The 132,475-nt window shown below is 44.3% G+C and overlaps 3 protein-coding genes across 3 annotated transcripts in view; all 3 read right to left on the bottom strand.

The window, feature by feature from the left end:
• Window positions 1–887: 887 nt before the first annotated feature.
• pdxkb (pyridoxal (pyridoxine, vitamin B6) kinase b) lies at window positions 888–33,441 on the bottom strand. Its single transcript, XM_084321726.1, has 11 exons — window positions 33,075–33,441; window positions 29,951–30,005; window positions 14,611–14,715; window positions 13,936–14,019; window positions 10,353–10,387; window positions 9,431–9,516; window positions 5,826–5,871; window positions 5,442–5,553; window positions 4,569–4,705; window positions 3,200–3,266; window positions 888–3,029 (listed from the first exon to the last, which is right to left on the bottom strand). The coding sequence occupies exons 1-11, from the start codon at window positions 33,153–33,155 to the stop codon at window positions 2,914–2,916; spliced, it is 924 nt and encodes a 307-aa protein (XP_084177852.1). The 5' UTR covers window positions 33,156–33,441; the 3' UTR covers window positions 888–2,913.
• Window positions 33,442–35,814: 2,373 nt separating this feature from the next.
• LOC311234032 (uncharacterized protein) lies at window positions 35,815–67,386 on the bottom strand. The gene is made up of 8 exons (XM_084321120.1): window positions 67,337–67,386; window positions 66,939–67,015; window positions 64,384–64,477; window positions 62,782–62,859; window positions 59,082–62,018; window positions 46,293–46,353; window positions 36,325–36,449; window positions 35,815–36,013 (listed from the first exon to the last, which is right to left on the bottom strand). The coding sequence occupies exons 2-8, from the start codon at window positions 66,981–66,983 to the stop codon at window positions 35,991–35,993; spliced, it is 3,363 nt and encodes a 1,120-aa protein (XP_084177246.1). The 5' UTR covers window positions 66,984–67,015; window positions 67,337–67,386; the 3' UTR covers window positions 35,815–35,990.
• Window positions 67,387–113,016: 45,630 nt separating this feature from the next.
• The window catches only part of itsn1 (intersectin 1 (SH3 domain protein)), a gene marked incomplete at its 3' end in the record, with an annotated part of 256,540 nt that continues 237,081 nt past the window's right edge, over window positions 113,017–132,475 (bottom strand). The window contains exons 37-46 of the mRNA XM_084321474.1: window positions 131,212–131,295; window positions 129,874–129,957; window positions 129,619–129,750; window positions 119,025–119,105; window positions 118,593–118,714; window positions 117,886–117,968; window positions 116,317–116,400; window positions 114,355–114,419; window positions 113,900–114,008; window positions 113,017–113,165 (exon numbers count right to left, since the gene is read on the bottom strand). Coding sequence (XP_084177600.1) covers window positions 113,017–113,165; window positions 113,900–114,008; window positions 114,355–114,419; window positions 116,317–116,400; window positions 117,886–117,968; window positions 118,593–118,714; window positions 119,025–119,105; window positions 129,619–129,750; window positions 129,874–129,957; window positions 131,212–131,295 — 993 coding nt within the window. The remainder of the gene's footprint in view (window positions 113,166–113,899; window positions 114,009–114,354; window positions 114,420–116,316; window positions 116,401–117,885; window positions 117,969–118,592; window positions 118,715–119,024; window positions 119,106–129,618; window positions 129,751–129,873; window positions 129,958–131,211; window positions 131,296–132,475) is intronic.

Here is a 132,475-nt window from a genome sequence, read left to right on the forward strand (position 1 = left end):
GGCAACACCACATAGCTTAACTACATTTCTCAATAGTGTTGCTCCTTTTAACCAAGTAGCGTTATTTGTAGTGTAACGTTAGCGTTTTAACGTTAGTAGCTAACGTTAAAACTAACTTAAAGTTAGTTGTTCACCAACAATCTCAACATTTGTTTTATCATTAGCTCATGTCGATCTACTAGTAGCATCAGCAAGCTAACGTTAGCTGGCCCCAGTCCACTAGCAGCATGTCGATCTACCAGCAGCATCAGCAAGCTAACGTTAGCTGGCCCCAGCCCATTAGCAGCATGTCGAAGTAGTAGTAGCATCAGCAAGCTAACGTTAGCTGGCCCCAGTCCACCAGCAGCATGTCGATCTACCAGCAGCATCAGCAAGCTAGGATAATCACAACAATACTTCCGGTCCGGTGGGCTTCAAAATAAAAGTTTTGGGAAATAAATTTCTCAAAAAAAAATTCTCTAACCGGTCGCAATAATATCGCTTATCGCGATATTTTCGGGGGCAATTAATCGCCCAGCAAAATTTGTTATCGTGGCAGGCCTACACATGAGCATACACACACAAACACACACACAAATGTGAAACCCTGTGATTAAGAAAGGAAGTATATACATATACACACACTATCTTTCTCTCTCTCTCAAAGACACACACACTACAGGTAGACACATTTGGACCACAGACAACTGACCAGTTAGCGAATGGAAGTAAGGGATTTGATAGCACTCCTGTCAATTAGAGCAGAGCTGAAAGATGGTTGGCTTAGCACACAAATACAGCAGTGTTTTAATGATATCGCTTCTCCCCTCCACTCATCTCCTTTTCTCTCCCCCTCCCCTCCTCTAATCTCCTCTCCTGTCCCCCCCCCCCCCCCCCCTCCAGTGAATGGTTTCTTGTTAATGTAAGTTGGTACTGTAAGGGTTAGGGTTATGGTCATTTGTATGCAAGGGTTAGGTTTAGGGTAGTTGGTATGTAAGGCAGTTTCACAGAACACTCCAAAAAGACACATCAGAGTCACGCTGCCCAGAGCAGAGGCATACATACAGAGACTCAGTTGGGACGCAGGTGGTTTGGAACGGATTCTACTTTCTTACTTCCTGGAAGTAAATGTTCTTGCCCTGTGATATCAGACAAAATTCTGTCTGTAACTTGCCAGGCAATGTTAACTTATCCAACATTACATCAGGAAGTATACGGAACTACATGCCACTAAAGCTCATCAGTCATTGGCTGAAATGTAACCAACTGTATGTCTGGAGACGCTCGTCACCGTTGGGTTGTTTGGCCGTTTTGATCCTTTGATACATATGTAATGTTCCAACTTTCTGGCTAGCTAACATTATTTTGATGCTTTGATACAATGTAATGATCCAACTGGCTGGCTATAGCTAATGTTTGCTAAGCTACAGAGCTGCTTTAGGTTTAGTTAACATGGTCTGCTGTTAGCATGGAAACCATAGACATAGCTGTAGCCCACACGCTAAGAAGATATCGGCTACAACTTATCAAAACAATCAAAACACAATGTTGAAGGATCAGGAAGTGTATCGACAAAGCAATCCAGTGATGATGGCAAGTTGTTAACATTTCATCAAATGATGTATGTGTTAGGCCTCAGGGAAATAACAGAGGGCTATCAGATGGAGGGCTCTGGGGGAGGGAGTTCAGGGAGAGCCCTCAACATGAACAGGTTTTGACACTGAGGAACATGAGTTGAATTGGCTAATGGCTACGGAGGCCCAAACAGTTAACAGTATCCCAAACATGTAAGTTCATTGTCACCTTGTAGGCCTAACTCTCTTGCATCTTGTGGGGAGAGACTCCAGGGACATGAAGGTGCACGGACAGGTTGTCAGCCTGTTCCTGGAGCAGTGCCCTGGAGCTCAGTTTGGTTTTAGACGCAGGGTTTTGATCATGTCAGCTGTTTGGGTACTGTTGGAGCCTCCGGGCAGTGTCAGAACTAGTTTATATGTACGTCTCTGGGTTAGGCGATGTGGTGCTGGGTGTGGTCTATAGTACAATAAGCATCAAGACTATGGTCCAATCAGACAGCTGATAGCAGACATCTGGGCATTCACATCAGCTCCCAGTATTCTGCATCCCTCCTAACCAGCTGTTTTGATTTATTCTGGGATGCAGAACGGTGCTGGTGACAGCAGACATCAGATAGCAGCTATGATCCGGATGGTAGATACAGATCAGATACAGATATAGTACAACATCTATACAACAACTATACATTGTGCCGTTTGTTTTGGGGAAGGGGGGGCGAAGTGTAGGGTTTCAATAGAACAGTGGCTTTTGGAAGGGATGGGGGGGGGGGGGGGGGGGGGGGGGGTTGAAGGGAAGGGGGGGGGGGGTTGCTTAGATAGACAGAGTTTGGTCAATGCAGTTTTCAGTAGCAGCCATGTTAGCACCAATATCCTGCTCCATGTTTGCTAAGTAACAAATGATCCTCTGCCAGTCGATTGTTTAGAACGTTGGCTATCTCAACGTCGTGATGTTATGAACAACATTGTTTCATATAACAGCCTACAAGAGGCAGAAACATGGATATAGTCCAACCTGGACAAACTGTGTCTATCTATGGCTCTGGTTTAAGGGGATGGGGTAAGGGATTACGGTAAAAAGGGTTCAGGTTTTAAAAGATTTAAGGGGTTAAGGGTTATGGATTAAAGGGGTTTGGGGATTAAGGGTAAATAGACATTAAGGTGTGTAATTTAGGAGGTAAGGGGAACGGTTAAGGGATTTGAGGGTTAAGGGTAAGTAGGTTTCTGAAGGATTTAAGGGTTAAGGGATTTTGGTTAGGGTAAGTAGGCTTCTAAGGGAATTAGGGTTTAAGGGTTTTGGGGTAAGTAGACTTTTAAGGGATTTAGAGGTTAAGGGAACAGGATTCATGAGGGCTGTTAAGGGTTAGGATATGATAGTAGCTTCCAGGACTATAGCAGGATCCTCAATGTCCGCCTTGCTCTGAACCATCCTCAGCTCCAACTGGGGCGGACTGGGCCTTCTGCCTGGACCTGCTAACTCTGAGAGAGAGGGAGAAGAGAGAGAGGGAGAGAGGAGAGAAGAGAGAGAGAGACTTTAGCTGTCTGCCTCCCTTTTAAATACTTTCAACATGTAAACCACTGAATATATGCATTATACTGTACATGTACATATCGGAATGTCTGTCTGTCTGTCTGTCTGTCTGTCTCACCATGAGCGTAAGATATGGTCCTCTGGATAACATGATGCATCACTGAAAATGTCTTTTCACAGGCCGTCTGAGAGAGAGAGACAGAGAGAGAGAAGGAGAGGGGAGAGAATGAAAGAGATATTGTTATTATTATATTATTGTTATTGTAGTACGTGTGTTTTCACAGTGTAAAGCATGTTCGGTCGTACTATTAAAGGGGAACTATCTCATAAATTGCCTTTTCCAGTGTTTAGCATTGTTTTCTAGCAATGTGGGGTTGTACCAAGACTGTCTATGTCGCAATTCTATTTTTGGCGCATTCCTCCAGTTCAGATGAGACACGGTCCTCCCCCACTGAACCAAGCCATTCTCATTTGACTCGCTCGCTGACGTGAATAGGCACTGATCTGCCAACGCCCGCCCACAATCAACTGGGTAACGTTTATATGAGCAGCGAGTGGAAATAAAGCGTAAGCGGTTATTTAGCAGAGACCTTCAGCTGTTCACAGAGATAGAGAGGGATTAATTAATTTCGCCGCGGGGGGGGCATAATCCCACGGGACAATGCATTGGTAACTTGTTTCAAATGACAATATATACCCCCGTGAATATTATTGCACGGATCGGAATACGCGTGGGAGCGTGCGCTATGATATTTTTCAACAGGTTGACAGTGATACAGCAGTGCTGATACGAGAGGGAGCGAGAGAGCGAGAGAGAGAGAGAGAGAAAGAGAGAGAGAATCAACCAGAGAACTATATAAAACGGGTGGGACTCGGAGGTAATGGGACTGGGAGGAGGCTCTCTCGCTCTCTGTCTCTCTCGCTCTCTCAGTCTCTCTGTCGCTCGTTCTCTCTCTCGTATCAGCACTGCTGTATCACCGTCAACCTGTTGCAAAATATCATAGCGCACGCTCCCACGCGTATTCCGATCCGTGCAATAATATTCACGGGGTATATATTGTCATTTGAAACAAGTTACCAATGCATTGTCCCGTGGGATTATGCCCCCCGCGGCGAAATTAATTAATCCCTCTCCATCTCTCGCTCCCCCAAATAAATGTATCTGCCAGTGCAGGTGGGTGACTGTCCGTCACTCAAAGCACATTGCGAGTATGGGCAGAGCCCAGACAAAAACAGCTTGGTTTTTGTAAGGGGAGAAAGTGCTGCTCTACAGTACTTGATTAAAAATACAAAATAATGATTTAATTTTTTTTTTTAAACCTTACAGATGTGTTCCATAGACTCACAGGAATTGTGTAAAATTGCCCAAATAGTGAAAGAAATAGTAAGATAGTTCCCCTTTAAATTACTTTGAATTAAACTGCGAGAGACTGTTTATTGCAATACACCTTTCAAATAATGCTGTGTGTGTGCGTGTGCGCATGCACCTTCAGGTCATTAGGGTTGTGGTGTGTCCAAGCAAGCAGCATGGCAGCGAACAGATCCCCTGTCCCCACGAACACCGCATCTACCTTAGGAACCTCGATACGTACCCGCTGGGTCGATTTACTGCCATCAGGGAGAACTGAAGGAGGATGAGCAATGAGAGGAGAAAGGAGAGGAGAGGAGGAGAGATGAGTGGAGAGAGGAAGAGAGGGGTGGGGAAGGAGAGAGGAAGAGAGAGGAGATGAGAGGGTGGGGAAGGAGAGAGGAAGAGAGAGGAGATGAGAGGAAGAGAAGGTGGGGAAGGAGAGAGGAAGAGAGTGGAGAGGAGAGGAAATTAGCAGAAGAGGAAGAGAGGGTGGGGAAAGGAGAGATAAGAGGAAAGGAAAATAGCAGAAAAGAGAGGAATGGGAGGAGAGAGGATGAGAAGAGAGGAAGAGAGGGTGGGGAAAGGAGCAGGAGAGAGGTGGGGAAGGAGAGAAGAGGACAGAGGAGAGGAAAGGAGAGGACAGGAGAGAAGAGGGAAGGAGAGTTAACTAACGTTTTTTAATTGTCCGTGTATCTTTTGTAACCAGTAAGATGTAAGTAGGATTAAGCATTGATTAGCTTGTTAACTAAGTGTAAAGGCAAGTAGGTTTCATTGACTGGGTCTGGGGAAGAGCTAGTGGCAGCCAGTAATACCCCTGACTGGATTCAGAAGTCTGTGTTCTAAACATCTACAAATGTTCTGGACAACATCAATGAGATTTATCTGTGCTGCACTTGAACCACAGAGGGCCACGCCTCCATTCTGCTACAAATATGTGAAAGAAAGAAGCAAAGACGAGTCAATAATCTGCGGACGGTCGTCAGAGTCAAAGGTCAGAGGTCAGTCCTACCGGTGCGTTGACTGCCAAGGGATACCAGGAACCTGTCCCCCAGCCGGGACGGGAGGTCAGAGGAGGTGATGACCACCGTGTCCGGGCCCATGGCATGAAGCAGGTCCATCACCTACAACACACACACACAACATGCTGGTACACACACAACTACACTGGTACATACAACAATATACTGCTACATACACACAACACATTGATACAAACAACACACACAAAGAGGAGAGGAGAGGAGAGGAGAGACGAGACGACAAGAGGAGTGGGGAAGAGAAGATAAGAGAAAGGAGGAGGAGAGAAGAGGAGAGGAGAAGAGAAGAGATGAGAAGAGGGGACGAGAGGAGAGAAGATGAGAGAGAAGGAGAGGAGAGGAGGAAGTGTTCTAACCTCTACGGCATCTTTCTCTGTACTGATGTTCTTCCCTGTTAACAACCTGAAACAAACAAACACCTAGCATCAAAACACACCCACATCTGGCAGTGCTGTCAGTAGACTGTCTCTCTGCTGTGTGACTCAGTAGACTGTCTCTGCTGTGTGACTCAGTAGGCTGTCTCTCTGCTGTGTGACTCAGTAGGCTGTCTCTCTGCTGTGTGACTCAGTAGACTGTCTCTCTGCTGTGTGACTCAGTAGGCTGTCTCTCTGCTGTGTGACTCAGTAGGCTGTCTCTCTGCTGTGTGACTCAGTAGACTGTCTCTCTGCTGTGTGACTCAGTAGGCTGTCTCTCTGCTGTGTGACTCAGTAGGCTGTCTCTCTGCTGTGTGACTCAGTAGACTGTCTCTCTGCTGTGTGACTCAGTAGGCTGTCTCTCTGCTGTGTGACTCAGTAGGCTGTCTCTCTGCTGTGTGACTCAGTAGACTGTCTCTCTGCTGTGTGACTCAGTAGGCTGTCTCTCTGCTGTGTGACTCAGTAGGCTGTCTCTCTGCTGTGTGACTCAGTAGACTGTCTCTCTGCTGTGTGACTCAGTAGGCTGTCTCTCTGCTGTGTGACTCAGTAGACTGTCTCTCTGCTGTGTGACTCAGTAGGCTGTCTCTCTGCTGTGTGACTCAGTAGACTGTCTCTCTGCTGTGTGACTCAGTAGACTGTCTCTCTGCTGTGTGACTCAGGCTGTCTCTCTGCTGTGTGACTCAGTAGACCGTCTCTCTGCTGTGTGACTCAGTAGACTGTCTCTCTGCTGTGTGACTCAGTAGACTGTCTCTCTGCTGTGTGACTCAGTAGACTGTCTCTCTGCTGTGTGACTCAGTAGACTGTCTCTGCTGTGTGACTCAGTAGACTGTCTCTCTGCTGTGTGACTCAGTAGACTGTCTCTCTGCTGTGTGACTCAGTAGACTGTCTCTCTGCTGTGTGACTCAGTAGACTGTCTCTCTGCTGTGTGACTCAGGATGCGTCGGGATGCACGCAACCAAGATAGCCAACCTTTGCCAATGATTGCCAGAGTGCACTTTTTCCAGAATAAAAAGCGGAGTCTTCAGCTGGTGAGAGAGGAGGCTCCCCTGACCTTCCACGGCTCCAGAGTGGAGTTTTGCCCCGACTACAGTACCGAAGTCAACAAAGCCCAAGTCTCCTACAAGCCTGTGAAGGCCCAGCTCAGAGCACTGGGTTACAGCTACAGTCTTCAGTTCCCTGCTAAGCTGATCATCACTGACAAGAATGGCACAGATTGCTGTTGCTGTAAAGTTATTATGTTCTTTCTAGTAACAGGTAACAGATAATATAGGCTATGTTATTCCAATGTTTACCTAGCTACATTGTAGTTCATGTACTGTACATGTTTTGTTACCAGACCAAACTAATGTTTTACTGTGATCATTTTGATTGGTCATACTAATTGGCTACAGAGCTAATGTAGATTTAACGTAGATTGGGTGGGCAGGGCGGTTGAGCTGGGGCAGTAAGGGGGTAGTGTAATGAGGGAGTGTTGTGGTGTTGTATATATGTTTAATTATCTTCATTTCTTATAAAAAATGTCAATTGAAAAAACTAAAAACAAAAACTGCTGCCCATTGCTCCTAAAAGGTTACGCTGGGTCAAATACAGAGGATACATTCATGGTATATATAAATGTACAAATAAAGAGATTCCTTCAAATGTATTCACTACAGAGCTCTAATTATATATCAAATTGGCCTAAAATCAGCAGATATATTGTATATACTACTACACAGCTTGGTTTGGCTCAGATCTTTCTTTTTTATTATTTCAAAGTTGTAAACAATGAAGATTTGTCTTAACTAGCCCAAATATATAGAGATATATTATTTAGGGGGTAGTACAACATGTTACAAACAATTGTGCACGCTGTCTTCATAAAAGAGGACCAGTGACTTTTTTCTTATTCTGTACTTCTGTTAAACTGCCACTAGAGGGAGCCATACACTTACAACATTAGTAGTAGTAATAGTGGTGGTTGCACCACCATCAGGCCAAAGTGTTCAGGTTGTCTATGACATATCTTGGTAATATAGGTAATAGGTAATAATATAGGTAATAGCTGTATTGCCATGGAATTTGCTGTGCACATGCATGACCCCAAGAGGAAAACACCTATTGATCATTCCTCTAGCACCACCATCAGGCCAAGATTATCAAATGAGCACATCTCCTAACCTGTTTGTCGAGCACCACCATCAAGCCAAAGTGAGTACAAAATCCTTCACTTCATTTAGGCATCCAGTTAGTCGATGCAATTCTCAGGAATGTATGCACTTACAGGTTGACACAATTATAGTACAAAATCCTCTATGGATGGAGAGAACAGTTTATATAGACTAAGCATCTGGGATTTCATATCTCTTACCAAACCCCTGCCCCCTGCCAAATGTTATAGGCTTAATAAGATAAGCTCTTCCTTTATTAATCCCCTTGGGGAAATTCAGGGATCATATCATAGAAGCATCGGGAGGGGAGGTATAGGCAGGGTAATAGAAATTACAATAAAAGTATGAGAATAAAGGTGACATAATGGGTGTGACACTAACTGCAACACCATGGATATTGCACAATCATGGCGGGCATGGCTACCTTCATTTCACTATGTCTTGTTGTGTATGTATGTGACGACGAATAAACCTCTTGAATCTTGAATCTGTTTCTTCCTCTCTCTTGCTCATGCTCTGACCACTTGTCTTTGGTGTAAGATCCATGTTCTAAAGGGCTATATTCATTTGAGAGCACTGCCTTCCCAATACTTTCTCTTAACCCTTTCACTGCCACACTACCAAATGGTTAACCCTTTCACTGTGACAACACAGAAGGTTAACCCTTTCACTGTGACAACACAGAAGGTTAACCCTTTCACTACAGAAGGTTAACCCTTTACTATCACACTACAGACGGTTAACCGTCTGTAGTGTGGTAGTGAAAGGGTTAAGGGTTTTAAACAGGTCTGAAAAGTTTAGCCCGATCCAAACTGAGGCCGTGAGAGCCGTGGGCCAATACCAGCCTGGTCCGACATAATAATAATTTAACTGAGCTTAATGGCTCCACACCTGCTTGGACCTTATCAGAGCACAGGAGATCTCCAGGAGAGACTGACTGAAAGCCTAAATAGGCCTCCTCAATAAAACATCCATATAAAGTAGGCCGATATCGGCATTAAAATGTGATATCGGAAAATATCTGTATCGGTTTTCAATTTAATTTTTTTTTACATTTCTATAACCTTTATTTACCCAGGCAAGCAAGTAAGAACAAATTCTGATTTTATTTATTGTCAAAAGTGTTAATTCCACAACAAGAGATATGTAATGTTAATTACCTGAAATTATTCCATTTTTTGGGGGGGGAAACCCTGCATATATCGGTATCGGTTGATATCGGTATCGGAAATTAAGAGTTGGACAATATCGGTATCGGTAAAATAGCCAATATCGAGCATCCCTAATATAAAGGTCTTGAACTGTGTGTTGCTTTAGTTATCTGTGTGCTGCATTTCCTTTGCTTCAGAACAAACAATGAAGATATGTGTTTAGACATGCGTTTAACCCAGAACTCACTCTGCTTCAAACTGGTTGGGTGTGATGATGTCAGCGACAGGAACCACCTTGTTCTTATAGACTGGGTGCAGGTTCTGAGGGACGTACTACACACACACACACACACACACACACAGGTTACTATTATGTTATTCTCTCGTTGTCCTGCAGGGTGACCTGTTGATAAGAGAGACCATCTCATAACCACAAAGTCACAGGTTTGATCCCTACAACAGCCAGACCATCCTCGGCAATGCTCCCTTGAGAAAAGCACTTCACCCCTACCTGCTCTATGTCTGTCCCTGCATTCTGAACCCTCTGGTGAAATGTCTACATGTATGTGTCTCAGAGGGAGATATTAATGTCTACATGTACGTGTGTCTCAGAGGGAGATATTAATGTCTACATGTACGTGTGTCTCAGAGGGAGATATTAATGTCTACATGTACGTGTGTCTCAGAGGAAGATATTAATGTCTACATGTACGTGTGTCTCAGAGAGAGATGGTGAAATGTCTACATGTGTGTGTGTCTCAGAGAGAGATGATGAAATGTCTACATGTATGTGTGTCTCAGAGGGAGACAATATTTCAAAAGAGCAAACTGACTGCAGCGGTTTAAATAACTGAGCTCTACACACAAACACAAGCACACGCACACACACTCAGAGAGACTCATGTGTGTGTGTATTTGTGTGTGTGTGTGTGTGTGCTTGTGTCTGAGTCAGATGATTCTGTCAGGTCATAATAATCCATATGCCACTGAGATATGAGCCTAGTATACCCCTCCCTCTCTCTCATATTCATAATTGGTTTTATTGGCATGACAGGAAAAAAGGTATATTGAATTAACATTTCAAACATTGACAAATAATTTGCAAACAATTATCTCTCTCTGTCACACACACACGCACGCACGGACACGCACACACACACTAAACTCACCATAGATCCATGGTCTCCAAGGACAGGGTCACACACTGGAATGTCAAAACAAGAGTTAGTCCACAAAACACACAGAGGATCAGTGCTAGCCCTGTGTGTGTGTGTGTGTGTGTGTGTGTGACGTGTGTGTGTGTGTGTGTGTGTGTGTGTGTGTGTGTGTGTGTGTGTGTGGACCCAATACTTTAACTAAGAAGTAAGGCAAATTACTCACACGGCAGGTAGAATAGTATAAATAAACAATCGGCCAATGACATCACACTGACATCACAATCAACCAATTAAGTGGGCTTGCTGGTAGAATTCTACAAATCATTGACCACGTTTCATGACTATTCTTAATGTGAATGGTAAGGATTTCACAAATGCTGCACACAAATCCCCAAGAACAATGTCAATAACTTCATACATGATATCCATAAATGACGGGGTCCTACCCCCGCCCCCCCTACAGACTCCCAGAGGCACAGGCAGCTTAAAAAATAATAACAAATATTTCCTGGCCTCTAATCGGCAGGGGTTTTGTACACTGTGTGTGCTTTTCAATGAGGAATGCGATGGTGGTTTTCCAAAGCGACCCTGGAAACGCCACTTAGCAAGCTCCAAAAATCTGATTGGTTGTTAAGATAGGGGTGGACGGTATGGTCTAAAATTTATATCACGGTATAATTTGAAGCATAGACTGTAACGGTATATATCACGGTATCAGTGTTTCCGTTAGAATATTTTTTTTTGCCCGATAGGCAGGCTATATAAAGAATGACATCCTTAAGGCATGTAGATTTATAATATTTGAACTTAAAACTATAAAGTCATTATATTCCAAATAAAATAAGTCCCGAGTCGAGACTCCGTGCTGCTCCCATTGCAAACAGCGGGGCTGGATGCTGGATTTTGCTAGAAGCATATGTAGCTGCAGAGCCGCAGAGCCAGGGGCGCTTTCAGGTCTGGTCACAGGCCCGCTCAACAGCGCCCCCCCACCCAACGGCTGAATTGCCAATGGCTGAATTGGAGTATTGCACTGTGCACTGTGCAATACTCCAATTCAGCCATTGGCAATTCACTGTGCAATACTCCAATTCAGCCATTGGCAATTCAGACCTGAAAGTGCCCCTGGCTCTGCGGCTCTGCAGCTGCATGCTATTCGCAAATCCACTGCTGCAGCCGTCCTCCCGCTGCAGCCGTCGTTATCATAACACTACACACATATCATAATGTTTACAGCAAACTGTAGTTGATCACCAGGTATGTTTTATTAACGTAGAATAATTCATATAAGAAAAACGATAGGGAAATATCTTACCTTTCTCCACTGGTTAAATGCCAGGAACTGAAATTGAAACTTGCTGTGTGCCGCGGTGATATGTGTTTATTATGAAATGACAATTGCGTGTTGACACGCCCACTGCGCGAAGCCTCCTAAATAACTTTTTCCAGTTTGCACATATCTATTATCTATGACTAATTCTATCTATTTTTAGGGGCAAATGCGATTGAAATAGTCGCGCTGTGGTTACATGACGTCATTGCTATTTTAGAGCTGCTCTACCGGTTACACGGTATAGTCAAAATCCATACCGTAGAGCAAATTCATACCGTTTATACCGTATACCATTTATACCGTCCACCCCTAATTCAGGCCATCCTGATAATTTCATCAAATTGCCTACACCACCTCTAACACTTTCATTGCCAACGCTATATGTCGTTTGTTCATGCCGACCGTTTATTGCCAACTATGCCATATAGCGTTTTTTTTTTATTTATTAGCGATTTGAATTCATATTTCATCAATCTAGTATCACGTCAGTGGTGCAAACTCTCTCTGAGCCCCATTGGGAAAATACCGCCCGCTATCGTCTCCCGGATGGTAATGCACCCTTTTGGAATGGACTCAATGAAAATTGATGAGAAAAGAAAAATCCGGAATCCACATTTTACTTCTCAGGCAACTAGGCAAGTAATCCGAGCCCATCGGACTCATTGTGGCCCATCAGAAGAGCGTGGAATACATATTTCCAGTACGCAGCGTTGGATCAATAAACGCGATCGATATTTGGAATGGCGATCAGGAATTGGAATAATCTTTTTGGGGAACATCTGATCTGAGGTAAGGAATCTATTTTACCAGTCTTGGGATAATCAGAGCTGTTTTCACAGAGATATCAGCGTGTATGTGTGTGTGTGCGATCAGGAAATGAGAGATTCGATTTTTCAGCTCGCTTCTCTAGCATGCATAAGTACACATTAGGGATGCCCCGATCACGTTTTTTGCCACCGATACCGATCGTCTTGAGCCATATCGGCCGATACCGATCCGATAGACCGTTTTTGGTATAATTTTTTTTTTTTTTTAATATATATAATTTTTTTCTTTTATTTTTTATAAAAAATATATATATATATAATCATACTTGTAGTTGTATTATCTGCGAGACATCGCCACCACGCAACAAGTCAAAATGCTCGCTATCTGCAAACATCTCCACTGTCTGTGTGTACTCGAGTAGCCTCCAGCTACGGCCAGGATTCTCCGGCGCTGCAGCTGGACCCTATTGATCGAATGCCCTCAGCATGCCCTCAGCTCGAATACGCATCGAATCAATGTTATAAGACATTGATATCAGGAGCTATCTGTAGCTACTGCTAGCCGGCTAGATAACGTTAAGACAACGCCTCAATGAACTATTTAGTTTAGAGCTAACGTGAGCTAATGTGAGCTACCGAGTCAACGGAGGTAACTTATCATGCACTTGACTATTGCTGGAGTATTTGTTGATATCAGCAGCTATCAGTAGCTAGCTAGCTAGATAACGTTAGACAATGCCTCATGTATTAACTAAAAGTGAATAGTTGACTGGGTCATTTAGTTTAAACAGTAACGGTAGCTAACGTTAGCTCACAGAGGTTGCATGCACTAGAGCAGACTATTGCCCAAGCTTGTTTACACGGGTATGGGAGGGGCTGGAGGAGGAGGAGGAGCGGCAGTTTGCAGGTCCTGTGTGTCTGAGACTGAAGTCAGCGAGTGAGATCTCCGCTAAGAATTGGATCATGTTTTTCGATCGGTTTTCACAATCGGCGAAAATAAAGCATTATCGGAATTCACCAATCTTATATTTATACTGAATATCGGCCGATACCGATCGCTGGCCGATCGATCGGGGCATCCCTAGTACACATACTATCGATAATCTAGCGTTTATTTGAAAATGTTTCATAAATAGGGCAAAAAATTACGTTTTTTGTGTATTCCAGAATATTCCAGTAAAGGCTGTTTATCACGGAATCTTTATATTTTCCTGAAACTTTCAAAAAACGAGTGATTTTCAAAATGCTATAAAACGGAAATGAACCGATTAAAAAACAATCCGTTTCGACAATGTTGACTGCAAACAAGGCATTGATAAGCAACAGCCAGATAAGACACATAGCCATAATTTAAGACATATATTTGTGAACGCATAATCTGAGAGTGCTATTATTGAAGTGGGTGGCGGCTTTCAAGGGGGTAAAAAGGAAAACACGGCCGGCACGGAAAGTGTTAAGGTAAAGGTATGGTAAGGTATGGTTAAGGTAAGGGACTCACCATAAACAAGATTAGGATTAGCTCTCTTCAGCTCCTGAACGATGTCCACCACCATCTCTAGGAAAGACGTGTCTCTAGTGTACCCTACACACACACACACACACAATATAATTATCCATTAATGTTTGTCTTTAAAATCATTCTCAGGATTATTTGGGAAACTACAAGGCAATTCTCAGTGGTGTGTTATTTTAAAGCTGCAGTAACAACCTCTCACCACCAATACTCAGAGGCCTGGATGAGAAACGGGCTCCCTGTGTACTGTGTATACAGCGATAAACACGTCAGGAAACACTAAATCAAATACCTTCTCAGATCCATTCCTGATCATTACAATAGCGACACCTACTGGTCAGTTGGGGCGCCTGTTCAGCAGGGAGGGGATATGGGGGAGATAGCATGAACCTCAGAGCATGTTTGTTACGCTCTCCAAGTGAAACTCCTAGCTGAAAGGAAGTGGCTGGCGACTCCACATGTATCAGAGGAGATATGTGGTAGTCTACACACTCCCCAGACCCACAGTAGGGTAGTCTACACCCTCCCCAGACCCACAGTAGGGTAGTCTACACCCTCCCCAGACAGACAGTAGGGCAGTGCAACAACCAGGGGGGAATTTGCAGAATGACAAAAATTGGGGGATGGGAGAAAGGGTAGAAAGATAAGGAAAGAAAATACCTGTAAGGACGTAGTCATAGTGATGTACGTTGTTGAGTTTAATTCCTTCGTATAGAACATGGAGCTCATCGGCTGTCAACACCTGCCCCTTCCAATGAGAATAGCCTAGAGAGAGGAGAGGAGGACTCATTTAAACTCCGACAGTAAAGTCTTTAGAAAGCCACCTACAGAAGCACATTTAAACGCACGCACACACACACTCCCCTCCCCCATGCTGCTATGACACCCAAATTGTCCAAAGGGGATCAATAAAGGAATATCTTATCTTGCATGCGTGTGTGTTAAGATAAGATAAGATATTCCTTTATTGATCCCCTTGGGGAAATTCAGGCATCATAGCAGCATGGGGGGGAGGGGGGGGGGGGGTACAGGTAGTAAAAACAACACAGGCAGTGTAAACAATTTGGTCAATATAATTTACTATCCGACTAGCTGAAGAAAATATTCACATTATTCACAGTGTCACATAAGGTGCAGTATGCAATGCATAAGGTATTGTTATAATTTACTACAGTATCTACTGAGTATACATTATTCACAGTATCACAGTATCCACTGAAATATACATTATTCACAGTATCACAGTGTCCACATAAAGGTGCAGTAAGCCTAAGGTAGTGTAGGTTGTCCTCCTTGGGTTCCTATAAGTCCCAGGTCAATGTCTGGTAGCAGTCGCTGTCCCCTGTTGTGGACGCTGGAGGCGTGAATATTAAAGGCAACCAACTTGTGTTCAGCTTTTCTCTGATTGGCCACGACCCCACGCCGCTAGCCCGCCCCCTTTTGCCGCGAGCGCAAGCGGCAGGAACCTTCAAGTTCCCTGGTGCAAAATAAATCTGGTAGTTGGTTTATGACGTTAATTAATAATAAACACTGTTAGGACTCTTAATAATAAACACTGTTAGGACTATAAACACTGTGCGGACTATCCGACTCTTAATAATGAACACTGTTAGGACTATCTCGATTCACGCGTCACTACTGTAACTAGAAACTCTGGGTGTCACTGTACATCAGTGTGGAACTGTACGCTGTAACGTTATATGTTATTTCGCCCGTGGAGGCTGCTGAAGCGCCAGCAGGGCGATGCAGTGGTTTGTCCCCGGCTTCCGTGCGCCGCCGCCGGCTTGACGCAGCAGCGGCCGTGCTCCGTTGTAGAAGCCCTTCAATGACAGAGTTCTCATATTTTGCGAATGCATAAACTATATCTTAAATTATGGCTGTCGCTTATCAATGACTTCGCGACAGCCATATTAGACACATAGCCATAATTTAAGATATAGTTTATGCATTCGCAAATATGAGAGCTCTGTCATTGAAGTGGGTGGTGGCAGCGTTACTAACAGCGTTCACCCTGATGTAAAGTAGCGATTTTTATTGTTTTGTCATGACAAACCAATTACATAATCCCAACATATGTGTAAAGAAACAACATATTCCAGTTAACGGTATATTTTTTTAATGATTCATTACGGTATAAATTAGGTTAACTGGAGCTGCTCTCCCTTTATGATGAATTGAAAATGGGGGACCCTGATGTAAACAAGACGAAAGTCTTTCTCTGGTCTGCATCCCCTTAACAATTGTATGTATTGAGCTGTACTGTACCCATTCTGCAATCTGTTAACACTTTGGCTGCCATGGGTTAAATTCATTATCAACCGTAGGTTGCCGGCTCTATTTGTCTATAGAGAAAGTCCCCTTCTTTGCAGGGCTATAACTTTTTAAATTCTATTGCTACATTGCCATTATTAGGGCCCATTCAAAGTCCTATATGTATTGTTCATTGTGTAGCAACGTTAAACTTTTTCATTCACATATTCATAGTAAAGTATGGTCTAATGTATAAGTATGTTTTCATCTCTTTCTGCAGCTTTCTCCAGAACGTGATCTATAGCCCCAAATACATTATATTGATGATGCAATACAGTTTTATGGCAATCAGCGCGATATAAAAAATTCCAACTAGACGTACTTCTAGAAGTTACTACACGTCATCTGATGTTGACCGGATGGGCTAGGGGGCGTTTATAATTCCGTGGGCAGCGTTATACCAATCATCTAATGTGGGTCAAATGTTGATAATAGCAGTTAGTATCGAAGACGGTAATTTTACACGCTAAAACTCACCCCAGTCTCCGCGCGCCGTTGGGCGATCATCGTAGAGTAGAAATTTTACCATTATGGGATGTCGATTTACCCGGTCCATCTCCAGCTTGTATAATGGTATATACGTCCAAATCATGTTGTTTATTGAGTTATTGGCAATCGATCGCTATGTAGTGTGTCGAGATCGAGCCTCGGGACCTATAGAGAGTGCCCGGAAGTAATACGGCCGACCAGCACAACCTCTACGGCACTTCCTGTTAAGCGATTGCGCCGATCGGCCACCAGATGGCGCTCCTGAACCGCCAGAGAGCTCAGTGGGTCCTCCTGGTGGATCTCAGGCCAGCGGAGGGGAAATATGAATCCGATCCCAGATTTTTGAAATATTGATATTAAAGACGCTGTAAAGCGTCTTCGGCAACTTGAGCATGGCCGGGAATGACGTGTTTAGGCGTTTTCCGGCAGCCAAAGTGTTAATAAACTTTTCAATCAATCAATCAATCTGCGTATTGCTGGCTCTCATATTTGCGAATACAATAGCGTTCACCCTGATGTAAACAATTCTACAACGGAAGACGGCCGCTGCAACTCTCTGCCGCGCGGTCACGTGGCCGTGTGGCCAATCAGAAAAACGCTGAACGCAAGGCTGAACACAAGTTGGTTGCCTTTAATATTCACGCAGCATGCAGGCTGCTAGTCGCTGCCCACTGTTGTGGAGCCTGATGGCCGCTGGTATGAAGGACTGTCCGAGGCGGTTAGTTGAGTGTCGGGGGGGAATGAGTCTGTGGCTGAACGAGCTTCTCATCTTGACTAGCTCGTCGTAGAGGGGGTGGTAGGGGTTCTCCATGATGGCAGCCAGCTTCCTTATCATCCCCCTCTCTGCCATCACCTCAAGTCTAGGTAGCTCGACTCCCACCACGGAGCTAGCCTTCCTCACCAGCTTGTTGAGCTTGTTGGTGACCCTTGAGTTGATGTAGCCTCCCCAGCATGCCACAGCATAGAAGAGGATGCTGGCCACTACAGACTGGTAAAAAGACTGCAGCAGTCTGTTGCACACATTGAAGGACCTGAGTCTCCTCAGGAAGAACAGCCTGCTCTGTCCCTTCCTGTAGAGGGCCTCTGTGTTATCCGACCAGTCCAGTTTATTGTTCAGGTGTACCCCAACCAAGGAACTTATAGGGCGGTCTTCGACTAAATCAATTCTTAGTCGACTAATAGTCATGGGACTATGTCTTGTCTGATGAAGGTCGCTTGACCAAAAGCTCAGTTACATAAAGTGGAATATATATATATATATATATATATATATATATATAGTATATATTGTTATCCTCTCTAGAACTTTTACACACCAGGTGTTACGACTATCTTGTTATCCTGCAGCTCACTCAAGTATTTACACCAGATGAGCAGCTATTTCTTCTGAACAAAACAGTACAATTGTGTTTCCCACATATGCAAATGGGAGGACATCCTTAAATGTAGTGCTTACCAGAAAGATTACTATGATTTTTCGGAAAATAAAATGGAACATTCAGCATTGAATTTTTTTTTTATAATAAAAATTTAACGCAGACCAACAAAGTCTTGGTCGATCAAACTGACCAATTAATCGACTAAGAGAGGTCAGCCATAGTGTGTGTGTATGCGTGTGTGTGTGCATGTTGCTTGCTGCAGGCTGATGATGTCACAGCTCCATGTCACATGGTTGGTGGATGTTGCTAGGCAACAGGCGGAAGAAAGCTGGAGGAGCAGTCAGTACAGCTGACACAACACTGTGTGTGTGTGGTGTGTATGTGTGTGTGAAGGATAGTTGTCATCATTTGCAGCTGTCGCAATTCACAACCCTGACACTCTCTCTCTCTCTCTGTCTCTCTCTCACTGTCTCTTCTCTCTCTCTCTCTTCTGTTTCTCTGTATGTCTCTCTCTCCGTTTCTCTCCTTCCCGCTTCTCTTTGTGTGTCTCTCTCCCCCCTTCTATATCTCTCTCTCTTATTGTGCATGGGACTGTCTCTCTTTCGGTCTATTTCTCATGGTACTGTGTTCGCTATTAACCTCTACGAGTCCACAGTAGATTCAAATTCAGATTCAGATTTTATTGTCATGTCATCTTACTCTGTACAGCATTGAGGAGTGAAATTCTTAACAACTGGTGCTGTAGCATCCATTTTAGCCCACCATAGCCCCCACTGTGTTCAACCATGAGGTGGACTGAACTGAACTGGACTGAGACTCATTTAAGACTCATTATTCTCTACACCTACTGGAGGGGGCTTAGCTAGTCCAAATGAGCAGAGTTCCTCAATACCACAATACCACTCCGACACCAACCTTGAGTATCCGCCGATGTTGATCCGATATTTTTGTTAATTCATTTTAAAATATTTAAATTGAAAGAGTCTGATCTTTTAAACAATCAAATGGCTGCATACTACATGCATCATTATGATCAATCTAAAAGCAATCAAAACAAACCCAAGCTAAATATCTTCCATACATTGCGTGCATAAATGTAAATAAACAGCCACTAATGGTGACTAATGGTAAAGTGTCTAATAATGACTGGGTAAAGTCACATGCATGTCTATAAAGATTCAGCAGAATTGTGGCCTCTGTGATGCCTTTCTCATGCCCATTCTTCGTACGTCATTTAATTAGTCCTGGATAACATGACGTCTGTAGTATTGAATTATCTTGTCAATTGAATCATCCAGGATAACTGCATGCTGCCGTCCTGGCATGAAGGGAACATGAGTAGATAGATGAAACCTTGATGAGCAATCATATGATTTGCTGATGGAGGGCATCTGACAAAAGCCAGGACTCACCATTAGTGCATTGCTACATCAGGTAGAGTTTATAAATGGTTTACTGTAGACATATAGATCCAATATGTTCCCTCATTATATAATGGCTTCCTTCACTGCTAAATCTGTATAGGCCTATCTTTAAATTAAAAGGTTGTGAAAATTAACCAAAGGATCTTGCCTTCTTAACTCATTCGGCGCCAGCTATTAGTTAGGCTAGGCCGCGCTTTAAACTATAGGACTGAGTCACCTTGTTTGTAGAGCTATAACTATATTCTATATTATAGCTATGGATACAATACTATGGCCCATTTGACATCACCTATCTATCGTTCAATATGTGAAAAAGAATAAATGTTTCCATCCATACGTTCCCGTGTTATACCGTGGTGAATATAAGTATGGTTTTAGAGCGGTCTAGGGTAATTCATGAAATGCTGAGTTAAAGCCCTATACGTCAATTCCACTATAGACATTGCAATTTATTGCCTGTATACGCTATTATCCCAAAATAAAATCTATATCATAGGTATTATGTTCCATCATGAATGCATGAAAGGGGGGGGGGGGGGTCTTTTCGGATTATTTGATGGTCAGTAACGGCATTCGCATTGAACACTAAAAACACATATCAGCCCGATCGGTGTAAAAGCATTGCAGGATCAAGCTAAAATTGACGTCAGATCATTCTTACCTGTGATTGGGAGTAGGGCTGGGCAATTAATAAAAAAATAAACCGCGATCTCGATTCATAGACCTATGCAATCTAATTTCTAAATTATGACGATTTTCTTATATTAAAAAAAAAAGTTTGATAAATTTGTTTTTGTTTTTACTTTACATTTTTAAATGATGACGATTCTGACTGGAGTTATTTTGTATGTTACAAGATACTTTTAAGTTTAAGTCAAGCACTTTCATATATGTTATGTTTAAGTTTAAGTCAAGCACTTTCATATATGTTATGTTGTCTGTTTAAGAAAGAGTGCAATAAATGATTTTATTGAAAAAATAAGAATCGTGTGAGAGAATCGTGATCTCAATTCTTAGAGAGAAAAATCGCCCGACAAGGAAACATGAAACCGGAGACGTTTGGTCGTCCCACAGGCGAAGATACAAAGGGTACAAAGGGTGCTCGATACCGCCGTCTAGCGGGATGTGGCCGGTATTGCCGTTTGGCGACCTCAGACTCTAGACTGTGTTACATTCCCTATGTAACACAGAGGTCCCTGGATGAATAATAAATAAAAATATCAAATAAAGGAATAAACGACCAAAACCCGAAAAATCTGAATCGTTAATCGATACTCGGTAGTACCGACGTGTTACGGTAAGTACCTTTAAAAGTATCGAATTCGGTACCCATCCCTACATGTGTAGACCTACTTTGAAATAAAACACAGAAGAGAAGAAAAAACACTGGCATCTGTAGACGTACTTTGAAATAAAACCCTGAACTATGCAGCTCTATTTGAGTCCTTCCCTTATTTGTGGAAAATCTATAAAATAAAAAGTAAATTTTTTGTTGTTCGCAAATTTCTCACCACATACTGTATGTAAGCCTGCATCGTTAGTCGTGAAAGCAAATTAATCTGTCCACGCTGAATTAAACCCTCTATTTTCCTCAGACTTTACTTTTTTTGGATTTATCCATGGTTAGCTTACTGGGGGGTCGGAAACTCAAGATTAGCCACTTGCAGACGGCAGGGAGAGGCGCTGGGTGTGACATACTGTATATCTTAGTTGATGAAATATTTTAGTTGACTAAATATTTTAGTTGATGAAATATTTTTTCATTTCAGTGTCACAGTATGACATCGATCTCCAAAATAAGAGATTAATCTTTTCTTTTTTTTTATGTTTTTATTTTTTATTTTTATTTTTTTCAGGGAGCCGCAGCTGATTCAGGGAGCCGCAGGTTGCCGACCCCTGGGTTAGGATAACATTTAAGCTCACTTCAAAGAACTGAAAATCCTGGGTTTATGTCAAACTGTCAACAATCTTATCCGGCTAACTCAGTTATCCATTGTACGATGAACGGGCCCAGTTCAAGAGATTTCTTACACCCTGATAGAAATGGCCTTGTTTTTCAATGTGTATATAATGTAAATATCTGTAGATGACAGCATCTACTCGTAGATCTCAGAGGAGGAGGATAACAGAGAGAGAGTGTGTGTTTCAGAGCATCAGGCAGAGACCTGGAGATGGGGGGGGGCCTTTCAGGTGCCGAGGTCATTACCTTACCACCACAGCAGAGCGTTTTGTTTTGGGTAAGCGATGCCGGTAATATCAACATCACCGTTGCTATAGTGATTTGGGTCAAAAGTGACGTTGCCATGGTATCGTGTCACTTAGTAACGAGAAAAGGGGCAGGCCCCCGTTGCTAGGGGAAAGACGTTATGAGCTGTGAGTTCTTCAGAAGACAAATTAGACTAGGACACGAGGCGGAGACGGGCAGACGCGTTGACGGAGACTTTGAAATCCCTCCTCACCCTCGCTGGGTGGGGGAGGGGAATTGCCACGACATCGCTAGCTTCGGCTAACAGGGAAGGCCTTTTGGACAGCTAGGCCGCACGACCACCGAGCGGGGTAACAGAAGAGAGATTGTTAGAATAATGAATTTAGTTTCTTACGTGGCGTAGTGGGCAAGGCGCTCGCCACGAATGCGGAGACGCTGGGCTCGCCTGTTCGAGCCCAGCGCTCCCATTGCTTTCAGTTTAGCTGGTAGTTCATACTAATACACATTGGCCGTATTAGGGGGTGGGAAACTGATGGGTGGGGATCGGGCGTTGTGGACAGCGACTCCTACAGGTCGGTTGGTGCGCCTGCGCAGTAGAATCAGGAAGTGTCGGGGGCAGCGTGAGCCTCCCACGCGTTACTCCTCGCCACTGAGAGATCGAGCTGCGCAGGTGAAAAGATGCGACTGCTGTTACCTCAAGTACCGGAGGGGACTTGTGCTATGTATGACTTAGTCCACATTGCAGCCGGCTTGTGGGAGGCAAGAAACAGCGTTCGTGACAGGGGAGGGTTGAATTGGATGATACGAAATTGGGATAGGAGCAAATATATAGAAAATGGGAGAAAAAGTGGATAAAAAAATGAATTTAGTTTCTTCAAAGGCTTTTCAAGGACAGAAAGAACTGTTTTCCATCTGGTGCAGAGGCTTTGTTTACGGAATAAACAATGTTTTCCAAGAAGGGTACCACGTTGCCAGTGTCGAATTCTTATGAGACGGATTGCATGGACAGGGTTGATACAGTGTGTGACAGCCAATGTGAGATAACCAAGTATCGATGACAAACACAATGCAGAGGAAAGTCATGGAGGAGCAGGTGACGAGCTGATTAGAGGCTGAAGAACACTGTAATCTTTCAACCCCCATAACTGTTTTGATTGACAGCATAGTGTGATTGATACTCATTCTACCATGCAGTGTAGCCTAGCCTGTAAGCACTCTCTACTGAACTAATTGAGGTGAGAATATATCTATACTTATTATTCTCGGAATACCTTCTGGCTAAGGTAAGGTACATTCTATGTCTATTTTACCGAATCTGAAACGTGTTTTTCTAACGATCACAGTTCTGTATTTCACAGGACGAAAAACATGCTCGGCAAACGCGATCATAGTCTTGAGTTAACACACACACACACACGCACGCACGTGTGTGTGTGTGCACTCTCGCACGCTGTGACCACGAGCTGTACGTATATATGACGACAATACATTAATCTAATCTCATTTTGATCGGTCGCAAAGCGCTTCCGCTACCTATATCAGCCACCATTTCCACCATTGCGTGCACAGCTGCATCATTAGTTGCATTATAATGAGCTGGAGCAGGTGCGCCTCCACTTCCTCTATCTCGAACTCGTTTTGGTGATTCCATTTGCACACGGCCCTATTGGCTGGCTTATAAGGAGCTTTCGGAGGCGTGTCTGTATGCAAATGACCTAGACGGGAACGCACGTTCATGTTTCTCAATGAGTGACATTCCTCATTGCCGGCATCCCAGCTGGGATCGTTTGGGCCACTTAAGACAGCTTCCACACGCGTTGGTGTATCAGGGTGTACTGCGATTCTGTCTTAGTCGGTTCCAAGATGGTTGCCCTAAGAGAAGTCTTTGGGAAATGTTGGTGAATGAGACCCAATGTCCATACCTTGGCAGGATTACTACAGAAAAACGTTGAGACCGATGAGAATGAAAAACGACTGAAGAGACTGCAATGAGTCCATTGATATCCATATTGTGTACAACCGGGTTGGATCCACAGTTCTGTTGAAGGCATTACGATACAAAGGAAGCCTTTCCACACAAAACTTGCTGTGGTTAAAAGATTTCTCCAATGCACAAGGAGAATGGGACCTGTCCGTGGTGCTGAAAGGCATGACAGGAACCTATAGAGGCGATACCTTTAAAGGTTCTAATCTTGAGGTTACTGCTCCTCTTGAGGTTACTACTCCTCTTGCAGTCGTGTCCTCCAAGTAGGGGTGTGGACATTTCTCGATTCTAAGATGCACCGCGATGCGGACATGGACGATTCAGCATTGATGCAGTGACGGAACATAATCGATTATTAAAATTTTAATTAAAAAATAAATCTTATTTCATTTTTTTATTTTTACTCTCTTGCTAGATTTTCTGTACTTTTACAATGTAGCGCTTTGGGATTTGCTCCACAACTATAAAGCCCTACAAATCAAATATATTATTATTATTAAAGCTAGTGCTCTGGTCATGCATCCACTCAACTCATAGAAAATACAGCATTAGGCTATTCTATAAGTATTGATACTTTACCTGTCTTGAGCAAAATCATGGAAAGGTTGGTGCATTCACAAATGCAGTATTTTGAGTATTTTGTTTCAAACAAGCTTGCAACAGATTCTCAACAGATTCTGGTCACTCTACTTATACTGCTTTGATACAGATGACTGGCTTAAAGCTATAGATAACTATACGCTGGTGGGAGCTGTGCTGTTAGATTTTAGTGCTGCATTTGATGTGCTGGACCATTCTCTACTGGTTGAGAAACTTAAATGTTATGGTTTTAACTCTTCTGCTTTAAAGTGGATACTAAGTTTTTTTTTTTTTTTTTTATCCACTTTTTCTCTGATTTTCTCCCATCCCAATTTAGTCGTTATGCCAATTCCCCCCTCCCCTTCCTGGTCGTTGCTCGCATTGTGCCCCCCACTGGTCGGTCTAGGGAGTCCTGAAGTCTATCAGATGCTTCCTCTGTCACATAGGAGACAGCCAGCAACCTCTTTTCACCTGCCAGCGCGGACTCTCATTGATTGGTGAAGTGTAACGCGTGGGAGGTCACACTACCTTCAACATATCCCTTCTTTGCTGTGCAGGCTCCCTGACAGACCTGTAGGAGTCGCTGTTTACAACGACCAGAATACCATCCCACCGGCTTCCCTCCCGCTGACTCTGCCAATTGAGCCAGTATGACGGCCGGCCAAGCCGGAGGCAACGCTGACAGCCGGATTCGATACCGGTGTCTCTTGCGTTGGTGACAAGCGCTTAGACCGCTGCGTGACCCAGCCGCCGGATACTAAGTTATTTGTCCTCTAGATCACAGAAGGTGTATCTAAATGGCAGCCTGTCCAGTAGCAGAGGTCGAGTGTAGTGTTCCGCAAGGAAGTTGCCTAGGAATCGGACCTTTGCTCTTCTCTTTATTTACTAATGACCTATCTTGGGCTACCAAATGTGCTATAGATGATTCGACATTGTATTACGCTGCACCATCATGCAATGTACTTAATGAAGTTTTGAGCAGAGAACTTAAAGTTGTGCATGACTGGGTAGTATGTACTCTGGTGTTTAATTTTCTGTGAATATTGCTGGTGTTGTGTACTGTTTGCATTTGTACAATCGTCGTTTCTGTAAATGAGGGAAACCTCAGAAGCTTACAATTTTAAATAAAGGTTGAAATGAAATCTCGACCCCCCTGATTCCCTTGTTCTGCCTAATTAGTTGGGCCAATGGTTCGATGAAGACTCCGAAGAGTGTCAGTGAAAGACAACAGCCCTGTCTGGTAGCCCTCTCTAACCTAATCCGGTCCGTCAGGCTACCATTCACCTTGACCCTTGCCGTTGGCTCATGATACAGTGATTTGATACATTTGACTGAATCCTTATTAAATCCAAATGTTTCTAAAACGTTATATAGGTAGACCCAACTCACACTGTCGAATGCCTTTTCTGCGTCCAGACTAACCAATAATGCACTTTCTCCCCCTCTCTGAATCTCCTCTGATCACAGAAGGTGTATCTAAATGGCAGCCTGTCCAGTAGCAGAGGTCTAGAGTGTGGCGTTCCGCAAGGAAGTTGCCTAGGACCTTTGCTCTTCTCTGTATTTACTAATGACCTATCTTGGGCTACCAAATGTGCTACTCCAATTCTTTATGTAGATGATTCGACATTGTATTATGCTGCACCATCATGCAATGTACTTAATGAAGTTTTGAGCAGAGAACTTAAAGTTGTGCATGACTGGGTAGTATGTAATAGACTTGTCCTTAATATCTCCAAGACTGAATGTATTGTGCTGGGAACAAGGCACAGGTTATCTACAAATCCAAAGCTTAATTTAAACTTGTGTAATTCGGCAGTTAAACAAGTTGAAAGTACTAAACTCCTTGGAGTGATGCTGGATTGCACTGTCTTGGTCTCAGCATATTAATTATATTGTTTTGAAAATGGGAAGAGCAATTGGTATTTCCAGGAAATGTGCTTCTTTTGTTGCCCGTCCCCTTTTATGTCAGATAGTGCAAAGTTTAGTTTTATGTCATTGTGGGAGCAGGGAGGTGTATGTCATTTTGTCACCAGTGGTAGTGGGTGTGTCTGTCTGGAGGTGTCGGTGCGTCACCTGGGAAGAAGGGTAATTAATATCACCTGTGCCTGGGAACCACTCAGTGTTTGTTTGTTTGTTTGTTACAGAGAGAGGGTAAGGCAGGGTGCCTATATTTCTATTGACTGCGCTACGCCACTCATTTACCATTGAAATCCATATACCGTCTGCAAGAGCATGTAACCGAAGGCTGAAATAAACACCCTTGAATTGCAGCTACGGACTCAGGCTCATTCATTGGACTCGTGTGTCGGACAGATCTCCCTGCGCAAGCCCTCTCAGCTGCTTTTTAGTTGTCACTTTCAAATAGTCGCGTTACAGTCATCTTGACTATTGCTCTGCGATGTGGTCATCTGCTGCCAGTGGTGACCTCAGGAAGCTCCAGGTGGTCCAGAACAGGGCAGCATGGTTGGTACTGGGCTGCTCACTAAGGTCTAATGTGAGCAGTATGCATGCCCGCCTCTCTTGGCTTAACGTTGAAAATAGATTGTATTTTAACACTTTGAGTGCCAGTGACGAGATATCTTGTTAGTTCATGCCAACCGTTGAGTGCCAGCCGACGAGATATCTCATTTTTAATCGTTATTTTTTTTTATTAGCGATTTCCATTCATATTTCATCAATCTAGCCTCACGTTACCAGTGGGGATCTGTCTGAACTCGAATAGGGAAAATACCGCCCCCTATCGTCTCCCGGATGGTAATGCACGCATTGGAATGGACTCAATGAAAATCGATGAGAAAAGAAAAATCCGGAATCCACATTTTACTTCTCAGGCAAGTAACCCGAGCTGATCGGACTCATTGTGGACAGTCAGAACAGCGTGGAATATATATTTCCAGTACCCAGAATTGGATCAATAAACGCGACAGGAATTGGAATAATCTTTTGAGAACATCTGATCTGAGGTAAGGAATCTATTTTACCAGTATTGGGATAATCAGAGCTATTTTCACCTATATATCAGCGTGTGCCATATGTGTGTATGTGTGTGTGTGTGTGTGTGTGTGTGTGTGTGTGTGTGTGTGTGTGCGATTAGGAAATAAGAGAATCGATTTTTCAGCCCGCTTATATAGCGTGCATAAGTACACATATACTATCGATAATCTAGCGTTTATTTGAAAAAGAGTCATAAATAGGCAGAAAAATGACAACGTGTTTTGTGTATTCCAGTGTATTCCAGTAAAGGGCGTTTATCATAGAATCTTCTGAAAGTTTCAAGAAACAAGCGTTTTTCAAAATGGTATAAAACGGAAATGAACCGATTAAAAAACAATCCGTTTTGACAATGTTGACTGCAAACAAGTCATTGATAAGCGACGGCCACATTAGACACATAGCCATAATTTAAGATATAGTTTATGCGTTCGGCAAATATGAAAGCTCTATCATTGAAGTGGGTGGTGGCATTCAAGGGGGTAAATAGGAAACGGAGGCCGGCACTGAAAGTGTTAATATACTTGTGCTGTTACATGAGTTAGCTCAGAGCTGAAGCTGCTGCAATTTCATATGCGTGTGTTTCCTGAATGACGTGAACAAGAATATGTGGGGAATCTGTGGTATTATATCAATCTCATCAACTAGTGGTAAAAAAACGTCACCGAATGCCTTTAACGTTGCCTAGTGTAGCGAAGGATGTCTCGGTTAACATCTGTGATGCATCAGTCCCCCTAGACCAGGGGTCGGCAACCTGCGGCTCTGGAGCCGCATGCGGCTCTTTAGCCAATCAGCTGCGGCTCCCTGGCCCAAAAATAATAATAAAAAATCACTTAAAAAAAATTTACTTTTTTTTTTTCTTTTCTTTTTTTTTCTCTTATTTTGGAGATCGGTGTCATACTGTGACACTGAAATGAAAAAATATTTCATCAACTAAAATATACAGTACGCCTCTCCCTGCTGTCTGCAAGTGGCTAATCTTGAGTTTCCAACCCCCCAGTAAGCTAACCATGGATAAATCCAAAAAAAGGAAAGTCTGAGGAAAATAGAGGGTTTAATTCAGCGTGGACAGATTAATTAGCTTTCACGACTAACGATGTGTGGTGCGAAATTTGCGAACAATGAAAAATTTACTTTTTATTTTATAGATTTTCCACAAATAAGGGAAGGACTCTAATAGAGCTGCATAGTTCAGGGTTTTATTTCAAAGTAAGTCTACAGATGCCAGTGTTTTTTCTCCTTTTCTGTTTTATTTCAAAGTAGGTCTACACATGGTAGTCTTTTTTCAAAGTGGACTACTTTTTATTTTATAAATGTTCCACAAATAAGGGAAGGACGCAAATATACCTGAATAGTTCAGGGTTTTATTTCAAAGTCGGTCTACAGACACCAGTGTTTTGTCTCCTCTTCTGTGTTTTATTTAAAAATAGGTCTACACAGCCAGTCTTTTTTCTCCTCTTGATACGAGTTTGAGGTTTTCCTTTGTTATAACAGGTAAAAACAGCAATAAAAAGTAATTTTTTTTCTTTTTGTTGCTTTATAATTCCATTAATGCAACAAACTGTGTGCTATAAGTATAAAGTATAATAAATCGCAAATTACTTTGGGTATGCAATTGTCAGGCGTTTTATGCTAAATGTGGGGTATGCTTGCGGATATATAAAACGTTATACACTGTTATCTTCATTTTAAGGGTAAATAGGTTGTGCGGCTCCCTGAGCATTTTATTTTGTGGGACGGGGGAAAAGTGGCTCTTTTGATAGTAAAGGGTGCTGACCCCTGCCCTAGACTCTACAACACCACTTGCTTCTCCTCTGCCTCAAACTGAGAACTAATGGCCACACACATCGACTCTCCAACGCTTCTCTCAGTAATCACATAATTCTCCTCCACCCTAGACTGAGAAATGCTAACTACACACACGGAGACAGCCTCTGGATACTCTTTAGCTTCTATGCTCTGCTCTATTCAGTTCTACTCTACTCTGTTCTGTTCCACTCTGCTTCCAGTTGGCATGTTCTCCCTGTGTTTGTGTGGGTTTCCTCCATGTACTCTGGTCTACCCCCAAACCATAATGAGACATGCATGCCCTTGACTAAGGTACTGGCATTACAACTGGAGTTGGTCCCCAGGCGCCACACTGTGTGGCTGCCCACTGCTCCTAAATAGTTAGGATGGGTCAAATGCAGAAGATTAATTTCCCCAAGGGGATTAATAAAATACATTATTATTATTATATTATAATCTAATTAGCTCTGTTCTACTCTACTATCATATTGTTATAGTATGTATTGATTCACCTCACTTCAAGTGCAGGCTCCACATGCAGATACTGTCCACCAATCACAGCAAAGCACACTGCGTGTAAATTAACTTGTCACATGAACGAGCACCTGAGGAAACAGCACACATATCTATGTTCGCCCTGGCGTCCGCAAGGTTTCAGTATGGCTGCATTTTTACACACAAATACTCAAACAACATACTGGCCCAATAGACACAGAAAACACACTTGCAGTACAGTACAGTAGAGTACATGATCACAAATACACTCAAAACTAATTAATCTTATATACACATCAGTAGTTTCAGTACAACCTGTTAGACAGACTGTTAGACAGACAGATAGATCTCTGACCTGTGTGATTGGAGAATTGTACAGAGTTGATGGAGTCCACCTCAAAACCCATCACCTGCAGAGAGAGGGAAAATTATTGTAAATAATTAATTAATTAATTATTATTTACACCAATACGTCAGGTTATTAATTTATTTATTTTGCCATTATTAATGTATATTGTACTGCTTTGGCAACAATGGTTCATTGCCATTCATGCCAATGAAACCAACTGAATTCAATTGAGAAAGAGACAGTCAGAGAGAGAAAGACAGACCGAGAAAGATAGACAGAAATACACACACACACACACAAGCAGTCGGACAGAATTTAGAAGTTAACTACTGTAAAATATAATATAATATAAACCATCATGTTCCCATTTTCTCATTTAGCCAAAAAAACGATTCACAGTGAACAGGGCATACTCAGTGGAACACCCCCAGGTCACATGAGGTCCTCTCCTCCTAGTTAGGGTTAGGACCGGAACTGTCTCTTAACACATTGGGCGCCAAAAACCGCCATGCGTTGAGCACCAAAGACAAGTAAACTCGTTTTTAGATCCTTTTTTCTTTTATTCGGTTTTTTGGTTCAACTTCACAGACCTCGTGTTACCATAGGGAATTATTCTGGGATCCCTAGAGTGCAATACCGGCCGCATCCTGCTAGGTGGCAGTATCGCCCACCCTTTGAAACCTTATTTCACACTGTGTGTCACATCTAATTCCGTCCGGGTAGAGAATTTAGACCAAGCCAAGTCTAGCGGTTCATCCGATCACTTCGAAACGCGTTCAGCACATTTGAGGCATATCTTGTGCCACTTCATGTCAGGGACCTGATTGACGTCAATACTGGAAATCGCGATCAGACAATTGGAATATTCTTCTTGGAATAAGCCCGATCAAAGGTAAGGACTATCTGACGTCAATTCCACCTTGATCCTACAATGATTTCATATCGATCCAGCTGATCAGCGTGTGTGGTGTTCAAAACGAATGCCGTTACTGGCGATCAGAGCATCAAAAAAAATCATAGCGCCCTATAACTCAGCTTTTCAGGAATTAGCCCGGATCACTATGAAACTATACAATATTCACTGCGAGATAACATGCGAACATATACATGAAAAAAATTACAATTTTTTGCATGTTCAACGGGAGATACTGATAGTGACTGTCAAATTACCATAGTATTGTCTCCATAGCTATAATATAAAATTTAGATATAGCTCTACAAACATAGTGACGCACAGTGAAAATAGGCAATGGAAAGCTGGCCCATTGACTACAGGATGAGGATAATAGCTGGCGCTCAATCTGTTAGGTACATGTTCTGCTTTATTGTGCAAACAATGATATCAGGGATGAACTTCACATAACCTTCCACTAATAAATTACTAAAGTAATTTAGTTTGTCCTTTGTAGCTTACCACCACCAGTATGACTGTGTATGAACGAATAATGGACTCTGTGAAGCGCTCCGAGTCAGAGAAGAGCGCTATATAAATCCAATCCATTATTAATTATTATTATATGATGCCTTTGCCATGGTAACACAACAAACTTTCTGATTCTCACTCACTACATCAACACTCGGTACTCGTCAGCCATCTTAAATGTACCAAACATTCAAGGGTGATTTGATGTGAATGGGAATACCCCTTCTATATGTTCTAGCTCTGTGGTGCCCTGCCTCCGTCTTGAGTGATGTCATATAGAGGAATGATGAGGCAGCCAATCAGAACGCTGCCTAGTCACTCCCCCGCGTGCACCTACTCTCAGCTGAATGGGCTTACAGGCTCCTGACATAGAGCTACAGTATACCCCCCCCCACACACACACACACACACACTAACACTATCAGGACAACTCTCTCAATCTCCTCATTATTCTCCTCATCATCACCATCACCATCTCATCATCAGGCCTGACTGTATGCTGAATGGACAAACAGGCAGGTGACAGTAGAGCTCAGGGTCAGACATAGAGCAGGTAGGAGTTCAGTGCCTTGTTCAAGGACACTTTGACAGGGATGGATTGGACACCGTTGCAGGGATCAAACTTGTGACCTTCTGGTTAATGGAACCGTCTCCAGGGAAGCCACGGAAGTCCGACCCTGCACTCCGAGCCCTCTGGTGAAATGCCTACATGTCTCAGGGAGAGATGGCAAAATGCCTACATGTATGTGTGTCTCAGAGGGAGATGCCAATAAATACATCCTCATTCCACTTGGCTGGAAGATGGAGATGGGAGGGATCCAATTCTAATCATCATTATCATAATCACACACAACTGTCAGTGTCAACACTACAGAACATATCCCAATATCTTCATCATCATTAAGGGCATCCTAGTGACAGTCAGAACATAATAGGCTGCATGTACTGTACATGCCAATGGACTGGTACAGCACTGGAATATAATATGAATAGACCCATGATAATTACCTGCATCCTCATCATAATCATCACCACCACCGTCATCACGGCACCACCACCATCATCACCACCACCATCATCATCATCATCATAATTGTCATCATGGCCACCAGACCAGCCATCTGGTATTGTCCCATGTGACCTTTAGCTACGGGTAGCTGTCTACCTGTTGCCTAGCCGCTGGGATATTATTTACCAGCTCACATCATCGATACTAATTAAAGATCAGAACACACCGGCAACCAGCAACAACAGTTCTGACCATCACATTCTATTATTCCACGGACTCGGGACCAGACTGGTACACCACCAGAACCCTGGTGGCACCCCGTCTGCCTGTTTTATGAGAATAAATCTCCTCATCTCTGTGACATGATGTTAGCCTCCTACTGTGACCGTACCAGCAGCATGCGATGCCCTTGTTAAACAGAGATTACGGTACATGTATAGAACACGACTCTGGCACACTACTATCCATCACCACTGGCTATTAGGCTATTATTAGCACACAGTGACACATTGATACAGACCCGAGTAACAAACCCATTAGATTGTTCTTAAAATATTTCTCATACATGATATGGCCATTCCGTCTGACAGGGTTACATGATCGTGTGGTTGGCATCGTCACTCAAGCTGTATGTATTATGGCGAAGGCCATCGTGTCATTCTTTCATAATGAAGGGAATAACGGAACATGATATTTACCTGTAAGGGGAAGGACGCGCTCTTGTTGCCCACATACCCTCTGACTACATGGCTCTGGATCGACAGAACGCGACATTCCATGGCGACAGGCGGCCAGCCCTCACGGCTGCTGCAGGATGCAATATGATCAGAACAGTAATAAATAGAACAATATAGAGTCCTGAAGTCGATAGCTGAATGATATTATATAGTCCCCTGCTCTCTCCCTCACGCAGGGTCGCGCGTACCCGCGGTGTGTACGACGACGTGTGTTATTGTTGCGAGCTATTACACACACAACACAACAAGACACAACCAGCAAAAAAATCTCGCCTGGAAATCCAAGTTGTCCCGTTTTGCATTCAGCAACCCTGATAGCGAAGGACAGAGAGAGACACACTGTTGTGAGACAGTCAGAACACACGCATCACTATTCTGTAAAGGCGCTCTACGCGGTCACCTAAACTAGCTGTGACGTCACTAGCGAGGGAGCGTCGACGTCACAGCTGGAAGTGAATACAGATTAAAATAAGAGACAGGCTGAGGCAGCTATATATGTGTGATCATGTTTTCTATTGTACAACGTCCTATTCTGCTTCTCGGTTCTAGTTTGTTCCACCTGCCAAAACCTCGAATATGGATTGCTGCCGTTTCGGTGTCTCCAGCTGTGTGTGCGTGTGCGTGTACGTGTGTGTCTGTGTGTGTGACTCACACTATTTCTATCAGAGTCGTGACTGAGGTGAGGGATATCTAAAAGGCTGTTCAGTTAACCCTATAACTAAGTGGCTACGCACGCAGTCCCGCAGCTCTCTGTAGAACATTTTTAGTAAGAAAAATGTGAGATGTAGTAAACATTTTCAAACTGTAGGCATATGTCGTAACAGATGTGGTTAAACAATTTCAGAAAACATTTCAGGTTGGCAAATTTAGGTAGGGAAGCCCTGCATATCTTAAGTCAGTAAGTCACAACAAGTATGACAACTGGCGCTTTCGAAACATTTTCTACAGAGCTGCGGGACCAAAGGGTGTTACTGAGTGCTAGTGTATGTGAGAGAGACGTTGTGCTGGCAGTGCCACCCGCTGGCCGGTTTTAGTTACTATATCTGCACTAGGTGTTAGAGAAGGTCACACGCATTGTAATGTGTAATTGAAATGTGTTAATCTTACAATTCAATCATAAATTATATAATCTTCGGTGATAAATAAAGGATTGACTGAATATACAAACATACAATCCAATAACAGAGGACATTTTAAGACCTCTGTCTGTCACACACAAACTCTGTTTTTAGTTTTTCCTTGCATGTCAATAATCCTAAATTAATCAGGATACTCCCGTATTCCATCATTGACTTGGCTCATGTAAACACCACATCCTGTTTACAATTTGTATTTCATGACCAGGTTAGTCCCAATGAGCTCATATGGGGGAATGTGGGAAGCGGAGCTGTGTTGCATGTTGTGTGTGTAGCGGTTGATGGTCGGGGTGTGGGGAATGGAAGTTCACAGGATTGGCTTCTTCCATCCCACTTTTCGGACCATGGGTGGTGTCTGTTGTTGCTGTTGTCTATTGTTTTGTGGTGGTTGTAGTGCTGTTTTGTGGTTGTCTTGTATTGTATAGGTTGTATGGTTTGAAATGAACAAATGAAACTGATACTGATACTTGTTTAGTTTAAGAATAGGGGGCAGGTAACCATAAGATTTATTCTTCTTCCTGCTCCTTTTGCCCATGGTAGAACTGTATTTATGATTTTGTATGAAAACTGTATGATTGTATTGCTTCCATGTGGCAAATAAAAACTCTGAATCTGAATCTGAATATCCTGACTATGTGGAGGTCCGTGAGTATATCCACAGTCACGATGGACTTCAAGTGTTGTGAAGTGACTGTGGCACGTAGCGGTACTGCAAGTAAACTCATCCACCCAAAGATATTAGCTTGTATCTGGAATATGAATGTGCATATTAACACCTTAACCAGGATATTAGCTTGTATCTGGAATATGAATGTGCATATTAACACCTTATCCTGAATAAGAGCTTAACCAGGATATTAGCTTGTATCTGGAATATGAATGTGCATATTAACACCTTATCCTGAATAAGAGCTTAACCAGGGTATTAGCTTGTATCTGGAATATTAATGTGCTTAGAAAAACCTTAACCTGAATAAGACCTTAACCAGGATATTAGCTTGTATCTGGAATATTAATGTGCATATAAACACTGTATCCTGAATACAAGCTTAACCAGGATATTAGCTTGTATCTCAAATATGAATGTGCTTATAAACACTCTAGGGCTGACCCCTATTAGTCGACTAATCGGTCGAAAGGAGCCGTAGTCGACTGCCAACCTCTTAGTCGAAAAAAAAAAAATTATCATTCTTTCCAAAAGAAAATAGGCCTAGAAGCGTGGCTAACGCTAATGGCACGCATACCAGAGGCTAACTGCCTAAGAAAACAGGCACAGAGGCACTGAAAGAGTATTTCACCCATCTAATGAACACACTAGACTAGACAAATATCAAGATGTATCCATCAGTGGACCAATTGCATGCTTTTGCAGAGGACAAGAAGCCTTCAGTCGACTCCTTCAGACATTAAGCAACCCCCACAGCCCAAATGGAATGATAAAAAAAAAATTAAAAAATAAAACTCTATCCTGAATAAGAGCTTAACCAGGATATTAGCTTGCATCTGGAATATAATGACATTACTAGTATGTATGAAGACACAGCAGTCAGTCTGACCATTGTAATCCAAGTGCAGCTTTAATAATATATATATCTCTTATTATATTCCAATTGCATATCTGACATATCAGACTCAAAACAACTCCTCTCTTCTCCTCAAAGGAGTAAATGGAGAGAATGGAGAGTAGAGGAGGAGAAGAAAGAAGAGAGGAGCGGTAGTGTTGTTGGCGTCCTGGTTCAGTTTAGTCCTGGTCCAGTTTAGGTTCTAGAACAAGAAGGGAAACAGTGGTCAGCAGCTGGATGACTGAGACACACGGCTCTATCTCATGCATGTACGCGTATATACACTAACTAGGGCTGGGGCGAAAACAGACCAATGAGAACCCCCCCCCCCACACACACACACATTCCTCTCTCCATCCTCTCTTCTCCATATCTTTCCTCCTCTATCCTCTTGTCCGCTCATCTCTCGTCCTCTCCTTCTCTACTGTATTCTTTCCTTTCTTCATCTCTCTGCGCCATCTCCTCTGCTATCCTCCATCTCTCTCACTCATTCACTCACTCACTCACTCTCACCAGGGAAGTTGAACTGAGGGAAGCTGTCTAGGTCTCCTCCTCCATACAGCTTGTGGAGCCGAGCTTTCCGCTCCGATAGGCTCCTCTCAAAATCCGGCCCCGCCCCCACTGGTCCACCACACATCCTGATAGGAGAGGAGAGAGATGGGTAGGAGGATAGAGAAGAGGAGAAAAGGGAGAGGAGAGGTCAGACCAGTGGATTGATGGAACATTCATCTATCTGGCAGGAAGAAATTCTTGTTAAAAAGTGGGATAACTGTGCCGATGGCAGCGACACAATTGGCAGCGACAGAATTTCTCCAGAGCTCTCAGACAGATGAAGAGGTCTTGCTTCGCCAGATTGATTCTCCAGGTGTGTGACGTACATAGGGCTGACCTTCAAAGCTTTTTTTGGCAATCGAAGCTTCGGGCCGAGCTTCGATTTTAATTCGAAGCTCCGGGGGGAAAAAAAAATTATATATATATATTGTGGGGGACAATAATGGACAATAGAATTCACATTCATATTCTGTCACCTCCATGTTCATTGTTATGCACAGGGTGTGGTTAGAGGGCATTGACGTTATGTAGTCACACGGGTTGACGTGATGACGTATTAGTTTGTATTAAGGAAGTAGGAAGTAAACATGACACGTTACGTGTATTGCATCTAAACAACCGTCTGGCAGTCCGTTTGTTCCGCATTCCTACAGTGGTGACCCTGACGTTCGTTTTTGGACGCTTCCAAAGACTGGATTACATTTTTTGAACAAGCAAACATGTCTGTGAACCAGGGGCGTTTTTAGGGTTAGAAAACATTGGGGGCTTCAGCCCAGGGGGGTGGAGGGTTTTTTTTTTTTTTTTTAAACACAGTAATACGCAATTTTAGAGTAATTAGAGATGAATACTGAAGAACTAGAATCATTAGAGGTTCGCAAAGTGAGGTCCATGTCCATGAGAGGGATCTGGGCAGTCCCCATAGAAAATTCAAAGTTAACAGGACCAAATCATCAGTTTCTTATTTATTTATTTAACCTTTATTTAGCCAGATAAAACATTGATCTGGTCCAAGAGGCCCCAACAGGAGTACAAATATACATATATACACATATATATACATATACTGTACATACATACACACATATACACCAATAACAAAATAAAAACAGTTAAGAATCATACACATAAGCAAATAAACAAACAAACAAACATATGCACAGCCTATGTACAAAAGAAATAAACAGTTCATCTCTAGTCTTTACAGTTTTCTTCAATTGCATAAACACTCAAATCAAAAGTATTACACAATTATCAAAACCTTACACTCAAGGAGCAAAACATAGGCCCAGATTTGCACCTCTATAAGCACAATGTCAGCCTCACACTTTTTGCAAAACAATACACAGAGCAAAAAATTATCTTGCCAGATCCAGCTAGGCAAAGAGATAATGTCTAGTATTTTCTGTACTCTATTTAAATTTTTTCAAAATTGTTTTTGTTTTACTGTAATTTTAACCTGTAGGCCTACTGGATACAGTATTTTATGTTTGTCTGATATTTGCTGAGCTTACAGTGTTATGCACATAGTAGCATGAAAACTGGGACATGTTTTGTTGTGATTCTCCATGTTGAAATGTTGACTGATTTGGTTATATGGAGAGAACATTTATATTTTCATCAGTCTGCATCATTGATTTGGGTATATGGAGAGAAAATGTTTTTTTTTCAGCAGTCTGCATCATTGATTTGGGTATATGTAGATAAATAAATTATATTTCCATCAGTCTACAGCATTGGTCTTGTGTAGTGTTTGGTGAATTTATTGTATATTTGCACATTCTCTGCGTACTTCACTTACAGTACTCTAATCACTGAGAAGTAGAATTGCTAAATGTGTTTTAGGTTAAGCACAGCAGTGTGAGTAACTGGTTCAAACAGAATTAAGTCACATAAAACGTGTGTAACAAAATGTAGTTTTTTTTAAATTAGTGTATGGTTTTGACAAGTGTTTAATTTAGCAAAGGATCTGAGGTGTTCTGATAATTGTGTGTGTGGTTGTGCTAATTGTGTGTTTTGAAACACCGGGCCCCGTTTTAAAAATCATGCTTAAGCAATCGAAAAAAAAAGTCTCATAAAAAAGATATTAGATTTTGGGGTATTTTCCTGCCTTTGGTCCACTTTGCATTCACATCTCAAATGCAGGGTTCACTTGCAAGAGTGAATGAGCTTTCACACCACCCCAAACCAACCGGACTATCCGATGAAATTAACCAGGGTTCGATTAAAGCTTATTATAGTTTATCACAGTATCATGAGCATGTCTTTGTCAGTGGACACTGGACATGGGTATGGATGGGCTCCAGGTGCTGCTGCGTTAAAGTGCACATCTTCAATACCTATCTGTACTATTTAAAAGCACAGTGCAGGACACACTCAAAGGTTATCGCACCTCAGAGATGGCAGTGGACATGTATGACAGGACAAAGGCCATATGTAATGGCATCTTGTGGCACAAGCTCAGACCTCAGATCAGGAGATCAGCTGAGACAGAGACTGTTCTATCCAGAGCTTGAGAGCAGGTTCTCGTGAGTTGGATAACAACTTATGAGAGGCATACACAGGCATGTTATCCAGCCTCAGACCAGTTTCTCTCAGTGGAATTGCTGCAACCCCTTGCCACACATTACAATATCCAACTATTGCCAGAGGAGATCACAGTTGCAAAGTGCAGAGATGCAGTCCCTACTATCCAAAGTGTCTTTTCCCTCCTGGATGATAACAATAATAATAATAATAATAATAATAATAATAATAATAATAATAATAATAATAATAATAATAATAATAATAATAATAATAATAATAATAATGCATTTGATTTATAAGGCGCCTTTCAGGATACAAAAAAAAAAGTCCACAAATCGGTGAATGAAAAAATTATAGGATCAAATGAAAACTACTTACTAAAAATGGATTCAAAGTACTTAAAACCAAAAAAAAATACCAAACACTAACAAACATTCAGCACAGACAATGGGGATGCTGACATCCAAAAAAAAATAAAAAATAAAAAAAAAAGAAAAAAATGTAATTTTTTTTTTTTTTTTTTTTTTTAAGGTCCGGGGCTAGGAGAAAAACATCCGGGGCTAAAGCCCCGGAAGCCCAGGGCTAACGACGCCACTGCTGTGAACGCTGTAGCAATGAAGCTACCGGAGTTCTGGGAGCAGCAGGCTGCTGTTTGGTTCGCGCAAACGGAGGCGCAGTTCGCTATACGGAGGATAACAGAGGATGATACAAAGTATTATTACGTGGTATCGGCGCTCGGCGGGGCTACCGCATCCAGAGTAGCACATCTGCTCGGGAATCCTCCGGAGGATAGTAAGTACGACACACTGAAAGACGTACTGCTGGAAACTTTTGGTCAAACGGAGTCTGAGCGTGCACGTCAGCTACTGTCTTTGCCGGGCTTGGGCGATGCTAAGCCATCGGAGCTAATGGATCGAATGTTGGATTTACTACCAGGCAATCACAAGCCTTGTTTTATCTTTAAGGAGCTATTTCTGCAGCAGCTACCATGGCAAGTGCGGTCGGCTTTGGCTAACTCTCCCATTATAGACTATCGGGCATTGGCTAAAGAGGCTGATAGGTTTTTCTCTGCTACACAACAGTGTCAGGTGGCTAACAATATTGTGTACCAGGTGGATGACTCTCTGCCACCTGCTGTTGCTGCTGCCCTGTCCAGAGCCCCCGCCCCGGCCCAGAGACAAAAGCCCACAGGTATGTGTTTCTACCATGCACAGTTTGGCTCTAAGGCTAGAAAATGCCTACCCCCATGTAACTACCCCCATGCCAAGGGGTCGGGAAACGAGAGGGCCAGCACCCGCTAGCTGCCATGAGTGTTGGCCATGAAGGCAGTTTATTATTTATTAGAGACACACTTTCTGGGCGGCGTTTTTTGTGCGACACTGGGGCCACTGTGAGCGTTTTACCCGCATCTGTTTTGGATATACAAGCCGGAGTACGGGGTTCACCACTAGAGGCGGCCAACGGCAGTCCCATACGGACCTATGGTGAACGGCATGTGACATTGTGTTTGGAGGGACATTTCTCATGGACGTTTGTTACCGCTGAGGTGTCTAACCCATTGTTAGGTGCAGATTTTTTGTGTGCCCATGGGCTGCTGGTGGACATTAAAAACCGGCGCTTGGTCAGCGCAGAGACTTTTAGCTCATTCCCATGTGAACTCAGTGGTTCTAGCTCCTCAAGGCTGTCCAGTACCCTTACTGCCTCTGAGTTCTCGAGTATGTTGGCGGAGTTCCCAGTTCTTACCATGCCAACTTTTTCAGCAGCTACAGCTAAGCACGGTGTGGAACATTATATACCGACTGCAGGCCCGCCAGTACATGCAGTGTATGAGCAGCTAGTCGATGGTCACTGGCAACCCCTTGCCTTTTTTAGTCGGCAGCTCAGAGCCAGTGAGCGCAATTACAGCACTTTTGACCGGGAGCTCCTCAGCCTCTATCTGGCGGTACGGCATTTCCGTTTCCTGTTGGAGGGCCGACCATTCACAGCATTTGTCGATCACAAACCGTTGACCTTTGCTATGGCCAAGGTCTCAGAGCCATGGTCCGCTCGCCAGCAACGCCAGTTGTCCTCCATCTCGGAGTTTACAACAGACATCCAACATGTGGCCGGGAAGGACAACCCTGTCGCCGACTGTCTCTCTCGTGCTATCATCAGTACGGTCCACCTCGGGATTGATTATGCACAGATGGCAGCCGATCAGCTTTCCGACAAGGACGTCCAGGCATGTAGGACCACCGATACAGGTCTTCAGTTGGTGGACATCTCTTTTAATGACACTGGTTCTACGCTCCTGTGTGACATCTCACTTGGGCAGCCTCGCCCTGTTGTCCCTGCCGCTTGGAGGAGGCGTGTTTTGACGCCCTTCACTGCCTTTCTCACCCGGGCAGGAAACCATCTCAGCTGTTGGTGGCAGCCAAGTTCGTCTGGCACGGTCTTAAAAAGGATGTTCGGGATTGGGCTAATTCTTGTCTAGAGTGTCAACGGGCCAAGGTACACCGCCACACCAAGGCCCCACTAACCCCTTTCAATGTGCCTGAAAGGCGGTTTGATCATGTGCACATAGACTTGGTTGGGCCACTGCCACCATCACACGGTTGCACCCACCTCCTTACCATGATTGACAGGACAACCCGTTGGCCAGAGGCCGTGCCACTATCTTCAACTACATCTGCCGACATTGCACGAGCATTCATCGGCACCTGGGTTGCCCGTTTTGGTGCTCCATCGGATATAACCTCCGACCGGGGGCCTCAGTTTACATCGGAGCTCTGGAATGCTGTGGCCCAGGGTCTCGGGGTAAAGCTGCACCGTACAACGGCTTATCACCCTCAAGCCAATGGACTGTGCGAGAGGTTTCATAGGTCAATGAAGGCCGCATTCAGGGCCAGTCTTCGGGACAATGGGTGGGTTGACAGACTTCCGTGGGTCATGCTGGGCCTCCGATCAGCCCCTAAGGAAGATCTTCAGTCCTCCTCAGCCGAACTGGTTTATGGGCAGCCATTGCGAGTCCCCGGGGATTTCATGCCCAACACCACAACGCCTTGGTCTGCTGGCCAGCAACGGTCTGTTTTCCTGGACAATGCCAAGGTATTTAGGCCGGTGCCTACGTCACAGCACATTGTGCCCCAGGCTTATATTCCACCGGATCTCCATACAGCAAAGTACGTCTTTGTCCGCCATGATGCCCATCGGTCGCCACTACGGCCACCATATGAGGGGCCTTTTCGTGTTCTGGAGACAGGGGACAAGTCATTTGTAGTCGAAATAGGAGGGAAACCGGACCACATTTCAGTGGCCATTAAGTCCTCAGACCACCCTCTGGTGGTAACTGGTCCCGTCGCTACACAGACTCTGGACACCCGAAGCCGCTTCGGCAGGATTTTACGGGGTCCTCAACGGCTCATGCTGCCAGTTCTTGTGAATTCTGGGGGGGCGCATGTGGGGGACAATAATGGACAATAGAATTCACATTCATATTCTGTCACCTCCATGTTCATTGTTATGCACAGGGTGTGGTTAGAGGGCATTGACGTTATGTAGTCACACGGGTTGACGTGATGACGTATTAGTTTGTATTAAGGAAGTAGGAAGTAAACATGACACGTTACGTGTATTGCATCTAAACAACCGTCTGGCAGTCTGTTTGTTCCGCATTCCTACAATATTATATATATTATTATTATTTTTTATCTTATGTTGTGGGACTTGTACAGCACTTTGGTAAACTTTGTTGTTTTTAAATGTGCTCTATAAATAAAGTGGATTGGATTAATGAATTAAGTAGCCCCTTTCGTGACTGTGGTTTCACTCGGCTGTGTGATTTAATACAAGGTGGATCGCTGTTGTCGTTTGAACAACTTCAGATTTCATGGGAACTACCAATCCCCAAAATCAAGAATGTTTAAGATGAATGAAGTAAGATTTTGATTATTTGAAATATGGCCTGTGTAGACTAAACTATGCACAGAATTATGTCAGTCTACAAGGTCCGGATTCTACATGGTCCGGCAATGTAGACCTTGTAGACTCCACTACAGACCAATTATCAGTGAATGTTCATGCATTTTTAAGAAGGGCTACTTCCACAAAAAAACAAAGAACTCACCAAAACATCTCAGTAGCACCTTATCTAAATGTTCTATTTCATATATAGAGATTCATATTTATTTATGTATTGCATGCATTTCTACATTTTATTTCCTATTTTGTTTATTCATCCCAGTATCTTTCTTTCCTATGTGTGGAATTCTACAAGGCATGTAGGTGTATATGTGTTTAAGGATGATATCCTTCAAACAGGCAATAGTAATGATATAATTTGGGCAGTGCTGAGCTGGGTTACTTTCCTCCAGTGTATTTGTCCGCACGCACGCGCGCGCGCACACACACACACACACACACACACACACACACACAGCTTCGAAGTATTTAAGACAGCCCTAGGGTAAGTGGGTTGGTCATTATCATTATTACTGTATTTATGACACCATGTGAACATCAGGTTAGTATATGTAATATTATGTTATTTATATGTGGTGTGTGTCTTGGTACTATTGTACTAATTTCCTTTTCTTTTTCCCTTTGCCAGGTGCCGCCCGTCCCTCCTCTGGAGTGCTGATTGCCTAATGAGTGGCAGCTGACGGCAATCGCCTCAACAAGGGACGGGTGGATAAAGCCTGGCATGCGACACACACCTGGGCGCCTCTCTGTGTCAGTTGCCAGTGACCAGAGCTTGGAGGTTGCCTTTGTTTGCCAGTGTGTGTGGATGCCCTATTGTGTACTTTGTTTGCCACTCTGTGTGGATTAACCATTGTGTCAGAATATATATTATTGTTGTGGGCCTCAAAGCCATTTGCCACTTTTTAAGTGGAAATATATATATCTGTATTGTCTTATGGCTGGGTGGTTCCCAGTGCCAACCTAGTTGGCTGGTGTCAACTGCTAGTGCTCTGGTGCTCAACTTTATTATAATTATCTTGTTTGTTCTCCCCTTACCCTTTTCCCTGTTTGTTCATTTGTTGTGGGTTTTATTTCCCTTCCTTATATTCTATAATAAATAATCATTTACTATTTTGGAAAAACGCATTCGTTTGTTTCTTACCTGCCAGGACCTGTGCTTAACACATTCAGGGCCATTCAGGATGCGTCTAATAAATCTCTAGAGGACCGGCAAATATAAACAGATGTGGGGCTGTTTGTAGAGCTAAATCTATACTTTATAGTATTGCTATCTGTCCATTCTCATTGTCAATTGGGACCATAAACCGTCCCTTAAATGGATTAAAGAAATAATTTTCTCATCAATACGTTCTCATTTTATAGCGCCGTGAATATAAACGTTATATCCAATGGCATTTCCGTTATACAGATGCTACAGTTAAAACTTAAACTGCATATGATCGGCACGATCCTCAAGCATGTATGCATGAAAAGGGGGGGACGGGGACGTCGTTTCTTATTATTGATTACCAATAACCGTGTTCGTCTAAGTAGCCACATAGGCCTATCGTATCATAACAAGGCTCGATCGGGCTGTAATTTACATGAAAAAGATCTTACTGTGAGCCGGTTGGATCCCCCCCGAGCATTTCCCCGTTATCGATCGCCATCTGGTAGATCGATATGTCCATTGGCTGATGATAAATCTCCTTATTGCATAGTGAAATCCGCAATCGAAAACGTAATCCAAGCTACATGCTGCACATCCAGAATCGAGCTAACTGAAAACTCCATTGAAAGTAAAAAAAAATAATGCTCCGTTCAGCCACAGGGCACACTGCATTATCGCGATAGCGCCCCTAAGAGGATCTGGCCGGTATTGCACTCTCGAATTCAAAGAGTAGGGCACATCTGCAGTGCCGCTCGCCGACCTTGAATAGGTTATTAAAATGGAATAAAAGCAAAAACAACTTGCCACGGATATATCTGTGCTTCTGTCCATAACGGGTGGAATCGAAACACGGAGATCTCCGTGGTCGGGCGCCATTGTGTTAACGCACCTACTGGACGGGCTGGTTTCATGTACAGCCCGCTCCAGCTATATTCTATAATCAGTGGTTCCCAAAGTCGGGGTCGCGACCCAAAGGTGGGCCGCGAGCAGCCACGGGTGGGCCGCGAGATGATTAAAAATAAATAAAAATAAAAATAAAAATAAAAAAATATTTTTTATTTTTTTTTTTATTTTTATTATTTTTATTTTTTACTGAACTTAGAAGCAGGCCAGGACAGTGTTTCTAGTTGTATTCTAAAATTCTATTCTATTGTATTCTAAAATGTGACTATATGGTTTTATATTAACTTAATAAATAAACAAAAACGAAAAATCTACTTATTTCAACGAACATTTCAAACTAAATAACAGATTATGCACATAAAACGCTGAAAACAACCGAAGCAACAATAGTATTTTAATGAGGCTATTATTATTATCATTATTATTTTGCAACAAGTTAGCCCTCTCATAAATAGCACATATAAATGAATAACTAACTTGAACTAACTTAATAGGATTGAAGTGATATTTGGCTTAAAAAATCAATCGCCTGGCAAAAAAAAAAAAAAAAAAGCCAGACGATGTGCATTGGGCCGCGGCTCTCTGACGCCTTATTTTCTGGGCCCCGGCCTGAAAAGTTTGGGAACCCCTGTTCTATATCAGGGGTCGGGAACCTATGGCTCGCGAGCCATATATGGCTCTTCTGGTGACAGCATATGGCCCCCAGAAATCTTTGAGTAAACTTTTTTTTTTTTTTATACTTGTGATATTTCTTAATAATACTGTGTCATTTTAAAGTAAACAGAAATTCGTTTTGAAGATACAGCTAATAGTATCTGTAGCTGAAGATATAGCGAGCAGAGCTGGCGAGGGAACACAAGTGGACAGAAATAAAAAATCTTCAACCTGAAGACCAGCTGATTCTTAAAACTTGGAACGAGCTTCCTGTGACATACCACACAATGCAGCGTGAGTATTGCCGTATTGACCATGTTTGGCTCTACATATGCATGTGGGCAGTCATTCTCGCATATGAGGAACATTAAGACCAACCTACGCTCACGTTTAACTGATGGAAGCCTCAACGCCTGCATGAAGCTCAACCTCACCACGTATGAACCAGATTACAAGGCCATCAGCAAAACCATGCAGCACCAGAAGTCGCATTAAAAGTAAGACATATTTAATTTATTATACGTTAAAAATACTATATGGCTCTCAATGAAATATATTTAGAAATATTTGGCTTTTATGGCTCTCCCAGTCAAAAAGGTTCCTGACCCCTGTTCTATATGGTCATCAGACCTTTGTACATGACAAGGTGTATGTTATTTGTTGCCAGTTGTAACTGTGTTTTCCTGCTGCACAATAAAATACAGTCTCTCTCTCTCTCTCTCTCCTCTATCTCTACCTGTTGTGATGGTTATATTCTCTGATCTTCTCCAGAAACAGCTTCTGAACAGGATCCAGACCTGAGAAGAGAAACACACGTTGTTAACCCTGCATGTGTAGTGTATGTACAGTATGTGCATGACTCCTCACACTGTTCAGTCTTAAACCCTGGGGTTAGTGTGTGTGTGTATGTACATGACTCCTCACACTGTAGTCTTAACCTGGGATTAGTGTTAGGGGTGGGGAAAAAATGTATTCACAATTCAAGTATAGCAATTCTAAGTTAGCCTCTTAACACGCAACGGCCCACATGTGGGCCCTCTTGAGTAGGGATGCACTGATCCGATATTGGTATCGGCCGCCGATATCAGTAAAATAGCTGGATCGGGTATCGGTAAAAAAAAGAAAAATCTGATATTTTTTTAATTTTTTTATATAAAACAAGAAATAACAATTCAGTACATTTATATCTATGTGTTAATTTGTTACATTTAGTTTCACTAAGTTAGGAAAGTAATGTTTTAAGTCAAGCCTTGCACAAAAGAATGATCCCAGTCTCTTCCACACAGTGACAGTGAGGCATACAGTTTATTAATTGAATGAATGAAGTTTATTTTCTGTCTTTGTTTACAACAAATCAAAAACACACTTGTGATCCTATACAATTATAAAAAAAAAATATTTTAATATAAAATAAAATAAAAACGTGAAAAAAAATTTACTTTTTGGAAAAAAAAATTTAACAATGGGTATCGGATCGGTATCGGTATTGGCCGATACCCAAACCTAGGTATCGGTATCGGGACTGAAAAAGTCAGATCGGTGCGATTTATTTTTAATACAATATATATATAGAATTAATGACCCTATTTGTTGCCTGTCGATTGCCGTTTCAGGCGACAAAATCCGTTCAGCGGTTCTCGATATGTACACGGCAGAGTCAGATTACCACCCCCGACTCCCGGGGCTCTAGCTCCGTCAATCATTTGGCGATCTGGAAAATTATTGAACAGGGTTGTAGCCAATGATTGTGGCTTTCTAATGATACCCCACGTGGGGATCTGCGAATCAGGGATCTAGGTGAAAAGTCACAAGTGAAAACAAGACGAGAAAAAAGTGCAGAATGCATTGCAGTCAATGATTTGGTACAGTTTACCAAAATCACTCCTAATCACTCATTTCTGAACGGATGTTTATGGAATTTGGACATGTACTCCAGCTCATACCATTTTGTTTTGGAAATACTACTTCTGGATATTGCAACTACTAGAAAAAAACTTGAGTAACAAGTTTTTCTACAACTGAAGTTCAGACCTATGTTACTCTATTTCATTAGCACTAAAAGTGATCTTTCTTTATTGTACCTGAGACTTCAGAATGTTATCTTTCAAAAGAGACCAGGCTTATGCATGTGCTATAAGTATAAAGTATAGTATTTTGGTTTGCAAAAAAAGTATGCAGTCCTCAAACTAAAACTAAAATGGCCACTTTTTGGGGCGCCTGTTAACACTTTGAATGCCCACCACGACATAACACATGTTAGCAGCCCGCCCCCTGAATGCCCATCACGACAATTAGTGTGATTTTTTTTTATTAGCGATCTGAATTCATATTTCATCAACCGAGTCTACCGTTGGGAAACCAGCTCCACCAGGAGCTCAGATGTGAAAAAAGCGCCCCCTATCGTCACCCAGATGGTAATGCACCCTTTTAGAATGGACTCAATGAAAATGAGAAAAAAATACTCCGGAATCCACATTTTACTTCTCACGCATGTAACCGGAGATGATCCCAGTCATTGTGGAGCCTCAGCACAGCGTGTAATATGTATTTTACAGTATGTGGCGTTGGATCAATAAAATGATTGATTTTTGGAATGGCGATCAGGAATTGGAATAATCCATTTGGATACCATCTGATCTCAGGTAAGGAATCTATTTTACCAGTCTTAGGATAATCAGACCTGTTTTCACGGAGATATAAGCTTTTCCCATGTGTGATATGGCTGTTTGACTGTGCGAGCGATCAGGAACTAAGATAATCAGCGTGCATACGTACACATATACTATCGATAATCTAGCGTTTATTTGAAAACGATTCATAAATAGGCCGAAAAATGACATTCTAGAATATTACAGTACAGGGCGTTTATCACGGATTCTTTTTTTCCCCCTTGAAAACGAGGGCGTTTCAAAATGCTATAAAACGGAAATGAACCGATAAAAAAACAATCCGCTTCGACAATGTTGACTGGAAAATGAGTCATTGATAAGCGACGGGCAGATTAGACACATAGCCATAATTTAAAACATAGATTAGGCGATATTAATGCTAACATTGAAGTGGATGGTGGGCATTCAAGCACTAAATGTGTGCCCCCTGCTGGGCACTGAAAGTGTTAAAGGAAAACACCAACATTTTGGGAAATTAGCTTATTTGCCATCTTCCCTGGAGTTAGACAAGAAGATACAATACCTTTGTCTTCTCTGTGCATGCATTAGGCTTAGGGAACGCCCGCACCGTTAGCTTAGCTTAGCGTCAGTCACTGGAAGTAGGTTCCTCCAGCAGCCAAGTTCCCAGGCAACTTAAGTCAGTCACGAAATACACTCCAAATACAACTCCAAAACGTTCCTGTAAACATGTTGTGACCTGTGTATTTACCACGTGGAGAAATAAAAAATAATTGAATTAGACATTTCCGTTTTCTACGCAGATATACTCGAAACTATTTTTTGCCAAACCGCTCCTGTCTGGGTGCAGTCATTCTACGTCACCAGTGCTACTTTCTAACGTTGAGGGAGGCGGCCAGTGTTTACCAATGTGACTAGTAGCTTAGCGACAGGACACGCTTTCATTGAGTGAAGTGGATATCATCAGATAGACTAGCTAATATAGTATCTTGACTTGACTGCTGCTAATCATGGCCGACTTTGAAAGAGAGGAATCCTCAGAGGATGATGAATACTTCTGGACAAACCAAGATCCAGAAGCTTATCTTTTTTAACCCGAATACACAGAGGAGGAACTACGTGTTTTGGAAGCTGACCGGGAAAGACGTGAGGATGAAGCAGAACAGCTTGGGGCCATGGGGAGAGTCAGAACAGACACGGTGCAAATGTGGATCATGTCAATCCATGCCAACAGAAATAGAGTGCTTCTGCTGCAATGAATGGGACTCTGTGCTGCCATCAATGATCGGAAGGCTTCATATATCGGATGAAGAGGACAGTGCACAACGAGGAACATTTCTCAGCGCTAACACATCCAGAAGTGGTTGTAACTTTTTTCCATGTTCCGAAAATAAATTGGAAAAGACGCCCCATGCCGAGTGGACCTAATGGACAGTTGTCTATCGAGTAGTGACTATTATAATCATCATGATGCATGGGGCAAACTAAGTTCTCGTTTACCTCTATATTTACATTCACTGACATACATTTTTTAGCTACTGTCTAGTCTACATGTCCTGTCGCTAAGCTACTAGTCAGATTGGTTTTACTGACGGAAGTTACAACAGGGCTTTTGAGGTGATGCGTAGCACCGCATCGCGTGAAATCACTGCGCCCAGACAGCAGTGGTTCGGCAAAAAGAAATTCCGAGTATATCTGCTTAGAAAACGGAAATGTCTAATTCAATTATTTTTTATTTCTCCATGTGGTAAATACACAGGTCACAACATGTTTACAGGAAAGTTTTGGAGTTGTATTTGGAGTGTATTTCATGACTGACTGAAGTTGCCTGGGAACTTGGCTTCTGGAGGAACCTACTTCCAGTGACTGACGCTAAGCTAAGCTAACGGTGCGGGCGTTCCCTAAGCCTAATGCATGCACAGAGAAGACAAAGGTATGTATCTTCTTGTCTAACTCCAGGGAAGATGGCAAATAAGCAAATTTCCCAAAATGTTGGCGTTTTCCTTTAAAAAGGTTAAAAGTTCTCTTTTATTGCCACACTGATTCCCAAATTGATATTTATCCTCATTAGATTGCCACTGCAAAGTAGGAAGGCGGAACAAAATATTTGTTCCGGCACCCGTGGTGAAATATGGTCTCATGGTGGTCCAGCGGAAAGGGAGGGACTTGGCCTCTCTATACACATTGTATCGGCACCAACGTATTGTGATAGTATTGAATCGGGAGATAAGCATATCGCCTCAGCCCTAGTTAGTGTACATACATGCATCAGCTGGGCGATCGCCTACAATGGCGAACTATTAATTATGAAGAGGAAAAGGACAAACGGTGATGATCCATCTAGTGATGCACCGATGTGAAAATTGTGGCCGATACCGATAACCGATATATTGCTGTTCTGGCCGATACCGATATTTACCGATGTCGATATCTCTGTATAGAAAACACTTTTTTATGATAATCAAATAAAGAGCTATTTTCCAAAACGCATTTTTTTTTTTTACTTTTGTAACTTATTTTCAGAAATGACTGATAATTTTGAAACTATTTAAGGCCAAAACAATATTTAATATCGGCCCTATCTTGATATCTGACCAATATCGGTGTAAAAAAACTGCCATATCGGCCGATATTATATCGGCGGCCGATATATCGTGCATCACTAGATCCATCCATAACATAAGGTGATAATGATATCATGCTCCACAAGCAATGGGCCAAGTTCATTTTAGGATTTGTGCAAAGACAAAGGATAATGCTGCCGTGATTTCCTGGCTGTTGCTAAAGAAGGGAGCTAGCGAGGGCTGGGCGATATGGCCTCTAAATGATATCGCGATATTTTTTGACCATATCGCGATACACGATATATATCGCAATATTTTGACATTTCCTCTAAAGCACTTAAAAATGCTTGATTTAACCCTTTAGTCCGCTTTGACCGCTTTTCCGCCGTCCCTGCTACACTCGGGACCAGTACACTAACGTTAGCCTATAGCTCCGCCGTCCCTGCTACAGTTGGGACCAGTACACTAACGTTAGCCTATTAGCTCCGCCGTCCCTGCTACAGTCGGGACCACTACACTAACGTTAGCCTATTAGCTCCGCCGTCCCTGCTACAGTTGGGACCAGTACACTAACGTTAGCCTATTAGCTCCGCCGTCCCTGCTACAGTCGGGACCAGTACACTAACGTTAGCCTATTAGCTCCGCCGTCCCTGCTACAGTCAGGACCAGTACACTAACGTTAGCCTATTAGCTCTGCCGTCCCTGCTACAGTTGGGACCAGTACACTAACGTTAGCCTATTAGCTCCGCCGTCCCTGCTACAGTCAGGACCAGTACACTAACGTTAGCCTATTAGCTCCGCCGTCCATTCTACAGTCGGGACCAGTACACTAACGTTAGCCTATTAGCTACCGTTAGTGTCTCTCGGCCACGGGCGGCGCCATATAAACTAATACTTGATGTTCGCGATATAGTACAGTACTACATCTCGGGTAGAACAATCCGCGATACATAGAGTATACTCGATATATCGCCCACCCCTAAGCTGCTAGCCTATACCAAATATTCGGGACAGAAAGAAAGCATTGAATCAGTAAGTACATACAGTAAGTCGTAATTAGTTAATTAGCAGTAGGACCTCGTTCATTCATCCGTTTGTGTATTACGGTACTCTAACGTGTGTGTGCGCCAAGAAAATCTAACGTTAGTACAAGCACTGTGTGTGTGTGTGTGTCTGTGTTAGACGGAGTGAGAGAGAAAGCTAGCTTAGCTAACGTTATCTTGGCTCTGTGCTTCATTGTATATAGACCTACTTGTGTGTATTGCGAATGAATGATTGTGTTCCTTGTGTGTGTTTGGGGGGGGTTATCTTAGCTCTGTTTATTGCACCAAGAAAATCTAACATTAGTACAAGCACCATGTGTGTGTGTGTGTGTGTGTGTGTTACACGGAGTGAGATTCTTTCTTCCTGTCATTTTTCTCTATACCCAAAATTGTATGGCATGGGTACCTGCTTCGGTGTCATCCCTTTGTGGATTGTATTGTATTCAAAAACGTATGCTTGAGCCATATTTGTTTGTGTATTAGGTTCACTTTTGACATTAGTAGAGTAGTATGGGCGGAGCTACAGGTGGGGGTCTGTCACTCAAATCGCATTCCGAGTATGGGCGGAGCCCAGCCTCAAAACAGCTTGAAATCTTGAAGTGGAAAAATGCTGTTTTAGATTTAGAGTACTTGATTAGAAATACAAAACAATGATTTTTATTTATTCTTTATTTTATTTTTTTAAACCTTACAGATATGTTCCATAGACTCACAGGAATTGTGTAAAATTGCCCAAATAGTGAAAGAAATAGTAAGATAGTTCCCCTTTAAAGGGATAGTTCTGATTTCTGGAAGCCTAGCCCTATTACCCATTATGTTGTTGGTCGATAAGAGTCCTTTCTCAACACAGTCCATGCTGTTCTTCATACTAGCTCTGGCTAGTTAGCCACAAAGTAATGTAAAGTCAATGGGGTAAAGCTCCAATTTGTACAAGCTGGCTGAAGCTGACAAATTAACTTCAGTCAGTAACCTTGTACAGACAGGATGTCAAGTCAAGTCAAGAGTTTTTTTTTTTGTATTTTATTTTTTTATTATTTTTTAAACAAACACATAAACAAACATGACAACACACAATAGGATATACAAATACACATATGCTCCAGCTCGTACCCCCCTCTCCCGGACCCCCCATTGGATAATCCAACCATTATAATTTGTTCCTAACCAGACACTACCATTATATGCTGGCTTTTATTCTCTCCACCACTTCTAACCACATTGCCATTTTGGATTCATTGAGACCCAAAATTCTAGCTGTTGATATTTCTTGATAAATCACATCGAGATATGTAAGAATCCAGACCTTACGGCACATTTTTTCCGGTTGAAACCATCGTGATGCTATCAGCTTTTTAGCCACTGTGATACCGGATAAAACCAATCTCTTTAGCTGTGGAGGTACTGCATGCTCAAAGACATCATTCAGCAGTAATACAGAGGGGTGTACAGGTATATCCAGAGTTAAGAGATTTGACAATTGCTGGGTCACTTCTTTCCAAAATATCTTAACTGGTGGGCAGTCCCAGTACATGTGCATAAATGTCCCTTCGTCCCCATTTGTACATAAGGAGCATTTGGAGTCTTGTTTAAGACCCATTTTGTTCAGTCTTATAGGAGTTAAGTATGTCCTGTGAATATAGTTAAGATTGATTTGTTGATGGTCCGGGTTCCTTGATGCAAGGCGTACATTTGCCCAGGCTTCTTGCCAGTCAAAGTCTATCTCCAGGTCTGGTATATCCCTCCTCCAGACTGAGTCTAGATGTAGGGTTTCATACGAGGCCGTTAGTAATTGATGATAAAAATCTGAAACAAAACCTCTCGATGTCTCTCTTTCATAGAAGAATTTGTGGTATCTGTGGTGTACAATTGGTATCCTTAATGGAACACCGTGAGCCTTCAAACATGCCAATAACTGTGCGTAAAAATAATATGAGGACTTGGTGAGATTAAATTTTTTGCATATCTCATCAAAACTACAAAAACCCTGTTTGTTGAAAACGTCTCCTAATGTGTGTATGCCTTGCTTTTCCCATCTAGGGAATCTTATAGGTTGTTTTCCAATCAAGAGTGCATTGTTATTGAATAAGGGAGTATGATTATGCCATTTATGTGGGATAGAGTCTTTTTTGTGTGTTTCACGCCATATCCGGATTGCATGAGTGATTATGGGGCCAAATTTCCGTTCGCATTGCTTAATTGATAATTTGGTGTACACTATGTCCTTCAGCCTATGTGGAGCTACTATATTTTCTTCTAAATTTCTCCAGGATACTGATGCTTGGGGATCAAACCATGTTGTCAGTGGTCTTAAAGTGTATGCCTTAAAATAGTGGTGGAAATCTGGAAATGCCATACCACCGTCTGCTTTGTTTCTCTGTGCGGTGGATCTTTTTATACGTGGTGGTTTGTTATTCCAAATAAATTTGTATGTGGAGGAGTGTAATTCTTTCCAGTAACCCTTTGGAGGGGGTAACGGTAGCATTGAGCTGAAGAAGTTGATTCTAGGTAGGACGTCCATCTTAATTATTGATATCCGTGCTTGTACTGAGTTTTTAAGTTTTGACCACCTGACAAGGTCGTATTTGATTTTGTTTTGGATTTTTATGTAATTGTGCTTCACCGTTTGGCTTATGGTAGGGAATATTTCAACTCCCAAACATCTAAAGTGTTTTACCATCGGTATCTCTTCTGGGAGGGTTATATTTCTTTTTGCAGGGGCGTTAAGTGGGAGGAAGGCCGACTTCGGCCAATTTATCCTAAATCCCGATAAATCTCCAAAGTCCTCAATCAACTTGAGAATATGAGGCAATGCGGTGTTGGGGTTTTGCATGAACAGTATTACGTCGTCCGCATATAAACTAATTTTGTGTTGTGTGCCCTTGATTACGATTGGTTCTATGGATTGGGATTGTCTTATATATTGTGCTAAAGGCTCTAATGATAGATCGAATAGTCCGGGACTAAGGGGGCAACCCTGTCTGGAAGACCGTGATACTGGAAAGATTTCGGAGGTGATTGTACCTGTTGTAATCATGGCCGATGGGTCTTTGTATAATACTTTAATCATATCAATGAATCCTTTTCCTAACCCCATTCTTTCTAACACTGCCCATAGATACGACCATTCCAACCTGTCAAAAGCTTTCATTGCATCCAGGGACAGCATCGCCTTAGGTGTGTTGTCTTCCTTGTTAGCATCTAGTACGTGTAGTAATCGTCTTATGTTATCAGTGATCAGGCGGCCTCTTATGAAGCCTGTTTGGTCCGGATGAATTAAAGACGTCATATGCTTTTGTAGTCTGATGGCTAATACCTTAGAGTACAGTTTGATATCGGTTCCGAGGAGGCTTAAAGGTCTGTAACTACCGCACTCGGTGGTCAAGTCAAGAGTTTTAATTGTCACGGCATACAAGTATACAATGAAATGCGGGTGGTCTTGCCCGCAACGATGTGCAATACAGTGTTACAACATATAATAGAATGCAATAAAAAAACAACATTGTGCAATAAACAGGTAACAGGTAACATGGTGTGACATCTCGGTATCTGTACATAGTTATTTACAGAGCATATAGGACATGCTAGGTAGCTTTGGTAGTGCAATACACTGTTCCTGTTATTCTAATTTAAAGTGGCCTTTCCTTTTGGCCATAAGTGTGCGGCATGAGTGTGTGCCCGCTCATGTTAAAGTGTTAAGTGGCTGCTAGTGTGTGAGCTAGGGATGTGCATCTCCTCACTGAGGCCGATGCGATGTGCATCTCGATACGGTGCCAACGATACGATACATTAACGATACATTTGAAGCACCGGGCGATGCGATGCGATATGATTCACCCCCTGTTGAGATACGATACGATTCGATACGATTTGATGCAACATAATGCGATTCGGGGCGATACGATGCGATTCAACACGATGCAAAATAATAATAATAATAATAATAATAATAAATAATACAATTGTATGGTATGACAGAGGATTTGGTTGTATTCCTTATATGCAGCTTATATTATTATTAAAAAATAAAAGAATCTACTGTAAGACAATTTATATAAAAACTCTTGGGTGCTTAAGAAGACTTTTGCATAAACTGTCTTTTCTATCCACTTTAGCTAAAAACACACGAGAGAGAGAGAGAGAGAGAGAGCCCCTCCCCGTCTGAGCAGCCGTCGACAGTTGATGATGTCACACACTAGACTAGGTCACTAGGATGCGTCTATACTTTTTTCCGACCGTAGCAGCTCCATTATGTCAACAACACGGAGCCAGCCTGGATGGATTGCATGAAGCGATATAATTAAGAAATTAATAACCAATAAATGTGAAGTTATCTTTGAACCCCTGTTGTCAAGCGTCTTCAATATACCCCCCCCCCCCTCCTCACTAATGGTACTGGTGTTGCAGAGTCAATTTAGTTAGACAATAGTTTAGCGTTAGCTGAACGGCTAACTGGCGTTAGCCAGAGGCTACTAGCGTTAGCATGTTGAGCAATTCTATTCATGTCTCCTCGACTTCCACTGTTTGTTGATAACTGTGACGCGGCTCTCGCCTTATATGTAGTAGCGAAGCAATAGTATCTGCTGTGTGTGTGTGCAGTCACAGTGCACTACTGACAAGTGGATGAGAGGAAATTATATCAATGCATCGGTTTTTGACGATGCAAAGACGCTACAACAAGATGCATCGCGAGTTCAGCCTGACATTTTGCCGGCGCGGACTTATTCCACCGGTGCACTTGCATCGTGAACGTGTATGCCGGCGCACCGATGCAAATCGATGAATCGTCACATCACTAGTGTGAGCGTGCACAGCGTGCGTGTCGTGTGTGTGTTCATGTGTGCTTGTGTGTGGATAGTTCAGTGTTCTGTGGCACTCAATGTTCATTGTTCAGGACTCTGATGGCCTGGGGGAAGAAGCTGAGCCTAAGCCGCTCTGTCCTAGTAGCTGGGGTTCGCAGGCGTCTGCCTGACCTCAGCAGCTGGAACAGGCTGTTATTGGGGTGGTGAGGGTCTTTCATTATCCTGCAGGCTCTGGATTTGCACCTCTTGTTGTATAGAACCTGCAGGGGAGGTAGTGCAATACCCGTGGTACGCTCGGCTGAGCTCACCACTCTCTGTAGGGCCTTCTTGTCTTGTGCCGTGCTGTTTCCATACCAGGCAGTGATGTTTCCGGTCAAGATGCTCTCTACAGCTCCTGAGTAGAAGGACTGGAGTATCTTCCCCGATACTCTGAACTTCCTTAACTGTCTCAGGTGGTAGAGGCGCTGTTTCGCCTTCTTTACTACTGTGTCTATGTGTGTTGACCATGTCAGATCCTCTGAGATGTGGACCCCCAGGTACTTAAAGCTGCTCACCCTGTCCACGGTAGCCCTGTTAATCATCAGTGGTGTGTGTGTCTCCTGCTGTCCTCTCCTATAATCCACGATCAGCTCCTTGGTTTTACCAATGTTCAGGAGCAGGCTGTTGTCCTGGCACCAGCGTTCCAGTACGTCAACCTCCTCCCGGTAGGCCTTCTCGTCGTTGTCCGAGATCAGCCCCACCACCACCGTGTTGGCCACACAGTCGTGTGTGTAGAGTGAGTACAGCAGGGGGCTTAGAACACAGCCCTGGGGGGACCCGATGCTCAGGGTGATGGTGTTGGAGGTCTGACCCCCCACCCTGACCGCCTGGGGTCTTTCACTCAGAAAGTCCAGTACCCAGGCTCTCAGGGCGGAGCTCAGACCCAGCTTGATCAGCTTGTCCACCAGTCTGGTGGGGACTATGGTGTTGAACGCTGAGCTGTAGTCAATGAACAACAGTCTCACATAGCCCCCCTTCTGACGGTCAAGGTGGGAGAGGGTGCTGTGCAGTACCTGGGAGACCGCGTCGTCAGTGGACCTGTTTGTCCTGTATGCAAATTGCATAGGGTCCATATCACTGGGGAGGGAGGCACAAATGTGGTCCTTGACCAGCCTCTCAAAACATTTCATGACCACAGAGGTGAGTGCCACCGGTCTGTAGTCATTTGGACATGTTGGGGAGGGTTTCTTCGGTACAGGGATGATGGTAGACATCTTGAAGCAGGCAGGGACCACCGACTCCGCCAGGGATTGATTAAATATGGCGGTGAACACAGGGGCTAGCTGGTTGGCACAGGACTTAAGTATGCGTCCTGTTATTCCATCTGGGCCAGCAGCCTTCCTGGTGTTCACCTGCATAAAATGCTCTTCTCACACTGTGTACCGTCAATGAGAGAGCGTCCCCGCCCCCCCGTTGGGCTAGCAGTGCCACTGTTTGCACCAAACCGCGCGTAGAAGATGTTGAGATGTATCTGTTGTCTAGTGTTAGTCCTTGTATCAAGCTCATCAACTAGGGCAGGGATCGGCAATAGGCGGCCCGCGGGCCGACATTGGCCCGCCAGCAATCATTTCTGGCCCGTCAGATTATTTTGAGAATGATATTTATTTTACGCGCGGGAAATATTCACTCGGGACGCCAGGGTGTCTTTTATTGTGAAGCTGTATCTATCTACCGGTAGTCATCATGTCTGTCACTATAGCCAATTGAAATGCTAGAAATGGTCACGTGGACTGGGAGAACCAATGGAATAGTCCCACCGGGCCGCGTGTATATGTCCCTAACGCACTTTCACTTCCGCGTTCGAGATGCGAGCCATACTTAAAATACGGGTTTATCGCAACAGGTCGGTGATTCTTGCGTGCCGAGCCGACGTCCTCTCTGCATAATATGTGGCGACAACAACAATAGCGAGGCAATGATGACAACTGTGTTCAAGTTGGCAGATAAAGTAGCTGCATTCAACACCAATCTGGAATTGGAGGGCAGCGAGTGGATATTTTACATGTCCATCACCCGCCGCGGTGATCTGCAACAACTGATCTGCTGTTCATGAATGAATGAATGAAAACTTTATTGAACAGATTGCAGAATGGGTACAATACAGTACGGCGCAATACACACAATTGTTAAGGGGATGCAGACCAGAGAAAAACGTTTGTCTTTTTTCAATATCAGTATATTAAATTAGCCATTGTTTTTGATCCTGGCCCGCCAAGCAACGGCTTGGGGAAAATCTGGCCCGTGGCCAGATCTAATTGCCGACCCCTGAACTAGGGAATGAAAGCAGTATTTTTGGTGATGGGGCTATCCAGTTGTGTACCTTTTGATCATTGATTGGGCCTTGAATATCTTTGTTGGCTTTTTGCTTTGGATTTGACGTTTGGACATATTACAATTGTTATGTTAGTATCGTATGAGTATGTGTATGTGTATGTGTGTGTGTGTTCCAGTACCTTCAGAAATCCCCAGGGCTTCTGTCTGTGTCTCTGCCTCCTCTCTTTTCCCATCAGGAGGTGAACCTGCTCCATCCTCCTCTTGTCCCACACCCAGCACCTCCTCTGGAGCAGGAGCAAGGGGAGGAGGAGGAGGGGTTGGGTCTGTAGTTTCTGAATCCATAACAGCTGGGCCTGAAACTGGCCCCACAGCAACGGTAGTCAAGGTAACAGGGACAGAACAGACCATTCCCTCCAGAATAACAGCAGACTCAGATTCTAAAACCGCCACGGTTTCAGACAGAACTTGAGACAATAGCTCTGCCTCCACAGCCTCTTCTGTTGGTATCTCCACTAGTAGCGTTTCCTCTGGGACCGCATTAGCATCTGTTGGTGTCTCAGCTGGTAGCATTTCCTCCGCAGGGATTTCAGCCACATTCTCAGCTGAGGGTTCAGTTTCTATCATGTCAAAGAGAGCCTCGGCTTCAGCCAGTGTCACCGATTTTAACGCCAATGCTTCGTGGACTGCTGACTCTTCTCCTCCTCTCCTCTCTCCACCAATCCCTGTCTCCCTCACTCCCTCCTGGCCAATAAGATGTCCTGATGTTACCGCACCAGGACCAGGGACTGAACACATGAGTTCCTCCATTAACAGCTCTGTTTCAGCGAGTAAAGTTTCAGACAGAGAGTCTACAGTGAGCATCTCAGATCCCATCTTCTGGTCCTCATACACACCATCTCCCTCTGTCCTTTCCTCTCTTAGTTTCTCCTCTCCTAGTCTCTCCTCTCCTAGTTTCTCCTCTCTGGCAAATATTTCTGCCTCTCTCTCCAGCTGTGCCATCGTTTCAGTTAAAACATCAGTCTCTAAAGATCCTACTAAAGCCTCCACTCCGGCCAAAGTTACTGATTCTAACGTCATGGCTTCCACAACAGCCCCCTCCTCCTTTCCACCAATCATAGTCTCTCCTGACACCTCCTGACCAACAATGCTTTCTGTTACTGTCCCCTGGCCAACCATTGGCTCTGTATGTCTGTCCTGTGGTTCCGATGTTGGCTCTACCGTGAGAGGAACTGGCCTTTGTTCTGCTGCTTCTGTTGGAGGTGTTGGTCCTGGACCAGAACAGAACAAGGCCTCCATGACTAGGGCCGTCTCTGCTTCTAAAGCTTCGGCTGTTTCACACAGAGATTCTAGAGTTACCAGCTCATGTCTAGGCTTGCCATCATCAAACACATCAACATCCTCTATGGCTGTCCTCTCTTCTCCCAGTCCTTCCTCTCTGACCAACATATCAGCCTCTGCCTCCAATGTAGTTTTAGTTTGATTTAGAACATCACATTCTAGACTTGCAACAGTGCTTTCGACTTCAGCCAGTGTCACAGATTCTAAGGTCATGGCCTCGAAAACCATCCTCTCTTCCTCTCCACCAATCCCCATCTCTGTTACTACCTCTCCACCAACCAGGTCCTCTTTTACTATCTTCTGACCAATCACAGCCTCTCTAACTACCTCCTCTGTTATCACCTCTTCACCAATAGCAGTCCCTCTTCCAACAGCCTTTGTTACTACCTCCTGACCAATCACACCCTCTGTTGCTACTGCTCCACGACTAGGAACAGAGCAAAGTAACTCTTCCATCAAAATGTCTGTCTGAGATTCCAGAGATTCCAGAGATTCCAGAGCTTCAGATAGAGCTTCAGCTTCAGACAAAGCTTCAGCTTCAGACAAAGCTTCAGTCAAACCCGTTTCAGATCCACTCTCTGCATGGACTAGTATTTCCTGGGCGAGTATTTCAGCATCATTCTCTAGTGTAGCTTTAGTTTGGATCAGACCATCGGTTTGTAACGATTCCACAAAAGGCTGAAGTTCTGACAGAGTTACTGCCTCCACAGATAAGGCTTCTGCTCCACTCCCCTCCTCTGCTGAAATACCACAATCTAGTGTTGTCTCTACCATAGGTTCCATTTTGGTTTCTACTGAGTCGACTGCGGATTCTAGTGTTTCTACCACATCTTCTACTGTGGCAGGAGAGGATCCACTAGCTGCTGGGAGTTCTACTTGAGTTTCTACTATTTCATATTCCACTGAGGAGGCTGTAGATTGTATTGTGTTTTCAACTAAGGCAGCATGTGAGAGGGTTTCCATTCCTAGGTCCACAAGGCTGGTTTCTACTGTTGGATCTACCATGGCTCCTATGGAGACAGCTGTAGTTTCTAACGGTTCTACTATCATGTCTATTGTGGCAGGAGAGACAGTATCTATTTTGTTCTCTTCTGTGATGAAGGTAGGGGTGGAGGTAGGTGCTGCTGTAGTTTCTACTGAAGGTTCTACTGTGAGAGGTGTAGATTCCATTGCTTCTACTTCAATGTCTACAGCTTGTGAGAGCTTTACGGGGGCGGTGATGAGTTCTACTGACCCAGCAGAGGCCTCTACTGTTTCAGCTGGTGAGGGTTCTATCGACACTACTGTGGATTCTTTCGACGTAGGTGTAGTAGGGTCCACTGGTTTACCTGTGGTTTCTACTGTAGTTTCCACCATGGACTCTACTAGGACTGGAGCTGTTTCGAATGTAGACTCTGCCATTCCAGCTGTAGTTTCTACTATAGTTTGTACTGCCGGGACTGAGGTAGCAGTGACCATTTGCAGAGGAGGCACCAATGGTGTGGAGGTAGGTGAGATGTTGGTAGGAACAGCAGCAGTAAATGTTGGAGACAGAAGTGGAGGAGATCCAGCGCTACTGAAGGAAGATGTAGCCTCAGTAGAAACAGCAGCAGGTGACGGTGTGTTTCTGGATGGAGAGCTAGCCTCGGGAGAAAGTCCACTGGTAGCATGCTGAACTGTAGCAGAGGAGAGAGGAGTCTGAGCCTTCTGGAAGGAGGCGGAAGAGGTTGAGATGACAGGAGGCTTGGTAGATGCTGCTGGTCGGAGAGAGGGTCTGGAGGCAACTCTCGCAGCAGAGCCTGGAGAAGGAGGAGAAAAATAATATTAGTTGATGTATTTGCTGTTGTCCTAGTTTCCCAGTAACCCAGCCACAGGGTCCAAATGTCAGAGACAGAGACCACAGAACAACACTGCAAAGATCAGATACGGTACTACATCCAGGTCAACTTCATGCAGATCAAGTTGTAGAGCACCACAAAGGGATTATGCCTCACTCAAATATGTTCAATATGTGCAAATTAGGTTTACAGCAAGCTTCCTTAATGTAGTTCCCTTTTTCACCACCGCAAATTAGTTAACTTCTGTTCACCTTGCCCTCAGTAATTTGATTGATGCCACCACGAGGAGTCATGAAGTAGTGACTCTGGTAAGTCAAAATGGTAACATGCTTAATGCAGGGGAATCTATTTAGAGCACCTGCATGTTTTAATAAAAACATAGATATTTGGCACCAGTGTATTGATAAAGTATCACAAGAGGAAGAGTGTACAACTGCCAGACAATACTGATGCATTATGTATACTGCACTATACATACTGCATGCATGTATAGTCTTGTATGTAGTATATAATGCATATATGTATAGTCTTGTATGTAGTATTATACTGTAAGCGTGTATAGTCTTATATGTAGTATATACTGCATGTATGTATAGTCTTGTATGTAGTATACTGTAAGCATGTATAGTCTTATGTAGTATACTGTATATAGTATACCGAATTTCCCCAAGGGGATCAATAAAGGAATATCTCATCTCTTATATGAAGTATTGTATGTAACTACCTGCATTGGTTTTGCTGGGAGAAAACAACTGCTCCAGGAGTTTGGCAACGTCCACTGCTGGCTGGGGCTTGGCTTTCTCTGGAAGACAATACAAGATGAATCAAGACAACATTAACACATTCGGGGCCATTGGGATGAGTCTAATTAATCTCAAGAGGACCGGGGAATGTAAACAGACATGGGGCTGTTTGTAGAGCTAAATCTATACTTTATAGTATTGCTATCTGTCCATTCTCATTGTGAATTGAGACCATAAACCGTCCCTTCAAAATGGCTTAAAAAAAATGCATCAATACGTTCTCATTTTATAGCGCCGTGAATATAAGCATTATACCGGATTTGGTCTAGTATATTTCCTGGAAGCCGAGATAATGGGCTAATAGCTAATAACGTTAAATCCAATGGCATTTCGGTTATAGATACGCTCCAGTTAAAACTCAAACTGCATATGATCGGTACGATCCTCACGCATGTGCATGAAAGGGGGGGGGGGACGTCGTTTCTGATTATTGATTACCAATAACCGCGTTAGCCTCATAGGCAGAACGCCTGGATGGCTATCAAAACAAGGCCAGATCGGGATGTACTTTACGTGAAAAAGATCTTACCGTGGTCCGGTGGGATCGCCCCGAGCATTTCCCCGTTATCGATCGCCATCTGGTAGATCGATATGTCCATTGGCTGATGATAAATCCCATTATTGCATGGTGAAATCTGCTATCCAAAACGTAATCCAAGCTACAGGCTGCAGATCCAGAATCCTGCTAACATAAAACTCCATTGAAAGTAAAAAAAGAAAATAGTCCACCGTTCGGCCACAGGGAACACTGCATTATCGTGATAGCACCCCTAAGATGATCTGGCCGGTATTGCATCTTCTCGAATTCATAGAGTAGGGTAAATCTGCAGTGCCGCTCGGCGACCTTGAATAGGCTATTAAAATGGAATAAAAGCAATAACAACTTGCCACAGATTTATCCGTGCTTCTGTCCACAATGGGTGGAATCGAAACACGGAGATATACGTCCTTGGGCGCCATTGTGTTAATACAAGACAATATTAATTCAAGACAACATTAATACAAGAGAATATTAATACAAGACAACATTAAAGGTAGAATCTGTAACACCATCAAACAGCGAACTCTAGGAAAAAGAGCCCTGCTTGGTATTTCACTTTGTTTACATTTTCTTTGTTTTGGTCTGATGTGTGGGTTGGAGTTGAGTGGGGGTCATGGAGGGGTTGCTACTGCTGACTACACCTCAGGCTCTGCCAATAGAGGTCTGGAGAAATTCACAGTGTAATAAATTACTAAACTCCAACCCAACCCAAACTCAGACCAAGTAAGTGCAATACCAAGCAGGGCTCTTGAGGTACCGGTAGCTGTTTGATGGCATTACAGATTCTACCTTTAATACAAGACAACATTAATACAAGACTAAATGTATACAAGACATAGACAACATTCATAAAAAACAACATTAATACAAGACTATTAATAAAAGACATAATTAATACAAGACAAAAATAACAAGAATATAATAGAAGGCAGTGTAACAATATAATGCAATGTAATCAGATAAATATAGATGTGCATCTTACTGAAGTGCGTTATACGAGGTTGTTTTCTGGGGTCTATTGGTTTGGAGCTGAACAGAGCAACCCGAGCTCTCCACAAAACTCTCCACACACCCCTCTGAAAACAGTTAGAGAGAGAGAATTAATATAACTGAGATAAGAATAAAATATAAATAAACTAGGGCTGACCCCTATTAGTCGATTAGTCGACTAATCAGTCGAAAGGAGCCGTAGTCGACTGCCAACCTTAGTCAAAAAATAAAATTAAAATTAAAATGTATAAAAAAAAATATATATATATCATTCTTTCCAAAAGAAAAGAGGCCTAGAAGCGTGGCTAACGCTAATGGCACGCATACCAGAGGCTAACTGCCTACGAAAACAGGCACAGAGGCACTGAAAGAGGATTTCACCCATCTAATGAACATACTAGACTAGACAAATATCAAGATGTATCCATCAGTGGACCAATTGCATGCTTTTGCAGAGGACAAGAAGCCTTCAGTCGACTCCTTCAGACATTAAGCACCCCCACAGCCCAAATGGAATGATTAAAAAAAAATATATATATATATATATATATATATATATATATATTATACTTTTTTTTTTTTTAGTCAACCAATAGTCGACTAACAGCAAATTTTGGCCAATCATAGTCGACCATCCAAATCCTTAGTCGGGGACAGCCCTAAAATAAACCATGTTTCACCAAATCACTCATACACCACATGGACAACCAAATAAGAGTATTTTCTTCTGAATCCTGGGGCTTCTGGCAGATATTCTACTAGGATGTCAACAACTCCAGAGTGTGGAGGTCTATTAACCTGGAGTTAAATAGCTACTATCTATCAGGTCTTTATCAGGTTGTGTGTTGACAGTTGGACAATCTTGGGTTAAAATATGTTTGGGAAGAAAATCTCACGACTACCGTGGGAGAAACCTCAGCCCTTCTTCTAATCTACTCCATTCTGGTCTCCATTTAGTATGGACCACCCGCATTTCATTGTATACTTGTATGCCGTGACAAATAAAACTCTTGACTTGAGTATGTTTGAGCTCTTTCTATATATGCAATAAAATAGAACCTTCAAAGATGGTGACCATATACTGTCATTCCACTAAGCTTGGTTTTGACTTGTGAATTGCCAGACATACAGAGCTTTTATTTTCTTCCCAGAAGAACAGCTTTCAATAGTCCAGCTAAAAGTATTAAGTCTGAAAAAGACAAATCAACGTATACATTTGAGAAGTGATAGAATCCTAGGTTTGATTCAGTGTTGGGTCCTGTCCTTTTGACTATTTATATTAATGATATTGATTCTTCTTTGAATGACTGTCATGTCTGTGTGCGAACAATACTATTATATACTGTATTATTGCTGACACTGTTCAGTTAGCCACTGAGAACTTGCAGCTTTCTTTTAATGTTCTTCTGGAAGCTTTTATCAATCTTAAAGTAGTCATCAATGCTAGTAAAACAAAATTGATGCTGATCTCCAGAGCCAAAAATGTTGATTATGATGAAGTACATATATCTACCATACATAAGCGGTTCTAACACAGTCACTGTATAAATATCTTGGTGTGTGGCTCGATGATACATTTTCATTTAAGTTCCATGTGGCTATTCCTGCTTCCAAGCGATGACCCAAAATTGGCTTCCTGTACAGAAATAGATTCAGCTTTCCCGCGATTAGTAGAAATAGGATTGTTGAAGCTGTTTTCTTCTTCAATGTCTTTTGGACTTTGGTGATGTAATGTATAGACATGCTGTTGCTGCGGCTTCAACTCCTCTGGACTTGGTCTATCATTCTGCCCTCAGATTTATTACAGGTGAGGTGACAGATAAGACACCCACCACTGTTTCCTTTATGAAAAGACAGGATGGCCTTCTCTGGTTGAAGAGGCGTAACTATCATTGGCATGTTTATTTTTAAAGCCTGTATTGGTAAACTCCCCCTTTACATGAAAACACTGATGGCATGGAATCTTGGAACCTATTCTATGTTCAAATAACTGGTTAGTTCTTAGGGTTCCTCGAGTTTGCTCAGAACTAGGAAAAACAGCTTTTTACTTTGATGCTTCCAACACCTGAAATGCCCTCCAACTGACTCTGAAGCTGAAGGTTGCTGCAACTAAAAGTATGATCTGACCACTGTGTCGACTTGTAACGGTCTTAACTGATTGTATTCTTTCTTCTTGTTTGTTGTGCCTGTGTGAATTTGCTGATAAACTGTGTCTTTGTTTTGTAAGCTTGTCGACGTTGTAAGGGTAACCCCAGTGAAATAAAGGTTTGAATATCCACCAATCCATCCAAATCAAACCTTACGATAGCCTACTGGCCGCCTCCTATCCTCTCTGGTCTGGATGTGACCCCAGCATTTAACGTACTACTAGGACAACTGCTTCAGCATGAGCATGACACGATCAAATAATTTTACAGTCAATTCAGTTTGATCAGCAAGTTTTAATAATGCATGTATGACCTTTATTGTTGAGAACGTGGTGTCCCGAGGAAGAGAACAACAGCGGTATTGTGAGAGTTGTTCAAAAGTCATTCTACAGACACTCACCTTCACGCATAATCCTGTCCCTGCCCTGAGCAGAGCAGCAGCCATGGTTGTTCCAAAAAGACAGACGGATAGGAAACCTGAAGACAGACAGGTCAGGTATTATGTGCAGAAAGAATGGTACAGTAGGTGTGGTATAATGTCCCGAGTCAGTCTGACAGAGAACTGAATGTCCCACATGGCGCTGCTCAGCGATCTAATAAGAGTTCTGGATACTCTGAGCGGTGACAGCAGACGAATTTATCATAGTATTGTATAAACCCGTTACATTTCTGTTAAACCTACTGCTAGCTTGCAAATAGCATCCGTACTCGGAGATAAAGTCACCCCCGCTCTACTACACTCGCGTAAGATACCTACCGACGGTCGATCTCGGTTTAAAACGAATACAGTTTGTTTACCAAGCCAGCCCGCCGCTGCTGCGTGTCCCTGCAGCCTGGTTGCATAAACCTCTCGCAGGCTAAATCCAGCCAGCAAAACACACGCCCCTTCAACACGCTTCAACAACACTGTCAATGAATAATGAATGAATGAAAACTTTATTTAACAGATTGCAGAATGGGTACAATACAGTACGACTAAATACATACAATTGTTAAAGGGATGCAGACCAGAGAAAGACGTTTGTCTTGTTTACATCAGGGTCCCCCATTTTCAATTCATAGTGACATTTATGACATCATGACATTTATGGCATAGGGACATACATGACATATTGTGACATGATATGCAAATATATAGTGCTGTTACCCATAGATCCTGACAGAGTATGAGTGGGGTCCGGGGAGAGAATATATACATACTGTAGTGTCCGCTTGTCGCTCCCCAATGAATCGACAAGCGTCCACGATGCACCCGCAATTAATTATCTTACTCAGTCCCAAAGTTTGTGGTGTAAATATGGAATGTCCCAAGTTGCTGCTGTTTACAGAGTTTATTGTTGTCCAAGGGTGAATGATGGTGAATGAAGGGTTAAATCGGAACAGTTGTCAATTGCTCCATTCAGAGTTCCAAACGGTGATACAGGTAAAAAAAATTATCCTCATCACAGGTGCATGGGATTACGTTAATTAGCTAGGCTATTTATAGAAGAGTGGCTATAATGGAGGCGGAGAGCCCTCTAGTGTTCAAACATAAATAAGACACCATCCTAAGCACAATAATAATAATAATATTAATAAACAAAACACTCATATGGCCTTTACACCGGCCCCTAATTGTGTCTACACAATTATAAAACAAATAACATGGTCAGGTGAGTGTTCATTATAGCTGGCCATTATTCTACATACCGGCGCCTAATTGTGCTTTAAACTAAACAGTTACATAATATATATATATATATATCGGAGAAGCTACCGACATAATCAATTTCAAATCATAATTCCAAACACAAATAAGCTTGACTGGGTCCTGGTTTTCGCTTGTTGTCCCTGTGCATGGGAAGAACAAATTAGTTAGCGAGTCAAGTAACAGTCAAGTTTCTTAAAGTTTCTTTAATAGTCGTCATACAGAAGTACAGAATACTTTTATACAAAATGCTTCTTACTGTTGCGCTCCAGAGACTGTGCAAGACAAGATAAGTATGAAATAAAATAACATAGTATAGCATGTAAATTAGAAGTAAAAAAATGAGGTCACAGTGTTCAGTATAGACATATGTACAATGTTCGATGCAGAATAGACGTAACTGAGTTACCATATAATATACAATATACTATGCAGTGTACTAATCTACAATACTATATAGTGCAAGGCAGAAATGGGATGAGGTGCAATTTAGGTACAATTTACAGTAGGTGTACGAGTTGTAGTGCAAATCCTTTATCAATAAATATAAAGTGTGTTTGTGTGATCTAAAGTGTGGAGAGTGGGTGCTGCAGTGTGTTGTTTGTTTAAGTGAGTGTGTGCGTGTGGGTGTGTGTGCTGTGTGCATTTGATGGTTGTTGCATAGTGTTTATTGTTCGTTTAGCAGCCTGATGGCCTGGGGATAGAAGCTTCTTCTGAGTCTTTCTGTGCTCGCCTTAAGACTCCGGTATCGCTTGCCCGCAGCAGTTCAAAGAGGCAGTTGTTTGGGTGGCTGGAGTCCTTGATGATTCTCTTAGCCTTCCCCCTGCACCGCTTGTTGTAAATGTTCTGGAGGGTGGGAAGCCCCCCTCCAATTGTGCGTTCGGCTGAACGTGTCACTCTTTGTAGTCTGCTACGGTCTTGTGCAGTGCTATTCCCAAACCAGGAGGTGATGTTGCCAGTCAGGATGCTCTCTATTGTACATGAGTAGAAGTTCCTAAGGATCTTCTGACTGACTTGGAACTTCCTTAGGCGCCTGAGGAAGTAGAGGCGTTGTCGTGCCTTCTTCACAACACTGTCAATGTGTGTGGTCCATGTCAAGTCCTCGGATATGTGGGCTCCGAGGTACTTGAAACTGTTCACTCTCTCAACCGGTGCCCCGTCGATGCTGAGGGGGCTGTAGTCCTTGACCCCCGACCTCCTGAAGTCCACAATCATCTCTTTTGTTTTGCTGACGTTCAGGGAGAGGCAGTTCTCCTGACACCACTGTGACAGATTCTCTACCTCTTCCAGGTAGGCCCTCTCGTCGTTGGCAGAGATCAGGCCCACCACTACTGTGTCATCAGCAAATTTGATGATTGTGTTGTTGTTCCGCTGTGCCACGCAGTCATGTGTGTACAGGGAGTAGAGGAGGGGGCTCAGAACACAGCCCTGGGGGGCCCCTATGTTGAGCGTGATGGATGAGGAGGTGCAGTTGCCTGCTCTTACCACCTGGGGTCTGCCCGTCAGGAAGTCCAAGACCCACTGGCAGAGGTCATAGTTCAAGCCCAGGTCCCTGAGCTTGGCTATGAGTTTGGAGGGGACTATGGTATTGAATGCTGAGCTGTAGTCGATGAACAGCATTCTCACATAGTTCCCCTGCCTCTTGTCCAGGTGTGATGCTGCTGTGTGCAGCACATGGGCTATGGCGTCCTCCGTGGACCTGTTGGGGCGATATGCAAATAGCAGGGGGTCCAGGTTGATGGGGAGGGAGGAACAGATGTAGCCCTTCACTAGCTTCTCAAAGCACTTCATGTCTATGGAGGTGAGGGCTACAGGGCGGTAGTCGTTGAGGCAAGCGGGCGTAGATTTTTTGGGTACAGGGATGATGGTGGACTTCTTCAGACAGGTGGGGATGACAGCCTGTTCCAAGGACAGGTTAAAGATGTCAGTGAATACCGGGGCCAGTTGGTCGGCACAGACTTTTAGGACGCGGCCGGGGATGCCGTCCGGTCCTGCTGCCTTCCTGATATTCACTTTTTTAAAGGTATTTCCATAATATCAAAGTACTTCAAGCACTAGGCTGTTGGTCAGGCTTTTGTCCAACAACTGGTTCCATTATTATGGGTATACTGTACTGTTCTAAAATATAAACATACAAGATCTATTTGAGCTAAAATATAAACATACAAGATCTATTTGAGCTAAAATATAAACATACAAGATCTATTTGAGCCAAAGAAATAATGCCTCTTTTTTTCTTTTTTAAACAACAGAGCCATATAGCTCTGATATGCCAATGTCTACTGGTTGTGACTCTCCATCAGGGTCATCGGGACTGTCGGCGGTAAGTCGGTCGGGAAGTCTCAGCCATTCTTTCCCAGGTTTCCTTACGCCGTCGTCTTTTGTAGTTTCTCCTCTTGGAAACTGGCACATTCGAAAGTGTTCGGCCATTACCGGCCCCGGTAACACCATGGGCTTCCATGGGCTTCACTTGATAAGCTTCTTATGTGCATCTTCCTCTTCCTCTGCTTCATTCTCTGAGGAGCTGCAGTCGTGCACATCATCTGGTTTCCCAGTACCCTCTTCATCTGTGGAGTCATCCGATGCCTCTCTCTCATCATCATTTTCATCCTCGTCTTCATCAGGTGTACATGTAGCAGGGTTAATGGTTGGTTTTGCTGGTGCTGTTTCAGGTTCTTCTTGCATTTCATTTGCAGCACTCTCTTCCACAGCTGCCACACTGTATTTCTCCTTTACAATGTCTGACACAGTGATTTCCTCTCTCACTGCTTCTTCCTCTTTGTTTTCGTCATCGGCGTCCTCTTCTTCATCAACGTTGTCCTCCTCCTCACCGTCCCCATCATCATCATCGTCTGGTTCATTCTGAGGAAGTTTCTGGGTAGGACTCAGCAGGTCGCCTTCAACCCACACCCTGGAGGGAACATAAAGTGGGATTGAATAGTCATCGTCGTCCCCATCTTCATCAACGTCCTCCTCCTCCTCATCATCTTCGATGTCCTCTTGAGGCACAGTCAGAATGGAGGGGACATAAAATGCGATCAAATCGTCGTCCTCTTCTTCATCCTCCTCATCACCGTCCTCCTCCTTGTCTTCATTCTGAGGAACCCTCTGGGAAGGATCCAGCAGGTGGCTCTTCATCATCCACTCCCTGGAGGGGACATAAATGGGGATCGACTTGTCCTCCTCATCTTCATCTTCCTCCTCATGGCTATGTTTCATCAACCACTCCCTGGAGGGAACATAAAATGGAATCGAATCGTCATCCTCTTCCTCATTATTGTCCTCTTCCTTATTATCCTCACCTTCATTTTCCTCCTCAATCAGGCCATGTTTCATCAACCACTCCCTGGAGGGAACATGAAAGGGAATCGACTCGTCATCCTTAACTTCGCTGCCCTCCTCTTGATCCTTGTCCTTTCCTCTGGACTCCGACCATGGCTTGCGAAGTTCAAGGGAGGGTTTATGTATTTTGTGCTCGCACACCTTGGAGCTGAAATCAACACAGTGATTAGTAAAAACATCATCAGCACCATTGTTGTGATATTCATTGGCCGGTTCAAAGTTGCGCCTCTCAGTCAAGACTCTTATCGATGATGCTTGCTTGGCTGCGCGCTTTTCCAATTCCAATGTTTCATATTTCAAATGTATTTGTTGTTTCTCAAGCTCTTGTTTTTTCCTTAAATTGGCAAGGCGTACCATTAAGCGTGCCTTTTCAGCCTCTATTAGCATAGATTTGCGGGTTTGCCTCTTGGCTTCAGGCATTTTGTTTATTCTTTTTATTTATCCTTTGTAGTTTGAACGTTGCATTCACTTGGTGTGTGGGTTTCCTTTTCTTTCTGCTTATGAATGCAGTAACGTAATATGATACAATAAAAAGAAACTTCAATTCTTCACCGATGTAGGCCTATATAGAACTGGGAATTTATTCCCACACATCCGCAATGTCCAAGCGAACAATTTCGTTTCCACACGTCCAGACGACATTAATTGTGATGGTTCAACATAATACGGCATCCAATCCGTTCCATTTAATACGGCTTCCAGTCCGTTCCATAATCCACAATATCACAATTAATTAGTCTGACGTTAGGATCCTCCTCATGGCGTTTGCACGGAACCGCAACAATGTGACAATGTCCCGACTCACTTTTCCATTTGCAATTACAGCATAGCGTCCAAACAATTCCATCTTCACGGAAGGCGTTTACAGCTCTTCACGCTATCCATTTCAATTTCAGGTAATCCAATAACAGAGGTTTCAAATCTTCTTACCTCTCTTTCATTTGTGAGGAAAGTTGTCCTATACTTTACTCACGTCCTTCTTTCGTGAGGAGTTTTCCAGCTTTGTACTCACTCAGCACACGTCCTTCTTCCATGAGGAATTTTTCTACTTTGTACTCACTCAGCACACGTCCTTCTTCCATGAGGAATTTTTCTACTTTGTAGTGTCCGCTTGTCGCTCCCCAATGAATCGACAAGCGTCCACGATGCACCCGCAATTAATTATCTTACTCAGTCCCAAAGTTTGTGGTGTAAATATGGAATGTCCCAAGTTGCTGCTGTTTACAGTGTGGTAAATTCCCACAGAACTCTACAATAATTTGAGGTTATTGTAGTACAGTACAATGAGATTGATTATCTGGAAGGAGGAGAAAGGGATCATATTGATAGAATTTGTTGATCTCTTCATCTGACTTAAAGCAGATGAAGAATTAAACGTGTAGGCCAGACAAACCATGAACTATAGTCCAATTCAACATTTATTTGATCAGAGCCAGAAGCCAAGGTGAATAGGACAAAAGATTATCAGAGAACATTAACAGGGCTGTCTGTGTACAGAAATCACAATCAGGTTTGCATTCTCAAACCTCAATAATGTACATAAACAGTCACTTGGTAACATAATTTGAACATACATAATTTACTGTAGGCCCCTTTTTATATGAGTAAGCCTGGTTTCTAAGATAAGTATCTTTACATTCTATTCTAACCAACCATGGGTCCATGATTTACTCACATAAAAAGCAGCACAGTCTCTCTGGTGGTGTAGTGGTGGAGCCCACAGACCCCTGGGGCCGGTTTGGTCTGGGGCTCCCGAACTCCCATTTTGTATCCCCTTATATACTATAATTTCTAGCCAATAATGGTACATTTTACTAATACAGTTGATCCAATCATGCGTCTCCTGTGGGCGATCTCCTGTGGGCGATCTCCTGTGGGGGCTGGCAGCCCCCACCTCTGGGTTGTGGCGACGTGATGGGACAGAGATGGAGGGGGCCTGTCGGTGGCCCCCGTCGGTGTGGTCTTTTGCTGAGTACAGAGGGGTTCTGCTGGTGGCCCCCGTCCGTGTGGTTGCTGTGTGAGTCTTCTTTCAGTAAACAGAGGGGGGGTCTTGGTGGCCCCCCTCCTTGGTGTGGTGGTGTGAATACGCTTTGACCCTTTGGGCCAGATTACCATACAGTCTAATCTGGTCACAGTAGGTGTGACCTTTGTCTATTCAACTGTCCCTGCATCTCGTTCCTCATTTAGCCCTGCAGCCACTTCTGCTAAACAGTATACAAGGCATAATGTTATGGTTTCCTAATTATTCACACCTATTATTTATGAAATTCAACTCAATATTTACCACATTTCCCCGTTTTGACGATTCTTATCGTCACATATGATATATTGACTTGATTTTCTATACATACTAACCATACATAATAAAATTCATTTTTTCCAAAATTAAAATTCATTTTTTCAAAATTTCTCCATTTTTTCTTTTTCCATTTTTCTTTGGTACATATCATCAATTAGCTTTTGCTCCTCAAGGCTCATAGCCAGAGGCCTACTTTTGAAACAACAACTTTTGAGCTTGTTGAACACAATAAAACAATTTAATCTAATCATTATACCTTTAAATAAAACACAATTTTTTTAAAAACCCATTCTTCTTAAGTTACAGCACTTTTGATTCCACATTCTTTCATAAGATCTGAGGAAGACACAGAAATTATTATTCATTCTTTCATACATTTTGCTTTTTTCTCTTGTTAATTCCTTTTCCAAGACAGCCCAATCACATTTTGCATAATCAACTCAGTTGGTCTTCTCACCTCTCCCCCCTTTATGAACATACCATGGACATAATACCTACCACCTCGGCGCACAGTCGGACGGGGAAGGCGGAGCATCACTCAAGGAAAAAAATTTTCACCAACTCATTTTGACCATAATCTACACCTAATATTCTACCTATGTGCATGTGTTTAGTACTCCTGCGTTGTGTCATAATCTATACCAGTTGTTACCGTCCAGTCACCTCCCGTTCAACATACCAATCACACCACATCCCACAGAGGCCCTTGCTCAACTCCAGTCTCTGACCGTTTTCGCCCCCCCCCCTCCACCCCATGTCGGCCAGCCTCAGCTGTAGCCACTGTTTGTAGGCCTGTGACCTCGTCATATTTTGACCCATGACTGTATTTCCTTGGATCTACAGACGACTCTGTCAGCCTGGCGGTTTGTCCCAAACCTCCGGCCGCTGTTCTCGGGGCTATTTAGAAGGAGGGGCCAGCGTCTACAAGCGACCTCTCTTCACAATCCAACAATCTCCCACAGGAACTGACTGAACGGGTTCACACCATTGTGTCATAATCTAATGAAATGTATTCCTACACATCTTCCATGATTCCTCCACCTGTGACGGTCCGTCCTCCCCCTCGACTGAAACTGCGAGGGAACAAAACACAAAAAAATTTTCTTTACACAATATGTCAAATATTCTCAAGAGAAGCCAAATGTTTAATCATTATGCAAACGTGATGGGACCACTTAACTGTCATCGATCTGATCCAATGCATCCCAGCCTCGATCTGTCCCAATGCATCCCAGCCTTCAACAGTCCTCTCACCAGATCATGCAACACATTTTTGGGAAAAAACAAAAACCAAACAATTAACCAAATATTTAAACATAACACATCCCCCGACCACATGTCTCGCACTTTTTACATAAAAAATTACCATTCATACCTAAAACAGTAAATCAATGAAATAAAATAAAAACCAGGTTTCCCAAAACCATCCATTCAACATCTCATCACCCAACCGTTCCATTCACACATGTCAGTGACTTTGACACCTCTCAAGCCAGCACAGACACCCCCTACAGGCTCCATTCACACCCATTCAGGCCACACAATCATAGATTAAAAATAGAAAAGAAATCTAAAAATCTAAACTCAATCCCTCATCCATACAAAACATTCAAAAGAAATCAAATCAAATGAAAGTAATAAAAATAAACTCCTTCAGTAAAACAAATGATATGAAACAAATGATAAGCGACAATAATTCCCAGGTCTATTTGTGGTATAACCCAAGCGGTTTGATACGCTCCTTATTCTGATAGACAGGATAACAGCCCTACTACTCATTAACGTCATTATTGTTTTATTTTACCTAGATATGACTTATACTAAAAGTGGTCTGCTGGCTCACCCAGCTGACATCTGATCCCGACACAAGATCTAACATCCTGTCTATTGTTAGGCCTTAACTAGATAACAGAATCGGTTTACGATGTCATCAACAGCTCAATCATTCACTGAAATCAAAAGGACATAGACAAAAACAGACAACATTCTTCCACAGTCACGGATCTGCAAACACCATCGCTTTCAACATATATTACACATATCATAAACAAATACATTCAACGCTTTGTCTCATACACTCGTTATCAACCAACAGACAGACAAACAATGTTAGTTCTTCTGCGCTCAACTTTTCTGCTCTCAATTTTTCTGCTCTGATCTCAGGCTACACTCATCTCCGGCTAATACAATCCACACTTAATTTCTACACTCCTACCTACTGCCAGAAAGAGTCTAGGAACTCTCCCTCAACGACAGAACCTCAAAGCATTCCTAGTACTTTGAGAGCCCACCGCTATTCCCCCTAACCAAAAAGCTAGCCCTCCAAAAGTCATAACCCCATTGAACGACTACCTCCCTGATCGTCTCACTCACTCACCCAGCTGTGTTCTGTATTAGCACGCTTCCTGTCACACCTTCCATGTCCCTTGTTGTAAAAAACAACTGTCAACTGTTATCTCACTTTCTGCAATCTTCACCTCTGACCTCTACTTCCCCTGCTTCTCTCTGATTAGCTCCGCTCCGTCTTCCTGTCGTATAAAACAACAGCCATTGTAACAGCTGCACATCTCGAGCCTTGAGACCTGTTACAAAAGGATTCCTACCCCCCTGGGCAATATAACCCTTCTTAACTTTTGTCTCTTTCATGATCCATGCATACAGTCTCCCCTGAGCATAAAGGCTTTTGACACAAAGACCCTATCTCCTCACTTCATGAATATAGCCCCCTGTAAATCATTAAATGGTTAATCACACATCTCATCCCCCAGAGGCAAGCCGCCCCCAGGTTTTGAATTAAACACACATTCCCAGGGAGAAGGCTAACCCCCTCCCCAGCGTATAAAATTAAATCCCACACTTATCAAAATACCACAACTCATGTAATCAGATCAACACAATCATTACCTAAAATTGTCATTGCAGCAATAAAAGTGTATTCCAACACAGCAAGCCCCCATCAATAAATTATAATCTCCTACAAGTCGGAGGCTTGTGTCAACATTTTAACAGTGTATTAAAGATTTACCTCATACAAGCACCTAAAAATAATTACCATTCTATACAGATTTTAAAACCACATTTGTACATGCACAACACACACATAACAATTGCACTCTAAACAGATTTTTTTAAAATCACATCTTCACAAAACAATATTTATGCATATTACAAACACAAGCATCTTTATCAAAAGCCACCCTTTAGCAAGAAAACACCATTAGTGGTTAGTTCCAACATGCTAAGACTAAAAAATTGTACACAGGATTTTCTGGGAACGTTAACTCCGTACATATGTGACATATGATTCTAATGTAGATGTATTAATTAAATATAATGCAAGCAATATGTCTTTTTCAGTGTAGAGCGCTTTCCCAACTCAGCCTGTAGCTTCTCTCAAACCCCACTATGTCAAGACTATATACTTGTATAACATACTATTGCCTAGTTTACAAGTCCAATGTGTATCTGGTATATGAACCCCAGTGTAAATTAAGGGCATGTATCATCTAATCCTACTTTAACCTGTCTCATCACATACTACCCCTACACAATTTGCAGTAACGCCACCCCCAGAACATTGTCTACAATTACACAGAATGCACAATACACAACATACAAGCACAACCACTTACAAAATGCAGAATGTCCACTAGAATGTACAATATACCATTACCCGTTATCCCTGGCCCCTGAGCGAATTACCACGAATGCACTAGACCCAATCCACGTTGTACCGCGCATGCGCAGTGGCCAACGTTGCTCCCCGGACGATGTATTACGGCAAAGCATAACTAATATCATAAACGCCTTGTTCCAACATAACACACTGCCACGACATTCACCACGTTCTCTAACCCTTCCCAAACATCATTCTCAAAACTCGAAACGTAACATATGTCGCTCGCAAACGCCACAAAACAACGGCACGCAAGCTAACTAGCTTAGCCAGCTCTAATGCGACGTTCAAGGCCCTCACGGGAGCCGTGCCTTTCAAGATCCGTTCACCCACGCAATCCGCTCAGTACCAATCCAAGCATAAACAATTCACACAAGCTTAAAATAACCAACCACTCTAATAGAAAATAACTTTTTAAAACATTCTCACCATCCAACGCCGCACACATAGTCCAACACGAATCCTTTCTCCTACCTTCTCCGCCTCACTCCATAGTACCGCGAACGTTACACACTCTCCTCAACACCATGACGTCATCAAGCAGCGACTTCTTAATATCATACACCATCGTTACCGCATCAATAATAACCCTCAAAACGGCCACAATCTCTCCACCCTACGTCTCGATTCGCCTCTTACCTGCAATCGCCGCCACAGTGTTTAATCAATTCTCTCATAACGCCATCGTAACGTCCCCAGTTTCACCGCGGACTTTTCCACAGAGCTAAGCTAGCTAGCCCCCATCACCAGTAGGACTCGCCACAGACCTGTGTTCGTTGGTCATTAAAATATCATAACAATACAACAATAAGCTCCTACGTTTCGCCAATCATTCCTAACCATAGCCATAGTCCCCCATACAATTCCTAACCATAGCCATAGTCCCCCATACAATCATTACTGAATGTTTAAGCTTACCATAGCTCCGTTGGATTCCCACTAAGTACTTATCAGTCATCTCGACCGAATTGTTTTATTAAGTACATTGTTTTCGTATCACAGCGCACGTAATCGAATCAACAGGCTGGTTTCGCTCAAGATTAAAAAGGACCTCCAGATCCGTTCGATACTATGCCTAAGGACGACATATATATCTTCATTTAAATTAGGCCGATTGGTCCCTGCAGACACGTATCATCCATTATCGAGCCTTCTTGAACACGCCGGCACCCTTATCTTCTATTAATTACTACGTGTTAATCCTGTAACCGCACAGACCCCATGCGCTGATCATGTTATCTCACTCATCTTTACCATACCTGACTTGCATGTTCTGAATAGTAACAGAGCTCTGCACTCTTTCCCATATTCTCTGTACTTCAGTTCTCCCGTGGAACTATTCCCTGTACCCAATTACACACAGCTCTCCTTCCATTCAGAACACCCAAATCAATCCAACTTACCCGCGCCCTCTTCCTGAGAATAATTTTTAGGGCATTTATATACTCAGAACGCGCCCCTGTCGTACACACCAGACAACCGTGCTTCCTAGCCAGAAAAGCCTTTCATCTGCCGTCATGCGACGCTAATACCAATACACCATGACCAGATAGTCTGTGCCCCACCAATACGTCATCCCATTACATGCCGTATCTTCTTGGTGCAACCCCCCCGTATAGTTCATAAAGTATATTCCATACGAGACCCAACCCCCGAGGCCCGCATAGGCCGGGACCGGCCTCCTGTGTCTGAACAAACACACAAACATAAAAAGCCCACGTTTGCATGTTTACTGCACAACAAGCGCGATCTTCATACCTCCGGACATCCTAACCTAAGTCACCGCTCCCCCATCCCTGCATGCAAAAGTCATATTCACCGTGGGTCCCAACAAGTGGCGTACACAACCAACCTTCATCCTGTCTCTCTCTCCTCCATTTCAGACAACAAGCCCCTCGTCTATAACTTCAAACGCAGCAACCCCCAGCTCTTTGCCCCGTACGTCCCCAACACACAGCAAGGTCCAGATTTGTTATGACAAGACCCTACCGCACCTTTTCAGGGGGAGACACAATAGGGTGGGAAGAACGGCACCATTTCTGTAGTAAATTCCCACAGAACCCTACAATAATTTGAGGTTATTGTAGTACAGTACAAATGAGATTGATTATCTGGAAGGAGGAGAAAGGAATCATATCGATAGAATTGTTGATCTCTTCATCTGACTTAAAGCAGATTGAAGAATTAAACGTGTAGCCAGACAAAACCATGAACTATAGTCCAATTCAACATTTATTTGATCAGAGCCAGAGGCCAAGGTGAATAGGACAAAAGATTATCAGAAAACATTAACAGGGCTGTCTGTGTACAGAAATCACAATCAGGTTTGCATTCTCAAACCTCAATAATGTACATAAACAGTCACTTGGTAACATAATTTGAACATACATTGACTATGCTGCACACATTATACATGAGTAAATCTGGTTTCAGATATTAAGGATTTACACTAAACTTAAACAACAAATGGTGTTTTCCCATGTATTTACTCACATAAAATGCATCAGTCAGTCTTTCGGTGGTGGAGCGGTGGAGCCCACAGACCCCTGGGGTTGGTTTGGTCTGGGGCTCCCGAACTCCCATTTTGTATCCCCTTATATACTATAATTTCTAGCCAATAATGGTACATTTTACTAATACAATTGATCCAATCATGCGTCTCCTGTGGGCGATCTCCTGTGGGGGCTGGCAGCCCCCACCTCTGGGTTGTGGCGACGTGATGGGACAGAGATGGAGGGGGCCTGTCGGTGGCCCCCGTCGGTGTGGTCTTTTGCTGAGTACAGAGGGGTTCTGCTGGTGGCCCCCGTCCGTGTGGTTGCTGTGTGTTCTTGTTGGGTCTTGTTGTCTCACGGGTGGGGGCTGGCATGATGTCCTCTGGTGGGGGGGGGTGTGAATACTCTTTGACCCTTTGGGCCATTACCATACAGTACTAATCTGGTCACATTAGGTGTGACCTTTGTCTATTCAACTGTCCCTGCGTCTCGTTCCTCATTTAGCCCTGCAACCACTTCTGCTAAACAGTATACAAGGCATAATGTTATGGTTTCCTAATTATTCACACCTATTATTTATGAAATTCAACTCAATATTTACCACACAGAGTTTATTGTTGTCCAAGGCTGAATGATGGTGAATGAAGGGTTAAATCGGAACAGTTGTCAATTGCTCCATTCAGAGTTCCAAACGGTGAGAAAAGTAGAAAAATTCCTCATGGAAGAAGGACGTGTGCTGAGTGAGTACAAAGCTGGAAAAACTCCTCACGAAAGAAGGACATGTGTGAGAATTCCCTCATGAAACATGATAAAAAGGATGTGAGTATAAGTATAGGACAACTTTCCTCACAAAAGAAAGCGAGGTAAGAAGATTTGAAACCTCTGTTATTGGAAATGAAAAATTGCCGTTACATTCAAGTAAGAACGACGCTCTACAGCTATGAGTGAAACTAGGACATCATCAAAGGCTTCAGAAGGACAGATTGTTTCACAGCCAATATGGCGGTTGATTGAGGTGATTGGAAACACCTGCGCAGCTCTAATGGGTGAGTTGTGAATTAAGCTGTTGGAAATCTGTGAAGGAACCATGTCTGGTGTCAATAGTGATGCTCAGCCACAAGATGGCAATGTTGGACAGGATCCTGAAAGGGAAAGGAAGTTTGCAAATATACAGCCAAAGGCTTGGAAATGTTGGTTGAAAACAGCCAGAAGACAAGAGGCTTGTGTGTCAAGAAGGCTGCTAAGTCAAGAGATGTATTGAAAGGGCTCATGAAGTCAGATGAAAATGCAAATGCAGTAAAACGCCATTGAATGAATTAACCACTCTGTGTGATGAAGCCAAGGAAAGTCATTCATCATTGATGAATTTACCATTACATGATGAGGAGGTCGACGATGAAGATTCAATCCCATTTTATGTTCCCTCCAGGGAGTGGTTGATGAAACATAGCCATGAGGAGGAAGATGAAGAAGAGGACGACGATTTGATCGCATTTTATGTCCCCTCCATTCTGACTGTGCCTCAAGAGGACATCGAAGATGATGAGGAGGAGGAGGACGTTGATGAAGATGGGGATGACGATGACTATTCAATCCCACTTTATGTTCCCTCCAGGGTGTGGGTTGAAGGCGACCTGCTGAGTCCTACCCAGAGACTTCCTCAGAATGAACCAGACGATGATGATGATGGGGACGATGAGGAGGAGGACAACGTTGATGGAGAGGAGGACGCCGATGACGAAAGCAGAGAGGAAGAAGCAGTGACGGAGGAAATCACTGTGTCAGACGCTGAGAGGGAGAGTGCTGCAAAAGAAATGCAAGAAGAACCTGAAACAGCACCAGCAAAACCAACCATTAACCCTGCTACATGTACACCTGATGAAGACGAGGATGAAAATGATGATGAGAGAGAGGCATCGGATGACTCCACAGATGAAGAGGGTACTGGGAAACCAGATGATGTGCACGACTGCAGCTCCTCAGAGAATGAAGCAGAGGAAGAGGAAGATGCACATAAGGAAGAAGCTTATCAAGTGAAGCCCATGGAAGCCCATGGTGTTACCGGCATAGATATATATAGAACCTATAGATATCTATGGTTACCGGGGCCGGTGGTGGCCGAACACTTTCGAATGTGCCAGTTTCCAAGAGGAGAAACTACAAAAGACGACGGCGTAAGGAAACCTGGGAAAGAATGGCTGAGACTTCCCGACCGACTTACCGCCGACAGTCCCGATGACCCTGATGGAGAGTCACAACCAGTAGACATTGGCATATCAGAGCTATATGGCTCTGTTGTTTAAAAAAGAAAAAAAGAGGCATTATTTCTTTGGCTCAAATAGATCTTGTATGTTTATATTTGAGCTCAAATAGATCTTGTATGTTTATATTTTAGAACAGTACAGTACCCATAATAATGGAACCAGTTGTTGGACCAAAGCCTGACCAACAGCCTAGTGCTTGAAGTACTTTGATATTATGGAAATACCTTGACTGTTACTTGACTCGCTAACTAATTTGTTCTTCCCATGCACAGGGACAACAAGCGAAAACCAGGACACAGTCAAGCTTATTTGTGTTTGGAATTATGATTTGAAATTGATTATGTCGGTAGCTTCTCCGATATATATATATATTATGTCACTGTGTTTAGTTTAAGCACAATTAGGCGCCGGTATGTAGAAGAATGGCCAGCTATAATGGACACTCACCTGACCATGTTATTTGTTTTATAATTGTGTAGACACAATTAGGGGCCGGTGTAAAGGCCATATGAGTGTTTTGGTTATTAATATTATATAGCATAGTGTCTTATTTATGTTTTAACACTAGGGGGCTCACCGCCTCCATTATGGCCCCTCTTCTATAAATGGCTTAGCTAATTGCCGTAATGGCATGCACCTGTGATGAGGATACATTTTTCTACCTGTCTCACCGTTTGGAACTCTGAATGGAGCAATTGACAACTGTTCCGATTTAACCCTTCATTCACCATCATTCACCCTTGGACAACAATAAACTCTGTAAACAGCAGCAACTTGGGACATTCCATATTTACACCACAAACTTTGGGACTGAGTAAGATAATTAATTGCGGGTGCATCGTGGACGCTTGTCGATTCATTGGGGAGCGACAAGCGGACACTACACATACGGTGGGGAGGAGAGTAGGAGACTGTCTATTAGGAGGAGGTGGGGGGGTTTGGACATTTACGGTGGCCAGTTTCGAATTGCAGCCTCCCGTAGGTGCTCTTTAAGAGCGGTTTTGAAGGAGAGTAGTGATTCACATTCCTTTACAGCTTTGGGTAGGGCGTTCCACATTGATGTGGCATAATTGCTAAACGTGTTTAGTCCCTTGTTTGAGCCGAATCTGGGTTTAACATGATTTGTTGAGCTTCCTCTGGTGTTGTGGTCGTGGTATTCACTGACCTTTGGGAAGTATTTTGACATGTACATGGGTATCTTAGTCGTATAGTGTATCTTGTAGACCAGGCCCATTGCAAGTTGCTGTACTCTGTTGTCTACTCTAAGCCATCCTATAGGTCAGGGGTCGCCAATTAGGTTTGGCCGCGGGCCAGATTTTCCCCAAGCCGTTGCTTGGCGGGCCAGGATCAAAAACAATGGCTAATTTAATATACTGATATTGAAAAAAGACAAATGTTTTTCTCTGGTCTGCATCCCCCCAACAACCGTGTGCACTGCGCCGCACTGCACTGCACCCACTCTGCAATCCGCCAAACAAAGTTCTCACTCATCCATTCATTCATGAACAGCTCTCAGCTGTTGCAGATCACCGCGGCGCCGGCGGGTGATGAACAGATCAGAATGCATGAAAACACGACTCACCATATTGTACCTCCTTGTTTGTTGTTAAGTCCTCCAAAATCCCTGCTAATGTTTGAAACATGTCATATCCACTCGCCGCCCTCCAATTCCAGATTGGCGTTGAATGCAGCTACTTTATCTGCCAACTTGCCTCGTTGTTGTTGTTGTTGTTGTTGTTGTTGTTGTTGTTGTTGTCGCCACATATTATGCAGAGAGGACGTCGGCTCGGCACGCAAGAATCACCGACCTGTTGCGATAAACCCGTATTTTAAGTATGGCTCCTGTTTTTAAAAGAAGCGTTATATTTCCCCGTTGCTATCCAAAGATGTTTGTTTTGTTTTCTTCAACTCGCTCGCGAGTCGCATCTCGAACGCGGAAGTGAAAGTGCGTTAGGGAAATAGACACAGGGCCCGGTGGGACTATTCCATTGGTTCTCCCAGTCCACCTGACCATTTCTAGCATTTCAATTGGCTATAGTGACAGACATGCTTTTGATGACTGCCGGTAGATAGATACAGCTTCACAATAAAAGACACCCTGGCGTCCCGAGTGAATATTTCCCGTGCGTCAAATAAATATCATATTCTCAAAATAATCTGACGGGCCAGAAATTATTGTTGGCGGGCCAATGTTGGCCCGCGGGCCGCCTATTGCCGATCCCTGCTATAGGTAGTCAAAGTGGGCAGGGGTGAGGTGGGTTCTAGGAGTAAGGTCAAGTAGTAGTCTGACCAGTTTGTTTTGTGATGTTTGTAATCTTGTTTTGAGGAAAACAAAAACAAACCCCGCAAACTTTGGAAATGACTCAACAACCAACTAGGCTGAGGACTCTAACAGGAGCACTCATTCAAGGGTACTACGACTATGCTTGCACCTCATGGTACCAACGCACATCAAAGGCACTAAAAACAAGATTACAAACATCACAAAACAAACTGGTCAGACTACTGCTTGACCTTACTCCTAAAACCCACTTCATCCCTGCCCATTTTAACAACCTATGGCTTAGAGCAGTGGTTCCCAAAGTCGGGGTCGCGACCCAAAGGTGGGCCGCGAGCAGCCACGGGTGGGCCGCGAGATGATAAAAAAAAAAAAAACAAAAAAAAAAAAAAAATTATTTTTATTTTTATTTATTTTTGTCAGGCCACTAAACTTAGAAGCAGGCCAGGACAGTGTTTCTAGTTGTATTCTAAAATTCTATTCTATTGTATTCTAAAATGTGACTATATGGTTTTATATTAACTTAATAAATAAACAAAAACGAAAAATCTACTTATTTCAACGAACATTTCGAACTAAATAACAGATTATGCACATAAAACGCTGAAAACAACCGAAGCAACAATAGTATTTTAATGAGGCTATTATTATTATCATTATTATTTTGCAACAAGTTAGCCCTCTCATAAATAGCACATATAAATGAATAACTAACTTGAACTAACTTAATAGGATTGAAGTGATATTTGTCTTAAAAAATCGGTCGCCTGGCAAAAAAAAAAAAAAAAAAAAGCCTGACGATGTGCATTGGGCCGCGGCTCTCTGACGCCTTATTTTCTGGGCCCTGGCCTGAAAAGTTTGGGAACCCCTGGCTTAGAGTAGAAAACAGAGTACAGCAACTTGCAATGGGCCTGGTCTACAAGATACACTACACCACTAAGGTACCCATGTACATGTCGAAATACTTCCCAAAGGTCAGTGAATACCACGACCACAACACCAGAGGGAGCTCCACAAATCATGTTCAACCCAGATTCAGCTCAAACAAGGGACTAAACACGTTTTGCAATTATGCCACATCAATGTCGAACGCCCTACCCACAGCAGTAAAGGAATGTGAATCCCTACCCACCTTCAAAACCGCTCTCAAAGAGCACCTACGGGAGGCTGCAATTAGAAACTGGCCCCTGTAAAAATCTACCCCCCCCCACCCAACCCCCTCCAATGTAGTTTCTTCCCCTCAAATGTATAAAAATATACAGTACTGTTTATATTATATATTATACTCTCTTTTAGAAACTCTGTCTCTTAAACAGTACTGTATATTTGTATATCTTGTATGTCATAAATGTCTGGATCATGTAACAGTACTGTTTATCTGTATGTCGTGTATGTCATAAATGTTACGATGAATTGGAAATGGGGGACCCTGATGTAAACAAGACTTTCTCTGGTCTGCATCCCCTTAACACTTTGGTCGCCAGGCTTATATTCTTAATATACCATCCTCCGCCAGCTCTATTTGTCTATGGGGATGTTTACCTTCTTTGCAGGGCTATAACTTTTTAAATTGTATTGATAAATTGACATTACTATGGCCCATTCAACGTCAAGTATCTATTGTTCAGGGTGTAGCAACGTTATACTTTTTCATTCACATATTCATACTAAAATACGGTCTAAAGCAGTGGTTCTCAACTGGTCTAGCCTCGGGACCCAACATTTTCCTTAGTCATTAAGTCGCGACCCAAATTTTTTAACCACTATGATTTATTTAAAAAAAAAATATTTTTGCAGTAATACACAATCTTTCATGCGCTTAAAAACATGAAATAAACACAAAAAAGTGCAACAAAAGTACAACTAGGGCTAAAAACCCAATGAAATAAAAGAATAATAATAAATAATATATGCTTCTTAGCAGACTTCTTAGCTTAACATCACAGGGAACTAATGGGATAACTGGGGATGTTGTTTGCTCCTGACAAGAGCAGTGGCGTCATTTCAGTAAAAGCCAAGGTATGGCAAGGAAAGAGGGTGGGGGGTATATTCTTTTTGTCAAATTAGTTGTGCAATAGTCACTTTTGGTGAGTTGTTTCTATACAATTCACTTATATGACATTTAGGTATGACACAGGACTACAAAAGCATTTAGTATAGAAATGTGTCAACAAACTAAAGCAGAGAACCACAATATTTTGCATAAAAATTATGCTGAGCAGAATGTAATATCATAACTGTGTGACGACCCCCACTCTACCTGCTAAATGGAGAGTCTGACTCACCAGGAAGCATGGTGGAGTGGGTGGCTCGTTAACTGTATGAGACTCACCTGTGCAGAGCAGAGCTGCCTGCACCTCAATATATGTGTCTCATTCTAATTCCCTCTCTAGGTCTGCTTTCTCCACTCCCAGGCACAGGTTGTACCAACACCCAAGCTGCATCCTTTAACATATTGTAACACGGATACTTACACCAAACACACACCACAGCATATCTTCTCACTCATCCACACACTGCACTCACCACTGATTCTAATACAAAACATTTCATTGTTCATGTGCTTATGTCTTTGTTTGTTTAGATAGGTTTAAATAAATCATTTTTTGTTAAATTGTTATCACGTGTGGACTCCCTATTTGTCATAAATTACCTGTTTGTGACAAATTGGGGGCTCAGTCCGTTTGTAGGGCCTTTTTTGTAGGAGTTGGTGCATTTGTTTGTATTTGGCCTAGTGTGGTTGAATTTTGGTTGGATTCATGCTAGCATTTGGTATTTGTAGTTTGGTTAGCATTTGGTATTGTGTAATTTGGCTGGCATTTGTGTTTAGGTTCCTATGGGGACAATTTGTTTGGGCTCTGTCTTGAGTACAGGAGGGCTATTTTGAAAGGTAATTAGGCTGCTTAATTTGGCTAGTGTCTGTGACCTGTAGGTTTGCAGCTAGTATTTGTAGCCTGTTGGCTAGTGTTTGTTTGTAGCCTAATTATTTGTATGCCAGTGTTGGGGAGTTAGCACGTGATTTGTTCTTGGGGGTGTTGGTTGTGTGGGATTTGGGAGAGAGTAGCAGTTTGTTTGTGCAGATTTCTTGTAGTAGAGATTTGTTATTTTGTTTTATTGTTTTGTTTTGGTTACAGTTTGTTTGTTTGTTATTGCTTGTGTTGTGGCTTTGGGGTTTGATGCCTAAATAATACAGTCTGTGTGTTTTGGGAACCAAAAATCCCCAGGTAGGCGAAGAGGGCAGGTTTCCAATAGGGGGACTTGTCTTGGTATTTTCTTTTTTAGGCGGCTGCAAAAACGTAGGCAGAGACAGGCACTGGCATAGGCGCTTTTGTCCTCTCGGGAGCACGTCTCTGGCTCAGAGGAGTGGCTGTATAACAGGTACTTTTTCTGCCCAGAGAGTTCTAGTGCATAGATACCCCCTACAAGTAGTGGCACGAAGATTGAGGTTTTGAGGTAGTTAGTTAGTTAGTTAGGACCTGTAGTTAGTCAGGGTGGGGAGGTTCATTGGATCAGACTGTCTTATTGTTGGTGTTCACGTTTCATGGTCCCGACATAAGTTTGGTGTGTTTGTAACCACTGGTACTGTTGTGAAGGGCCAGATTAAACTGAGAATATACCTTTATTGTTTGATATACTTTGTATATTATTTATATATATACACGGAATATCCCTTTACCTGCGTTCAAACCAGAGTAATATTCGCTCTCCTATTGGACAGCGCCCCCAGGCGCCAGCGCGCAAGCCCCCAACGGCAAGTTCAAAGACAACTGCAGGCATGTCGGAACATGCCCGGAGTCAGCGTAGTAATACCAGACAAGGACTGAGGTTGGGACTAGATATTCACTTAAGTATAAATACGGCGCAGGTGCGAACAGTAGTAGTTCAGCAGTTCGGTAAAACAGTGAAGTGAGCAACCTTGCGTCTAAACAGAGCATTGAGAACCGTGTGCGAATAGAATGGTAAAAGTGTCAGAGTTTAATGAAGTAACGTTGAATTCGACTTAATCTAATGTGAAGTAAATAGTTGTTCATTTATTGTATATCGTGCGGCCACAGTTTGTCCGTGTGTAGCATCACCCAGCGGTTCGTCGTGTCTTTAGCTAGTGCACTTAACCAGGCTGTGTGGCCTAAATACGTCGCCCACACCCAAGGAGTCCTAGGTGGAGAACCGTTGGACATGTACACAGGAGGATCGGCGTTGGCGATTGCAGAACCATTCCTGGTTGGATTATATTGATTTGGAACGTGGTACCCGGAGAAGAGCATCGTTGATTTCCACTATCGTTTGGGATTCAACCTCGTGAGGATTACAACTCGGGTCGGCCTCGTGGACGGGGCTGGCTAGCTGTCATCAATGCTGTCGAGCATCTGGATTACAATTATTACTTTGCTGCTGATCAAGGGAGTTTACAAGGACCGACTCCTGTACCTGGAGTCTCTTTATTCCTCATTGAATCAGACGGAGTACCCGAACATTCCTCTACCCTCCAGGCCTTACACCCCCGGAGGGAACCCATTGTCTCAGTCGGTATCAGTGTTGCCCTATATAGTTGCTACTATACGACAGGTGGTGTCAACTTAGACCCATCGTAGGATTCCTGCTATTCTTAGTGACTCATGCTCTTGACTGACTTTACGTATATTCTTCGCCATACAAGCGCGACCCTAATTCTCATTCTGTAACCTAACGTTGCCTAATAATAATAAATTACCCTCAAATACTATTTCTTTGTCAATGCCGTATTCTTGTGGGTGTTCACCATCTATATTTGATGTACTGTTTGGCCAGTAATTAAAGTACATAACTAGCAGTGGTTTAATCTATCACAATCTTTAATACAGTCAGGGTTTTGTAACCCCTCAGTTACAATTGGTCCTTCGAGCCGGAGGGTATCAGTGTAATATTTAATATAATATTAATATTAACATGGCCAGCGGTGAACACTCCCCAAGCGGCTCCCCTAAGCTAGAACGCCCGCAGCGCAAACGTCAGCTACCTCCATATCTGGAGGAATTCGCTTTCGTTCTACCCCCTAGCTTATCTAAACAGACGTTAAATACGGATAAAGCGGATAGTCTAAGCATGTCCAATCCTATCGACTTGGCGACCCTGCCAGTAGAGACCCCAGTGGGTTCAAACGAAACTGACTCAGCTCACGGGGGGGACCAGGTGGGACATGACGTGACTATACCTCCAGACAGCATCACCGGGATAGACCCCGGAGCGCTCCAGGATAAAGAACGCGCTCCAGGGATAGAACCCGACACACAACCAAGAGAAGGGAACCGCGCCCAGGAGATAGACCTCGGAGCGCGCCAGGAGAACAGATCTCCAACAAGCCCTGTCAGCACCCGATCACCTCCGTCAGTGTCATCCCCCAGCGAGGCAGACCAGAGACTGGCGCAAGCCTTGATCGCCACACTGACAGCCTCCACCGAAAGAGACAGACTCCAGGGTGAGCGCGACCGGCTTCAAGCAAAGACGCTTAGTGAGCGCGAACACTCTGCCACGGAAAGAGAGCGCCTGCACGCGCAACTCCAAGCGCAAGCCCTTAGTGAGCGCGAACACTCTGCCGTGGAACGAGAGCGCCTCCGGGCGCAACAATTAAGTGAGCGCGAACACTCTGCCGTGGAACGAGAGCACCTCCAGGCTCAACAGATGAGCGAGCGCGAACAACGAGAGCGCCTCCAGGCGCAACAATTAAGCGAGCGCGAACACTCTGCAGCGGAACGAGAGCGCCTTCACGCGCAACTCCAAGCGCAAGCCCTTAGTGAGCACGAACACTCTGCAACTGAACGAGAGCGCCTCCAGGCGCAACAAAGGAGTGAGGACGACCGCATAAGACTGGAGGAGAGGCGCCTTCAGACGGAAGAGAACATCGAACGAGACCGCGCCAATGCACAGCGCGACGCCACCAATGCACAGCGCGAAGCAGAGCGCGACCGGCTGCAGGCGCAGATGATAGAACAATTGATCGCCAGGGCGACACCCCCTCTCTCCGCACGGAGCTCCCGGAGATCATCACGACAAGGGTCTAGGGCACCTTCCCCTACCCGACAAAGCGACCCGGGACCCGGCCAACAGGAGGAACCTGTCTACGTCTCCGAGCCCCCTCCCCGACCGGTCCATACGAGACCCAGCCAACGGGAAGAACCGGCCTACGTCGCCGAGAGACTAACTCGAAGACTCCAGGACCTAGAAGAGGAAGAGGAAGAGGAGGAATATCAAGCCCACCAGCGCGAACGTACTCTGGACCAGGAGGCCCAGTACAGCCCCGACTTCAGCCCCGAGTCACTGCACTACAAACCCCCGACCCAACTCACGGGTGAGTTTGACGTACAGTCAGCACCGAGGAACAGCACCTGGGGACCCGGCCTCTGGTACCCACCAAGTACTAACCCACGACCACACGTACGGGGAGACTCGCCCAGGAGGCCTCTTCCCCTACGCTCACCAATGTACCAGCCATCCATGGCATCGTACCTTGGCACACCGACGTTCCCAGACTTTACGCGCGAGGACAGAGCACAGTACACGGAATTACGCATTTGTTTGGAGACTATGATGTCCGACGTCCCCGACGAGTCGTACAAATATGCCATCCTCCTCAAGCATCTCAAGGTGCCCAGAGCGCATAACATAGCGCTGGCATATTCCAACTCAAGCACCCCATACTCCGCGGCTCTGGTGGCCCTCGACCAGCGTTATGGACGCATATGGGATTACGTGATCCAAGAAATACGGGATATCGACCGCCTCCCCCCAGCCAAAGACAATAGAGCACTGGATGACCTCTCTATCAAGGTACAATCCCTCGTGGGGATGCTGGGGTCCCAAAAGGAGAAGGGGAGATATGAACTGTATGCAAATTCTAATGTGGAGCGAATACTGGAGAAGCTCCCTCCAGCCCGCCAAGAGCGTTTTCGGCGGCAGAGAGACCACCGTGATCCCAACGACCCAGAGCCATCCCTCCTAGACCTGGCCGCTTTCCTCGCAAGGGAAGTTAGTAGCCTACAACTGGACACATTCGTGTGGAGTGGATCTAGCCCAAGAGATAGACCTCGGAGGTCCAACGATAACCGCCGGTCAGTGACCGTTATGCACCAGGCCGAGTCAGTGCCGCAGCACAAGAACCACAGCACCCCCCAGACCAAGGGGAAGTGGAAGATTGTATGCCAGTACTGTGAAAAGGAACATTGGCTGTCTCAATGTGACACCTTCAAGAAGCTGACCGCTGACGAGGTGAGTCAGTGGATCAAAGCCAACCGCCGCTGCTTCCGCTGCGCACGCAGCCATATGGCAGCTGAGTGCCGCCTAAAGAAAAGATGCAGCAAGTGCGACGGCGCCCACTTGGAGGTCCTACACGACAGCAACAAGAAGAAACCCGTACCCCCAAGCAGCTCGAGAGTGAACGTCATGTACATAGACCCTGCGAAGAGCGGGAGCTCCCGAGTGCTCTTGAAGGTGGTCCGAGTGATCTTAAGCTACGAAGACAAGGTCATGGACACTTACGCCGTCCTAGACGATGGGTCCGAAAAGACTCTCCTCCTCGCATCCGCAGCAGCCCGGCTGGGTCTGCGGGGGAGCGAAGAAACAATGACAATCCGTACCATTAGAAGAGACCTGAAGACCATAAAGGGTGAAAATGTCTCCTTCACGATAGCAGCGGTCGGGCAGCCCGAGAAGCAGTATAGCATCACTAACGCCTTCACCAGCCACGACATAGGCCTGTCACAGTACACCTACCCCATCCCAAAGCTGATGGAGAAATACGTGCACCTACGTCAACTACCTATACCGCTCATCGACGACGCCACCCCGACCCTGCTCATAGGATCCGACCACGCACACCTCATCGTCCCAACAGACCTGGTCCACATCGGGCCCAGAGGCTGTCCAGCAGCGGTCGAGACCCGCCTGGGTTGGACACTACTGTACAAGGCCCCCTCTCCGGGTCTTCCAACCGACCGACAGCCACTCGCTGTCTCTATACGAGGATAAACGAAGAAGACACCACCCTCTTACAGCACGTCGAGAGGCTATGGACACTAGACGCGATGCCCTTTAAGAATGAAAAGAAACTCGTTCGCTCAAAGGAAGACACTTATGCCATAGCCCTCCTCGAGCAGAGGACAAAGAGAGTCGAGGTCAACGGAGTGATGAGATACGCAACTCCACTCTTGAGGCGAGAGGGTATGCCCACCCTCCACGCCTCAAAAGAAGCGACAGAGCGATATCTACTGAACACCGAGCGGCGTCTAGCCAAAGACCCCACTCAAGCCACTGTGTACCGCGCTGAGATCGACAAGCTGATCACAGCGGGACACATAAAGAAAATTGACATTCAAGAGGCCGACCAGACGATCGAATCTTGGTACGTGCCCCACCACAAGGTCCACCACAACGGCAAGGATCGCATTGTATTCAACTGCAGCTACCAGATCGGACTACAGAATCTGAATAAAGAACTCTTGCCCGGCCCAACACTCAGCCCCTCTCTCCTCGGCGTACTACTACGTTTCCGCCAAGACAAGGTGGCCATCAGCGGCGACATCAAAGGGATGTTCCTGCAGGTGCGACTAGTGGAGGAGGACAAGCCCTTGCTGCGGTTCCTATGGAGAGAGAGGATCAAAGATGAGCAACCATCCATCTACCAATGGGAGGTCCTCCCCTTCGGAACCACATGCAGCCCATGCTGTGCTACGTTCGCACTGCAAAAACATGTGACAGAAGACCCTGAAGCTGACGAGGAGGTCAGACAAAGTGTAGAGAGGAGTTTCTACGTGGACAACTGTCTGCAAAGCGTCTCGACGCCAGAAGAAGCCGAAGCCCTCCTGCTCAAGCTCCGCGCCTCACTGATCAAAGGCGGCTTTGATCTCCAGCAGTGGGCCAGCAGTGACCCTCAAGTACTTCGCAGCCTCTCCCCAGAGACAAAGGCATCAAGCAGCGAGACCTGGATGGCGACCACCCCAGGTGAAGCACAGGAAATGACATTGGGCCTAGTCTGGCGCTTCAAAACAGACTCGCTCCATTACAAATACACACCCCTGACCACGGAGCAGGGAAGGTCGACCCCTCTACCGAGCACCAGACGGAGCGTATACAGAACACTCGCAAGTCAATACGACCCGCTGGGGTGTATCCTACCTTACACCACTCGGGCGAAAATGATTGTACGAGAGCTGTGGGACAAGGAACAGGGCTGGGACGACCCCATACCCGACCACCTAGCTTCCACCTTGAGAGAGTGGGAGAGAGAACTCAGCTCGCTCCAAAATGTGAACATACGCCGAAGCTACTTCCCACCCACAGTGCGGCTGGAGACGTGCCAGATGGACCTGCACGTCTTCAGCGACGCCTCAGAAGTGGCCTACGGTTCGGTGGCTTACTTGCGGGCCCGAGAGGAGGGAGGAGAAATACACACAGCCTTCATCCTGGCTCGCTCAAGGATAGCCCCCCGCAAGCAACAATCGATCCCGCGTCTAGAGCTCTGCGCAGCTCTGGTAGGCGCGCAACTCGCCACGTTAATCCAACGTGAACTCACCATCCCGGTGCAAAGAACAATCTTGTGGTCAGACTCCATGACCGTACTCGCATGGATCCAGTCCGATTCTTGTAGATACAAGGTCTTCGTGGGAGTCAGAATCACAGAGATTCAAGACCTAGTAGGATCAGCGTGCTGGAGGTACGTGGACACGAAACAGAACCCAGCCGATGTCATCACACGGGGGATGTCCCTAGATGACCTCACACGTCACAATATCTACAGTGACGGTCCTGAGTTCCTCAAGCTCCCGGAGGAAGAGTGGCCTACCCCCACCCCTCGGGAGGCTAGTCAAGAGGAGGCAGAGATCAAGAAATCTATGTTCTGTGGGTTGACGCACACCCCAGTCCCCACTGACCCTAACATAGACGACTGCCTCACCTTTGAGAGTGCGCAGCTAAAGACATTCCTGTGGCACCACCCTGAGGTTCCCCCCACTACCGACATTAACGCATCGAACTACGCAGAGGCAGAACTCCTTCTGCTACAGCGAGCCCAGAGAGACTCGTTCCCCGACGAGCTAGACTGCCTGCAGGGAACAAAGCCAATCCCGTCAGACAGCAGACTGCTCCACTTGGCCCCCGAGCGCAACACCCATGGCCTCATCAGGGTGGGTGGCCATCTGAGACGGGCCCCGGACTTAACGGATGACGTCAAGTTTCCTATAGTCCTCAACAGCCGACACAAGGTCACTGAGCTCATCATAAAGAAATACGACGAGGATGTGCACCACGCTGGGGCAGAGAGAGTCTTCGCTGAGATCCGACGTCGCTATTGGATACTGCAAGGAAGAGAAGCAGTACGACGCTTCCAGCGGACGTGTCTAGACTGTCGCAAGTGGCGAGCACAGCCCAGTATACCCATGATGGCAGACCTGCCTCCCTGTCGCCTCAGACTCGGCGATAAGCCCTTTCACTCCACGGGCGTGGACTGCTTCGGCCCGCTCTACGTGAAGAAAGGAAGAGGGACGGAGAAGAGGTGGGGCATTGTATTCAAGTGCATGACCACCCGAGCAATACACATAGAACTCCTTCCAGTACGGACTCATTCCTCATGGCCTTCCGGAGATTCACAGCGCGAAGAGGAAAACCGTCTACGTTGTTGTCTGATCACGGGACAAACTTCAAAGGCGGAGAAAGAGAGCTGAGAGAGAGCTTCCAAGCCATGGGTCCAGAACTTAAGACCCACCTCGCTCCTTCTCAGATCGACTTCCAGTTTAACCCCCCGAACGCCCCTCACTTCGGGGGAACCTGGGAAAGAGAAGTACGTTCCATAAAGACAGCTCTGTACGCCGTGCTTGGGGCCCAGACCGTGGCTGAAGAAGTCCTCACGGAGATCGAGGGAGTATTGAACTCAAAGCCCCTCGGTTACGTCTCAAGTGATGTAGCAGATGTCGACCCAGTCACCCCCAACACTCTCTTGATGGGGCGGCTGGACCCCGCGCTTCCACAGACGGTGTACAGACCCGAAGAAGCGAACGGCCGAAGAATGTGGAGGTACAGTCAAGTATTGGCTGACAAGTTTTGGAACAGTTTCCTCCTCCACTACCTACCGTCTCTCCAAACCCGCCAGAAATGGGTAAAGGATAGAGACAACTTACAAGTGGACACAGTCGTTATGATCATAGACCAGTCACTACCCCGAGCTATGTGGCCGGCCGGCCGCGTAAGCAAAGTGATCACTGGTGCAGACGGAAAGGTCAGAGCGGCCGAAGTTATTGTCCAGGGGCGGACCTACACCCGACCCGTGGCGAGGCTGATAGAGTTGCCGAGGCTCCCTGACCCCCCTGATGACGATCATGACCCACTGACTTTGTAGATTGCCCTACTCCCCACAACAGACATTGAACAGTTGACTGGACTATTAATCTGTCTCCCTTTAACTAATTAGGTGCGGACTAATTAGGAGGCGGCTGTTGTGAAGGGCCAGATTAAACTGAGAATATACCTTTATTGTTTGATATACTTTGTATATTATTTATATATATACACGGAATATCCCTTTACCTGCGTTCAAACCAGAGTAATATTCGCTCTCCTATTGGACAGCGCCCCCAGGCGCCAGCGCGCAAGCCCCCAACGGCAAGTTCAAAGACAACTGCAGGCATGTCGGAACATGCCCGGAGTCAGCGGAGTAATACCAGACAAGGACTGAGGTTGGGACTAGATATTCACTTAAGTATAAATACGGCGCAGGTGCGAACAGTAGTAGTTCAGCAGTTCGGTAAAACAGTGAAGTGAGCAACCTTGCGTCTAAACAGAGCATTGAGAACCGCGTGCGAATAGAATGGTAAAAGTGTCAGAGTTTAATGAAGTAACGTTGAGTTCGACTTAATCTAATGTGAAGTAAATAGTTGTTCATTTATTGTATATCGTGCGGCCACAGTTTGTCCGTGTGTAGCATCACCCAGCGGTTCGTCGTGTCTTTAGCTAGTGCACTTAACCAGGCTGTGTGGCCTAAATACATCGCCCACACCCGAGGAGTCCTAGGTGGAGAACCGTTGGACATGTACACAGGAGGATCGGCGTCGGCGATTGCAGAACCATTCCTGGTTGGATTATATTGATTTGGAACGTGGTACCCGGAGAAGAGCATCGTTGATTTCCACTATCGTTTGGGATTCAACCTCGTGAGGATTACAACTCGGGTCGGCCTCGTGGACGGGGCTGGCTAGCTGTCATCAATGCTGTCGAGCATCTGGATTACAATTATTACTTTGCTGCTGATCAAGGGAGTTTACAAGGACCGACTCCTGTACCTGGAGTCTCTTTATTCCTCATTGAATCAGACGGAGTACCCGAACATTCCTCTACCCTCCAGGCCTTACACCCCCGGAGGGAACCCATTGTCTCAGTCGGTATCAGTGTTGCCCTATATAGTTGCTACTATACGACAGGTGGTGTCAACTTAGACCCATCGTAGGATTCCTGCTATTCTTAGTGACTCATGCTCTTGACTGACTTTACGTATATTCTTCGCCATACAAGCGCGACCCTAATTCTCATTCTGTAACCTAACGTTGCCTTATAATAATAAATTACCCTCAAATACTATTTCTTTGTCAATGCCGTATTCTTGTGGGTGTTCACCATCTATATTTGATGTACTGTCTGGCCAGTAATTAAAGTACATAACTAGCAGTGGTTTAATCTATCACAATCTTTAATACAGTCAGGGTTTTGTAACCCCTCAGTTACAGGTACATTATGGCCTCTGTTGTGGAGGAATTTGAGCAGTCACCATCAGTGGAACTGATTGATCAGTGTACTAAGGAGCAGTTGTTAGCGATTGCTGGGAATTTTGAGATTGAGATTCCTGTTAGACTGTCAAAAGTGGCGGTCAAGGCCAGTTTGAAGGCAGAGTTGGTGGAGAAAGGTTTTCTCAAGCCAGCTGGGGTACCGCTTCTCAGTTTTGAGCAGCAGAAGGAACTTCTGTTACTGCAGCAGCGTCAAGAGTTGGCTTTGGAAGAACTTAAGCAGAATAGTAAGCACAGACAAGAGTTTGCTTTGGGGGAACTTAAGCAAAAGACTGAGCTTGCCAAAGTGGAAGTGCAAGCTCAGGTGCAGAATAGAAAGCTAGATTTGGTCGGGGAAGGAAAGTGGCTCAGTTCTGATGTTGCTGATGGTACTGGGGATCCGTCTCAGGGGGGTAAATTTGACGTTTTACGTGAACTGCGTTTGCTTCCTCAGTTTAATGAAAAGGACCCCGATGTTTTTTTTTCATTGTTTGAACGTTTGGCAGATGCAAGGCACTGGAGTAGTGAGGATAGTTGTATGATGTTACAGTGTGTTCTCACTGGTAGAGCCCAGGAAGCGTACTCTGCATTGAGTCCCACGGACTGTAAGGTTTATGTGCGGGTGAAATCGGCAGTGCTTAAGGTGTACGAACTTATACCTGAGGCGTACAGACAGCGGTTCCGTATGTGGAAGAAGAGGGACAAACAGTCTCATCTTGAATTTTCACGGGATTTAAGTACCCAGTTTACCCGTTGGTGTGTAGCGTCTGGTGTCGATACCTTTGACCACCTCTCTGATCTGCTGGTGTTAGAACAGTTTAAAAACTCTGTTCCTGTAAATGTGGCAACTTACATTACACAGCAGGGTGCGGTGACGCCGGGGGAGGCTGCAGCATTGGCGGATGAGTATGTGTTGATTCACAAGGGTACCTTCGGTGGTTTAGCTATAGAAAAGGCTCATAGCAGAGAGACTTTTTCTCCTCGTCCAAAGTTTGGATCAGAGAGGAGGGGTGATGGTGACACACGGTATAGACAGCCACCTGCATCTAACACACGGTATAGACAGCCACCTGCGTCTGACACACGGTATAGACAGCCACCGGCGTCTGTCAAAACATGTAACTACTGTAAACGTTCTGGACATTGGAAGGATGAGTGCCCACTTCTTGGCTCGAGGGGTGGGTTTAAGGCACAAGTAAAACCTGCTCTGCTGGCCAATTCCCTTACCCATGTGATGGTGTCACCATCGGTACCGTCTGCTAAGACCATAGGACAGACATGCCTGGAAGACTATGGTGCGTTTCTTTCTGATGGTTTTGTGTCTTTACAGGGCAGTGACGTTAGGGTGCCGGTCAAGATACTGCGGGACACTGGCTCAATCGATTTGTTTGTGCGTGAGTCGGTGTTGCCTTTTTCAATTGATTCTGACACAGGGGATGTTATCTTGATTCGAGGGATGGGGATGTCTGTGTTCCCTGTTCCTGTGCATAACATTTCTCTTGTTTCAGGTTTGGGGAATGGTGATGTGCAGATAGGTGTGCGTGCTGAGTTGCCTGTTGATGGAGTGGACATCATTTTGGGTAACAATCTGGCCGGGGTACGAGTGTGGGCCGATGGGCCTCTCCCTAATGTAGTCACCCAAAAGTCACCTAGTCCAACTTTGTTAAACACTTCATCTGATGTCATTGTGTATCCAGCCTGTGCGGTTACACGTGCCATGACAGCGGCGGGTGACACACCGGGTGCTACCCAGGCGACAGGTGTTGATTCGGTTCATGTGGGTTTGATTCTGCCTGAGCAACTCCAGACCATGTCGAAGGCTGATTTGGTTGCAGAACAGGTGAATGATCCAGCTTTAAGAGAGCTGTTTGAGAAAGCCGTACCATTTGAAGACATAGGTAGCTCGGCTTCATGACCTTCATGACGGTTTATTGTTTCGGAAGTGGATACCGCATGGGGATGCTTTCGTGGGTGACCCCATTTTTCAGTTTGTGGTACCATGCAAATTTCGTCCATTGGTGTTGCAGACCTGTCATGACAATGTGGCAGGGCATCAGGGAGTGAGGAAAACGTATGACCGTGCGCTGAGACACTGTTTTTGGCCCCGTTTAAAACGTGATATTGCCGCATATATCAAAATGTGTCACACGTGTCAGTTAACTGGGAAGCCCAGTCAGACCATCACACCAGCCCCGCTCTCTCCTATTCCTGCTGTTGATCAGCCATTTGAACATTTGATTATTGACTGTGTTGGGCCATTGCCGCGTTCCAAACAGGGACATTTGTATTTGCTTACGGTAATGTGTCAGGTGACCAGATACCCGGCCGCGTTTCCGCTTAGGTCAATAACGACAAGGTCTGTTGTTAAGGCGCTCACCCAGTTCATTTCTGTGTTCGGGGTACCCAGGGTCATTCAGAGTGATCAAGGTTCCAATTTCACCTCACACATGTTTGCGGCAGTTCTCCGGCAACTGCACATCAAGCACAACAAAGCGTCAGCGTATCATGCCCAGTCTCAGGGAGCGTTAGAGCGTTTTCATCAGACGTTGAAGTCGTTGCTGCGCTCCTATTGTGTGGAGTTAGGGGGTGACTGGGAGGAGGGCCTGCCCTGGCTTCTATTGGCCTCCAGGGAGGTAGTCCAGGAGAGCACGGGGTTTAGCCCTAATGACCTGGTTTTTGGTCACAAAGTCAGTGGTCCCATGGCTGTGTTGAAAGACAGCTGGGACATGACAGAACCCCCTCGGAAATTGGTTGATTATGTCAATGGTTTCAGACGCAGGTTGTTTTTGTCTGTTGAGTGTGCGAAGGAGAAGTTGGGGAGGTCTCAGGGAAAGATGAAGTCCCTTTATGATCGTCGCACTGAGCTTAGGCAGTTTAAGGCTGGCGATCAAGTTTTGCTTTTACAGCCGGTAGTAACGTCTCCCTTTCAGGCAAAGTTCACGGGCCCTTACACTGTTGTGCGGCGGGTGTCTGACCTGAATTATGTTATTGCCAAAGGCAGGAGGGCAAATAGGGTGTGTCATGTGAACCTTTTAAAACCCTACTACTCTGGCCGTGCTGAAGGGGGGGGTGAATGATGGGGAGAATAATGGGGAGACTGAGAAGGTTTCTCTTTGTACCACTACAGTGGACGGGTCCACCTCTCCAGTAGCCGGCCCTGAGGAAGGAGTAAACCCGGATGTGGTGTTGCAGGGGCGGTTGAAAAATTCAGAGTCATTGGGGAGGTTGGATGTGATTTTGGCAGATTTGGATGACTCGAAGCGTGTTGAGTTAATAGCTCTGATTAACCGTTTTCCTGCTTTATTTTCAGATGTACCCTCACGCACACATCTAATTGAACATGATGTGGATGTGGGAGAGGCAGCCCCAATAAAGCAGCGCTTCTATCGTGTCTCACCCGAGAAACGCAAGCATTTGGACAAGGAGGTTCAGTATATGTTGGACAACCAAATTGCCGAATCATGTTCGTCAAGTTGGGCGTCGCCTTGCCTGTTGGTCGGTAAACCCGACGGAAGCTATAGACCATGTACTGACTTCCGTAAAGTGAATAACATTACCAAACCAGATGTCTTTCCTCTTCCCCGCATGGAAGACTGTGTAGATCAGGTGGGATCGGCTACTTACGTGAGTAAGTTTGACCTTTTAAAAGGTTATTGGCAAGTCCCGCTGTCTAAGTGTGGCCAGGAGGTTTGTGCTTTTATCACTCCCTCTGGGTTGTACAAATATTTAGTCATGCCGTTTGGTCTTCGAAACGCCCCCGCTACTTTCCAGCGCCTTATGAACAAAGTAGTGGCTGGTCTGGATGGGTGTGCCATCTACCTGGATGATGTGGTGATCTACAGCGACACATGGTCTGAACACCTTCAGCGTATCCGGGCACTGTTCAAAAAATTGGTCTGGGCACGGTTGACTATTAACTTGGCCAAATGTGAATTTGCAAGAGCCACTGTCACCTATTTAGGGAAGATGGTCGGTCAGGGCAGCGTACGCATGGTTCAGGACAAAGTTGTGGCTATTGTAAATTATCCCCCTCCAGCGACAAAAAAGGATTTGATGCGTTTTCTGGGTTTAGTGGGCTATTATCAGAGTTTTTGTCGCAACTTCTCATCCGTAGTAGAGCCGTTGACTAACTTGTTGAGGAAGGACTCCAAGTATGTCTGGTCAGTCAGATGCCAAGTGGCATTTGAAAATGTGAAGGCCCTATTGTGCTCTGAACCTGTGTTAACTGCTCCACGTTTAAATGACTCCTTTTCATTACAGGTGGATGCCTCCAACGTGGGGGCAGGGGCAGTCCTCCTGCAGGCGGATGTGCATGGGGTGGATAAATCGGTGGCCTTCTTCTCGAGGAAATTTAACACCTACCAACTTAACTACTCAGTTATCGAGAAGGAGGCGTTATCACTGATTTGGGCACTCCAACATTTTGACGTGTATCTGGGGTCAGGGGTGACTCCCCTGGTGGCGTACACGGATCATAATCCTTTGACCTTTTTAAAGTCCCTCCAAAATCCCAACCAGAGGTTGATGAGGTGGGCTTTGTTTTTACAGCCCTATTCTTTGGACATTCGTCACATTAAAGGGTCTCAGAATGTGATTGCGGACGCATTGTCCCGCATACCCTAAGTTGGTCCCATGAGGATACCTTGTTTTGCCTCTCTCTATCTGTTCCCCAATCCCTACTGTCTCCTGCTCTCTTAAATAGCTTCTTAGGGCCCTATGTTGCTGAGAGCGGAGGCAGGATGGTGAGGGGAATGGGTGAAGGGTAAAACAATGTTTATTTTGATTTGAATATAGGGGACAAAATATTGTGTTACTTGAGTTTATGTATTGATTTAGTTTGGTTAGTCACTTGTATATAAAAATGTAATTTGTTAATAGGGAAGAACCCTTTTCTTTAGGGGGAGGGTGTGACGACCCCCACTCTACCTGCTAAATGGAGAGTCTGACTCACCAGGAAGCATGGTGGAGTGGGTGGCTCGTTAACTGTATGAGACTCACCTGTGCAGAGCAGAGCTGCCTGCACCTCAATATATGTGTCTCATTCTAATTCCCTCTCTATGTCTGCTTTCTCCACTCCCAGGCACAGGTTGTACCAACACCCAAGCTGCATCCTTTAACATATTGTAACACGGATACTTACACCAAACACACACCACAGCATATCTTCTCACTCATCCACACACTGCACTCACCACTGATTCTAATACAAAACATTTCATTGTTCATGTGCTTATGTCTTTGTTTGTTTAGATAGGTTTAAATAAATCATTTTTTGTTAAATTGTTATCACGTGTGGACTCCCTATTTGTCATAAATTACCTGTTTGTGACAAATGTCTATGTTATTTTTATTGCAATTGAGCCAATTTTCCTTTAGGTACGGTTTTGAGGTGTGTTCAACAGAATGTAGTATCAAAAACACGTTCACAAAAAGTATGGGTTACTGAATGCTGAACTGCACTGTTATAATCACTAAGCCATTGTAAGACCGTACCTGTGTCCCTGTATCACTTGTCTCTGCTGCCCTTTGACTAAAAAACATTTGTATGTCCATTTTCCTTTTTTTCCCTGGCAGCTATTTGACCTATAGTAAAAACCTTTGCACCTATTAAAAGTCATCTAGTAAAAGTGAGATAATTTACTATATCAAAACATGCTAGGGCTGTACCGAATAGTTCGAAGCTTCGTTCATAATGTTAACATTTGAATTCTAAATCAACATTCAATTTTTTTTAAATGTTTAATAAATCTTTAAAAAAATATATATATATATTAATTTGCCAAGGTATGGCGAGTGCCATACTTTGCCATACCAAAACGACGCCCCTGGACAAGAGTCTCAAAGTCTGGGGTGATGACAAAGCAACTCTGAGGTCATGCTCAATGTTCAATCTGTTTCTCTGCTTTGTCTTCAGCTGGACCAGAGCTAAGAAGCCACTTTCACAAAGATAGGTAGTGCAAACATTTAAATTTTTTTTTAAATTTTTTTTTTACACACATCCGCGACCCACTCAAAATGGCCCTGCGACCCACTTTTGGGTCGCGACCCACCAGTTGAGAAACACTGGTCTAAAGTACAAGTATGTTTTTATCGTTTTCTGCAGCTTTCTCCAGAACGTGATTTATAGCCCCAAATGCATTATATTGATGATCAAATACAGTTTGATAGGAATCTGCGCGAGATAAAAAATTTCAAATGGACGTGCTTCTAGAAGTTACTACTGATCATCTGATGTTGACCGGATGGGGGGGGGGGGGTCGTTTATAATTCCGTGGCCAACGTTAGATGATTCATCTAGTGTGGGTGATATGATCATTAGAGCAGTTAGTATCGAACACGTTAAAAAATAACGCTGAATCTTACCGTAGCTTCCTCATAGCGTTGGGCGATGAGCGTGGAACAGAAATATTCCTATTATGGGATGTAGAAATATGCGATCCATTTCCAGGTTGTATAATGGTATATACGTCCAAATCATGTTGTTTATCGAGTTATTGGTAACGGATTGCTATCCGTTGTGTCTAGCTCGAGTCCTGGGACTATTACAGAGTGATCGGACCGAATTGAAATGAGCACCAGCTTCCATTTCCTGTTTCCGCTCTGGGCGATCCGCCGATCGGCCACCAGATTGCGCTCTTGAACCGTTGGAGAGTTGATCAACAGTAGATCTCAAGTCTCCGGGGGAGAAATATGATTTCGATCACAGATTTTTTAAATATTGATATCAAAGACGTGGTACGGCGTCTTTGGCAGAATGAGCATGGCGGGGAAAGATGTGCTACAGCGTTTTTGGCGACCATAGTGTTAATCAATTGTGTGTATTGAGCCGTACTGTATTGTACCCATTCTGCAATCTGTTAATAAAGTTTTCAATCAAACCAACCTGCTCATTGGGAGCAATTAGGGGTTAAGTGTCTTGCTCAAGGACACATCGACACGCTGCCCGGGAGGAGCGGGAATTGAACCGGGATCTCCGGATTTCCAGACGACTGCTCTACCTCCTGAGCCACTGTCGCCCCTACTACAATAACTACTTCATTACCCATAAGCAAAGATAACCCTCACCAATCACAAAAGCACAACTACTCTGACGTTTGTATCCCTTTACATTCTCATTTTCATACATTGTTTATCAAAGCATTCACTGCCATCGGTCTGTTGTTTTGACTATTAAGGTTTGTAACGTTCTCTCAGCTCTGCAGTGTTTGCTCGAGCTTGAAATGCAAATAACCCTTTCCTGGAATTTCTTTTTTGCACTAGAGAGTTTTGTACTCGTGACTTTTTTCAAAATATTCTCAAATGTAAAAAAACAGATCTCAATTAATTATGCTCTGCTCCCATCAAATGTCAATAAGTGGAACCATATAAACCCACTACCTTGAGAAACTCCTATGGTAAAATACCATAGGCAAAGATTTGTCTAGAACCCGGTGGGTCTTTAAATGAACTCCCCAGGTTTATACAGCTTGGCAACAAACTTTTGGATCGTTCCATTCTGTGATCGCTTAATTCAGTAACAGCTGCTTCACTGCTAAAAGCAAAAGCTGTCTCTATTGTTTTTTTTTTTAGGTTGCGCTGTGAAGAAAAACACCATGTTAGCAAGTGTGCTTTTTCCTCATGCATCGTCTTTTAACTGCTTGATACAGAGTGTGTAACTGCAGTTGGTTAATATAGTTATTTATGTTTACAATTTATATGCTTATTTTGTATAATAGTAATAATACACTCAATTGCTTTTCAATGTATTTCTTATTTGTTTTGTATAAGATATATATTAGTGGCGCACTGTTTTTTCTATTTTATTTGTGCAATTACCACATCTCACGAGAGTTGACACACCTGGTATCCGGTGACGTGTTTCCGCCTTCTCTCTCTGCGTTGGACCATGAACTTGAATGGTAATGGAATTACCTGGCGTTCTAATAAGTAAAGAACAATCCATCACGCCAACGAAACAAGACAATCTTCCAAGAAACTGACAGAAGACATACTACAGTAACGCATCGATGTTCTCATGTACTGGCACGCAGCCAATAAGGTATTGATTGATGGAGATAACAATTGTGGTATATGTATAGTGACGTTCCAACCATTGGTAATGGACTTGTGATAGTAATGGTATCTTTTGTATGCATTTGTACTCATACAGATTTTACGGTTTGGATGAGGTTGGATCAAGCTTCTTCATTAAAATCAGTTCAAGAAATCAACTTGTGTTTTGCGTCGTGCCCGAGGATGTCACAGAGTGCTTCCATGAGTTTAATGTGGTGCTCTGGCTCTAAAAAACATATAATTTGTATCAACTTAAGTAGGTACTGTGACGACCCCCCTACTAGTTTGTTTATGTTCTCTTTTGTTTCCAGGTTGGGAGGTGGCTCGTCAGGTCTTAGGGCATACACCTGGGCCTGGGAGTATGCCCCAGTATATGGTCTGCTGCCAGGATCAAATCAAATTTATTTGTAAGGCCCGACAACACACGTTAATGTCCCCATGGGCCAGACACGTCTTCTTTAAACAAGTCAAGAAGAAACATCACAATAAGTCAAGAACAAGACAAAAACACCATAAAGTCCAATTTCTTTTTAATAAATGCAAAATAAATGCAACACTCCCAGACATACCCCACGCGAAGGTAAGGAAAAACTCACTAAAACCTAGCAATAGGAAAAAATTAACCACAGGCAATGTGGAGGAGAGAAACCTTAGAAGGGCCATTCAAGGGGGGATCTCCCTTAGATGTCGGTGATAGTAGTGTTGCAATACAATAGGCGAACAGTTGGTAAGCATGCACTCATATGTGTAGTGAAACACATGTAGATAAGTGCATGCGATAGCAACTGAACATTTTGAAAGATTAAAGATAGAGCCGATAGTGGATATATTTGAGGCAGAGAGGGTCGCATCCTCCCGGTCATCATCACGGGACGTCCAACACTCCGGTCATCACTCCGAGACAGCCACTCACAGCGAGACGGATCAGTGTGGTCTCTCTCTCCTACCTGCTGCACACCTTTTTGTTGATTTTATTTATGGTTTATTTTACACCTTACAACACACACTACATATTCTACACACATACACCCACCAATTTACACCACTGGTTTACTCACACACACAATAATCTGTTTTATTAGGAGATTGTGGAGATGCGCTGCCCCCCTGGTTCATGACCACACCAACCCCCAGACAAAGCAGGAGGTGGCTTTGAGAGCCAAGCGTACAGTCGTTCCAATCAAGTGCAGCATCGGACTGCTGAATATTTTTGAGCCCATTTCTTTTTCACTTCAGCCGCTGTGCGCTCCTCTCCTCACACCACGTTAACCTCACCTGTTATCTCGTCCCATGCCGCTTTTTCTGGGTGGCCTTGTACCGTCATGCTAAGATGTCATGTTCTACAGTATGACTTACTACTATAGGGTCTTTATACCTGTATCACTGTACATATTAATACTACAACTCTGTACATGCATCTGATGAGCACTATTACTCAGTAGTATTTATATATTTTATACCCAGTTTAACACTTTCAGTGACAAAAAATAAATAAATCGTTCAGTGCCAAAAACGACTTAAGTCGTTTCTGGGTCGTTTTTCCTTTTTTTCAATATTTTTATTCATTATCCAGCTAGACGGCGGTATTGAGCACCCTTTGACACCTTGTATCTTGGCCTGTGCGTCGATCTAATGGGTCCGGGTAGTTTTTTCTTTTGCTCAAGCTCAGCGGTTATAACGGTCGGATTGAGAAGAATCAAATGCTCCCGATGCATGATGTGTGGTGGATTATGTTGGTGACACGATGGACATCACTACTTGGAATCGCGATCAGATAATTGGAATATTCTTTTTGGGGTACATCCTAGTCAAGGTAAGGGCTATATGATATCAATCTTGCGTTGATCCAAGCATGTCTTCAGCTCGATCCGAACGTGTGTCTGTAACGTTAGTCCACAACGTATGCCGTTGGTGGCGATCAAAGCATAAAAAAATTACCCCCCCCCCCCCCTTTCATGCATTCATGATGAAACATAATACCTATGATATAGATTTGATTTGAGAATAATAGCGGGTCCAGGGAAGAAACGACAATATTATAGTATAATAATAAGGCTATTCCTCAGCATTTCAGGAATTACCCCAGACCGATCTAAAAACATGCTTATATTCACCACGGTATAACGCGCAAATGTATGCATGGACAAATTATCTCTTTTTTGCATCTTGACCGGAAGAAAGTCACTGGCAAATGACCATAGTATTGTATCCATAGCTATAATATATAGTTATAGCTCTACAAACAAGGTGACGGATTCCTATCTATTTAGCGTTGGCGTTGCTACAGAGGGCTCTGTCTAATGGCTGGCACTGAAAGTGTTAAGAGGTTAATTAAGGGCTTCATTTAAGAGAAATCATTGGTGATTGTGTTCACGTCAATTCTACAGATATCCTCGTAATTAAATCATATTAATAATAATAAATACGACAATATTTGTATCATTAACAATTACGTTTTACATTTATAGTCATGAAAATACATAAAAGCACTACACAAACACTGCAAATGACAGTGACTAAATAAATAAAATAACTAAACGCAATCCCGTGGATATAGCTATATTGGAATAGACTTAACTCAATCAGCGCCTAGAGGTAGCTGTTTACCATGTGGTAAGAAAGCCACCGCTTTAAAGAATAGGGATATATTTTATATCATAGCAATGGATATAAAACTATTGCCCATTTGACATCGAGTATCTATCGTTCAATTTGTGAAAAAGAAATAATTTCTTCATCCATACATTCCCGTTTTATACCATGGTGAGTATGAGTAATCCTGTGTAATCCCAGAAAACGCCGCTATGCAGCGTTTAGTGCATTTCACTAGAAACCGTGGCGTTTCTCGCATATATCAACAATCAATTGAAATCAACACTATATTATCGGTATTATGTTTCATCATGAATGCGTGAAAGGGTGGGGGGGGGGGGGTCGTTTTTCTATGCTGCGATCATCACCAACGGAATACCTTACACACACACATTACACACAAACGTTCGGATCGCGGGGAAGGGATTCTTCGATCAACGCAAGATTGATACCATAGCCCTTACCTTGACTAGGATGTACTGCAAAAAGAATATTCCAAGTATTGATGTTGATCGTGTTGCCAACATAATCCACCAAAGAACATGAACCGGGAGTGCTTGATTATCCCCAATCCATGTGTTATAACCACTCGCATGCCTTCTCTATTTGAACGACCACATCAAGCAAGAGGTGGACGCGGGCAAATACTGCGGCATGGTCATGCTGGACCTACAAAAGGCCTTCGACACTGTCAATCACACCATTCTGATTGACAAGCTAAAAGCAATTGGTTTTGATAGTCCATCAGTGAGCACGATACAATCCTACCTGGAGGGGAGAGAACAGATGGTGGAGGTAAACGGTACCCTATCCCCCCCCCTCACAGTGAACTGTGGTGTTCCACAAGGAAGCATACTAGGACCGCTACTGTTCCTAATTTATGCAAATGACATGTCGTCAGCTTGTGACTGCAACTTGTTCCTGTTTGCGGACGACTCAGCCCTGCTGGTCTCTGACAAGAACAAGTTACAGGTTGAAAAAACCCTCAGCTCGGAACTAGGCAAAATCTGCATATGGCTCGCCGACAACAAACTATCATTACACATGGGCAAAACAGAGTCCATTCTCTTCGGTTCAAATAACAAACTCAGCAAGGCCGACGGCTTCTCAGTTACAGTGGGTGACAATATTGTCACAAGGAAAGATGAAATTACCTACCTGGGTTCCATCCTAGAGGCTAATCTTTCCTGTGACAAAATGGCATCAAATGTAATAAAAAAAGTCAACCAACAAACTCGATTCTTGTACCGGATCTCCTCTCTGGTAAACAAGAATACCCTGAAGACTCTGGCAGGAGCACTCATTCAAGGGTACTACGACTATGCTTGCACCTCATGGTACCAAAGCACCTCAAAGGCACTAAAAACCAAATTACAAACATCTCAAAACTAGTCAGACTACTGCTTGACCTGACTCCTAGAACCCACCTCACCCCTGCCCACTTTGACAACCTAGGATGGCTTAGAGTAGACGACAACAGAGTACAGCTACTTGCAATGGGCCTGGTCTACAAGATACACTACACGACCAAGGTACCCATGTACATGTCAAAATACTTCCCAAAGGTCAGTGAATACCACGATCACAACACCAGAGGGAGCTCCACAAATCACGTTAAACCCAGATTCGGCTCAAACAAGGCACTAAACACGTTTCGCAATTATGCCACATCAATGTGGAACGCCCTACCCAAAGCTGTAAAGGAATGTGAATCACTACCCACTTTCAAAAAACACCTACGGGAGACTGCAATTCGAAACTGGCCCCTACAAATGTCCTAACCCAGTTGTACAGTAAATGACCAAGTATGGCTTTGTCAGTATTCCAATGTACAGTGTACAGTGTGCCCCCCCCCCCACCTCCAATGTACAGCCCCACCCAGCCACCCAACCCCACCTCCTCCAATGTACAGTTTCTACGTCAAATGTATATACACTCTTTTTGTATCACAAACAGTACTGTATTTGCAAATCTGGTATGTCATAAATGTATAGATGTAGCAGTACTGTCTATCTGTATGTCGTGTGTGTCATATATGTTATGATGAATTGAAAATGGGGGACCCTGATGTAAACAAGACGAAAGTCTTTCTCTGGTCTGCATCCCCTTAACAATTGTATGTATTGAGCTGTACTGTACCCATTCTGCAATCTGTTAATAAACTTTTCAATCAATCAATCAATCAATCAATCACCATGCCCGACTAGGAAAACCCGGACCGGACTTTTTAGATCAACGTACAGCCCAAGCCAGAGAGTTTCCAAGGATGTGCAATACCGGCCGCAAGGAGGCGGTATTGGACGTTTGCGATCTCAGACTCATCCCCAATGATAACACAGGCTCCCTCGATGGATTATGAATGGGAATATCGAATTAAAGAAATAACGATAGAAAACCGGACTTTTCAAAATGACTACAATTACAGACGGTCACTTTTTTAAAATGGCCGACTTTCACGATCACAACAGAAAAACTAAAACTAAAATCAAACTAATAACACTTTAACCTTGGTAAACTAATGTATTGATGATAATATACATTATAACTGCTGTTGTGACATGGTTATGATGTTTATACTTGAATACGTTTGAAAAATGTAACAATAATTTTGTCAGACAGTCTGTAGAGCTTGATTTATGACGTGATGTAATTTGCAGTCCGCCGGCGGACCGCACAGGCTAAAGAGGTTAATTTAAGAACACAGAAGTCTGTCCTACTTACAACTGCCTTTCCACATTCGTAAATCTTGTTCGTAGCTACGAACGAATCTCCGATAATAATCTGTTTGATGTGCCAAAATCGGCCAGAGAAGTTCGTAAGTGGAGTTATGAAGAGTTTTGTTCGGAACTTTCTCGTAAGTCTGTTTGAGCATGAGGACCAATGTTTATGAGGAATGGTACCAATGTCGTAAAGATGATAGCACAAACTGACCAAATTGGCCTGCCCTCTTTTCTTGATCCTCCAATCACAATTGTGACCAATACAATGTGATTAGAGGATCAAGGAAAATAAGGCAGGCTTGAGGTCAATTAACAGGAAACTGCATAGAAACAGACGAGAAACAAGCAGGACTGACGGAGAGAAAGATAGCCAGACATAGGGAGGAAGAAAGGAAGGGAGGGGGATAGAAAGAGAGCAGTATGCTATACTATGTTATTTGATACTATCTTGTCTAGCACAGTCTCTGGAGCGTAACAGTAAGAAGCATTTTGTATGAAAGTATTCTGTACTTCTGTATGACAACTATTAAAGAAACTTGAACTTGAACTAGTCTTGGTCCAACTTAAGTTTATTGTGAACATTGAAGGACAACAACGTACATCTTCTACAGTGGTACTAGACAGCGGCCTGCCTCTCTGTCACCCCCTAGCGCTCATATATTAACTCTCAGTAGCAGTAGTATTATACACAACCTGGCAGACCATAAGAATGCCTTAGAACGGTTTTAAACTGGTTTAGAGTGGATTAGTACAGTAGGATTACTGGAGAACATTACAGCTGGGAGGCATCTTCATCATCATCGGCAGCAGCAGTATTGTCATCATTTTTATCCTCGTCAGCTTCTTCAGGTAGAAGTTAGATTTGGGGGGAAAATGACACAAATGCGCATGCGCACACACACACGCACGCATGCGCACACACACACTCACAAACACACACACACACACACACCTTCCTCCATATTCAAGGTGCTGTGATTGGCTGAATCTCACTGAGGAGATAGTTCTGATTGGACAGTGGGTGGTCACTATGGTAACCGTCAGTCATCTCAGTGTATGGAAACCCAGTGTATGACCATGGCAAACAAACAGGCCTAGCTAGCCAGCTAACTAAGTAACTCAACTAAACAAAGCTAAACTAAACTATTCAACCAGCAAACTAACTACTTACTGAGGATTTCCAAATCTGGCAAGCTAAGTACCATTCGTGGCTGGCTGTATAGCTATCTGGGCTAACATGACAGCCATAAGTCCTGTTCTGTTATGTCGTGTTATGATGTGGAATTCCACTGAGCTGCCGCAGTGATGGAATCCCAGTGAGACTGACGGTCACTTGTCGTCTCCATGGTAACAGTTCAGGCAGGAGACGGCAATGCGCTGCATGTGTTTCCACCTCAGAAAGAGCTTTAAGACGTTCAGTAGATCTGGTCCCTACATATCATTATATTAACATTATTAGCATCATCATTATTATTATTATTGGCATTATTATCATTACCAGTTAAAGTAATAACTTGCATCTTTGACTTCACCAGCCATTCATCAAATTGTGGAAAACATCCATAAAATTCTCCATCCTGTTCGTTAGCGATCCTAAGAATGGCTTATTAGCATTGTTAGAATTCCTCATTGAAACCAATGGGTACTGCCTAGCTAACGTGAGAAGTCCCTGGTGAAGCACAAAAGTAAACTTGTAATTGTCAGAGTATTCGTTTAACCCTGGTACCTCAGAGAGTTAAGACCTGCTGTTCAGACTCTGTAAGACTGAGACTTGACAAAACATCAAACTGATCCTTTAACTAGCCTGTCCACCTGTAACACACACACACACACACACACACACACACACACACACACACACACACACATTGAGGGGATTGTCCTGGAGTGTCAGTGTCAGATGGAGGAGAGGAAGAGAAAATGGTAAAGTCCGGAACAGGGGCTGAAACCTGGACTGGATTCACCTGGACTTGGACTAAAGCCTGGACAGGATTAAATTCCTGGACTGGATTCACATGGACTGGACTGCCTCCTCACCAGAAGTGGGTGCTAACTTCTTTTTCTCTTTTTCTATTTCTACTCATCAGTGATATTTAGTTCACAATTTCATAGCTAATGTGGACTGACTAACCCTATCCAGCGAGGCTCCACTTCCACTAATACCAACCAGACTGAAACCCCAGTATGAACCAGTCTAAACAGGTATGGACAAGTCTAAACCAGTCTGAACCAGACCAGCAGACGCCAGGCCAGTCTAGTTGTCCAGTCCAGTGATCCAGTCCTCTCTGCTCCAGCGTTTATGGTTCTTCAAACAACTGGAGATCCAGTCTGACCACGATCTCTCCCGTCGGAACCTCGTGGAGTAGAAGACGCTTCGTGATTGGTCCTTTAGAGCCCTGGTCCTTCTTTATCTCAGCCAATCGGATCTCTGTCCTGCCCAGGAAGTCTGATGGAAGGAATGAAGAAGTATTTATAATATAACAACTACATGTTTTATAAATATCAACTTAAAGTATCAAATTGCCTTCCCCACCAGGGTGGTCAGGTGGCGTAACGGAGATTGTGTTCGTCACCAACCCCGGAACGGCTGGATTCGCCTGTTCGAGTCCAGCTCACAGCTCCGGGGTTGTCACCAGCTTGGCTGGCCGTTCACACTAATACAATTGGCAGTATTAGAGGGTGGGAGAAGCTGGCGGGGTGGGTCCGGGTCGTTGTAAACAGCGACTCCTACAGTTCGGTCGGGGCGCCTGCTAAGCGCGGATAGGATCTAAGTGGGATAGTGTGATCCTTCCACACGCTACGCCCTCTCAGTGAGAATCCGCGCTGCCAGATGAAAAGAAGCGGTTGATTGGCTGGACGTGTGTCGGAGGAAGCACGTGGTAGCCTCCACTCTCCCAGACCGACTGTGGGGGGTAAGTGCGCAGCGACCAGGAAGGGGATTGGGAATTGGCATAACGACTAACATTGGGATGTTAGAAAATCGGAGGAAAAAGGAGGGGGAAAAAGATAAAAAAAAAAAAGAAAACTGTATAGACTTTTAGACAGAGAGGGAGAGAGAGAGAGAGAGAGAGAGAGAGAGAGAGAGAGAGAGAGAGAGAGAGAGAGAGAAAGAGTGTGCGTGTGTGTGTGCGTGTGTGTGCGTGTGTGTGTGTGCGTGTGCGTGTATGTGTGTGTATGTACCATCAGGTGAGAACTGATCCCTCTCAAAAACAGTGACACAGAGGACGTCTTGTTCCAAGTCCTTAATGAAGAACTGACAGTTTGAGTTCCATTTAGGATTCAGAGTATCCTGGTGTGAGAGAGAGAGAGAGAGAGAGAGAGAGAGAGAGAGAGAGAGAGAGAGAGAGAGAGAGAGAGAGAGAGAGACAGACAGACAGAGAGAGAGAAAGAGACAGAAACAGAGACACAGACAGACATACAAAGAGAGTATATCATGTGATTTGCCATATTTGAAAACATCACATATCATTACAAATCAGTACATTTATTAATTAATAATTTATTCATAAATAGTATAACAACAATAACAATGATGATGATGATGACAATAATAATAATGATGACAATAGTAATACTAATAATAATAATGATGATAATAATAACAATAGTAATAATAATAATAATAATAATAATACCTGTAGAGTCTTGGTGATATGACACTGGGAGCCCATTGTCACCTCACAATACGGGTTGCTCTTTCCTGGGTACAGACACACACACACAGTTATTATTTCTGGTCTGGTTCAAAGCGACACTGGCAGCCTGTTAGCTTATACCACCAGGATTAAGGAGCTCAGCTCTCATGCCTGCTCCTTCTCACTCATGGAATGGGCAAATTGAGATGTGCTTTGATTATGAAAAACTTTTTTTTTAATTTATGGAACTGTGCACTACTATGAACAGAACAGATACAAATTAAATGAAATGTTAAGGTGCAGACAGAGACAGAGGAACGTCTCACTTTCATTGTTTTAATCCTTTCACTACCACACTACAGAAGGTTAACCTTTCACTACCACACTACTGATGGTTAACCTTTCACTACCACACTACAGATGGTTAACCTTTCACTACCACACTACAGATGGTTAACCTTTCACTACCACACTACAGAAGGTTAACATTTCACTACCACACTACAGAAGGTTGTGAAAGGGTTAACCCGTTGTCGTGTGGCGGTGAAAGGGCTAACCTTCTGTATTGTCGCAGTGAAAGGGTTAACTAGGGATGTCCGATATTATCGGCGGATATTGGCATTGTCATAATCACAGCACGGGCCTACTTCACTCCCCCTCCTTTTCCCCTCACGTCCTCCACACGCTCCTCTTCACCCCCCTCTCCATCCACCGCACACTCCTCCTCATCCTCTCCTTCTCCAGTCACCCCTTCCTTTACCCTCATACGCCCAGCTGTATTTCATCCCCCTAATTCGCACGCGGTCAGGCACCCCACTCTCCACAGCTGCACTCAATCCTTCCCTGATGGGGGGACTACTTCTACACCTCGACGTTGACCAGAAGCTGTCGTGTTATTAATTACCACTGCCCAGGTACGACGTCTCTGCCGAAAGCTCTGCTAGATACCAACCGTGTATTTGCCTACTCTAACCTGTTTCTCTCCTGTGCCCCAAAGGACCGCCGTCCCTGCCTGGACGTCACCTGTCCCCGAAGAGGAACACTTGTTCTCCCGCTGCAACCCAGCAGCTTCCAAGACAAGCACCAGGACCGCTTGCTCGCTCACTGCCGCCGCGGCAGCCACAAGACAGAACATAACCCCGTTCTATTTCCCTCAATTCCTGTGTTGCTCATTTGACATTAAACACCCTTGAAACCGCTCCTATCTCTTCTCGTGTATTCAGCAATTGGGCTGTGCTCCAGACCCCAGTTCTCACAGGCATTAAAATGTGATATCGGAAATTACCGGTATCCAAATATATATATAGTTTTTTTCATTTATTTAACTTTTATTTACCCAGGCAAGCAAGTAAGAACAAATTCAGATTTTATTTATTGTCAAAAGTATGCATAATGTTGTGTTAATTCCATGACAAGAGATATGTAATGTTAATTACCTGAAATTACCCTGCATATATCGGTATCGGTTGATATCGATATCGGATATTAAGAGTTGGACAATATCGGTATAGGTAAAAAAGCCAATATCGAGCATCCCTAGGGTTAACCCTTTGGTAGTGTGGCAGTGAAAGGGTTAATGGAAAAGCTGACAGAGGCTGAAGTACTGGAACACACTCGATTATTGACTGTTGCTTGAAATAGACAGTATCTTTGTGAACACAGACAATAAGTTATTCTGAGCCATGTTAGCCCCAACATCCAGCTCCATGGTTGTTGCTAGGTAACTGGTGACCAGCTGATTATTATAATGTTGGTGATGTTATGGAGGACATTGTTTGATATGCACCCTTTCACTACCACACTACAGAAGGTTAACCTTTCACTACCACAATACAGACCGTCATTTGGTAGTGTGGTGGTGAAAGGGTTAACAGCCAACATTTCTTATACAGTAGTCCTAGAGAAGAGGCAGCATTGTCAATTGATTTGAACGTGGAGTGTGTGTGTGTGTGTGCGTAGTACCATGGGAGCGACAGGGTTTCAGCTCGATTCCCTCCACAATGTTGACCATCAGCCTGCCAATACCGGTTGCCCGCTGAGACCGAACTGAGAGAGAGAGAGAGAGAGAGAGAGAGAGAGAGAGAGAGAGAGAGAGAGAGAGAGAGAGAGAGAGAGAGAGAGAGAGAGAGAGAGAGAGAGAGAGAGAGAGAGAGAGAGAGAGAGAGAGAGAGAGAGAGAGAGAGAGAGAGAGAGAGAGAGAGAGAGAGAGAGAGAGAGAGAGAGAGAGAGAGAGAGAGAGAGAGAGAGAGAGAGAGAGAGAGAGAGAGAGAGAGAGAGAGAGAGAGAGAGAGAGAGAGAGAGAGACTGAGTGGGCTTACTGTTGACTGAGTGGGCTCTGTTGCAGACAGGATGTAAGTCTATAGGTTGAGTCAGTCTGTAGGTTGAATCAGTCTGACTGTCAGGCTCCATGTTGAGTGAGTCTGGAGGTCGAGTCAGTCTGGAGGTCAAGTCAGTCTGGAGGTTGAGTCAGTCTGCATGTTGAGTCAGTCTGCATGTTGAGTCAGTCTGCATGTTGAGTCAGTCTGCATGTTGAGTCAGTCTGGAGGTTGAGTCAGTCTGCATGTTGAGTCAGTCTGGAGGTCGAGTCAGTCTGGAGGTCGAGTCAGTCTGCATGTTGAGTCAGTCTGCATGTTGAGTCAGTCTGCATGTTGAGTCAGTCTGCATGTTGAGTCAGTCTGCATGTTGAGTCAGTCTGGAGGTCGAGTCAGTCTGCATGTTGAGTCATTCTGGAGGTTGAGTCAGTCTGCATGTTGAGTCAGTCTGGAGGTTGAGTCAGTCTGGAGGTCGAGTCAGTCTGCATGTTGAGTCAGTCTGGAGGTCGAGTCAGTCTGCATGTTGAGTCATTCTGGAGGTTGAGTCAGTCTGCATGTTGAGTCAGTCTGGAGGTTGAGTCAGTCTGGAGGTCGAGTCAGTCTGCATGTTGAGTCATTCTGGAGGTTGAGTCAGTCTGCATGTTGAGTCAGTCTGGAGGTTGAGTCAGTCTGCATGTTGAGTCAGTCTGCATGTTGAGTCAGTCTGCATGTTGAGTCAGTCTGCATGTTGAGTCAGTCTGCATGTTGAGTCAGTCTGGAGGTCGAGTCAGTCTGGAGGTTGAGTCAGTCTGGAGGTTGAGTCAGTCTGCATGTTGAGTCAGTCTGCATGTTGAGTCAGTCTGGAGGTCGAGTCAGTCTGCATGTTGAGTCAGTCTGGAGGTCGAGTCAGTCTGCATGTTGAGTCAGTCTGCATGTTGAGTCAGTCTGGAGGTCGAGTCAGTCTGCATGTTGAGTCAGTCTGCATGTTGAGTCAGTCTGGAGGTCGAGTCAGTCTGGAGGTCGAGTCAGTCTGCATGTTGAGTCAGTCTGGAGGTCGAGTCAGTCTGCATGTTGAGTCAGTCTGCATGTTGAGTCAGTCTGGAGGTCGAGTCAGTCTGCATGTTGAGTCAGTCTGCATGTTGAGTCAGTCTGCATGTTGAGTCAGTCTGGAGGTTCAGACAGACAAACAAGTAGTAACCAGTAACCATGGTGACATACAGACAGGTGGTAACCATCATACCTAAATAGGCCTTTTCTCTTTTCTTCTTCTCTGTCTCAATGAAGAGTTCTGACGCCGCCTTGATCTTCTGCACCCACGCCGTTCTGCATACACACACACACACACACACACACACACACACACACACAACACACACACACACACACACACACACACACACACACACACACACACACACACACACACACACAAGTTAATAGTCAATTACACACCTGTGTTTGTGTGTGTGTGTGCGTGCATGCTCTAATGTATATTTACCTCTCATTGATGCTCTCAGCTCTGATGGAATACACTAGTGTATTATTTACCTCTCATTGATGCTCTCAGCTCTGATGGTATAAACTAGTGTATATTTACCTCTCATTGATGCTCTCAGCTCTGATGGTATAAACTAGTGTATTATTTACCTCTCATTGATGCTCTCAGCTCTGATGGTATAAACTAGTGTATTATTTACCTCTCATTGATGCTCTCAGCTCTGATGGTATAAACTAGTGTATTATTTACCTCTCATTGATGCTCTCAGCTCTGATGGTATAAACTAGTGTATTATTTACCTCTCATTGATGCTCTCAGCTCTGATGGTATAAACTAGTGTATTATTTACCTTTCATTGATGCTCTCAGCTCTGATGGTATAAACTAGTGTATTATTTACCTCTCATTGATGCTCTCAGCTCTGATGGTATAAACTAGTGTATTATTTACCTCTCATTGATGCTCTCAGCTCTGATGGTATACACTCGGTCGATATGAGAGATGTGGAACAGAGGCTCGTCTCCAGATGGATCCGTTGGTAGCTTCACCAGAACCTCATTCAGAAAGATCGGCTAGCATAGAGAGAATAAACCAATCAATCAATCAATCAATCAATCAATCAACCAATCAATCAATCAATCAGTCAATTTAACCTTTATTTAACTAGGAAAAGGTTTGTTGGGATAAAAAAAGAAAATCTAAATTTCAATCAATCAATCAATTAATCATACCCATCAACAGCCTGTATTTAGGTCATATAGAGATGATTCTAAATGATTATCCACCAAGTAACTCAATCAAAGATGTACGTATGCGTGTGCATGTATGCGTGTGCATGTGTGTGTGTGCATGTGTGTGATGCATGTGCATGTGTGTGTTTACCGTCTTGTACATGCGGTACTGCAGGTGTGTTTTGGAGGAGAAAACTTTGTCTGATCCAGAGGAACCCAGAGGTTTGGTTACCTAGGAGGGAGGGAGGGAGAGGGAGAGAGGGGGAGAGGGAGAGAGGGGGAGAGGGAGAGAGGGAGAGAGGGAGAGAGGGAGAGAGGGAGAGAGAGAGATTAGGTATAATTCTCTATAAGGTCAGGGTAGTGTATTATTCTCTATAAGGTCAGGGTAGTGTATTATTCTCTATAGGGTCAGGGTAGTGTATTATTCTCTATAAGGTCAGGGTAGTGTATTATTCTCTACAGGGTCAGGGTAGTGTATTATTCTCTATAAGGTCAGGGTAGTGTATTATTCTCTATAAGGTCAGGGTAGTGTATTATTCTCTATAGGGTCAGGGTAGTGTATTATTCTCTATAGGGTAAGAGTAGTGTATTATTCTCTATAGGGTCAGGGTAGTGTATTATTCTCTATAGGGTCAGGGTAGTGTATTATTCTCTATAAGGTCAGGGTAGTGTATTATTCTCTATACGGGGGTAGTGTATTATTCTCTATACGGTCAGGGTAGTGTATTATTCTCTATAGGGTAAGAGTAGTGTATTATTCTCTATAGGGTCAGGGTAGTGTATTATTCTCTATAGGGTCAGTGTTGTGAAGGATCAGATTAAACCGAATATATATATTTATTTATATATATATATTTAATTGTATTTGTATATCGTTTGATATCCCCTGTATATTCATTGTACAATATGCACTGAATATCCCTTTAGTCTACTAAACAGCCCATAATAGTTTCATTCTACCATTGGACGAGAACCTGGCGCCAGGTTGCCATACCCCTAGGTCCAAGTTCAATCGTGCCGCCCAACATGTCGTGGCAAGCCCCGGTTCCGCGCAGGAATATGTCGGGCGAAATACGAATGGTACTATTTGTTCATAGCGCATATATATATGGCGCAAGTAAAGTAGAACTTCCTTTTAGTCCAGTTCTTTACCCTCCAACAGAGTGACAGACGCGAAGCCTCACCCACGACGCACGTGTGGTGTAGTAAGGCCTACTTGGCCCCAGAATAGGCATTGAGATATCGTGTAGATTAATAGTTGGATAGTCATAGTTTGGCACTATACCGTCGAGTTGGACGTATTCTATTAAGCTAATAATAGTCTATTTATGTATGGTGCATCGTTCGGTTAGAGTTCTAAAGTTATCAGTACCCCCATCGTTCCTGACGTTATCTGGACGCTTAACCAGGCTGGGCAGACCCCTAGTGGTGCTTGCATCCGAGGAGCTCCGGGCCAGGGCGACTGGACCTGTATATTGGATTACTCTACCCGGACGACGGCGAGCCTTCCACGGCTTGGATTATGCTTTGGGTGCTTTGATTATTCCATGGATAAAGGCCAACACTGCGGAGTGTTGGAACTACCCCCCGGAGAGGACTCCAGGTGAGACGGCGCTCTACACCAGTGAGGTCGCCTCACGTCTCTCCGTTGTGGACCGGCAGCTACCGTCCACCAGAGGGTCCAGCTGTATTCGTCTGCGGACCGAGGTTCTGTGGGCACCGTGTTCAAGACTTTGAATTCTCCCAAGAAACCGTCGGCCAGATGGGATACCGCCAGCGGCTTCTCTAACCCCCCCCTCCTACTGTCTTACAACCAGCGGGACCCCCCCCCCCTTAGTGTATCCAGCTATAATCATTTAAGTACCATCGCTATAGTTTCCTAAATATTCCAGGTTGTATACTTACTCTCTGCGTAACCAGAGATTGGACATTCAATGTTGATTTACCTACGAATACTCATTTGCCATACAAGTGCATATTTCAAATCATAAGTGTAAACAAGTGAACGTTGTATATACCTTTTGCTATATTAAATATTCGATTTGTACATTTGTGTGGATTCGTTTCATCAGGTGGGAAAGTGTTCATCATACTTATATCATGTACTGGATGGCCAGAAGTTAAAGTACAAGAGGTAGTGGTATTAAATACCATATCTAACAATACAGTCAGGGAATTGTACCCCTCAGTTACAATTGGTCCTTCGAGCCGGAGGGTAACTAGTGTAATATTAATATAGTGTTATTAATATTGAAATGGCCTATGATGAACACTCCACGAAACGGTCCTCCTAACCTAGAGCGCCCGCGGCGCAGACGACAGACACCTCAGTACTTAGAGGCTTACACTGTCAGTCAACTACCTAGCCTTCGACAAACGGTAAACGCGGTAAAAGTAGAAAGTAAAATTATGTCTGACCTTAACGAGCAGGTTTCCCCGACCACAGAGGCCCCAGTAGGTCCTAATGTAACTGACCAAGCTCACGGTGGGGACCAGGAGGGAGCGGACATGCCTTTACCCCCCGCCACTACCCAAGAAGTAGTCCCCGACCAGCACCGGGAGGAAGACAACCCTACAGAGAGAGAACTCTGCACGGAAGAAGAGGAGGAGAGCGCCGAGGAAATAGAGCTCCAGGACTCCCCAACGAGTACCCCCAGGAGCGGCTCACGCAGGAGCGGCTCACCTCCACAACCGCCTTCCCCCAGCGAAGCGGAGAGGATGCTACAACAGGCGTTCCTCGTCAGCCTGACAGCCTCTACCGAACGCGATCGACTTCAGGGTGAACGCGACCGTCTCCAAGCACAACAACGGAGCGAAGAAGAGCGCACACGCCTGGAGATGAGACGCCTTCAGACAGAAGAGAATATGGCAAGAGACCGGGCCGACGCCCAGCGCGCCGCTGCCGGTGCCCAAAGAGAAGCAGATCTCACCAAGCGCGAAGTCGAGCGCGACAAGTTACAAGCGCAGCTAATGGAGCAGCTGATCCGCAAGGCAACACCCTCTCCCTCCGCCAGGGGTTCAAGGAACTCGTCGAGACAACAGTCAAGGGCAGCGTCTCCTCAACGAGCAAGCGACCCTGAACTTGACCAACAGACCGAGCCTAGACCCCCCGCAGACCCCCTTCCCAGACCGGTCCAAGCGAGACCCAGCTACAAGGAAGGAGCGGCATACACTGCGGAGAAGCTAAATAAACGATTACAGGATCTGGAAGATCTGATAGAGGAAGAAGAGGGAGAGGAGGAGAACCAAGCCCGACGACAGCACAGTACTCCACCGGACCAGGAGGTCCAGTACAGTCCAGGCTATACCCCCGCGGCGCTGCGCTACAGACCCCCGACTCTATTCACGGGTGAGCACGACGCACGACCAGCCCCAAGGAATAGCACCTGGACCAGCGGGCCATGGTACCCTGTCAGTACCAGCCCACAGCGAGGCGCAAGAGGGGACTCGCCCAGGAGGTCTCTCCCCCAACGCTCGCCGATGTATCAGCCATCCACGGCGTCATACATTGCCACGCCGTCATTTCCAGACTTCGCCTATGAGAGTCGAGCACAGTACACGGAGCTCCGGATGTGCTTAGAGACAATGATGGTGGATGTCGCTGATGAACGCCACAAGTATGCAATATTACTGAAGCACCTGAAAGTACCGCGAGCGCACAATATAGCGCTAGCCTATGCCACCTCTTCGACACCATACACAGCGGCCCTAGCGGCGCTGGACCAGAGATATGGACGTATATGGGATTACGTAATCCAAGAGATAAGGCATATTGATCGCCTACCCCCAGCCACGGACAATCGCTCATTAGACGACCTGTCAATCAAAGTGCAGTCCCTGGTAGGGATGCTGGGAGCGCAACGGGAAAAGGGCATGCATGAGCTATACGCCAACTCTAACGTCGAGAGGATTTTGGAGAAGCTGCCACCCGCAAGACAGGAGCGCTTTAGGCGGCAGAGAGACTACCGGGATCCCAACGGCCCCGAGCCATCCCTCCTCGATCTAGCCGACTTCCTGGCGAGAGAAGTCAGCAGCTTACGACTAGATACATTCGGGCGGAGCACGCCAAGCTCCAGAGAGGGACCCAGGAGAATAAATGATGGAAGAAGATCGGTGACTGTCATGCACCAATCAGAGTCAGTACCGAGCAGTAAGAGTCACAGCACCCCCTCGAGAAAAGAGAAGTGGAAGATAGCGTGTCCCTACTGTGAGAAAGAACACTGGCTGTCACAATGTGACCTATTCACAAAGATGAATGCAGAAGAAGTGAGTCAATGGATAAAGTCCAACAGGCGCTGTTATCAATGTGCGCGGCCACACATGGCAGCCGAATGCCGCCTAAAGAAAAGGTGCAGCCGGTGCGATGGAGCCCATCTAGATATACTACACGAAAGTAACGGAAGACGGCCTCCACCTGCACCACGGAGCGGCACCAAGGCAAGTGTCATGTACATTGACCCCGCCAGCAGCAGCGGCGCCCAAGTGCTCTTAAAGGTAGTCCGTGTGACATTGAGCTACCAAGATAAAGTCATGGACACTTACGCCGTCCTTGACGACGGGTCAGAGAAGACCCTTCTGCTCGCGTCCGCTGCGGCCCAGCTGGGACTGCGGGGGAGCAAGAACGAAATGACGATTCGGACAATAAGAAGAGATTTAAAGACGATAAAGGGCGAGAATGTCTCCTTCACTATCGCAGCAAACGGGCAGCCAGAGCGACGGTACAAGATTACAAATGCTTTCACCAGCCAAGAAATAGGACTATCGCAGTACACCTACCCTGTCACCAAGTTGATGGATAAATATGTGCACCTGCGCCAATTACCTATCCCGCTCATAGACGGCGCTACCCCGACCCTGCTGATAGGCTCCGACCATGCAGAACTCATAGTCCCGATTGACCGGGTCCATACAGGACCCCGAGGCTGCCCTGCAGCAGTCGAGACCCGCCTAGGGTGGACCCTACAAGGCCCCCTCGCTAAATCTCTCAACCGAACAGCAGCCACTAGCTGCCTCCACTCCAGAACGACAGAAGAAGACACCACTCTCCTGCAGCATGTCGAGAGGCTATGGACACTAGAGACAATGCCCTTTAAGAACGAAAAGAAAGATATTCGTTCTAAAGAAGACATTTACGCCATCAACCTACTCGAGCAGGGGACGAAGAGAGTCACAGTCGGCGGAGTGATGAGATACGCAACTCCACTCCTGAGGCGAGAGGGAATGCCCACCTTTCACGCAAAGAAAGACGCCACGGAGCGCTATCTATTGAACATGGAGCGGCGCCTAGCCAAAGACCCCGCTCAAGAGAGTGTGTACCGCGCTGAGATTGAGAAGCTAATCACAGCGGGACACGTAACAAAGATTGACATTAAAGAGGCCGATCACACGACCGAATCATGGTACGTGCCGCATCACAAGGTCCATCACAACGGCAAGGATCGCATTGTGTTTAACTGCAGCTACCAGATCGGATCCCAAAATCTGAATAAAGAGCTCTTGCCCGGCCCCACACTCGGCCCCTCCCTACTAGGCGTGCTACTGCGCTTCCGCCAGGACAAGGTGGCTATCAGCGGGGATATCAAAGGGATGTTCCTGCAGGTGAGACTAGTAGAGGAGGACAAGCCCCTGCTGCGGTTCCTATGGAGAGAGAGGATCGGAGATGAGAACCCAGCCATCTACCAGTGGGAAGTACTCCCCTTCGGAACCACATGCAGCCCGTGCTGTGCTACATTTGCACTACAGAAACACGTCACAGAGGACCCAACAGCAGATGAAGAGGTCCAACACAGTGTGAAGAACAGTTTCTACGTGGACAACTGTTTACAAAGCGTTTCGACTCAAGAAGAAGCCGAGGCTCTCCTAATCAAGTTACGCGCCTCCCTGATCAAAGGCGGCTTTGATCTCAGGCAGTGGGCCAGCAGTGACCCGCACGTATTGCGCAGCCTCTCCCCCGTGGACAAGGCTGCCAGCAGCGAAACCTGGATGGCGACCATCCCAGGAGAAGCCCAAGAAATGACACTAGGACTAGTCTGGCGCTTCAAAACAGACTCGCTCCACTATAGACACAAACCCTTGGCTCCAGAGCAGGGAAGGTCGACGGCGATACCGACCACCAGACGGAGTGTGTACAGAACACTCGCCAGACAATATGACCCGTTGGGATGTATTCTACCTTACACCACCAGGGCAAAGATGATTGTACGAGCACTATGGGACAAGGACCAGGGCTGGGACGACCCAATACCCGCACACCTTGCCTCAACATGGAGAGAGTGGGAGACGGAACTCTGCTCACTCCCAGGCGTCAATATACGCCGCAGCTACTTCCCATCCACAGTGAGGCCAGAGACATGCGAGATTGATCTACACGTCTTCAGCGACGCCTCCGAAGTAGCCTATGGATCGGTGGCCTACTTGCGTGCCCAAGAGAAGGGAGGAAAGATAGACACTGCTTTCATCCTGGCCCGCTCAAGAATAGCCCCACGTAAGCAACAATCTATCCCACGTCTAGAGCTCTGCGCAGCCATAGCAGGAGCGCATCTAGCCACGTTAATCCAACGTGAACTCACCATTCCGGTGCACAGAACAATCTTGTGGTCAGATTCCACGACAGTACTCACATGGATCAAGTCTGATTCATGCAGATACAAAGTCTTCGTGGGAGTCAGAGTCACCGAGATTCAAGAGCTAACAGAAGCAGCGAGCTGGCGGTATGTGGACACCAAACACAACCCAGCTGACGTCATCACCCGGGGAATGTCTCTGGATGACCTAACCCGTCGCAACATCTACAGTGACGGACCAGAATTCCTCAAGCTCCCGGAACAAGAGTGGCCTACGCCCACCCCACGGGAAGCAAGTAACGAGGAGGCTGAGAACAAGAAACCTATGTTCTGTGGACTGAGCACAGTCGCCTCCACAGACCCCAACATAGATGACTGCATTACCCTAGCGAGTGCGCAGCAAAGAACATTCCTGCGGCACCACCCAGAGATTCAGTCCACCACTGACATGTCAGCAGCTGACTACGAAGAAGCAGAACTTCTTCTACTACGACGAGCCCAGAGAGACTCGTTCCCCGATGAGCTAGACTGTCTACAGGGAGGAAACCCCGTCCCATCAGACAGCAGACTGATTCACCTGGCACCAGAGAGTGACGCCCATAATCTCATCAGAGTGGGTGGTCGCCTGCGGAGAGCCCCCGATCTACCGGATGATATTAAGTACCCGATCGTCTTGAACAGCCGACACAAGGTCACAGAGCTGATCATAAAGAAATACGACGAGGATGTACACCACGCAGGAGCAGAGAGAGTCTTCGCGGAGATCAGACGTCGTTATTGGATACTGCAAGGCAGAGAAGCAGTACGGCGCTTCCAGCGAACCTGTCTAGACTGCCGTAAGTGGCGCGCGCAGCCCAGCATACCACGGATGGCTGACTTACCCCCCTGTCGCCTCCGAATCGGCGACAAGCCATTCCACTCCACAGGCATGGACTGCTTTGGCCCGTTGTATATAAAGAGAGGAAGAGGCACCGAGAAGCGGTGGGGTATTGTATTCAAATGCATGACCACCAGAGCGATACATATCGAGCTCCTTCTGACCATGAGCACAGACTCATTCCTTATGGCCTTCCGAAGATTCACATCACGGAAAGGAAAACCGTCTACATTGTTGTCTGATCACGGGACCAACTTCAAAGGCGGAGAAAGAGAGCTGAGAGAGAGCTTCCAAGCTATGGGCCCAGAACTTAAGACCCACCTCGCTCCATCCCAGATTGACTTCCAGTTTAATCCCCCGAACGCACCCCACTTCGGTGGAACCTGGGAACGAGAAGTACGTTCTATAAAGACAGCCCTGTACGCCGTGCTTGGGGCCCAGACTGTGGCGGAGGAAGTCCTAATGACAGTCCTCACGGAGATCGAGGGAGTATTGAACTCAAAGCCCCTCGGTTACGTCTCCAGTGATGTAGCAGATGTCGACCCAGTCACCCCCAACACACTCCTAATGGGGCGGCTGGACCCCGCGCTACCCCAGACAATGTACAGGCCTGAAGAAGCAAACGGCCGAAGAATGTGGAGGTACAGTCAAGTACTAGCTGACAAGTTTTGGAGCAGCTTCCTACTCCACTACCTACCGTCTCTACAGACCCGCCAGAAGTGGGTAAAAGAGAGAGACAATTTGACAGAAGGAACAGTCGTCATGATTATTGACCAGTCACTACCCAGAGCTATGTGGCCGGCTGGCCGCGTAAGCAAAGTGATCACCGGTGCCGATGGCAAGGTCCGAGCAGCTGAAGTACTCGTCCAAGGGCGCACTTACACACGTCCCGTGGCGAGGCTCATAGAACTGCCCCGACTCCCAGATACTATCGATGATGACCATGACCCCATGACTTTGTGAGTTGACTGACCCTTACAGCGGACCTTGAGTGGTAGACAGTGCGGTTAATCTGTCTCTGCTTAGCTAATTAGGTGGGACTAATTAGGGGGCGGCTGTAGTGAAGGATCAGATTAAACCGAATATATATATTTATTTATATATATATATTTAATTGTATTTGTATATCGTTTGATATCCCCTGTATATTCCTTGTACAATATGCACTGAATATCCCTTTAGTCTACTAAACAGCCCATAATAGTTTCATTCTACCATTGGACAAGAACCTGGCGCCAGGTTGCCATACCCCTAGGTCCAAGTTCAATCGTGCCACCCAACATGTCGTGGCAAGCCCCGGTTCCGCGCAGGAATATGTCGGGCGAAATACGAATGGTACTATTTGTTCATAGCGCATATATATATGGCGCAAGTAAAGTAGAACTTCCTTTTAGTCCAGTTCTTTACCCTCCAACAGAGTGACAGACGCGAAGCCTCACCCACGACGCACGTGTGGTGTAGTAAGGCCTACTTGGCCCCAGAATAGGCATTGAGATATCGTGTAGATTAATAGTTGGATAGTCATAGTTTGGCACTATACCGTCGAGTTGGACGTATTCTATTAAGCTAATAATAGTCTATTTATGTATGGTGCATCGTTCGGTTAGAGTTCTAAAGTTATCAGTACCCCCATCGTTCCTGACGTTATCTGGACGCTTAACCAGGCTGGGCAGACCCCTAGTGGTGCTTGCATCCGAGGAGCTCCGGGCCAGGGCGACTGGACCTGTATATTAGATTACTCTACCCGGACGACGGCGAGCCTTCCACGGCTTGGATTATGCTTTGGGTGCTTTGATTATTCCATGGATAAAGGCCAACACTGCGGAGTGTTGGAACTACCCCCCGGAGAGGACTCCAGGTGAGACGGCGCTCTACACCAGTGAGGTCGCCTCACGTCTCTCCGTTGTGGACCGGCAGCTACCGTCCACCAGAGGGTCCAGCTGTATTCGTCTGCGGACCGAGGTTCTGTGGGCACCGTGTTCAAGACTTTGAATTCTCCCAAGAAACCGTCGGCCAGATGGGATACCGCCAGCGGCTTCTCTAACCCCCCCCTCCTACTGTCTTACAACCAGCGGGACCCCCCCCCCCCTTAGTGTATCCAGCTATAATCATTTAAGTACCATCGCTATAGTTTCCTAAATATTCCAGGTTGTATACTTACTCCCTGCGTAACCAGAGATTGGACATTCAATGTTGATTTACCTACGAATACTCATTTGCCATACAAGTGCATATTTCAAATCATAAGTGTAAACAAGTGAACGTTGTATATACCTTTTGCTATATTAAATATTCGATTTGTACATTTGTGTGGATTCGTTTCATCAGGTGGGAAAGTGTTCATCATACTTATATCATGTACTGGATGGCCAGAAGTTAAAGTACAAGAGGTAGTGGTATTAAATACCATATCTAACAATACAGTCAGGGAATTGTACCCCTCAGTTACAGTCAGGGTAGTGTATTATTCTCTATAAGGTCAGAGTAGTGTATTATTCTCTATAAGGTCAGAGTAGTGTATTATTCTCTATAAGGTCAGAGTAGTGTATTATTCTCTATAAGGTCAGAGTAGTGTATTATTCTCTATAGGGTCAGAGTAGTGTATTATTATCTATAGGGTCAGGGTAGTGTATTATTCTCTATAGGGTCAGGGTAGTGTATTATTCTCTATAATGTCAGGGTAGTGTATTATTCTCTATAGGGTCAGAGTAGTGTATTATTCTCTATAGGGTCAGGGTAGTGTATTATTCTCTATAATGTCAGGGTAGTGTATTATTCTCTATAGGGTCAGAGTTGGTATATTATTCTCTACAGGGTCAGGGTTAGTGTATTCTTCTCTATAGGGTCAGAGTTGGTATATTATTCCCTATAGGGCCATGGTTAGGTTAGGTTTACTTTATTTGATCAAAGGGGACAGCGTACATTAATAAAACATTTTACAGATGTAAATGCACCCAATCTTTGCCAAAAGGCATATTTCCATTGGCAGTCCCCCTGCCAGAAGGTACAGGCTAAAAATCCTGTGTGAAAAAGGGTTAGCAATAAAAACAGAATAAAATCAAGATAAATAACATTAGAATAAAAACACAACAAAAGCACATAGACATACGATAGGGATACAGGTCACAATACAGTCATGGACACAAGGACAGAGCACATCATGACATATTAAAAGACCCAGACATAGACAAACGCACCATATCCACATACAGACACCTCAGTGTATTCTTGTATGGTTAGTGTATTCTTCTCTATAGGGTCAGTGTATTATTATTTATATAGGGTCAGGGATCAGGGTCTCTTACTTGTGTGAGTAACAGGAAGTCGTTGAACAGGAAGCCATACAGCTCCTTGCTGCTCTTGGCTTTAAACAGCTTCCCACTGTGGAGGAACTTCCTTGGACCAAGACAGTTGGTCACTGAGTTAAAGACTAGTTGCTAGAGGAGAGAGAGAGAGATAGAGATCTTTGTGAATCTGATCTTTGTGAATGATTGTACACGTTTTAATGAAAGGTTTGATGATGAATCTGCCTCTACTCTGTGTGTGTGTGTGTTACTTACCTCTGACAGTCCTTCACACTGGACGTGGGCCTGGATCCACTCCAACCGATCAGAGTTCTCCTTCTCTCTCACTCCTTCATTCACCTACACACACACACACACACACACACACACACACACACACACACACACACACACACACACACACACACACACACACACACACACACACACACACACACACACACACACACACACACACACACACACACACACACACACACACACACTCTAAGACCTGAGCTCTTAGATGCATCCACATATCATGGTCTTTAATTTTACATTTTAAACACATCTAGATAAAAACAGATTTTTTTGGTAGCACTTTATAATAACACCCCAACATTTGTAACATGTGATGAAAAAGTAAACAAATAATTAACTGTATTAGACACTTGTTAATGATGAATAGGCTTCACTTTAGATTGGCCCCCACGATAGCATCTGCAAATGATTTATAGATGTTTTATGAATGTCTTAACAAATCATTTGTTGAACATGAAAAATAAATGGAGATACACTATAGTCGTTTTTTCATATCCATTTTTCAAAGCATCTACAAATGTGTTAAATAAACAACATTATTTAATGATGAACAAATCAAGTACAAACAATGTTGATAATGAGTTATAAATAATGTAGAACTAATCTGTAAATGTTATACAAATATAGTTATAAATGGTTTAATAATCATTTATGAATGTATATAAATGGTTTGTTCATGATTAGTTCATTATCCACTAATGTGTTATAAATAGGGATGCTCGATATTGGCTTTTTTACCGATACCGATATTCCGATATTGTCCAACTCTTAATTTCCGATACCGATATCAACCGATATCAACCGATACCGATATATGCAGGGTTTCCCCCCCCCAAAAAACGGAATAATTTCAGGTAACTAATAATTTCACTGGATATATATATAACAAATATTGTTATTGTTTTTTTTTTTTTTTTTACCGATACCGATATTTTCCGATATCACATTTTACTGCCGATATCGGCCGATAATATTGGTCGGCCGATAATATCGGACATCCCTAGTTATAAATACTTTGTAAATGGTATACAAATATAGTTATAAATGATTTGATAATCATTTATGAATGTATATAAATGGTTTGTTCATGATTAGTTCATTATCTACAAATACCTTATAAATGTATTATAACAGGGTGTTATTATAAAGTGCTACCGATTTTTTTAATCTAGATAAAAACATCCATTAAATGTGATATGAGTGTGTAGCATGTGTGTGTGTGTGTGTGTGTCTGTGTCTGTGTGTGTGTGTGTGTGTGTCTGTGTGTGTGTGTGTGTGTGTGTGTGTTTATACCTGCGAGCAGAGCTCCTCAGCTTTCTCCAGAGCAGCTTTCAGATGGCTGTGATCAGGATGAGACTCTGGTGTGTTCTCTAATATCTACAGATAGATAGATTTATGAATGGTTAGAATAATAAATAACAGATGCGATGCAGGGATGCTATCCTTATGAGTAGAAGCTGCTAGCGTTAGTCATCTCGTAAGTTTATTGTTGGGTTGCTAAGCTGTTAGCATTAGCTAGCAAGTTTAGCCAGTTAACACTGGGTGATTGACAGCTTGTTTCCGAATACACTCTGAATAGCTCCGACTTGAGATTTAATATTTTTTTCACTTTTTTGTTTATTATAATTTTTTGAGGACATACAAGTCAAAGTATATGCATTATTGTATTGTCATTGTCCACATATACACATATATAAAAATAGTATATCATATATATAACACATGTTCAAGTACCCAAACACGCTTCTCCAATGTATATATATCAAATATTATCGTTCACACAGATGAATGCAAGCAAGCAGCACGAGAATTGCTATTCTGGAATAGTATGGAACTGTACTTCATCCACAAGCACAAGGAATGAATCCCACGTTTTCTTGAACATGGATGAAGAACCTCTCAGAGTACATCTTATCTTTTCTAATTTGATTGTTGATTGTTGAGTCAGTCTGCATGTTGAGTCAGTCTGCATGTTGAGTCAGTCTGCATGTTGAGTCAGTCTGGAGGTCGAGTCAGTCTGCATGTTGAGTCAGTCTGGAGGTTCAGACAGACAAACAAGTAGTAACTAATAACCATGGTGACATACAGACAGGTGGTAACCATCATACCTAAATAGGCCTTTTCTCTTTTCTTCTTCTCTGTCTCAATGAAGAGTTCTGTCAGAGGTTTGTTCAGATGTATATAAGGAGGTATAAAAGTTTTTAAATTCTTCATTAATTAGCTTGGGATCCGTAGTTAAACCAGTGGGTGTCTGGATTTGAGGGATCTGATGTGAGGCAGAGGCCTGTCGTAACTTATGGGCCAGTAGTTTATTAGACTTGTCTCCATGCTCATAGTAAGCCTGTCTGGATTTAATCATTAGATCCTCCACATAAGCAGAGGAGAGGACATCAAATTTACATCAGTAAAGATGCTGAAATCTCAGGGGTCTTATTGGTTGATCTATTATCTATCTATCTTATTGAATAAATCTATTTGGTTGTGTATGAAATTAACAAAATTTTCATTTGACAATAAACGGCAATTTAGGCACCAGGGAGGTGGCGAGTTGTCATAT

The sequence above is a fragment of the Notolepis coatsorum genome (genome assembly GCF_963971535.1).
Source record: "Notolepis coatsorum genome assembly, chromosome: 9".
NCBI classification, from domain to species: domain Eukaryota; kingdom Metazoa; phylum Chordata; class Actinopteri; order Aulopiformes; family Paralepididae; genus Notolepis; species Notolepis coatsorum.

Coding starts and splice junctions, on each gene's coding strand:
- pdxkb (XM_084321726.1), bottom strand. CDS start 33,155: ATGGAATGTCGCGTTCTGTCGATCCAGAGCCATGTAGTCAGAGGGTAT. Junction 9,517..10,352: donor TTGGAGACCATGGATCTATG/GTGAGTTTAGTG, acceptor GTGTGTGTGTAG/TACGTCCCTCAGAACCTGCA. Junction 5,554..5,825: donor CAGAGAAAGATGCCGTAGAG/GTTAGAACACTT, acceptor TGTGTGTTGTAG/GTGATGGACCTGCTTCATGC.
- LOC311234032 (XM_084321120.1), bottom strand. CDS start 66,983: ATGGCTGCTGCTCTGCTCAGGGCAGGGACAGGATTATGCGTGAAG. Junction 64,478..66,938: donor GGACAGGATTATGCGTGAAG/GTGAGTGTCTGT, acceptor AACTGTTTTCAG/AGGGGTGTGTGGAGAGTTTT. Junction 62,019..62,781: donor TCCCAGCAAAACCAATGCAG/GTAGTTACATAC, acceptor CTCCTTCTCCAG/GCTCTGCTGCGAGAGTTGCC.